At 33.5% G+C, this 144,179-nt stretch overlaps 12 protein-coding genes across 17 annotated transcripts in view; 8 read left to right on the top strand and 4 right to left on the bottom strand.

The window, feature by feature from the left end:
• The window catches only part of LOC108995357 (UPF0496 protein At4g34320-like), a 5,712-nt gene extending 93 nt beyond the window's left edge, over positions 1–5,619 (top strand). Inside the window, exons 1-2 of one of the 2 annotated variants that reach the window (XM_018970916.2) lie at positions 1–1,817; positions 5,013–5,619. The exon at positions 1–1,817 is cut by the window's left edge and continues 93 nt beyond it. In XM_018970916.2, coding sequence (XP_018826461.1) covers positions 667–1,806 — 1,140 coding nt within the window. In that variant the 5' untranslated portion in view covers positions 1–666 and the 3' untranslated portion in view covers positions 1,807–1,817; positions 5,013–5,619. Of the gene's footprint in view, positions 1,818–4,898 lie in introns of both variants that reach the window. The other variant, XM_018970915.2, reaches the window with a different exon arrangement.
• Positions 5,620–15,041: 9,422 nt separating this feature from the next.
• On the top strand, positions 15,042–17,505 carry LOC108995371 (calcium uniporter protein 2, mitochondrial-like). The gene is made up of 2 exons (XM_018970939.2): positions 15,042–15,693; positions 16,757–17,505. Exons 1-2 carry the CDS (start codon positions 15,124–15,126, stop codon positions 17,264–17,266), a joined length of 1,080 nt encoding a protein of 359 aa, XP_018826484.1. The 5' UTR covers positions 15,042–15,123; the 3' UTR covers positions 17,267–17,505.
• An 8,115-nt stretch (positions 17,506–25,620) lies between these two features.
• LOC108995387 (elongation of fatty acids protein 3-like) lies at positions 25,621–27,348 on the bottom strand. Its single transcript, XM_018970960.2, has one exon. It carries the CDS (start codon positions 27,220–27,222, stop codon positions 26,335–26,337), a length of 888 nt encoding a protein of 295 aa, XP_018826505.2. The 5' UTR covers positions 27,223–27,348; the 3' UTR covers positions 25,621–26,334.
• A 13,245-nt stretch (positions 27,349–40,593) lies between these two features.
• On the top strand, positions 40,594–43,925 carry LOC108995374 (E3 ubiquitin-protein ligase RNF185-like). Of its 3 annotated transcripts, XR_004802066.1 has the most exons (3): positions 40,597–40,771; positions 41,247–42,089; positions 43,715–43,925. XR_004802066.1 is itself a non-coding variant. In XM_018970947.2 (2 exons), exon 2 carries the CDS (start codon positions 41,282–41,284, stop codon positions 41,969–41,971), a length of 690 nt encoding a protein of 229 aa, XP_018826492.1. In that variant the 5' UTR covers positions 40,594–40,771; positions 41,272–41,281; the 3' UTR covers positions 41,972–42,153. The 3 variants fall into 3 exon arrangements, 2 of the variants coding, with proteins under 2 accessions (XP_018826492.1, XP_018826491.1); XM_018970947.2 differs by lacking the exon at positions 43,715–43,925 and having other exon boundaries at positions 40,594–40,771; positions 41,272–42,153; XM_018970946.2 differs by lacking the exon at positions 43,715–43,925 and having other exon boundaries at positions 41,247–42,153.
• A 5,301-nt stretch (positions 43,926–49,226) lies between these two features.
• Positions 49,227–50,856, top strand: LOC108995384 (probable galacturonosyltransferase-like 1). The gene has a single exon (XM_018970956.2). It carries the CDS (start codon positions 49,353–49,355, stop codon positions 50,412–50,414), a length of 1,062 nt encoding a protein of 353 aa, XP_018826501.2. The 5' UTR covers positions 49,227–49,352; the 3' UTR covers positions 50,415–50,856.
• A 7,050-nt stretch (positions 50,857–57,906) lies between these two features.
• LOC108995386 (probable vacuolar amino acid transporter YPQ1) lies at positions 57,907–62,582 on the bottom strand. The gene is made up of 12 exons (XM_018970959.2): positions 62,218–62,582; positions 62,014–62,056; positions 61,739–61,765; positions 60,957–61,055; positions 60,724–60,833; positions 59,537–59,708; positions 59,082–59,183; positions 58,887–58,982; positions 58,757–58,777; positions 58,551–58,609; positions 58,352–58,442; positions 57,907–58,182 (listed from the first exon to the last, which is right to left on the bottom strand). Exons 1-12 carry the CDS (start codon positions 62,433–62,435, stop codon positions 58,078–58,080), a joined length of 1,143 nt encoding a protein of 380 aa, XP_018826504.1. The 5' UTR covers positions 62,436–62,582; the 3' UTR covers positions 57,907–58,077.
• A 17,045-nt stretch (positions 62,583–79,627) lies between these two features.
• Positions 79,628–80,622, top strand: LOC108995329 (probable calcium-binding protein CML41). The gene has a single exon (XM_018970871.2). It carries the CDS (start codon positions 79,674–79,676, stop codon positions 80,298–80,300), a length of 627 nt encoding a protein of 208 aa, XP_018826416.1. The 5' UTR covers positions 79,628–79,673; the 3' UTR covers positions 80,301–80,622.
• A 5,309-nt stretch (positions 80,623–85,931) lies between these two features.
• Positions 85,932–88,619, top strand: LOC108995330 (cold-regulated 413 plasma membrane protein 4-like). The gene is made up of 4 exons (XM_018970872.2): positions 85,932–86,319; positions 87,895–88,002; positions 88,094–88,164; positions 88,272–88,619. The coding sequence occupies exons 1-4, from the start codon at positions 86,183–86,185 to the stop codon at positions 88,502–88,504; spliced, it is 549 nt and encodes a 182-aa protein (XP_018826417.1). The 5' UTR covers positions 85,932–86,182; the 3' UTR covers positions 88,505–88,619.
• Positions 88,620–91,598: 2,979 nt separating this feature from the next.
• Positions 91,599–93,869, top strand: LOC108995327 (lysM domain receptor-like kinase 4). The gene has a single exon (XM_018970863.2). The coding sequence runs from the start codon at positions 91,826–91,828 to the stop codon at positions 93,719–93,721; it is 1,896 nt and encodes a 631-aa protein (XP_018826408.1). The 5' UTR covers positions 91,599–91,825; the 3' UTR covers positions 93,722–93,869.
• Positions 93,617–99,007, bottom strand: LOC108995326 (pentatricopeptide repeat-containing protein At5g66631). The gene is made up of 3 exons (XM_035692178.1): positions 96,664–99,007; positions 95,527–95,632; positions 93,617–93,702 (listed from the first exon to the last, which is right to left on the bottom strand). The coding sequence occupies exon 1, from the start codon at positions 98,714–98,716 to the stop codon at positions 96,710–96,712; it is 2,007 nt and encodes a 668-aa protein (XP_035548071.1). The 5' UTR covers positions 98,717–99,007; the 3' UTR covers positions 93,617–93,702; positions 95,527–95,632; positions 96,664–96,709.
• A 1,209-nt stretch (positions 99,008–100,216) lies between these two features.
• On the bottom strand, positions 100,217–107,050 carry LOC108995328 (protein DA1-related 1-like). 3 transcript variants are annotated; one of them, XM_035692415.1, is made up of 13 exons: positions 106,922–107,050; positions 106,694–106,840; positions 105,593–105,649; positions 105,215–105,299; positions 104,359–104,536; positions 102,444–102,564; positions 102,229–102,312; positions 101,527–101,646; positions 101,172–101,384; positions 101,014–101,076; positions 100,798–100,916; positions 100,639–100,715; positions 100,217–100,545 (listed from the first exon to the last, which is right to left on the bottom strand). In XM_035692415.1, exons 3-13 carry the CDS (start codon positions 105,626–105,628, stop codon positions 100,229–100,231), a joined length of 1,413 nt encoding a protein of 470 aa, XP_035548308.1. In that variant the 5' UTR covers positions 105,629–105,649; positions 106,694–106,840; positions 106,922–107,050; the 3' UTR covers positions 100,217–100,228. The 3 variants fall into 3 exon arrangements, with proteins under 3 accessions (XP_035548308.1, XP_018826413.2, XP_035548307.1); XM_018970868.2 differs by lacking the exons at positions 106,694–106,840; positions 106,922–107,050 and adding exons at positions 106,251–106,310; positions 106,423–106,620 and having other exon boundaries at positions 100,639–100,697; XM_035692414.1 differs by lacking the exons at positions 106,694–106,840; positions 106,922–107,050 and adding an exon at positions 105,994–106,050.
• A 27,587-nt stretch (positions 107,051–134,637) lies between these two features.
• LOC109017820 lies at positions 134,638–136,933 on the top strand. The gene is made up of 3 exons (XM_035692522.1): positions 134,638–134,739; positions 134,884–136,420; positions 136,893–136,933. The coding sequence occupies exons 1-3, from the start codon at positions 134,638–134,640 to the stop codon at positions 136,931–136,933; spliced, it is 1,680 nt and encodes a 559-aa protein (XP_035548415.1).
• The last annotated feature ends 7,246 nt before the right edge of the window (positions 136,934–144,179 follow it).

Here is a 144,179-nt window from a genome sequence, read left to right as displayed (position 1 = left end):
GACTCGAAACTCTGACACTTTTGACCACATGGCCTAGCCTTCATTTCCCACTCCTGTTCGTTTCCCCAAACTTTTCTTCCTCTATCCCTTCTACTCTTCGTTTTTCTTCTCTGCGTCCGTAACGCGATCCTAATTTTTTTTTTTCCTAAAAACATGTTCATTTCTTGATTTTTTTGTCCTCTTTTTTGAAGTCATTGATTTAATTTATGGGCATCTTTCTCTAATTTTTTCATTTATTTTATAAAATTTTTGCTCTTCAAGTTCAAGATCGTTGGCTTGGATTTTGGGACTGTTTGCTCCACTTGTAGGATTGAAGTGAGAGAAAACCGTCCGGTTTTTGTAATCTCGGCTGAAGTTCAGGTACCCAACAGTCTTCAAACGGATTGCTAGGAAGATTTACTCGAAAATTTGACGTTTTGATCGTTGAGTATCAAAAGGAATCAGAACTTGTTTTCATTTGTAATCTAGCTTGTGTCGCTAACTGAAGCATAAGATTTCGAGTTGTCAAAATCATATCCAAAGTTTGTGCATTTAGCTGTTTTTTCTTGTTCCTCAAGCTCCCAATCGGCCTGCTGATTTAGCTGAATTTTGTTAAATCCTAGAGTGAATTCTCTTTAGAAATTTCGATACTGCGATCCTGTTATCTGGATTACTGCGCAGTAAATTATGGGAGGAAAATGTTGCAAGAAGACTGATGTCAACGGCGCATCATCCCAAACCCTCGAAATGAAAAAGAATACCCAATTCACGCCCGATCTGAGGTCCTATGAGGCGGCGTGCATGCTCGATCCGGACTTACAGTCCTTTGATGCCACCCTCCAAGAACGCACCAGCTGGGTCATCAGCTCGCTCGCCTCCGAGGTTGAGGTTCGGTCCTTATCTTTTGGCTCACTCAAAGAGGTCACCAATAGTCTTCTTGAAATGAATCAGGAGGTGGTGAAAGTTATTCTAGAGTGTAAGAAGGATATATGGAACAACGAAGATTTGTTCTCATTGGTGGAGGAATACTTTGAGAATAGTCTCAAGACATTGGACTTCTGTACTGCCCTTGAGAACTGCTTGAAGCGCACACGGGATAACCAGTTTACCATTCAAGTTGCGGTTAAGCATTTCGAGGATGAAGTTGAAAATGGGGTTGATGGGGTGAAGTATGTGAAGACATTGCAAGAATTAAGGAAATTTAAGGCTTCTGGGGACCCATTTACCGAGGAGTTTTTTGCATTGTTTCAATCAGTTTATCAAAACCATATATCGATGTTCCAAAAGTTGCAGCGTAGGAAGACAAAGCTAGATAAGAAATTGAAATCTATGAAGTCGTGGAGGAAAGTGTCCAATGTCATTTTTGTTGCAGCTTTTGTGTCTGTGCTGATATTCTCGGTGGTGGCAGCTGCCATTGCAGCTCCGCCTCTTGTGACAGCTTTGGCGGCTGCATTGGCTGTTCCTATAGGTTCTGTGGGAAAATGGTTGAACTCACTTTGGACGCGATATGAAAACTCAGTGAAAGCACAAAGGGAGTTAATCAACTCAATGCAGATCGGCACCTGTGTTACAATGAAGGATTTGGATACCATTCGGGTACTTGTCAACAAACTGGAAATAGAGATTGAGTCACTATTGCAGAATGCTGATTTTGCACTCAGGGAAGAGGACGCAGTTAGTCTTGCAATGGATGAGATCAAGAAGAAGCTGGAAGTGTTTATGAATACCATTGAGAATTTAAGCGAGCATGCTGATATGTGTAGCCGGGATATAAGGAGGGCAAGGACGGTGATTTTGCAGAGGATAATAAGACATCCAAACAGCTGAAAATCCCTTCTGTATGTTGTTCTTATTACTCTTCTCAGGTTGTTGGTGTTTATGCAAATTTCATGCACCTGTTAAATAATTGCTGGCCGACACCTGGGTTGATTAACTTTGAAGGACCCTTTCTTAAAGAATCTAAATATAAAGTTTTGTTGAACATGCTTTTCTGAAAGTGGGGGAGGGGGACTTGTAGGATTTTGTCTTGAATGATTACTAGATGTACCGTGTATAGCTAAATTCTGCGTTTCTTACTTGCAAAATACAACGTAACCATGTAATCTTAAAGTTTACTGTTGCACTCTCAATTTGAATTGGTGATAGACTCACCTTACCAAGAAAAGAAAAAAAAATATTGATAGATAAAGGGTAAGCATTATTATTTGGAGAAAAATCTATTGATCATTTCAACCACATTTTGAGTACAATCTTCAACATTTTATTAGAAACTGCAAAATTTACATAGCAGCAAGCATAATGTGCACACTTTACAATTATCTGATGAATAATTACTTTATAATGGTAACAGGGTAAAGCAGAATCAATCAGATTGTCTTACTAGAGTAGCTTGAGTCACTAGAACCACCATAGAAAGACATCCTTAAAAAGAATGAATGACAGACCACTTACCCAAAAAAAAAAATGTCTGACAGAACAAATTAATTTACTTAAGACTATATCTATCAAACAAGTTCAATGTGTGATTACTCTTATTAATGTAGATCGATAACATCCTTCTAGTTTCAAATAGCTTCCAAATACCAAATAGGATTATATACTTAGGTCCAATGCACAAACAAGCAGGATGATTCTATGTGGGCTGATAAGGGGTAAGCAAAAACAAAAATACGAGGAGTAAAAGCAAACTTTGGTTACTTTCCATTGAAATATTGAAAGCTAATTCTATTTTGCATGATAGGCATTATATATCTAAGCTCAAAAGTTTTGAGGCCCTTTAGCTGTATTAAATGGTATAACATATATATGGGATCTAAGATGAGTTATGTGAATAATCATGAAAATAGCATGCATATGTGAAATAAAAAAATGAACGTGCATATTTTAGTCTAACTGGTTGCTTTGTTTTGATGATAGTCCCTATCAGGAGAATGTTGTTAGTTTCGATCCTATCCTTTGAACCAGAAAATAAAGAAAAAGAAAAAAACTATAGGTAAAATACATGACAAATAATCAATAACGGTTACATTCTGTAGCAAACTGTTGATTATAATGTATGACAAGTCTAGTCTTGCCTGACAAGGAGGTGCCTTGTTCATGTGATGATTCTTTGTCACCATGGGCTGCATATCATAGGTTCAAATCTTATTTTCTAGCCACCAAAAGATGTGGGCAGTGTAACACCTGATCCATTCAATGCATATACTAGCAGACTCGAATCGTTTCCTCAAAGAGATACACTGTTGCCAGGCTCTCCCACTTGGGTTACATACTTGCATTAGCTCCAGGCCACTCTTCTTTAAGATTTATACTGTTAGTTGATATTACACTTCACAGTTTACTTTCCAAAAACCAGTTGTAGATTCACTTAGTTTGTAGAATTCTGAAGACTCTTGGTTAATTTATTCTAGAACTTCATCTCATAATTGGGCATGTGCGAATGACCCATCTAACTCTGTCATGTTTAAACTCAACCATAATTCTGTTCCATGATTGTAATTTACATGCAACCACAAAATGTTGGCCAGCAATCATAATAGAGGGACGGACATCTTGTGTTTGACTTTGGATATTTCACAGCCTCTGCTTTACTTTGCTTAACCAATTATGTAAGTTTTTCATACTTTTTACCATAAAATCACATACTTTAATTTGGTAGAGGATAAAAAAGAAAAAAAAAATTGGTAGAGGTCCATGGTTCAGAAATCATTGAGACAGAAAGACAGAAAGACTTTGTTTTGAAGTGATGTAATCGCTGATGGTATCAGTTGGTTTTCTACAACCGTCCTTTTAATTTCATAATTATCTTCAATATTTGCGAGATTATATGTTAGCTAGTTTGAATTTCTCCTCAACTCTTCTCCTCTACCCCAATTTCAATTAGCTAATAGATTATAGGGCTAAAGTCCACTTCTGACTGTTCCATTCTGAGGCAGTTAAAAAAAAAGTTCAACTCATCTAAGTTATTTCTATGGAATCGAGCTTATAATCCTGAAAAGTTGGGCAGAGGGAGAGGAGGGGAGGAGGGGAGGAAGGGGGGGGAGAGCGGGGGGGAGGGGGAGTTTCTGACACTAATTTGGATTGAATTAGTTGTTAGCATATATTTTTGTGCAAAGGTCAGTGCAAGTCTGTCTATGATTAGTCTAAGGCCTCGTTTGGGAACGCAAACATCTCATCTCAACTCAAAATTTCTCATATTCTCAAACATCACTCAAACACAAACACTATTCAATTTCAAATTTTCAACTTTTTCATCCAATCATTACCTAATCAGTGCAACTTTCCCAAACTTCCAAATAAAATACAAAAAACAATTCAAAATTTTTAAATTCCAAAACAAAAAAATTATATTAAAAAATTATATTCTATAATATTTTAACTTTATAATATGTTTATTCAGTTTTTAATCTCATTTCTCAAAACCCAATAAAACATCTTAACTGAAACCATTTTGTTACCATTCACAAACCATTTCACTACTATTTACAGATTTCTTATCTCATTTCATTCTCCAAATGAGGCTTAACTGCCATAGTGACTACTCGAGTCAAGCTTTTGAATTCATTCCTTGGATATTGAGGGAGAGGGAGTTTCTGACACTATAAATTTGGATTGAATTAGCTGTTAGCATATATTGTTGTGCAGACCAGGTTCATCCTTTTATGTTGAGGTCAGTGCAAGTCTGTCTATGATTAAGAGTCTAAATTCCATAGCGACTACTCGAGTCAAGCTTTTGAATTCATCCCTTGGATATTTCTTTATGGCATAAGAGCTATAGTTTATCTTTTTAGTGGGATTTCATGGCTTGTTATTGCTAGCTGACTGATTGCCATTCTATTTACCTTGCCTTCAGTTGCAAAAGACACTCTATATTTTACAAAAAACTATCTGATAGTTATGCTTATACTGCTTGATTGCAGCACATAGATTGCTATTGAGAAGCTTTTCATGGTTCCGAGCAGCTTCTCAACTCTGAATAAAACACCAAATTCAGACCATGAAAAGGATGCTCTTTCTCTGTTTTATTTTATTCGGAAATTGAGGAATATTATTATATTCTGTGAGAACCATTGGACTCCCAGTGCCAGATGCAGATTTGGCAATTTGAAATTCTATGCTCTTTTCTGGTTGGTCTCCAGAACCAGGATCCTAGCTTTGTACATCTGTGACTACCCCAAATGTCAACTTCCAACTTTTGATGAATGGCACCCACAACTTCTTAGACAAGAAATCTGTCTTCAACAGCTTCATCCTTGGGCAACTTCAGCTAATTCCACTTCTTTTCTCACCACAACAGAGCGGTTGAAACTCAAACTATATATAGTGGTTTAAACTATTGTGGTTTGCGATGCTGTTACATAGTTACAGGTTACATGGGTATGGAATTTCAACCTTCTTAGCATTCTATGAGTTTCAACCTCCGTATAGAAGTTAGAACTGATTTATGGTTCCTAGCAGCATTTGCTGTGAGAAGTCCCAAATACTTCGTAAGGATATTGGCACACGTCTGTTTTGGTGCTGTGTTAAGTTTGTGTTGGACATGATATTGAAACTTAATGCACATTAATGCATTCCGGTACTGTATGAGACCACTTCGTAAGGAATTATAGGTTGATGTATATCTCAAGGAATTTTTTGTTATTTTCCATTTTGTATGAAGCTCATAAACTTAAGCACAAAGATCATTCCCCCCTAAATAAATCCAAAGAGCTGAAATTGATCAAGTGGATTGGATTGCATTTACACTTCTCTACCTAACATTAACAAATATAAATATGGGTCTTGACATAATTGATGATTATAGTAGTTTATAATAGATAGACAGACATATTAGGTCCTACAATAATATTTGTTGTTGTAGCATGAAATATTCTATAAATATTGTAAGAACTACTGACAATTAATGTATCTTCCCCGGCCATTTTCTGCATATTGCTCATATTCCGAACCACTTAATTAAGATAATTTTCCTTAATTAGAATTACGAGCAGCAACCGAACTCATCAATATTGTAAAGAAAACTGAAAAACATTGTATTGGAGCTTCATGCAGAAGAAGCTAGCAGAGGTCATCGTGCTTGGCCTCCCATCAATCAAATCAATGCTTTATGCATAGTTTATTTTCACAAAACGTTTCATTTCATTTTATATAATCATTATAATTTTTTTAATTTGTAATATAAAATAAAATAAATAATTTAATTTTTTAAAATTTTAAAATAAAAAAATATTAAAAAATATATTTTATTCAATTTTTTAATTTTAATCTCAATTCATCTCATATCATCTGTAAAAATAAACGGACCATAGTAAGCCTATCCCTCTGCTAACTCCAGAAATCATGTTGAATATATATATATATATATATATATATATATATATAATGTTAGATTTCGTTAGTATATTGATTAAATCATTTATTTTGGTTATTTCAACTGATAATTATGTAATATAATTATGTAATATATATATACTATGTATTGCGCATTGATGGATAAAATGATGAACTCATTAAAAAAATATATATTCTTCTCATCAGTCATTATTCATCACTTTACACCTTATATTTTATAAAAATTATCTCTACATTCTATAAAAAATACTCACATTTTATGAAAATACTATACGTGTGGAGTGTGGGATGTCTACAGACATGTAGAATTACTCTAAAAACAAATCCAAAATCTTGAAAGGAAAGTCCAAGACTTTGAAGTTAGTCCTAAATTGTCAAATACAAAGTAGACAACTACTTTAAATGCAATCAGTCATCCATACAATAGCACAACATTGAAATGAAAGAGAACAGAGCCATATATATAAGCCATGCACCCGCGTCATGTGGTGCGTGTTTGCATGGCCCGTAATGGGCGCTATGATGCAGCGGCGCACTTGGCACTTGGCACTTTCATATATTCACTGTCACGAATCTAAAATGGAAATTCGTTTGCTTTGAACAAAATTTAAAATTTTGAAAACCTCTCATCTAATTTTATCTCATTATTACAATTTATCTAAATTCTTATACAAAATAAAATAAGCAATTCAATTTTTTCAAATCTCAAAATTAAAATAATATTAAAAAATATATTCTAACAATATTTTAATCAACTTTTTAATTTTAATTTCAACTAATCTCATATCATCTCATTTTCAAAAACAAATGAGGATGACTTGTCTACAACTATTACATACACGAAACTAAATACAAAACTAACTGTTTTTTAACTGTTGGATTGCATTAATGCATATTATGGTCAACAAGTGGAATTTGATTACTATTAACAGAGGGCTACTTAATAAGCACAAGCAAAATGACAGTGCTAGAGCAGGAGGTGCTTCAAAGTGGAGAAAACCAGGCCCTGACACTATCAAAGCCAATTGGAATGTTGCTGTAGATATGTGAAACAAGAAAATGGGGATGGGGATTATTATTAGATACTGTGCAGGTAAATTATTAGTTGCTCTAAGTGGGGTGCAATAGGTCCAGTTTGATTCGATTTTGTACATTTTTTATAACCAAACCGGTATACACCAATTTTAAAAATTTAATAACTGAAACTTGACCAATTTACTACCAAAATTTCAACTTCCGATTTTTTCAGTTTCGATTTGGCTCGATCCAATTTTTTAAATTTTACGAATTATCTATGTTAGTAATAATACGAAGTTTACATATATTAAACTATTTGTCTATTTAACTTATAGTATAAGTACATTATTTTATAAGAATTAACACATACTAATATAGTATTGAATTTAACTATAGTCAATATAAGTTCTAGACTTTTATATGAGTATATATGATCAAATGTGTAAAAATGTATTTACAAAAGAAATATATTTATATATGCATTATAATTTATTATGCCAAAAATGTATTTATCATTGATATATATATTATCAATCAAAAGTAAGTTTATATGAATAACTTAATATTAATGTTTATGTTTAAGATTAAAATTTTATTTTATATTAATTTTATATTATAAGATTAAAATTTATATGTTATATCAAATGTTATATTAAACATTATAAGATTAATTTTATGTTATATCACATACATATTATATTAATTTTATGTTATAAGATTAATAGATTTGAATAATAAGATTAGAATTTCATGTTATATTAATTAGCAATTTAACATATAATATATATAATATAATATAAAAAAGTATAAATATAAATACCGGTTCGGTTCGGTTTAAACCGATTTTTAAAATATGAAAATGGATATCGTACCGAATCGCTTAAAATATATATGCTCGATTCAGTTCGATTCAACCATTTTTTCGGTTTTTTTTACACCCTAGCTCTAAGTGCTCAGCAGTCCTTCAATTCTCAACCTATCTTAGCTGAATGCAAAGCGATATGGAGAGCTTTGGAGTTATGCAGTGATGAACCGAATCTGAAACATGTCATGTTCGAAGGTGATACTCAAGTGGTTATAGAGGCTATAAACTGTGAAGATGTGAACTGGACCTGATACGGGCATGTCATAGAAGATTTCAGGAAAGTGTTAAAGGGAAGATCATATTGGCACACCCAATTTGTCTGCAGAGAATGTAACAGCATTGCTCACAAACTTGCAAAGTTGGGTCTTTCTATTGGAGATGAGAAAATTTGGATTAAAGAATGTCCTTCTAAAATATCTAGTGATATTTCTCAATGAAAAACTGAGTATTGATTGAATTCAGTATCTATCAGCAACAATGATTTACATAGTGACAGCAACACCTCCCCTCCTTCATCCCTCACCACTATCTCCACCCCCATTCTTTTCTTCCCAATATCTAGGCTAGCATCCCACTTCACCTTCACAAAACCACTTCCTGGTTTCCTCCACATTGCTACTTTCCTTTACATACCCCTTTCCATTATAACCCCTTCTTGCTCTCCTCTAGCCTCTGCAAAAACATTAAGACAATCCTAAGCTTGTAGGAACAACTCAGATGGCCCTTTAAATTTTGCCTCAAAGACAAACATTTCTTCTCCACCACATATTCCTCATCACTGTTGCCACTATGTCAAGTTCTTGCTTTGTTAACTTCTTGGTCATTAGCATCCACAAATCTATGAAATCCCCCATCCACTCGAGGCCATTTCTCAACTGGACTCTCTTTTTCAGCCCAAACATCAGCTGCTGCACTACAACTCCACAGCACATGACACACTAATTCATCCTCCCTTCCACCCACAAGACATAGAGGGTTCTCCACCACTTTTCGTCCGTACAAGTTCAACCTAGTAGGTAAACTATTCACAATAGCTTTCCATATGAACACTTTAACCACTTCAGGTGTGTTAAGATTCCATAGTCTAGTCCAAACCTCTTTCCCCAATTTTGACTCAGATGAGCTCCTTTCATCTTTGCCTCTCCTAGTCCTCTCCAGGTGATAACCACTTTTAACACTATATAATCCATCCTTTGTGAAGGTGCAGATTCTCTTATTAGCGCGCTTTAGTTTGACTAACAGGTCGCCCGCAAACAATATCAGCTTCCTCTTGCAAGAGTGTGTCTTGTACTAGACTATGGTTCCACCTTCCATTACTTAATAGTTCTTTTACTTTTGCCACTGCACACAAATTCCTTCATGGGGATTGAATACGGATCTGAGTGGGTCTTGGTACCCACTTATCCCCCCATATGCACAGCTGCTCTCCATTCCCCACCCTCCATACAATCCCTCCTTCAACAATCCAAGAGACTCCCACAAACTCCTCCATATTTTAGAAGGTCCACAACCTAATTTTGACTTCAACATCTCAATATGCCTAAAATACATGTCTTTAAGCACCCTAGCAGCCATTGAACTAGGCATGGTCATGACCCTCTAGCATTGCTTTCCAAGTAGAGCAGTATTGAAACTTTGAAGCTCCTTGAAACCCAGTCCCCCCCTTGATTTTGTAGCCCTCATCTTTGCCCAACTCTTTCATTGAATCATTCTATCATTTTGCTGGAAACCCCACCAAAATTTAGCCATTAGAGCAGTTATTTCCTTGCACAGTTTCACTGAGAATTTAAAAACATTCATGTTGTAAGTTGGCACAGCCTGTATAACAGCCTTCAACAGTACTTCTTTACCATAAGGTGATAGGAAATAGTTTTTCCAGTTGCTGATTTTCTTTTTCATCCCTGCCGAATTGAATTAGCATAGGGTCATCTTCGAAGGTGATGCTTTGGGGATTATACAAGCTGTAAATAGAAAGAGTTGCTATTGGGAGTGTCATGGACAGTTAGTTGAAGACATAAAACTGATTTTATACAACAGAGTGAATTGGTCGATACAATATATAAATAGAGAAAGTAATAGAGTAGCTCATACTTTCACTAAATTGGGTCTAAATATAGACGATGAGGTTATCTGGATGGAAGAGGGGCCTTCGGGTATTAACTCCTTTGTATTACAGGATAAAATTTGTAATGATCTAGTTTTGAGGTAATACATAATGATTTTTCTGTTTCAAAAAAAAAAAAAAATCAGTACCAATAAAGTTATGGTTATTTCAAAAAGAAGAAGAAAAAAAAAAAAGAGTTTCATGCCCATTTATATTCCCATTAATTTGGGTTGTTTTATATATATATTAATTGAGAGAGAGAGGGGATAAATATAAAAATAAATAAATAAAGTATATATAGTAAATGTATTTCGATTCAATTTTAGGTAGGATATTTCACATTACAAATGGGGGTACTACGTTACAATTGTTTTTGGTAATGGTGGCAAATACTGAATAAAAGCAACATTTAGATTAATACTCTACTAACTCAATTCTTTCATCATTAATCATTGTTGCAACAATCTTATATTTACTAACTTCTCAAAAAATAAAAACAAAAACAATAAGGAAACATTTGTGGGGTTGGACCCCTGGCCTTGCCATGCAAGGATTGAGCATAATAATTCTAAGTGGATAGGATTGAAAGGTGGAGGGAATCAATACCTTCTTAAATAAACAAAAAAAAAAATGAAAGTTGTGGGAAGTAAATATAAGCCTATCCCACGTCATTATAAGACAATAACACCTCAGAATATATGCTAGCTATCCAACAAAATGGACATGGGACCGACCTCTAAATAGAGTGGAACATGTAGTTTTACACACACAATCACATATATTAATACTTCTTCGATCTTTTTTTTCCCCAATAGATAATGTATGTGCAAATAATTGCTCCCATTTGGAGGCTCATGATATTGTTTCTTCAATTTTATTCTGGCATCACTTTAATGCTACAAATTTGCTTGGTGAAGGGCAATGTGGAAGAAAAAAGAAAAGGAGATCAAAGAATGGGGGTTGCTGAATAAAAGCATATAGAATAACCCTTGATTTGATTCTCTAAATTTTGAGGTTGCTTTTTTGTGTTGGTTTCATTAACTGTGTTAACAAAATCCAGTCAATCAGGATTGATCTATAAGTAACACCACATATATTTTAGATTACCCTCGATATCTTATTTTCTAACTAAGATCTATTCTAAATTATTGAAATAATTGAATGGTTCGATATAAAAAGAGACAGACACAACATGTTTAAACATTCATGTGGGGTTCGTTATCTAAAAATCTTATCCAAACAACATTAAATGGCCTCATTTGAATTCATAACTCATCTCAATTCATTTCATCTCATTATTATAATTTTTTCAAATTTTCACATAAAATATAATAAACAATTTAACTTTTTCAAATCTCAAAACAACTTTCTCAAATTTCCATACAAAATATAATAAATAATTCAACTTTTATTCGATTATTCACAAACCATCTCAATTCATCTCTAAATTCAAACCACTGCTAAGACTCACGTACTGATATTTCTATCCCAATCCATCTTGCTCATCCAATTTGACCCTCATTGGTCTTTGACTCTTTATTATAAGTAAATATGTAAGATTTTTGTAAAAATTCCAGTACTTTGACTCATGAGGCTTAAAGGTTCTGTCATAAATCCAAATATTCGAACCTCTTTTATTATTGATCTGGATGTACATGATATATGGAATTCAAGTTGCTGAATTATTGGGTCGATATCAAATTTTGCATGCATAACTCATTATCCATATATATATGCAGTTGATTTCCCAATATATTGTGCTTGGAATAATATCAATAATTGCAGCCAATAAAATTAAAATATTTAAAAAATATCACCACCTACAATAATAAATGTATAGCCCAAATCACATGCAACATGATATGGCTACTTCAGCTAGTCAGTTATGCCAGCTCATGAAGTTGGTGTTGGCAGCAGGCCGTCCATGCATGCTGAGTGGGATTATCAATATTATACCTAATTAATTTAAATTTCCCAGAAATTAAAATATTACTACATACAGCTTTAATTGTGTGCCTTTTAAATTTATGACCTACGTATGATTTAGGAGTGGTTTGAATTCAGAAATTAGTTGAGATGATTTGTAAATAGTAGAATAAAAGTTAAATTAATTATTATATTTTGTGTAAAAATTTGATAAAGTTCTTTTAAAATTTAAAAAAATTGAATTGTTTATTATATTTTGTGTAAGAATTTGAGAAAGTTAAAATGATGAGGTGAGATAAATTGAGATGGATTACGAATACAAACAAGACCTTAACTATATATCATGATATTTTATAATTTAGATCCAAGATAAGCACTTACACATGATGTTTTGGACGTGTGATAGAGATGTATCAAATATACATAGTAAACAAATTAAGTACTTCAAAGCACGTGGAAAACATTTAATTTGAACACTATATGTCTTAATTTGATATATTTGGTTAGATATCTATATTTCCACAAACAAGGTATAAGACGCGTCTTGCCCAAATAATTGATTAAACTATTAATCGATGTGTTTTTATCAAATTAAGCTATTTAGAAAAAAAAAATATTTTTTCTAGATTATTTTGCCATCCCAAGTATGCATATTATACACGTGGATGAAACTTCTTGTGTCACATAAATATATGAGACTAAAATAAAATTTACGATAAAGACCATATTATTATTATTATTATTATTATTTATTCAAATTTATGAAAAAAAACACTTACTTATTGCTCGAGTTTTTTGAATTTTGTTAATTTATTTAATCACAAAGAGATACTTACTTACTGTTTGAGTATTAGTTTGATGTGAAACGTTAGATTGTAAAATTATTTTTATTATAAAGTGGATCTAACATATCATACGAAATTATATCAATTTATTAATTTATTTTTATAAAATTTTATTATAATTATAACACTTCTTAAATTAAAATTTTAAAAAACATCAAAACATATTAATACAGTAATGTTTTCCATATTTATCGTCGGAAATTTCGTGAAAATAAAAAAGCAAAAATTGTTTTTAGGAGATATATCATGTGATAGAGTAAGTAAGTGAGAGAAAATGCATATGTGGCGACACGTTTGCGTGAACGGAAGACCCCTTTCTTTTCCCGTCTCCCGTCCCCCTTTTCTCGCACTCTTTCCTGCCCTTTTTGTTACAACTCTCTTATGAAGATAACGATGTGTCCTCCTCCGGACACGTGTTACCATCACGATGCTTAGGCCTGCCCCTTGATCGTTGTTCGTACGTTCGATGCATCCGACGGTCGATGACGAATACCCGGTCACTGATGTCTAAACCTCATCCATCCACGTGTAGGGTGGTTTAGTTGAAACTCTCAACTCGTGAACCACGGTCCTTTTTACTTTTTAGTTTCTACCACAACACGATATTTTGAATCCGAACATCTCCGTGCGAATTGGGAAAATTTCAATCGCCGTTTCAATTTTAAAAATATGATAAACACTATCATTTTTTATAATATTTTATATAATAATATTTTAAAAAGAGAGATATTTCTGTAAAATACATTGTAAAATTATCATAATTTTATAAAAATATTCTTATTTTATAATAAATATGGTAAAATCTGTTATACGGATTTCATTACTCTAATTTTAAAGTAACTTTAATTGTCTTCTAAAAAAGAGTCCTTGTGCATTTATGAAAGTCAATGTTGTTGACGTGCTTAATATCCTCATAGATCTTATTTGTTTTTATAATTATTATCTTCTTATATCATTTAATCTTTATAATTTTTTTAGATTTTTATATAAAATAAAATAAATAATTTGATTTTTTTAAATTTTAAAATAAAAATAATATTTTATTTAACTTTTATCTCATATTATCTTATCTTATCTATAAAAACAAATAAATCAAATTTTTATCTTAACTTATTTTATCTATAAAAACAAACGAAATAAGTTTTTGGTGTAGGGTTATAGGAGGCGTTAACTGGTGTGAAACATGTTCATAGCATTGGGTGTAAAGTAAATTATTTATTTTATTGATATAATAAGACTTAATTTGTAAGATATTTTAATTTTAAATTTTTATAATAAATCAAATTTTGTTATGTCAATTAAATGGAGTGTGTTTTGTACGATGACTTTTAAATAGAATTTATTTTTTCAAAAAATATGTAGCTTGTAATTAATTAAATTAATTCAAATTTTTTATACATTTCTACTATAAAGAAGCTTTTTTTAGTATTTTAGAAGCTCATAGAGATATATAATATACAGGCCTTATTGTAATTAGAAAAAGACTCAATTCACAATATTAATTATAAAACCCTTTTTATTTTCAGTAAAGTTTTCTTATTTTATAAATTTTTAATCCATTTTAGTTTTATTAAAATATTTATATTTTTTATAAAAAAATAATATTTACAATTTTAAGATCTAGAAATCTTTTAAAAAGAGATAAACTTAAAATTTACATAAAAATATTATCTTTTTAATAATAATCAAACTTTACTTCTTTTAAAAGAAAATGCGGAAACTTGATCGAATATGCCTAAACGTAGGAGGATAAGTACCGAACCAATTCCCCTTCAGTCGTTCGTAACGGCACGATGCCGAAATTCTCCTTGCTGTCGGTCTGATCTCGAGATATCACGGTATTTTACGTAACTATTTTTAAAATTTGTTTTTTTTATTTTGGAAGAAATAATTTTCTGAGCTTTCGTCGTGATCCCTCCATGCAAATGAGACTGCTCGGGTTGCTATATAAAGGAGCCAAGGAATTTCCCATTCGTCCAATCCAATCCGGCTATACACCGTCTTTCTTTCTCTCTGCTACTGCCTTCTCTGCATCAATGGCGTTCAGGAAGACTCTAGCTCAGCGCCTCTTAAGCATTACCAAGCCCTCCACCCAAACCCTCGCCAATTGTCGCGTTTCTTCCTCCTCCGTTGGCCGGACCCGGTTCCCTCCCGATCGGGTCCAAACCACCATTGATCCTGATCCCGGAGACAACAGCATTTTCCGCCGCTTCCTTCACAAGCGTGCGGCTTTTCAGCCGGAGCTCCGGTCCCTTCCCATCGGGGAGAACCTGATGGCGAAGCTGAAATCCTTGGGCATTGCCCAGGACCGCATCCGACTGGACTGCCTGAGCCCTCCGCCGAGGATAAGTACGGCGGGGACTTCGGAAGTGACGGAGGGCCTGACGGTCGAGGACGCGAGGAAGTTGTTGAGGGTAGCGCAGTTGGATACGGTGAAGGCGAGGCTGAGGGATATTCAGAAAACCTGGATACCTTACTCAGACTTTGTTCGGGTCTGCAGAGAAGGCTGCTCGGATTCGGACCAGGGCCTCCGGTTATCCAAGGTGCTTGACGAGTCCGGTACCGTTATCGTCTTGGGAAACGTTGTGATCATCAGGCCTGAGCAGGTAAAAATTCCTTCTTTCCCTATTCCCCCCTTTCATTGCTATATTCCTCGAAACTTGAAATTCTTCATATATTTTTCTGGGATTATTCTCTTTCTGTGTGCTTGTACAGATAAAAGGTTAATAATTTAGGGATGGGTTCTGAAGGGTGATAGATTCAGATAACGAAATCATTTTTATGGTTTTTAGTTTGTTTAATTTTGGGGACTACCGAGAACTGATATGGTTTTTTCTATGAATCTTTTTTTGTTTTTCGACAGGAAAATGAAACTATGTTGTTACACGCCAGATCTAAAACGTGTAAAGGGTTCCACGTTTGAGATGGGTCTTGAAGGACCATAAAAGCCCTTCAGTTTCTTCAGTGACAAAGTTTGGGAAAAACTAAGGTCGAGGGATCAAACCCCATGACCCTACCCTCTCCGGAATTCAGCCAATAAATAAGTACTTATATAGAAATTAAAATGAAAAAAAAAAAAAATTGGGAAAATATGGGAATAATTGGGGAAAGAGGAAAAAAAATCATTCAGGAGTAGTAATTTAAATGAGTAAGCGAGTTTCTGGAAGGGGAGAATAGAGAATGAAAAGGGAGATTCTGGTTTTATTTAGATTTTAGTTCAAGGGGTAGAAAAGGGAAGGGCAAGGAAGGTCACCTCCAGCCTTTAGGTTGGTGGGTCGGTTTTGTGAGTTTTGTCTAGTATTAAAGATATTTGGTATTGGTTTTTTTCCATGGAGTCTCATGAATTTTGATTAGCTCTTTAGAGAAAAAGTTAGGATTCTTTAGAGTTGAGCAAAACCATAAAGTTGGAATTCTGCAAGTGTTTTCTGTTTGTATTCACCCATGGAACTTGATTCCAAGGAGCCCCAATGCCGATTGAGAATATTAATTTTAACTCTATGAGATTCAGAAAAAGGTGTCAATCTTTTCATGCACTTGGGGCTTTAAATTTTAGCTGTGGTCGTTTTTTGAGTCTTGTGTGGTGGACTACAAAAGCTCGACTCTAATATAACATTAGTAACTTAGGTTGAGTCGTGCTTTACCCAAACGTTTCAAAATCTTTGATTACAGGTAGCAAAAGCCATCCAAAGCCTTATTCCTCTACCCGGAGCCAATCCAAACAACCCAAGTCTGGAACGACAGGAGCTGGAAGAGATGCAGCGGCAGAAGGCAGCCATCGACAGAAAGGCCGATGCCTTGGTGCGCCGGGAACTCTGGTGCGGGCTGGGGTTCCTAATGGTGCAAACAGCCGGGTTCATGAGGCTCACATTTTGGGAGCTTTCATGGGATGTCATGGAGCCCATTTGCTTCTATTTGACATCCATGTACTGCATGGCCGGCTATGCGTTTTTCCTCAGGACCGCCAAAGAGCCCTCTTTTGAAGGGTTCTATCAGAGCAGGTTTACTGTAAAGCAGAAGCGCCTCATGGAGTTTCACAATTTTGACATTGCAAGGTACAATGAGCTCTGGAGAGCTTATTGTCCGAATTCTTCTTCTTCTTCTTCAGAGTATGCAGCAACTTCAGCTGCTTCAATGTTCAGTAATGATGGAAAGATTCAGTTTGGTGGTCTAAATCAATAACTTGGAGACATATGGAATAAAGTCTTAAGCCAACACCCCTCCCTTCCCTTCTTCCCTTCTTTCTCCCTCTCCCTCTCTTACCCCAAGTGTGTAACCCAAAATATAGAGCGGCTTTCTATATACATAATGTTGAGTGTTAGTGGTTTTTTCCCCTTAAATTAAATTGTCTTTGAAGGCAAACCCCTAATATCATTTTGATGAATTATACTCAGATTTCATAAATGGAGAGTTTCTTCTGAGAGATATGTCTATGGAATATGGCTGATTTAATCCCAGTCCTTTCCAACTTGGACCCAAAGTTACTGTGGTGCATTTGGGTGGCTGCCGGCTGGATTGGGGAGACGTGAATTGGATTTCCGTCTTTAAAATTTTAATTTTCTGTTTGGATCGTATTGTAAAATAAAATTTGGAACAAATTTTAATTCTGCAAAATAATGAATTTAATTACATTAAAGAAAAGTAAATCATGGCATTGATTTGAAATTTAATTCTTCAAAACTCGATTGAAATTTGGAATTAATAAAAAATGGCGGCATATTTACTTAGCTTTAGACACGTTAAGATACAACATAATAGAAACATTTAAAGCTACCAAAAAAAGAGAAAAAAAGTAATGTCTAACTCAATTGAGATTCATTCTAATTTTTTTTCCCAAATTAAATGGCTAATACATAGAGAGGGTATTGAAAATTAAATTTTATTAAGAAAAATGATATTTACAATCTTAGAACACTGACATTGGTTTAGTCAAATGTCAATGAAAGTCATGTTTTGAAGAATGTCTACTAAATTTCTACTACATTAGATTAACTAAACACAATTTATTTAAAAAATGAGTTACAGTAACTCCATCCCTAGAGTCATATATCAAGGGAAATGCAGCATCTTCATTCTAATAATTTCTTATTTCCAGTGTTTCCCTTTTTCTTCCCTCTAGTGTAACTTCATCCCTAAAATTACGATGTATTTTCCTATTATTAATTATATTTTTATAAAATAATACTATTCATATTTCTTTTAATATTTTTTAAAATATAAAAATAATTAAGAAATTATTTTTTGCATCTATCTATAATCATGCAAAAATTATAATAATATGAGAAAATATGAATAAAATTTTTATTAATTATTTATAAAGTACAAAATAATGCAATAATCTTATCTTATAACAAATTATAATATAAGTAATGTTCATTTATATAATTTAATTAAAGAAATATTAATAATAAAAAAATAATATTTTATTATTATAGAGTGTGTGACGGCTAATCTAATGTAAACTTTAAGTTTTAAGTGGTTGGCTAAAAGTAAAAAAACTTCATATTTGTCAAATTTTGAAGATGGGGATGACTAATCCAATGTCAATGCTCAGAGCATTAATATTAAACTAGCTACTATTTAGCTAAAACTTGACTAGAAAATTCATTTTTTATAGTTCAGCTTGCCACTTTTCAACAACAGCAAATAACAAACTCTCTAAATCTTTCTCTATTCCATTTAAATATTCATTTACATTTTTCCTTTACAATTTTTATTCTTATGTTAGTTGGAAAGTTTTTTTTTTTTTTTTTTTTTTTTAAAAGAGGACGGAGCCCCAATTTTATTGATTGCCCTCACTTTTGGCGGAGGAAAACCGTGGTTACAATCACGACACCTGGGAGGTACAAAAACCTAAATCTAGAAAAAGAGTACCCAAGCATCAAAACAAGTGTAACTATATAGGGTACAAGCCTAAAGAAATATATATAACCTACTTCCGAGAAAGCCAAAGAGGGAAACCTGCAAAAAACCAAGAAAACAAGAACAAAGAGACGCAAATACCAAGATATCAAAATTAGACAAGCAAAAAACACAAAACAAACCTGGCAAGAGGCTCATGATATCCTCAGGTAGGGCATACCCAATTTGTCCATGCGGAGAAGACCCCTTAACAGGCTAGGCAACATGTGAATATCAGACCAATCAGAGTTCAAACCTTCAGCCCCACACTTAGCTAGAAAGTCAGCCACGACATTGCCTTCACGAAAAATGTGTGTTAGTTGGAAAGTTTATTTAAGCTAATCATGTAAAAAAAAAAACACACAAGAAACATGATAAATGTTAACAAATATATTTATAATTCTACATAACTTGTTATAAACAAACACTGCTTTGAATGGGGTTGAATGGAATGAAATGCAAAGATACAAGGTGTATCTGCATTTGAATGTTGAATTAAGTTGAGTTGAGATGATAAAATATTATTTTTTAATATTTTCATTATTTTAGAATTTAAAAAAGTTGAATTGTTTATTATATTTAATATTAAAATTTGAAAAGATTATAATGATGAATTGAAATGAGTTGAGATGGGTTGAGAAACCAAACGAAAGAGTTAACAGCATATATCATTAGTACGTACTTGGCAGACAAACACCAACTAAATATAATGTGATAACTTTTCCATTGATTTATGTATCTCTAATAAGAACAGACGTATAGCACCAAGAGAGCTCCAATTCTACCAATGAGAGTTTAGAAAGACACGAAACAAATAAAATAAGCAAAGAAATTGAATGGCCATCGTATTTGACTCAACCCTCCGAAAATAGCTCTAGCTATTTTTACTTTCCATTTAATGAGTTCATTGTATAATGGTTTTTTTAAGGGAATTTGCTAAAATATAGCCAATCATTGGTTTACCGAGGGTGAGATTTACACGAAAAAATTATTTTTTTAACGATGAATTTCATTGCACAACTTAAGTATGTATCTCTTTTACTAAATGATATAGAAATTCACATGACGGGTCAATAGTCAATACCAAGGTAAAAACAAACCAACAAATTTAGTACTCAAAAATTGAAAAAAGAAAAAGCTATTGGTGTCCAGTTTTGCCATCTTCTTGACTTGTAGGTTGGAAGGGGCACTCAGAGGCAACGGCTGTGACATGCGCCAAAAGTAACGGAAGCAGTCAAATTTCAAGTCCCACGGCCAATTTAGTTAGCAGTTCCAAATTCCAATACGCATGTAAAATATTCAAATTTGGACAAATACTTCCAAACCTGCTAATTGTCAGCTTCAAACAAAAGGAAAAGTCCGGAAACTGCCTCCATTTTAAACATTTGAAGATGCCCTTTGCACCCTTAACCACATCCCTCTAATCTTGAATTATAATACAGTATATGATTCTCTGGACTCTGCCCTCAACCACCTAAACAATTTCTTTTTTTTTTATTTTTAAATGAACAAATTCATTGAATAGGACTATGGTTGCTTGAAGTGCCGGCCTGCACTCTGCACTCTGCACTCAGCACTCAGCACTCAGCACTCTGCAACTGATGACAATATCTATGGTATCCATAGATATGTGGGGGGCACCCCTTGTGAGTGCTAAGCTAGGGGAAGGTTTTCTTGGACATGCCCATTTTTCCTTCTCTTAGGGTGAGTGATGCACAACCCACTGCACGTGTTTCATATCCAGACAGGGCATTCCTGGTGAGAGCTGAGCTAGGGAAGGTTGTACTGAACAGGCCAAATCTTCCATCTTTCAATGAATTTTAAGTCCTTTTCAAGCTGGGACTGATTTTTTTTTAGGTAAATAAAACAAGAATTGTCATATGTACATCAACACAACTCAACACTGCCCAATATAACTTGGACTCTAAGGATGGGATTTTCCACAATATTTATTGCTGCCAGCTAGATCTCTCGAATGGCCTTTGAATGTTTGATAAACATCATGCGAATAATTTTCTGTATTTTCTTCACTTTACAACTTACAAATGTCTCAATGTGCAGCAAAACCAGCATACTGTAACAGTACATGATAACTTGAAAAACACAAGCAGCAGAAGAAACTACAAACAAAACTAAAACTAAAACAGCCAGATTCCAACAGTATGTACCTAACAGCATATCCAAGTGGGGACAGGCACTTCAGCACAGCAGGTAGCCTGAATATGAAGTATGAACAACACACCACATGCATACACCTCCAAGACACAACACGTAATAAAGGCTGAAACCATGATACTTGTAGGCCAGCAGGCAGCAGCATGATAAGGCACACAGGTGACAGCACCACTGCCATTTTATTTGGTCCACAAATGTCTTGTTGTGAAGTTAATGGCATTGAAATCTTATAAAAAAAGTGTAATGTTTTCTAGGCCACGAGTTTTCACGCACATATCCGCTTTTAAAATCTAAGTTCAATGGTCATTTTAAGCCATCCACCACCTCCTAGAATGGTCCGTTTTGTGTGGCTCACCCTCTCCATAAGCCCCTACTCATTTGGCTAGCACAGAGAACAGTCTAGTAGCAAACATTGGTGATTGATTGCACTTCACTCCTCCCCATCTTATTCAATGCATGGTAGGCAATAGTATGGTTGCAAATTTTTCTTGCTGATCGGTATAAAAATGCGATCGATTCCGTTTGGCTTGAAGATGTTGTGTACATATATACTATAATATCGTGGTAATAAGTAGTATAACATGATGTCATGAAGTGAAAAACAACAATCTTAATATGGTTACAAACTAAATTGTTCCCAATCTAGTAGAAGGTACCGTGCTATTAATGGTTCTCTTATCCATGGCCTCATCCTACTCAGCATACACGTCAGAACACCCCCAAATGCTTAGTATAATAATGCAATTTGGATTATTGTGTATGATTGACATGTGAAAGTATTATTGAAGGCAATGAAGTTTATATTGTCTTAAATCAGAATCCATAATCCCATTTATTGAAACACATCTTTCATATATAATGATCATGAGGAAACTCGACCCTGTGCCACTTGTTTTGGACTTTAGGATAAGTATTAATTATTTTTTTTATCCATCTACGTGTCATGCATATTTAATTCCCAAGGATGGAGTTTGTTAGCCATTCAATCTTCAATCATATATGAGCTAGATGTGGCATTTTGTCATGTGAACCATATGAGATCAATGTATTTGGGTCTATCCAACTCATGATTTATATTAAATAAGCCAAACCAAATTGAAAGTGGTCGTCTTCGAGTTTGTCTAATGTGATCGATTGCTTAAACGAATACTTTAAATGGATGGTAGCAAGATTGAGGAGTCTAATTACTTTAATTAAATGGATTGGAGTAGAATCAAATCATATATATATAGTTAAATATCCATAATTCAATACGACACAAATGTGATCCGAACCCAAATTGTTCTTTCTCCTTTTATTCTTCATTTTATCACAAGGGTTTGTCTGAGTTTAATTCTCTTATCCATGGTGGGTTGTATTTTTTGTTGCTAACGTGGTAGGTGCCCCACTTTTATCGGCAATCTCATAGCTAGGATTACATGTCCCAATCTAAAATTGATTAGTGTCAATAATTGTTAGGGAATTAAACTGTTATCACTAGCATCTTCCCCAGAAAATGCTTTGGAATGGGTATAGTCTAAAAGAATATGGCATCTTTTTTAGAGCAAAATAATGTAGGATCTGCGAACACCAATAGCTATAGGATGACCATGTGAAAAAAGTAAATACATTTGGTCTGCATTTGGATGTTAAGCTGAGCTGATTTCTTTATGAATAATAGTGAGTTGAGATGGTGGAATGAGTTATGTGAGATCCACTTAAGATGAATTTAAATGTATTTAAATATATTTATAAGAAGTTATAAAATTTATGAGTTCCACCAATCAACAAACTGTTCACATGACATGTATAAAAAGCCAGCCCTTTTTAAAAAAAAAGTGAGAGAAAGCTGGCGCAAACTTCTTGAAGTATGCTTGTCAGTTGATCTGCACTCAGTGAAGGTTAAAACGGATGTTTAGATGTTAAACGAGCCCACATTACATGTCATGGACCAAGAACTGATCCTTCAGCATAACCCATGTGATTGAAAGCCGAACTTCCACCCTCACTGCTACCAATAGAGTTGGGCTGACCGTACAGGTCCAAACATTAAAAAGATTAGGCTTTTTGTTCGAAGATGTTTTTCTTTTTGGGCTTTGGAAGATGGTTTTTAACAAGCTCAGTTGTAATTTCCTTTTCAAACATGCAAGGGATGTTGATATGTCTCGTTTGTATTCGTAATTCATCTCAATCCACTTCAATTTATCTCATTTTATTATTATAATTTTTTAAAATTTTTAAATAAAATATAATAAACAATTTAACTTTTTCAAATTTTAAAACAACTTTCCAAAATTTCTACACAAAATATAATAAATAATTCAACTTTTATTCTACTATTTACAAACCATCTCAACTCATCTCTAAATCCAAATCACTTAGTTTTCTACTTCTACAGACTGATTTAAAAACATCTTTCCCAGAAATTATATATAAATCCTCTCTGAATTTTCATCATTTGTAGTAATTACATCTCCAAAATCTCTAGTGTTGGTGCTTAAAAATCACATACTTTCATGTCAATTTGCATCCAAGAAAGGATGAAAAACAAGTAGTTGCAACTTCCTTGTACCAAATGCAATTCCTACCACGTCAAAGATACTCAATCCCATATACATAAAAGTGTTAATTTCATTGCTTAACACCTCACTAAATCCGGTCTTTCGACCAGATTCCCCTAAAAACCGTACGTGCGGGTCACGCCATTCGAGGTTTGATTGAATAGCTCGAACTATTGGAAGCAAATAGAAAGAGTGTGTAAAGAGACTAGCAAACTGATCACCAACATTACTCAATGCATTCCCACTATGTCCATGCCATTCCTCAAAATTTTCATCCGGGATACTGTTTTGATCCCTTTGAATTTGCATCTTTTAGATTTGTAATATTTCCCTTTGCACATTAAAAAAAAAAGTCTTCTTACAGTTTGGCACACCAAATCACATACGCTCACATAATTTTTTTATTAAAAAAAAATTAAAAAGGAGAAGATGTTTTTATCTTTAATTAGTACTATTTTTTTTAATTGATATCTCACGAAAATATCAACTGGCATACACCATTTGTTACATGAAATAATCAAAGTGCATGCTTTTGTCAAATGCCATTATGAATAATAAGGCACAAAAATAATTATTTTGTCCAAATTCTTATAATTTTAGAAATTTGAATTCGGGCAGAGGATATTTATCTTAATAAGACAGCTGTCACTTCTTCCATGGAGCGAGCTAGGCAGAAATATCCATCACAAATCACGTGCTTTTATTGAACAGTGTGCGTCTTTATCTCCAGTTACTTATATATATAGCAATAAATGCTTGTATGCAGGAGATTTTTTGTTATCTTACTGAGAAAAAAGTTAAAAAAAAAAAGAAAAAGAGAAAGAAGACTTTATGCAACTACCATACAGCGTGGCCAACTCTACACTAGACATTTTGACATTAAAGGCTCTGTGCATACGCGTGAATGATAGCAAACTAACAGCCGTGGGAGCCCCCCTCTTTTTTTTTTTTTACAACTAAAAAAAAATAATAATAATAATAACACGAAATAATATGACAGGTGAAAACGCGACCCACCTTACAAATTGATTTTAGAAAAATGCTAGTCTTTTTCTCGGACTCCTGTTGAGATTTTTTTATTTTATGATTAAGAAAATATTTTTTAATAATATTATAAATTTTAAAAATATTAAAAAAATAAGAAATACTAATATGCCGACTTAATTTATTTCCCCACATTGATAAGTCATGTATTTAATTTTATTTTTATTTAATAATTAAGAAAGTAACTTTTAATATATTGATATATTTTTAAAAATATATATATTTAAATATATTAAAAAAATAAAAAAATAAATTTATATTAGATGGCATGCTAAGTTGTTTTTGCTGAACGGTAGCCTAGCACCCTCTAAAAATATATATTAAAAAAAAATCATAGATAAAATGCAGAAACCCAGCGAGGCTGTAGAGGCCCCCTTGATTTTATGCCTTTCAACAGAGAGGTGATTGGGTCATTGAAAAAAGATCTGTCAAAATAAGTGAGCGCACTTTTTGGGTTAGCCATCATTGTCAAGGGTGTATTGACCGCACAAATTGCTGCACTCAGATTATTATTATTGTTGTTATTATTATTATTATTATTAATAAGTAATGGGTACTGCGCTGAATATTCTTCACCGACTTCTTACATCCTCCTCGTAGTCGTCTTTACAGAAACAGAGACCTCACCAAACAGTAGTTGCGTTTCGCCCAATTTACAACAAGCACCACCTTACCGACATGCTATCATTTTGCATTTCTTTTTTAAATAATGCCTTATTTACATAAAATAATTTTTTTTTTTTTTTTATATAAAATTGACATGATTTTAGAACTTGACAAATCAGGTGAAGCAAAGTCATCTAATAAACTTCTTTATACAAAACTTATGTATACACAACCTTTCAAAATCACATCTTTTCATTTTGGGTCAGCTTTCACTCCTAAACATCTGTCAAAGAGCATTATTTTTTCCTATCGTCGGTAGCAAAATTATGTGAATTTGAAATAGAGAAGGGAAGTTAGACGAGGATGCAGGGTGGCAACTGGCAAGTGGTTGTGAAGCTTTAAATTCTGCTGAAGACAGCGCCTTTTTGTTCTCTATAGGATGACTTTAAGAAGAAGGGGGTATAGCCGTATGGCCATCGGTAAATAAAATTTCAGCAGAAACATAGAGGAGGGCAGGTTGTAAAATAAAACCAAGTTGTTGTGTAGACTGGACATCTGAAGCAGAGCATAGAGGTTGGGTTATTGCCAAAGTTTTGGACAGCAAATCGACAAAAATTGTACAATTCCACTGGGTAGCAAAGGAAATTTCCCACAGATGTTCAAAGTAACAGAGAACTGCCAATAGGAGTTGCTTTGTTTTGAAATCCGCAATTTGCATTTGCTCAGAGAACAAAGACAAAACCAAAGGCAATTTCCATGAATCTAGCTAGACTATTAAACAATTTCATTCACAAAAAATTTGAATCAAAAGAAAAGAAAGACAGAGGATGAAGTAAACTCACACGCCCATTCCAAAAACTTTAGGATTAGTGTAAAAACGTATAATCCATCGCTTATCCTCTCTTCTTAACAGTATAGTATTTACTTACAATTAGGAACATTTGAGGTTTCTAATTTCTTTGTCTAGATAATTGTCGATTCCACTCAAACATCCTTCTCTTTAACCTTCTTCATTTCTGCCTCTGAGGCAGAGCAGGAGAGAACCTCGGACCCGCACTTTCTCTTCCTAAAGTGCATTTTCACATAGAAATTCAAGAACAGAAGCAGAATGGCGCCATTGAGCACAGAGTTGAAGCCCCACGCGCCAATTCCGTTGCATCCGCCCTTGAAGAAATGTAACAGCAGGACACCCACATGTGACACCAGGTTGCAACCCAAAAGCACGATCTGGCAGTTCACCACGAACGGAAAGCAGGCGCTGGGCAACCCGATTGCCGTCCAGAACCGGTACCCGTATACCACGGAGTAAACCGACGTCGTAAAGATGATGGCGAGGACCTGGAAGGATTGCGAGAACTCGAGCCAGAGAAACGACATGCAGGTGAGGATGGAATGGTTGAAGAGCTGGGAGAACGCGAGCTTACGACGTCGTAGAACGGTGAATAAGGTTCGGAGCATGTGGAGGAAACGGGTCAAGTAGTAGATATAGGACCAGAAGAAAACCCGACCCGACGGGCGGGTGCCGAGCGGGAAGCAGAGAAGCCACTGGAAAGGGGTCTTGGAGCGGCGCCAGAACCAGCGGGTGTCCCGGATCTCTGCGGCAGCGGATAGGAGGATTCCGGCGAAGATGGTGGCGGAGATGAGAGCCATAGAGAGGCTGTGGAGAGCCGGGATTGGACCGAGAGGAACGGCCTTACCGGGACGGAGAAGGAGCGCCAGGAGGAGGTGGAGGAAGGTGGAGACGGCGAGATAAAGAACTATAGAAGTGACGAGGAATGACCAGGTGGAGCCCCAGGATTGGGAGTGGCTCCACCGGAAACTGACGATGGAGGGGTGCTCCGAGAGCCAGTAGGTGAGGGTGTGGGTGATCATCACCCCTTAATCTAGCCGTTGACCGGGTGGGACAATCGGCGAGTTGAGGTCGGATGGAAAGGACGGCGACCGGTGTTCTGTTTCGGGTTGCTTCACATTGAGTTTGTTGTTGCAGCTTTTGTTGCGAATTTTGAAGAGTCGAGACGGAGGGGATTAATTTAAGGGACTTGAACGGCTGGTGCGCATGGATCCTTGGGAGGCCACGTGGACGGGTACGATTGGATACATGCGAGTACACCCACACGGCGTGATTTTTATTTTTACACCGACCGATATTTTTACACCCATATGATTCCCATGCCAATAAACTTTCGTATTTGTTTTTTTATAATAAACTTTCGTATTTTATTAGGTACATGTACGGGTGATAATTATTCTCAAAGTAATCTTCTCCTCATTTTTTTAATAATTTTTTCTCGTAAATATCATCATTTTATAACGTGACATAAATTAATTCAAAAATTATTTACTATAATTTATTTATTTTTAAATTATTTAATACTATAAATATTAAAAAAATAATAACAAAATAGATGAGGAACAAAATTTTTCATTAAACTCATAGGCCCGATCTCTTCATACGCATAATTTACTTAGTATAATTAGTATTTGATATTTATTCGAATACGATATTTTTACCTTTTTTTTTATCCGTTTAATGTAAATGAGTTAAATTAGACTAAATGAATGATCTTGACTTGATTAACTTATATATATATATATATATGTATGTATGTATATATTATAGGATATAAAATTATATCAATTATATGTATCCCCAGTTAGATTCATCACAAAATCAATACAAAATTTGATACTCCATAAAATAAGTATTAAACATATCCAATTTCTTAGTGCTTATCTTAGTACTCAATCAAAAGAAGACTACAATCAAATAATCCTAATCTAAATAAACATATACATGATAAAATATTACATTCCAACAAATAACAAGATCAAGCCTTCTCACCAAGTATTTTGATTAATATTGATATGGTTTGAGCTGTGCAAAAATTTAAAAATATGACTCTGAATCTGTATCATCGAAGTTTTCTTCTGCATTTAAAGTCAGAGTCGGATTTGTTGTTTGATCGACTCTGAACCCAACTTTGACCTTTGACGCTGACTCCGACTCGTACTTTAATAAAAATATGTATTATTTATATATTGATCATATATACTCATATAAAAGTCTAGAAATTTTATACTTAAAATTCAATATTACTAATAGGCTAATAGTCAATGTGATAATTATTAAAAAAAAATTATACTAATAGATTAATAATCGATTATACGTACACACTACACGTCATAGTATCACTATCACATATTACATATATTAGGGTAGATAAAACTTGAGTTAGTTATGTACCATGTAACTAGATTGTAGTATGTAACTAGATTCTAATACAATATTTGGCTTGTATTTGAGTAGCTAGCTGTACTTTCTATTTATAATTTATTCAACAGTAAATGATCGGATGGTGGACATTGTCATTGGACCATAATGACTCATGGTTGCTCTTATTTGTTAGTTGTTATTTGGAGCCTTGAGTGGCTAGATGGTTGAATAATTATTTTATTATTTTTAGTTGAGTTGGGAGTTGAGACTCTAATATAAAATTATGAATGATGGTATATTAAAAATAGCCTATGGGTTTGCCGTGTATTTTAAATTCTTAGTTATATTTTATGTTTTCTCATATCTAAAATCTATTTTATTAATATTTTTAGTAAACTTAAAACTTGAAAGCCTACAAAAAATGATCTGGTATATATAAAGTCTTGTTTAAAAATAAGCCAAATATAAAGTCTAAATCAAACTCTGCTCCAATAAATTAGAGTCAAAGTTGAATCGGAGCTTATCTAAGTTTGAGTCGAAGTCAGATTTTTTGGATACCAACTCCGACTCAGTCAGGGCTCAGCCTAGATATGGTGAAGTTATGATTTTATTTCGTAAACCCAATATATATAAATTTATGTTTTATCATATTACACAACCTCTCAACTTCTTCCGCACATCATATTTTTTAAAATTTTTAATATTTTTTTGAGTTTATTATTTTTAAAATAATTCAATTCTTCAATTTATTATTTATATATTAAATATTTAAAAAAATTAAAAATTAAAAATTAAAAAAAAATATAATATATAGAAGTTGTGTGTATAATAAGAAGTTGTGTAAATTTTTTTTTGTGCAATTCCCACGAGCGCTTTTTGTAAGAAATCGGTTTATTATATAAATTTTGTTATTAATTATTATTTCTACTTTGCTTTAATATAAAGAAAAAAAGGTTGTTGAAAGGTGAATCTCGTGGATATATTTCTGACCCCAGCTAACTAATTAATTACCGACCACTGAGTCATTATATATACTTTGGCAATGTTCTCTGCAGTTATATTATATGTTTGACCAGCTTGACATGGAATATATAATTTTTATAATCTCACGATGTAACATTAGATAATATTTATTTATTTATTTTAAATTATAAATTAATTACCTAAATAATATTGTACGTCAAAAAATGCTCAAAATTAACAAACGTCATTACAGTACTACTGCATAAATATAGAAAAACAATCGAGAAATGGAATTTAACGATTTTAGTTTGTATATATATATATATTATATATATAATAGTATGTATGTATGTATGTATTTGTCGATTCGTAGATGAAAAAGAAGTCAAAGACGGTTTTTCTTTTCTCTGTTGACGCACTAAAATTAGAGCATTGCAATAATAATATTGCTACGATTTAGGGACCACGTTTGTTTCGACCTATTATTATATGGACAAATTAAATTAAGATATATCACCGCCAGCTTAAATAAGTAACTAGATAGGAAGAAGAAGCTTCTAAGAAAGTCTCCCAGAATGATTGACCGAGGAAACTCAAAAGTGCATGCAGGCTTATAGTCAAATTTATTCTTTGTATTTATTATTTATTTATTTATTTGGGGAGGGAAAGAGAGTTGTGGTTTCAATATTTGAATATTTCCAACAAATTAATCAGGGTTTGTCAAGTCCCTATAATTGTATTCAATATGATTGTAATAAAATGAGTAATGGTAGATATAGTTTTAGAATGCGTAAATATCACGTATTTTTATTTTAAAATATAAGAAAAATATGAAATTCAGATGAAAAAATAATTTTTTTATTTTTAATGTTGGACTCTAATTTTTGAAAGAGAATTCGCAAGACTTGCACAATATTATAAAATTGTATGTAGCATTATTTTTAGAGAATACATTAAGAAATTATATTTATAGTTATAGAGTATGTAACTACTGCGCAATCTCTTTGAAAAAAAGAGTAAAAGTAAGGCCTACATGATTAAAAATTAATTTTTTAATAGTGAATCTATTTTTTTTTCATAACAATTACACGGTGATTGTATGTACACTCTACGACTGTATGTTTCATTATTCATTTCAAACAAAGATGTGACAAATACTATGTATTTAGTTAAAAAAAGAGTTAAAATAGTATACATGATAATAACCGTGTCTAATTGGCGGGTACGTTGGTACGTACAATGTAATTAATATTCCAATGTCGATCATTTTATCGTGCGCAAAATGAAACTAGATCTCCTATATATATTAATATAATAAACTCAATACCTTTTGAAAATTTTATAATTGATTTCCCGGATGCACATTATCTCTTTTTCCGGCTATTCGCCTGAAGAATATATAGATTTTTATAATCATTAGGTAATATCATCTTGAAATAAATAAGTGGTCGGTTTCCTAGCAGGAAAACATTAAGGTTGGTCGAGTATTTAATTTGGTCGGTTATGTGATTAATTTTTCAATAAGATATTAATAATATATATAATAATAATTAAGTTTTCGAATGGTGTGGCTAGGATTCATGTCTCATCTCTTGTTTTCACTCATAAGCCAATTAAAAATATAATAAGAGTAATATGTATAATATATATTTTTGTTTTTTTTTTAATGTGATTTTCGACTTAGTGTGATTAAAAAATAATAAAATACATTAGGAAGAATAATATTTATTTAATCATGTGATTAGAGTTGACAAAATCCACGGATCGATCAAAAACATTAATATATATTTCTCCATTAATATATAATAAAACATTGAACTTAAATTTGTATATACATCCTCTAGATCAATAACATGTGGATCGTCAAGTCATTTAGAAAAAAGCTAATTAATTGAGAATTCGGGACTAGCGTAAAATTAAATTAATGTTCATACATATGTCCTCCTTCAAGACTAGTAGTTCTTTTCTTTGAAGATCGAACTTCGCCATCACAACCAGTAAAACATTCATTTCCAGTTAATGCAATGCAGCAAGTTGTTTCTATTTCTAGTCCCACGTGGGAGCAGCCAGCAGCCAGCATGGACATAATTCATATATAAATAGATGTAGCTAGCTAGCAGTCATATCTGCAGATATATAGAATAATTATAATGTTTCTTTTCTCGCATAAATGAATATTGAAAATGTTAGCATATCACCTGAGTTTATTAAGTAAGTAATTTTAAGTAGATTGATATATTTTTTTATTTTTTAAAAATATTTAAAAATATTAAAAAATATAATAAAAAAGTAGAAAAAATAATTTTACAATAACGGACACACCCAACAGTCAAAGCTCGGCCATACGCTAATAGGACTAAATGAATGTATATATATATATATATATATATATATATATATATATATGTGTGTGTGTGTGAACATTTGTTCTCTTTTCGAATGAAATTATGATATGGAGTCGTCTTCATCTGCATCATCACCTGACGATTTTTTCTTTCTACATTAGGGTTTCCCTATCTCATGTCCTAGCTAATGTGTTTATAACGAAGAAGACAATTTCCGAATAAAGAAAAAATTGCAGGTTCTTTGAATGTTATTTTGGGACATGAAAAAGAAAGGTACATTTGATAAAACACCATATTTTCAAATATTAATTAATTAATATGTGAATGTGAGTTGAGGAGATAAGAGTGGCATGCATGCACTAACTTTGGGGGAATTCGCCTTGGTACTTGAGTGTCCTCCCATTTTGAGCCTGAAATTTATAAGTCCATTGTGACCATCCGGCATAATGAGCTCCGAAATTTCTGAACATGGTACTGATTTAATTATAAAAATAATTCGTTAAGCTTATAACTGATTAGATGTTTTTAAATTCGTTGAGCTTCTAATTTAATATTAGATGTTTTTAGATTTTTAACTTCTTATTTTATTTCATTAATCTCTTGCTATAAGTACAACCAATAATTATAAAGTTATTTTAATGTAAAATAGATAAAATAGATAAAATATATTATATAAATTTATATTAATCTATAAATTTATTTTTTTAAATCTCTTTATGTAATATTTTTATGCCATTTCGTCAAGAAAAAAAATATTTATCATCTATTTTTTCATTATTCTCTCATCATTTTATGATGAGATATTATATGATAGATTCACAAATAAAATATAATAAATAGTCTCCAATCACTTAATACCACATCATAAAATAATGAGATGATGATAAAAATTAAAACGATGAATAACATTACTCTTTCGTCAAAATTATAATCAATAACATCTTGTCGAAGACAAGACAAAGTGCAAAACTTAATTTGCTTGAGAAACATCATACAATATTGTTGACTGACCTAACAAAGCGACAGGATAGCACGCACTTAAGGTTTTAGGTGGAGATTTTGACAAAGAAACATCGTCCATTCGCCAGTCAAATGAAATGACAATGTTGCCAAAGTAGCCATCTTGCTCGTTTAAAATTCCAAGCTTATTTATTTACTCCTTGGTAAGTTTAGCAATATTGTCTCATGTGAACTAGTTTTATCTTGGTAAGTTCGTTCCTCGATTGCATGGAAAAAAATAAGGGTACTACCTGCCCGAGGGCGGGGTGTCCCCTTCCCGCACCCCACCCCCGCATGTGTGGAGGGCGGGTTTGCCCCCAGGATCTACCCATGCACACCGGGGGCGGGCCTCCCGTCTCGGTGCCAAGGGCTGGGGTGGACTGCCTACCCTCCCATCCACCACGCACTACCCACCCAAGGCTATGGAAAAACAAAAAAGAAAAAAAAAATCACAAACTTACAACAAAGTGCCAAAATCCACAAAAAATCCAAACCAAAATACAAATCCACATTTCACAACAAAATACAAAACTAGAAAAATCCTAAACTACTAAATAAATTTAAAATCCTTACCAAACAACAAATTGGTACATAGAAAAAATAGAGAGTAGAAGAGAAATGAGAAGTCGGGGAGGAGGAGGACAGCGCCATGGCGAGAGGGAGAGAGGCTTTGAATCCTAAGTGAAGAACAGATAGAGAGAGAGAGAGAGGGATGGTGGGATTAGGTTTTGGGAAACGCCCTGTTTGGTTTCACAGGCTATCTCATCTCATTTTAATATCCAAATACCATTCAAACACATACTTTTTAACTTCTTCATCTAATAATTACCTAATAACTACAATTTTTTCAAACTTAAAAAAAAAAAAATCATTTTTTCCAAATCTCAAAACAAAAATTATATTCTAACAAAAATTTAATTTTATAATATTTTTATTCAAATTTTTCTCTCTCATTTCCCAAAACCTCATAAAACATAATAAATCAAAATATTTCACTATTATTCATAAACTATCTCACTATTCAAGTATTTATTATCTATTCATCTCATTTATGTAACTAAATAATACCTTAACTTAACCCTCCCACCCAAAATGATAATAATTCATCATCTATTTCGAAAAAATTAAATTCGTTACCAAAATGAGATTGGGGTGCGGAGGGGGACAGGCCTGAGCCTAGACTGCCCCTGCCCCCACTGGCATTTCTGCCTGTGAGCGGGGTTGCTCTCACCACCTAGATGGGGCGTCGTGGTGGTGGTAGGGTGGCGGGGGTCAGTGTCGCCCACCCCTAGAAAAAAGATGTTGCATGTACATTTGACGTCCGATTACGTGATCAATAAATATTTGATATATAAAAAAATCTAATTTAGGGTCTGTTTTGGAACACAACTGTTATTAGATATTCTTGGGATGAAGAAAACGGAGTGCATGAAGTTCAGTAGCATATGTCAACAGTGTGGTACTACAGTGTATGAAAATGAGGAATGTACTTCATGATCACAAATCAGCAAGTTGATTATTAATTATGTCTCACAAATCCAATGAAATTATCTAAAAGCAGATTATTTCCTCGAAAGTTCACGAGAATTTGGCTACAGATGATCAGAAGAAAACAATGCACACAAGAATAATATAATGAAGTATTAATATTTAATTGTATGACTGAGACATCCAAAGGAAATTCCAAAAACACGTAGAAAAGTTGTTGTATTATAGGTCTTATTCATATATGTTGGTAATTATAAATTCGTGATTATTAGGATGAGATAATTAAGCATGGCACTGACTTTGAGTGAGTGATCAGAGATGATGGGCCTTAGAACTTGAGCATTATTCCCCTCTTTCAGAATCAAATCATCAAGCATGTCATTGTGCATGAAAGCAACATTCACTCTCTCTGTTGGTCATGTCTTTCTCCATTCCACGCCGAGCTGATGTTCTTCCCAAAAACAATTATAGTGAAAACACACATTCCTTCAAAAGTAATCATTAATTATTATGGATCATATCTTCTTCCCAAACAGCATTAATTAATGTATAAGCGAAAACACAAGCTTTTGATGAGCTATTTCTTCAAAAGCAATCATTAATCAATTACTATATTTAACAAATTAGACGCAAATACAAAGCTGTTTGCCTATTTACATTGCTAATTCACATATACAATTCATACTACTTCAAATAATTAATTAAGTTTGAAATGCCCAGTTTAGTGTAAGAAAAAATTTATTGTCAATTATAAGAGTAACGAGTTGGGTTTTAATGTGATGAGGTTTAGGTCAAATTGGGTCAATCCAATTAGATATATCAACCCTCTTAACTCGGAACCGACCTGGATAATTCGTGTAACTAAATTATATTTTTATCATCAAAAGTAAAATATTCCTCTCACGAGGCTAATAACTAATCTTAATATTAATGATGATATTGAGTGATGAGATTTTGTAATATTATTTGTTGGAATGTAGGGAGAGTGAGGTATAGATAATCTTTAGGCTATGTTTAGATACAGAAACACTCTCAACCCATCTCATCTCATTTTATTATTAGAAATTTTCTAAATTCTCATATAAAATATAATAAATAATTCAAAATTTTCAAATCCTAAAATAATAATAATATTAAAAAATAATATTATAACAATATTTTATTCAACTTATCTAAACAATCTTATTTCATTTTGAAATAATCTACGCAGTGTATTGGATTGCTTTGGTTCTTAATACCAAAGCAAAGTAATGTAGTTTGTTATATATAGATTACAAGATGTTATCGATTACAATTTAAATCTATTTGAACTGATATCTATTTAAACTGATGTTATCTATATACAATATTTGAATTTGAATTTAAATATGGGTGTATATTAGACTTCTGTTGTGGGAGGTCTTTATCTGCTGAAGACTCGGGCTTGCATGCTGAATCATGAGGATTAACTCCAACAGCCCCCTGCAAGCTGATGGGAGGAGGAATAACCTAAAGGTTGTCACGGAGAGTTGTGAAATGAGATGCAGTAAGGCCTTTTGTGAAGACATCAACTATTTGATCTATGGTAGAGATAAATCGAATGATAATATCCTTGTTGAGCACTTTCCCCCCTAATGAAATGGAAATTTATTTCGATGTGTTTAGTGCGAGCATGACAAATCGGATTAGAGGCCAATGAAATAGCCCCAATATTATTGCACCATATGGTTAGTGGAGTGGATAACGGAAGATGGAGTTCCTGCAGAAGCATGTGTATCTAGTATGCTTCAACTGTAGCATAAGATAGAGCCCGGTATTTTGCCACGGTACTAGACCGAGAGACAACAGACTGCTTCTTGGCACACCAAGAGACAAGGCATGAGCCAAAGAAGATACCATAGCCAGTTGTTGAGCGTCGATTATCAGGATCTCCAGCCCAATCCGAATCACAGTAAATATTGATTTCAAACTTTCCTTTGCTGTAGAACAAGCCATGATTAACACTTCCTTTAAGATAGCGAAGGACCATTTTGAGTGCGTAGTGGGAGAGTGCATGAATTGGCACAATTGATTTACGGAGTATGCGAGATCAGGCCGAGTAAGTGTGCAATACTGTAATCCACCAACAAGCTGTCTATATGTAGTAGTTTCAGTCTCAGATAGAGGAGACCCCTCAAAACTAGAGAGTTTGGTTCCACTAACTAAAGGAGCAGCATACGGTTTTGCACCAATCATACTCGCTCGATGAAGAAGATCCAAAATATATTTGGACTGTCGTAGGTGTAAACCATTTGAACTCCGATGAGCTTCCATACCCAAGAAATAACCAAGATTACCAAGATCCTTCATGGCAAAGGATTGTTGCAAATATTTGATAACAGAGAAAATAATGGAAGTGTTGTTGCCTGTGATAAGAATATCATCCACGTATACAAGAACATAAATCATAATATGATTTTGGAATAATATAAATAAGGAAGAGTCCACTGCAGATGTAGAGAAACCAAGTTCCATGAGAACTTGAGAGAGTCTATAATACCATGCACATGGTGCCTATTTCAAGCCATAAAGAGCCTTGTGCATATGACACACATGCTGAGGATATTGAGGATCAACAAAGCCACGGGGTTGTTCCATGTAAACAACCTCATCTAAATATCTATGTAAAAATGCATTTGAGACATCTAAATGTCGAATGCACCAGTCAAAGTTTACTATCAAAGCAAGGATCAGTCGAATAGTGGAAGATTTGACTACTGTGCTAAACGTTTCAGTAAAATCAACGCCACATTGTTGATCATACCCCTTGGCAACCAGCCTTGCTTTGAAGCGCTCGATAGAACCATCTGGCTTCCGTTTAATTTTATAGACTCACTTATTGCGTACAATGTCGTAATCAATAGGTTTAGGACATAGTGTCCAAGTACCATTTGAGATAAGAGCATCAAACTCTTGACCCATTGCAGCTCGCCATTCAGAGGAGGTGGAAGCTTGCGAATAGTAAGTAGGTTTAGTTGGTTGAATTACACTGCTCAAAGCACGAAGTGGATGCTTTGTAGAATAAAACATTTGATAATCGGGAAATTCTTTAGGACAAAGAGAACCTGTATGGGACCGTGTTATCATTGGATGACGATGAGGTTGAATAGGTGGTAAGACTAGTGAGAGGTCAGAAATAGAACTATGGGAAGCTGCAGGAAGAGAGGTTGGAGATTGCTCACGAAAATCAGAATTTATACTCTCAAGAGATGAAGAAATACCTGAGTTGGAACTGGTAGTGGTGACCTCAATGGGAATAGTTTCAGCAGGAAGAAGGACAGACACACGAGCTGCATTTGTAAGAGGAGATAAGGTGGTACTTGGAGAAGTGGAAATACCTGGAAACACAGTTTCAGCAAATACAAAATGTCGAGTGATAAGAACTTTGTTAGAGACGGGATCAAGGCAACGATAGCCTTTATGATGATAGCCATAACCAACAAAAATACATTGTTTGCTCCAGTACATTAATTTGTGAGAATTATAGGGACGAAGCAGTGGAAAACACAAGTGACCAAATGTTTGAAATGATGAATAATCTGGTTGTTTGTGAAAGAGTTCATGATGATGATTTGAGTTAGTAAGAATTGGAGTGGGAAGGCTGTTAATTATGTAAACAACAGTAAGGAATGATTCAACCCAAAATGGTTGTGGTAAATGAGAGTAAGCAAGCATGGAGAGACCCATTTCCATAATGTGGCGATGCTTACGCGCAGCGAGTCCATTTTGTTGGGCAGTATAAGGACAATTAATTCGGTGAAAAATACTATGGAGTTCCAAAAAATTACTGAATTGTTTTGAAACATACTTCCCACCACCATTCGATTGGAGTTGTTTAATAGAGGAGGAGAACTGTTTTTCCACTAGAGCTTTAAATTTAACAAAAGATAGAAAGACATCTGATTTATTAAATAAATGGTACATCCATGTATAACGGGAGAAACCGTCTGCAAAAATGACATAGTAGCAAAATCCACCCAGAGATACAACTGGAGAGCACCAAACATCTGAATGGATAATTTGAAGTGGAGCAGTGGAGATACGTGTAGATTGCTGAAGCAGAAGTTGTTTGCTCTTTCCAAGTTGACATGAAGGACAAACGGCTAAATAACGATGAGAGCCCATAAGAGAGAGATTATGACTGGACAGAAGACTTGAAATTGTGGTAAAAGAGGTGTGACCGAGATGGGAATGTCATACATCAACTGGAGCTTTGACCCCTAACATGGCAGTATGAACATTAGATTTATGAACTTTGTTGGGATGGATAGGATAGAGACCACTTTCACTCCTTCCTTGTAGTAGAGTGCGACCCGTGTGTTTGTCCTTAATATAAAACAAAGAATCGGTTAAGATAAAGAAACAAGAATTATCTTTTTAAAACTGATTTATGGAAAGAAGATTGGCAAATGCATTGGGACAATGAAGAACACGAGAAAGCTTGAAAGGGTTAGAAGAAGTTTGTAAAGTAAGAGAACCAGTGTTGTGTTTATCCAAACCTGTAACATTGCCTACAACAATGTTTTCATTTCCAGTATATGGTTCATGAATAGTGAGATTCTCAAGAGCAGGGGTGAGATGAGCATTAGCTCCATTGTCAGCAAACCAAGCATCATTATCAGAGAGAGAATTAGACTGAGCAACCATGGCAGCCAGCTGAGCAGGGGGGATGACGACCTTGATATGCATAATCCATCCGATGGTAGCAGTCAAGTGCATGGTGACTACTCTTTCCACAGATTTGGCAAGGAGAGAAAGGTGCAGTAGTTTGTTGAGAGAAGCTACGGGACACTTGTGGAGTGGAAGAAAAACCTTGGTGAGAGGAGGATTGCTTGTGATGAATTTGTTTACCGTATGGAGGTTTCTGCTTTTTATGAGAGGGCTGAGAATTGTTGCGCGAGAAATAGGCAACATTGGGTTCGGGTGCAATCTGTTGGTATTGGTTGTCCAGCAAAAGTTCAAAGGATAATAACTCAACAGTGAAATTAGCAATTGACAGTGCTGAATCACGAGAAGCAAATGAGTAAGATGTAATAAAAAGGTTGAAAACTGGAGTCAGCCCACCAATAATGAATGAGATAAGGTCATCATCAGTAATTGGATGACTAGAAGCAGCAAGTTGGGCAGCCAAAGATTTGGCAAAAGTGACAAGGTCAGTGCAGGATTTGTACCCTTGATGAAGAGTTTGTAGTTGGCGTTTAAGTTGAGTAATCCGAGAGCGAGAATGAGAGCAAATTTCAGTTCAAGAGAATTCCAGACTTCACGAGAAGTGTGGAGACCATTGACAGTGGGTAGAATAGATTCAGAAAGAGAGGCATTAATCCAATTCAAGATGAATTGATCCTTCTTAACCCAAAGGGAATAAGCAGGATTGATTGCAGACTCTGAAACAGAGTCAGTAGATAGAAGTTTTGGAGGGCATGGTTCGGAGCCATCAACGATACCCATAAAATCATAAGTACGAAGGACTGGAGCAGTGATAGAATTCCAACTAAGATAGTTGGATCCATCGAGCTTGGTAGTACCAAGCTAAGCAACATTAGGAAAATGGAAGGGAGCAGAAGAAGATGTCATAAAGATCGAGATAGAAAGCGTGAGCTTATAATATCTCTGATACCATGAAATAAACTACACAATGTATTGGATTACTTGGTTCTCAATACCAAAGCAGAGTAATGTAGTTTGTTATATATAGATTACAAGATGTTATCGATTACAATTTAAATCTATTTGAACTGATATCTATTTGAATTGATGTTATCTATATACAATATTTGAATTTGAATTTAAATATGGATGTATATCAGACTTCTGTTGTGAGAGATCTTTATCTGCTTAAGACTCGGGCTTGCATGCTGAATCATGAGGATTAACTCCAACACATTTCATCTCACTATCCAAACGAGCAATTAGTGATGCTAGACTACCTTAAAAATAAAGAGTAGCGTAAATGTAGCATGAAACGGTAAAAGGTTATTTGAATTAAGGCCTTATTATGCATGTGACAATAATTTGACTAGAGATTTTACTATGGATATCAGAATTTTGCATACAATTTAATTTGAAAATTAAGCTGAATGGTCACCATGTAAGTTTTGACTCTAATTATAAGTTGGGCTAGTTTTCAGCCCAAATAACTATATTAGCTGGGCTAGTTTTTCTTTCAGGGAGGGATGAAGCCCATGTATAAATCCCAGGTGGCAAGACTCTGAAAGGATCACAACCGTCACTTTTGATTTTTTTATGGAAACATAAAAGTTCGACCATTGACTAGAGAAAAGTCGGTGGAAACCAGGAACCTTCCACGGAGTTAGTTCTCGTTTTCTCCTCCCAAAATAAGGTTTTATTTTTTTTCCAACTCGATCTCAGATCATACCCAATTAATCAAAATAAGGTCAGTGTTCTTCAATCTCAGTCTACGAATATCGTTCTTTTTTTTTTTTTTTTTTAATTGAGTTTCTGAATATCGTTGTTTAATCGGAGTTTATTTATCTTAATACTGTTATTCGTATGTCCTCTTAAGTTTTCGAATTCGGAATTATAGAGATCTGTTTGCGTTGTTTAATATATGGCGAATCGCGATAACCATTTCACTTTTTATCTGATTGTTATTTGCGTGACTTAAAAAGTAACTTAGGGTTTTATAGAGAAAATGTTCCTGATCTTGTCTCATTCCGGACTCAAAAATAGGCATTTTGATCTCTCTTTTTGTCTACTTGTGTTATCTTGATTTAAGTCTGTATTTTTCATTTTCTTTTTGTAATCCTCTTTCATTCTTGTATAAAAGCCTTTGAGAGTTTTTTCTCCTTTGCTAATTAGGGGTTGATAATTTTGTTTTCGTGGTGTTGGTAATGGATTTCTACTTACAGGGGCTTTTGAATTTTGAGGTTTTAGAGGGTGGGAGATGGCAAGTGGATTTGGGGAGTCGACCACAAGCGTTCCATCGCAAAGCTCGTCTTTATCAGGCAGTAACTGCAATGACGCGGCTGATTTCGAATGCAATATCTGCTTCGAATTAGCTCAGGACCCAATTGTAACTCTTTGTGGCCACCTCTTCTGTTGGCCATGTCTATACAGATGGCTCCATCACCACTCTCAGTGCCAGGAATGCCCAGTTTGCAAGGCCCTAGTACAAGAGGAAAAGTTGGTTCCTCTCTATGGAAGGGGCAAAACACAGAGTGACCCGCGATCAAAGTCGTTTCCTGGTATTGATATTCCTAGCCGTCCGGCCGGTCAAAGACCCGAAACTGCTCCTCCTCCCCAGGATGCAAATCAGTTTAACTTCGGCAATTATGGGTTTGGATTTATGGGGGGTTTTATGCCTATGGCGACGGCTAGGATTGGTAACTTCACGCTTTCTACTGCCTTTGGTGGTCTGATTCCGTCACTATTCAATATTCATTTCCAAGGTTTCCCGGATGCTACTGTGTATGGGCAGACTTCTGGTTTTCCCTATGGGTTTCATACATTTCATGGAGGTTATGCTCATAGGTTCCACCAGCCAATAGTTCGGGGACAGCAGGCCGATAATGTTTTGAAGAGTCTCTTTTTTCTTATAGGTGTTTTTGTGATCATTGCTCTTCTTTGTTGGTAATATTTGTTTTCCGCATAAACTCAGAAGTAATGATGGTTTTCTACTGTCGGTGGTGTTATGATTGTGTATATACGAGGTGCTTGGTGGCTTCGTTTGAAATCGTCAATTCGGTCTTACGGTAATTTGAAAACTGAACTTGTATTCGTTTCTTAAATGACATGCAAATTCTCTCTCTCTCTCTCTCTCTCATTTTGGAACGTGTTATTTTGTTTTGTTTTTGGATTCAGATCCATGTTAATTATTCCTTTCTTTATTATTATGGTACAGTTTGAGATCTGCTTTAGCTGATTGCTAGACCTTCATTGAGTAGAAAAAGACAATTGATCATTGTTCTCGATGCGTACTTGTTATGGAGTTTTTTTTTTTAATGTTGATATGCTTCCAGAATAGTTTCTTTTGCATGTAAACAATAAGAATTGTGTTTACTATTCCAATGATTAGAATGTTATTCTGTATGGTTGGAAACACTATTATAGGATCTTCTTTGTTAGCCTGTCAGCAGAATGGTCATTGTGGTCTTGCAAATACAACTGCGAGGGTTGTAGGCTTGTAGCTAGTGGAAAATAGGAAAATTAACTGTACATTTGGTAGTAGGGGAGAACGATGGATTTGCTGCACAAATCTACGAAAGTTAGAAGCAGATATAGCTAATATCGCTCCTTGAACATAGATCATGATTTTGTTGGAGTGGTGCGAAATTAATGGATTGGTATGATGGATGTTTTTGTGGTGCAAATCAGCTCATTACCAATTCGAATATAGAATCTATTAAATGCTTCTGTCATAAGAAGGGAGGGGGGAAATGCTGAAGATTGCAAGGGGATGATGTTGCTTCTGCTAAGCCACTTATAGAAAGGATTTGTTTATCAATTGGGTCCTGATTTACATGGATCAAGGTACTAGATATGTTAAGCACTTGAGTACAGCCTACACTAAAGAATGGAGCCTATGTGTACCGTCCAATGGAAGATCTAAACTAAACCATATGACATATATTTAAAGACTAGTCAATGATATAATTAGAGCAGCACAAGATGCAAAAATGCAGCAAATTGGTCTGCATAGGTCTCGAAGCAATTATGTGATAAATATTGTAGCCGAAGTGATTCATTGCCCAGAAAAAAATAGTTATTATATGTGATGCAGAATCGTCTCCAATCACCCTAACAATGTTCACATTCTGACTCAAATTCTTGCGAGTGAAATTTCTAGGTAATTTCATCAATCTTTTTTAGCCAATGAAAAGGTTTTACATTAATCTTTGTAGGTTTCCTCTGAAACTGATCCAAGCAGCCACTTGTCAAGGGTGTGAACTTTGAGATAGTCTTCCAGTGAAGCAAATGCTAGGTTTTATCATTTTCAATTATATTTGTTGATGAAAATGACTTCATATATCTACCTCTTAAATAGATGCTCATTTAAAATGTACCACATTATTCTATCCTTAATGTATAATTGACACAATTCTCAAAAACAATAAAGTTCGAAGTTTGTCATTTGGATGCGACTTCTTTGCCGTTTGGTTTGTGTTATGTTCTTGTGTCAATATGTCACAAGTCGGTGCAAACAGGCATACAAATCCTGAAATAGAGCAAGAGTTAAATCTGCTGCTGTCTACTTGTTTATCCGAAAACGGGACATATGTTTGATTCTATTTAATACAGAGTAATGCTGTATTGTCGGTTTAACATTGTAAGGTGGTTAATAGGTGAAAGCTTTGTGACTGTTGTTTGTGATGTGCAGGTAAGCAACTTTAATGGAGAAAGAAGAATCTTTCAACTATTATTGGAAAGAAACTTATAAAGAGTGATGAAAACAGGACACATGATCTACCTACTACCTTTGCAAAATAATATATACAACAAAGACGTGTGCTCAAATCCAACTTTTCAAATTATTTGCAATTATCTGTCTTCTGCTTTCAATGATCATGGATTCATGCACATGCAAATGCCCATGGGATTGTCTGGATGATTAACAAAGTGTCATAATCATCCTCTATTATTTGATCTTTTGCCTGATCAATGTTTTAAACGATGCGTCGATGCTTATAATTTGTGAAAGAGTAATGCTAGGCTGCCATCTCTAGGCAAAACCCATCATTTTTTTTTTCATTTTTTCTTTTCACATTTTTTTAACATCTTCAAATATTTAAAAAAAAAAAATATCAATACATTAATACTCAATTCCTTAATCAGTAATAAAAAAAATTAAAAAAAAATTAAATACATGAGCAGTTAAAATGAAATGATATACTAATATTATTCTTTGTGAAATGAATGCAGCAGCAATATTTTACTTTTTTTTTTAATAATCACGTTATAAATTGAAAATGTATGAACTTTGTTTTATTTTTGCTGTTATATGGTTAGAATTTGTTTAATAAGAATTTTATTTTTCTATTCAGCATTTTGAACATCTTTTACAGTACTCCCACCTCCATTTTACAATTAAACATCGTGCACCGACTTAAAACTGAAAAAAGTTTTTATTTAGTTGGGTAATTAATTTGCCCCATCATAGCCAAGGTTCAATTTCATGCATGCATGCAGTCAGAGCTTGTGTGATAAAGGTGGAGGTTTTACAGCATAACATTCTGGAACTGGGGCTCTTCAAATCAAATCAAAAGAAAATAAAAGTCGTGCAAATGGGGGGATCTAATTTCCACTGATGTAGGCGAGATCAGCTTCGTTAAAGACAATTAGTAGTAAAACTTGTAGATGATTTTCAAAGAAAATAGAGTAAATTAATTAATTAATGAGTCCAAGTTAGGTCTATCATGCCTAACAAAACCACGTTATAAAAGGACATTAGGACTCTAATTATAAAAGGTTTACATGTTGCTAGCTTTGTCTATATATATATAATATATATTCTTTTTCTCCTCAAGTGGCTCTTTGTCTTGTACGGTTTTCTCACTACATGTCAAAGGTGGAAGACTACTAGAAGACATGTTTTTTGTGGATTCTCTTTAGTCATAGTAGGTTGGTCATTGCCACTACTTCAAGCCATCCATGCATGACAATGCTGACTAGAATTAGTAGGGTTGTTGGTTACCTCATCTTCTTGAAAAATTGGGAATTTTTTTTATTTTTTTTGTTTTTACAAGACGAGATCTGTTTTTTTTCCCCTTAATTCTATCATTTTTCGGTCATAATAGTTGATGTGGTACATTGTAGGTAGGTTCATGATTACAATTTAAAATGTGACACATCAACAAAGATGATTAAAGATAGTATAACTTATAATGAAAAATAATGTCATTTCTTTTATCTCTATATTAGACGTTCCTCCTTTCGAATTTTCAATCATTTGGTGAATTAAAATTATATGCTACATGGTGAGGAATATCTTCTTACCTCGTTTGTTTTCACAATCATTTTCATCTCATCTTATCTAATTATTATAATTTTTCTAAATTTCTATATAAAATAAAATAAACAATTCAACTTTTTCTAATCTCAAAACAAAAATAATATTAAAAAAATATATTCTAATAATATTTTATTTAACTTTCATCTCAACTCATTTGTGAAAACAAACGAGACTTGACTCAAAACTTAATCCTTTTTATATCGAAAGATGAATCAGATCGAATGTATTAAGATCGCACAATAGATATTCTGATAGCTCTCTCTTGCCTAGTAGTAAAAAGCCTGAGGAATTAGAATCATCATGAGTTTGGGAACTAAAACATAACTTAGTAGTTTGGTTTCAGAGATGAGTTGAGATAGTTTGTAAATAGTAGAATAAAAATTAAATTATTTATTATATTTTATGTGAAAATTTGAGAAATTTATTTTAAGATTTGAAAAAGTTGAATTGTTAATTATATTTTGTGTAGAAATTTAAAAAAATTATAATGATAAAATGAGATAAAATATTGAAATAAAATGAGTGATGAATTTTAAATTTAAAGAAGGCCGCATGCATGCATCACAAGTTACGTGGAGACAAGAGGATCAAAGACGTTATTTAAAGATTTTTCCAAATTAATATTAGGATAAAAAATAAGGGAGAGGTAAATGCAGGAAGAAAAGTCTTACAAAAGTTACAATTGTCGTGATTATTTCTGTAATGAACAACGTTAGGTATAATCTTTATTTATAGATTGTATTGTAAGTTTAGTTAATTTTATTTTTAATTTTTTTAAAAATTATAATAATATTTTTATTAAAATAATATATATTTTTTAATTTAATAAAGAGCTTGTATATGTAATCTTTAAATAAAAATTATAAATAAAATTTATCTTCTATAATATCTCGTATTGAATGATAAGAAGATCGAAGTTTTTATTTTTATAATAATTTTAATAAAATTTTAATTATATTATTTACTAATTCTTTTAAAATATAATTAAGATGTGACTTTGGAGTTTCACAATCACTCATTTTTAAATCTTAAAATTCATGACACAGAGATCTAAATCAGGATAGGATTAAGCTTTTTTTTTATTTAACATTATGAAAATCACAAACTAGATATCAAATCCAATGAACGGCTGTACACAGAGATCAAGCGGATCGAAGTGAAATATGAAATTAATTATTTTAGTGCAAAAATATATCATATTTTCAAATCTTTACTCCTACTCCTATACGCGTAGTAGACACGGCAGAACGAGCTACGCATTTACTTTCTTATTTATAGCAAATGGACCATGAACTTAAAAAAAAGAAACAAGAGATCAGAGAGACAGAGAGAGGGAGCCCGCCATGTTTGGCTGACTTTTCCGCCGTGCTTGACCCGGCATTGGTGTCGGCCAGAAATAGTGGAGTACGGTCATCAGATTTTAAAGACTCTGCAGTAAAAGCAAGACATGAATAAATGTCAGAAAGAACAGATCGAGCGAAGATAAATGTACTTCAAAGTCAAAACCGCCCTTTTCCTCGTTTTTCCATTCAGTCGCTCATGTTTTTGAATTGGAACCGACAGAAGATCAGTATTTATGAATGCTGATCATCAACCCATGCAACAGTATTCACTCTTTTCTTTTAGTCTGGTTTCATTCCTTCTTGAAGATCACTGAAAAAAACAAGAAAAATGTACGTAAGAGAGACAACATATAAGCGTCTCCTAATGAAAGAAGTCGACCTGATAATTTTTTTTTCCTCAGAAAATAATTTATAGCATTATCAGAAACAGAGAATTCACCCCGGCCCCCAATAATTATTGGAGTTTGTTTTGGGCGTTTGCCGTGCTTATCACATGGACTAGTACTTCTAGGTGAATGAAATATGGTCCACCCCTAAAATATTTAAATTATTATTGATATTTCATTATTGAATATATATGTCTATCATTATTATATATAAAAAATATAGGTTAAAAACAGACTCAAAATATAGAAAAAATTTTAGAGTATGGTGATAAAAATCAATCAGTCCACATTTTTTTATTAGGATAGGCTGATTTGATATCATTTGTAACGCTTGATACAATTAAAATTTTATTAGAACCATATATTATATTATAATGAGTAAAAATTTTTCATTTTCAAACAATGTATGATTTTATACACCATTTATTCTTATCACTCATCCGTTTGAGAATATATCACACATAGAATCGTTGAAGGGCTGTAACGTGCTTTTCAACTAGAGTACTACTTTAATTTGTTTCAACAATTCAGTGAAGACGTTGTAATATCATAAACCTCATAACTCACCTCCCAATCAAAAGCTGCATGCTTTTAGATCAGTAGAGAACTGATCATGATCAGAACCTAGACTTCAGCTTAATTTATCAAGGAATTAATTCCAAGAACTCGATCCACATGAGAAATTAAGTAATTTGGTGTAAAATGATATATACTGAAATACATGAGAAATGAAACCCTAATAATGGAGGATATGTTCACCACTTTTTCTGTTCAACAAGCAATAATCAATTTATTGAAAAGCATATGCATGCATGTGAGGTGCACATGCTGCATTAATTCAATGATATATATAGTTGCATGAGCTTCGTGTATTTTTGCAACGAAAAGGAAGTGCGCGCCTAGTCTTCTTATATATCTAATCGACAGATCGATCAAAGTCCTGTCACTACTACTACTGATGATCAAGTACGGTACAAGTATTAAACACGACCTTTTCTGGAGGGCATCCTTGTGTCATCAGAAAAAGAAAACAAGAAAAAAAAAAAAACCAGAATAAAAACCAAAAACACATCAACATCGATCAATTAATGATCATTGTAGATGAACTCCTGTTAATTAGGAAGTTTTCTCCATGATTCCCATTTAAAGCTAAAAGACAAGGTTTTTGTTTTTACTGTCAAATTAATGTAGATCAGAGTGAACAAAAGACAGAAATTGTCTTGCAAAGTAAAAAAAAAAAAATGATTCACTTGCCTACTTAATTTTCAAAAAATTCCATAATGTTTGCTGTTTTTGTATTTTAATCAAATACTTAGTTATCAACATTGGATGGAGACAATTTAATTGACAAGAACAGGAAGAAATTAAAACTGATCACCAAAACAATTGGAGAATTTCATTTTTCACTTCCTACTTTTAGTTGAGTAATGAAAAGGAAAATATAAAGTTTTATTATATATATATATATATATAAATAAATATAAAGAAACCCCAGAAATATAGATATAATCATATAATAAATATAAATACAATAAATATAGATAGATATATATATATATATATAATTATTATGATCTACGTACGTACATATTTTTGTTCTGGTTTGGGGCTCATGTCATTTTCTATCTTAAAAAGAGGAAGGAGCCAATTTTTCTTTCCTCATTAAAGATTATTTATAGACAATTACCCGCAATAAGGACAGGTGTAGAATCGGATGACCTGGCCGGATTGTAGGCACAAATTTTGGAAACCGGAAATTACTGAACTGCCCAGTACCGAGATAATTAACTTTTTTTTATTTTTGAAGTGAATGCGGTACTTACACACTTGATCAACATATATGAGAGAAAAAGAAAAATGAAGAATAAAATGCTCCCAAACCTAAATAAGTGATGTTACTTCTGCTTATTTTAAGAATTAGGTAGTTTAGTTTGGGTATTGAAAATATTAAATATATTATTATTATTTTTTATTATTTTTTATTATTTATAAAATATTTATAAAATATTTAAAATATTATTACTTTTTCTTAGATTACAAAACCATGCAAAGCAGATTTTACCCTAATTGTAACTATCCTCGAAGGTAGCACACAGAACTGAAGACACTCACATTACCCTAAGCCTATATTTATGCCTCAAAGTTTTAGCACGCACACGAGACATATCTATTTGCTCACACATTTTACTTTTGTAGAAAAAGTTCAGAGAGAGAGAGAGAGATGGAGAGGGATTTTAAGGAGCTTTCGTGATTTTTGCTTCTCAGCACACCCATAACATGCCAAGACCATCACCACCACAGAAGCAGCGACACCACCACCACCACCTCTCACTATTCCTTCTCGCCGTCCTTCTCCACTCCTTCACCGGTAATGCCGCCACCACTCAACAATTCCGTGAAGCTCCCAAGTTCTACAACTCCCCAATCTGCGCTTCTATTTCTACTGCAGCTGCTGCTGCTGCTGAATTCTGCTCCAATGAGGCAGTCCACGTCGCCATGACTCTCGACGCCGCTTATCTCCGTGGCTCCATGGCCGCCATTCTCTCTGTTCTCCAGCACTCTTCCTGCCCTGAAAACATAGTTTTCCACTTTGTCTCCTCCTCCTCCGACCTTCTCGGCAGCATCATCTCCAAATCTTTCCCATACTTGAAGTTCCGAGTCTACGCTTTTGATGACTCGGCGGTGTCGGGACTCATCTCCCCCTCGATCCGAACCGCCTTGGACTGCCCTCTCAACTACGCCCGAAACTACCTGGCAAATCTCCTCCCTCCATGTGTGCAGCGCGTGGTCTACCTCGACTCCGACCTGGTCCTCGTCGACGACATTGCCAAGCTCTCCGCGACCCCACTGGGGGACCGAGCAGTCCTCGCCGCACCCGAGTACTGCAACGCGAACTTCACCTCCTACTTCACACCGACGTTTTGGTCCAACCCTTCTCTGTCCCTGATCTTCGCGGGTCGCGAAGCCTGTTACTTCAACACAGGTGTGATGGTCATCGACTTGCAGCGGTGGCGAGACGGTGACTACACGACCAAGATAGTGGAGTGGATGGAGCTCCAGAAGAGGATGCGGATCTACGATCTGGGCTCACTGCCACCATTTTTACTGGTTTTTGCCGGGAACATAGCTCCTGTGGATCACCGGTGGAACCAGCATGGTCTCGGGGGGGACAACTTTCGTGGACTTTGTAGAGATCTGCATCCTGGTCCGGCGAGCTTGTTGCATTGGAGTGGGAAAGGAAAGCCGTGGGCTCGACTCGACGCGAATCGGCCATGCCCGTTGGACGAGTTATGGGCTCCTTATGATCTTTTGCAAACACAGTTCGTTCTCGAGTCTTAGAAGAAGAAATGGTAGAATTAATTAATTTTCTGCAAGTCATAAATATTACTTCTTTTTTTCTGACATTTTTAGAGGAATTGGACATGAGTACTGGCTTATCATATATCAGAAAAGATCAGCTAGATCGAAGTTATAAGCGTTTCTCGACTATATATGAGCCTCATCTGCAGATTTTGATAAATTGGGGTACTGAGGGGAGGTCATGTTTTTGTACATTACAGCCATTAACGGATCTTACTACTGCAGAATGTTCTCTTTTTCTTTCTTTCTTTCTTTCTGTTCCTGGGAACAGGGAATTAGGGTTACTAAAGAAGGAATCTATATATGGTTTGTTGAATTTTCTTTTCTTTTTTTGGGCTGGAAATACGCTAGTCATTTCATTCTCTTATGACCTTATATATTTTGTGAAAGTACTCGAAATGATGATCATCAGTTTATTTTATGTTAATTACTTAATTCGCTCCTCCCATTATACCTCTTCACAAAATCCCTTAATGGTTAGAACTTGAATTTGAAATGAAAAACTCCTTATATATCTAGCATTACTCGAAGTAATAAGATACAATCCTAGTTGACATATCATGAATTGATTCTTAAAAAATATTTTTTTTAATATGCTCCAAAACATCTTAAGAGTAAAATTTCCCATATTTAAAGCTATTTTATTTAATGAAATTTTGTGGTGATGTAATGTGAAATCGAAATTGCAAAATTATGAAGGAAATTGATTGAACTCAAACCCCTGCGCGCTCGTCCTTGTTTTACTCTAATTCGAATACAAGGCTAATGTCGTTCTTGTTGATTTTGTACACATGATGTCCTTGGGAAGTTCATTTTTGTGTCTTCTATGGTCTGGCTAAAGCTAGCCAGCCAGCCAAACATCACTTCAAAGGATTGACAAAATGATGATCAGTATTCTTAATCATTGACGATTAGGTATAATTAATAGTACTGTTTCTAAGATTATCGTAATTTGTCGGCAAGGTTAATACATTATTATTGAAGCTTTCTATGATCTTTAAATATTAATGATTATTGCTTTTTTTCCATTTTTTTTTATTAATTTGAACATGATTTGTCATAAAAGTTACTAGCTATAAACTTTAGGGTGATTTATACCCTTTTTAAATAAATATATATCTTTGAAAAAGAAAACTTTTCAATAACGAAATCTATTTGGACAAACGTTTAGTAATACATAATCAAAGTGGTGATCCCATCATTAATCATTTTGGTGCCTTTATATTAATATATATGTCTACTGTTAGACTTTCTTTTAGACCTTAAGTTATCAACTAAAAGAAGACTTAGGCCATCGATATGGCATGGGTTATACGCATTCTATAAAATCATGGTAGCTAGTACTATTAAAACTTAATTTTAAGAGCGAAATACTCGAAATTCTATATAATAATTGCATCAGTTTTTGATGAATTCAATTACATACAGTAGTACTCACAATGACATGCATATTTTTAAGATTGTGTGGATCTTAATTAAAAATCTATTCATCATGATCATTTTTTTTTATCATTCTCTCATTGTCACGTGACGTGGCATTAGATTATAAATTTACAAGTAAAATATAATAAATAATTTTTAATAATTTAATGATACATTATAGGATGATGGGTGGATGATGAGTAGCATTACTTTTTACTGATTCAACAGCTTCACGTTAAAGAAAGGGAAGGAAATTAACCTTTTCCGGTAGGGGAAAAATTCGAATAGTACTACGTAGGTGGGGTGCATGGTCTGGTTTTGGTAATTGCGTGGGGATAAAGACATACATGCAATTTTGTTCTGTTGTAGTCATGACAAGCTCGCTCCAAATTAACATCTATATATATACCAAAAACTAGTTTCCAAGGGGAACGGGAATCTCATGCATGTGGATCAACAAGCTCCGAAGACACTTATAATAAGGATTGATCGAGGATCTTCTCTTTTATTATAGCAGACGACGTAAAAGCTTAGGCCCCGTTCCTTGTTTGAACGTACGGAACAATTTAGCTAGGATCGAAGCAGCTTATATATAAATATGAATATATTATATGCCCAATGAGTTATATGAGTACTATAAGGAAAAAAAAAATATTTAAGACGAGAATAAACTCATTTTGATAAAAAAATTATCATTTTTGTAATAAATAATTAACCATAAATAAATATTTTTCTAAAATTATAAGTACAACTGAAAAATTATGGAGTTTCGGGAACGAGGACTTGGAGTAGTTTTACTCAAAGTCACCATCCAACAATGTATACTTTGATCATGACTTATGCTATAATGGCTTTTTGGCCACTAGTACTGCATGGACTGTCATCATGTACATGATCATATATATATGGATCAGCTTGCTCCCAAAGTGTAAATAATAGCTAGCTAGCTGCATGTGATTGCAAAGTGTGGCGGGCCAATGAGTACTGATCATCAATCATAGTTTCATTACTAATAATTGAAGTTGCGAATATGATCATCTTGATCACTACCTTCTGTCCATATATACTTTGATACTTCCCTTTCGGTACGTACGTACCTGCATTCCCATTCACTAATATCCTATTTTCGAGCTTCTACATCCACACAAAACATAAAAACAAAATGTTTCAATAATATCATGAGTACTAGTACTACTGTTATTTTCGCACAGAACTGTATGGCTACAGATGGCTCATATATATATATAATTCAGCTTAATTATATTTTAAAAGATTCTATTAATAAATTTTATATACCACACACCATTATTTTTATTATTTTTTTAATTTTATTTTTTTATTAAACGTGTAGTATATAGATAATAAATAGAAGAATTTAATTATTTTAAGAAGAATAAAATTTAAAAAAATTAAAAAATTAAAAAAATTATGATATATAATGCGGGAGATTTACGAAGAGCAAAGCTCAGTTGTACTACTTGACAATTAATTAGCTTTTAAATGCAATGGAAAATTTACCATTTTTTTTTTTTTTTCTCTTTTCTATCGCTCTCCAAGAAAAAAAATCCAGGACAGTTTATGTACCCTAGCTAGGTAGGAGAAATCTAAGGCTTCCATGCATGCAGACAATTGGCCAGTAATTCTGCTCGCGAGATCTCTGTTGCGTTAATGGAGGTCCGAGTTTCAGGCACTAATTAGCGTCAACTTATTGAAATTTTAAAGATCTACGAATTACTTATCATATTTTCTAAATTTCAGTCAACTCATCGAAGCTTTTATGCATAGATATGAGGAGATTTGACATGGACCTACAATTAGTACTATAAGTCTATAAATATAGATTATAATGGTCTATATATATATATACTTTTTTTTAAGCAATTAATCATAGACTAAATGATTACAGGATATAAAATTTGATGGGATGGGACCCTCACAATGTTTCTAAAATCAAAAAATACAACATAAAAGAAATTAAAAAGAAATAATTTAAATCCAAATAATTGATTTCCACCCCTTCCTCGTAAGGAGAAACGGTTTAAAACGATTTTTATATAATCTGATAAACATATTTTAAAATTATTATAGCTAAAAGTAAAGAGTTATGTATTATATTTTATTAGTTTGAATTGATTGAAATAGACTTTTACGACCAGTTTAACTTGATCCTTAATTAAAAAAAATAGAAATATAGGATGGTCACAATTAGAAATTGTGTCAAATCGCTGGTGAAAGATTTTCATTGACTGTGGCAACGCATGCAACTCACGCGCCACACTAAGAATGGAAGTATAGGTCAGCCGCTAGTTTCAAGGGAGTTGCGCGTGGCGGCATCAGGCTCTCCAAGGCACAGCGGCGCGTGAGTCTCATGCACGGCATAAGCCATGCATGAGATGTACGCAACGCACTTTTAAACTGATTTCTTTTGCTTTCTGGCAGATCGACAGTTAAAGAATCTGGTGGTGGAGTGTGTATTAGTCGAAGGAGGCCAGAAGACAACAAATCAGTCTATTTCGATGCTATGGACAAAAAACTAAAAAAAACAAGAAAAGAAACCATAGAACAGGTTCGATGAAGGGCGGACAGAGGGAAGATGGGTGGAGCCGAAGCTCCAACCTCCCTCTGGCCAATGAACGGAAAACAAAAATACCTGAGTGGTTGAAGGTTTTTATCGCCAAAGAGAGAGAGAAAGTATGTCTTTTTCTAAGGCTCTATTCTAGACAAGAGATAACTTTATATATCTATATACCTTAATTTAATGCATGAATGGTGCTCTCTCCCTCTAGTTTATGAAACATGCAAGACAACATGATCGAGAAAGATCTGCTCCATCTGCCATATTACAACGGAGTTTAAGCAATTTCACATGAATTAAACAGGAAGTTATAATTAATTAATTAAGGATAAATTATAGCTTAATTGCTAGTAAACAATACCACCAAACTTGAATATTACGGGACATCATTTGTCTGCTGTGATTAAGCAAGAATACCAGTACACACAAGTCTTTTATTATATACTTTACTTCATCTTGCTTTCGTTCAATCTTTTGTTAATTTTTTCCCTTTTTTTTTAACGTTTGATGAAGATAGTTATAAGTTCCACATTGCTAAAAAAGTAACACATTCATCAACAATTTACAAAGAGAAATATTAGCGTACAACTTTTTAACAATTATTTTATAATGTTATAAAATGAAGGATAATAATTTTATAAAATCGAGATTTATTTATAATGATGTGGGCACGTAAGCGTAGGAGGCAAGAAAAATCGGAATTGGGTTTGGAATTGGATAAGGACCTATTCAATGAATCGGACAATTCATGATAATTTTGAATCAAATATTTCAATGTTGATAAAAAAAATTAAAATCATATTTGATGCAATTCAAACATTTAATATCATGTATAAAAGAGTATAAAAAAGAAGTATAAAATATAAATTTATTGAATAGTTTCAATAAAATATGATATGAATCTAAATAGTTTCAATAAATATGTAATTTATGTATTTAACCTCAATATTTGACATTTTTTTGCATTATATACGAAAAATATAAAGACCATTAAATTATAAACACATGGCAAATGTAGTGTTTTATGCACAATCATAAATTTAATATAAAATATTCATTCCGATCCTTAATTTGTTGTTCAACTAAAAAAAATAAAGAACTAAATGTTTTTATCTTTCAGATTTTCTACATTTCTTATTGAATACAAAGACGAAAAAGTTAATATATGTTTAGTTCTATGATATTTTTGTACAAAAAATTAAAAGAAAAAACTCAGTTAATTGGTGGATAATTTAAAAATAAGTACAATTTTAAATCAGTTGGAATTAGTTCAAATCAGTCTAAAGTTGACTAGAATAAGCCTGAATCTGTCGATTGAAGTGATTTAGTAAACAATTCAAAATGTTCACTAAAATCGATTCGATTTCTTATCAATTCAATTGGCTAAATCGGTCTAAATCAAATCGTTTTTTCAAACTTTGGGTGTAGGCATATTATTACCGATGTCCAAAACAAACCGAAACATATCTCATCACGTGGCAATAATGCATTCAAAAAATAAACAGAATGATTTTTTTTTTAATAGACCATTTCTTTTTTTCTTTTTTGCCGAAATTCTCCAAAGGTTGGCGAATACTTGTAGTCACTTAAAAAAAAACAGATAAATATAAGATTCATATGAAAAGAAATTAATTTTTTAATAGTAAACTCTATTTTTTGTCAAAATGATTATATGGTACTTGTGTACTCTACGACTATACGTAATATTACTCAAACTCATTAATGATAGATGCTTAATTAATTATGGGTAGCTCACGTGCTTAACATGATCAACACGTCGCAGATCAATATGATTGAATTTTGAGAAATGATACTTGCAGTCGTGAGTGTGCAAGCGTCGTGCAGTCGCTTTTAAAAAAGTGAATAAATATGGGACCTACATGAAAAGAAATTAATTTTTTATGAGTGAATCCTACTCTTTTTCAAAGCGACTGCATGACGTTTGCGCATTCCACAACTGTATGTAGCATTACTCTTGAATTTTATGTTACTGTTAAACTCTTCTCATGGGCTGGGAATCCAAAATTCCATTATATTGCAAACCCAAGATGCCAGCCCATGAATGGCATAAGAGGCCTGGCCTTTTTCCTTTCCTTTCCTTTTTTTTTTTTTTTTTTTTAAATGGGCCATTATGGATCTCGACTTTATTTGAATTTTCTGGTCGAATAAGATTATTTCCTTTTTTTAATCTGCGGATGAGTTTGGTTTCTCCTTATTTATTACTTTTTCCCCCTGAGAAAATATCATCGGAGAGGTATTTTACACATGTGCAGGTGCAAAGATGGAAATAGCTAGGAAGATCCGCAGGAGATAATATTCAGGATGATCCAGTTAGAATCATTAGATCCATTTGGCTAGATTATGAACCATATACTTTTTAGCATAATAGATTTTGCAAATGAGTAATGCTAAATATAGATATAGGTTAGATAAATGTTGCGCACTCATTTTAAAAAAAAGTGAGGTTCACCATACATCACACACATTTACTTAACATCTCACACACCATACACCACATCTCTTTTATTTTATTTTTCCTTTTTCTCATAGTAAGTATGTAGCGTATAAATAATGAGTAAAACAACTCATAAATTAGTTTAGTAGGAATAAAATTAAAAAAAATAGAACAATTCTACTTATAATTCCTTACAGTGTACACCACATACTAATATGTGATTTGTTATTTTTTTCATTCTATTTACATACACACATATTGCTGTGTAAACATGTGTGTTTAAATATTCAAAATATTTATACAAAATTATGAATCGCGAGCAACTTATGTAGTAGTGTTGTTTATTTACAGCGGCCATAAGAAGATGCTTTTCTAGACTGTCTTTTGTCATATTCACAGATGAGACAATTGCATATATATATAAATGTGTCCCACAAGGATAAAATTATATTTTAAATAAATTTATATATGAGCCTAGCTAGCTACGTTTTGAACTAGTAGTAGTAGTATGATAAGACATGGAATGAATAGAATTAAATATGTAACATCTTATATATTAATTGTCACCATGTCAATTTTGTTCATGACATGCCATATTTTAAATAATTACTTTCTTATTTTTAGTGAAAATTTTCAATAGTACTAACTTACTTTTCTTTGAGCATAATAAACTGATGATCATAACCGTGCAGCTAGCTGGTCCACATCATGAGTCTAATTAACTAACTAAAAACAAAGAAAAGCAGGATATAAAGTAAATGATCCCTCATATAATCAAATCACACTTTAAAGCACCTTTGGCAACATTTAAATTAGATCAGATCATATATATCAACTTCAATTCAAGCGGTCGATTCCATAATAAAGTATGGCCTTTGGAAAATTAAGAGACAATATGGGTTTGTAGTTGGTAAAACCCATATATAAATATTATTAAACACGATCAATCAACGTAACGTACAGCCAATGGTAATTCGCCAGCAAGGAGTAGTGTTTGCACTGGTCATGAGTACTAGTACTGTTCCAAACGATAACGCAGAATATCACCAATTATACGTCTACATTAATAATATATAATTAAGCTCATGATCTAACCGGTGAGGATAAATTAGGTTTAAAATCCGATTTGATGACATGACTTTGGTACGTAAGTATCCTCAAATAATATTACAAAATCCAATTAAGAAACATCAGATTTTACTTGCTTCCACGTAGTCTTCATAATCTGATCCAGTACTACTACTTGTGCCTGGCGTCTTTCGAAGATGCTTATAATAGATATACTGCAATATGATCTGTTTTTGTTAAGGTATCATGTATGTTATATAGATAATACTATATATGGCGAGAATTATATAATGACAGTGATGAAGATGTTGAAATTCATGAAGAAGAAGAAGAAGAAGATGATGATGATGTGGGGGTAGAAATGATTATGATCTTGATCAGGCACGAAAAGGATACAAATAAATCAAGCGCCACGCATACAACAGCATCCAGCAACCATGGCATATTGGCTTTGATTTTTTCCCATTCAGTTGTCCTTACAAGAATACTGCATGTGTTCAAGTAAACAGATTAATTAAACATGAGCTGGGAATTAAACGACAAGGAAGAAGATGCTTCACTTGATGATCAGTTCAGTTCAGAGAGAGAGAGAGACCTTGCCACGTAAGTAACGTTGGCGACCAGTGCAAAAATGAACATGAGAGGATTCAAGCCCTAAAAAATTAATTTAGAGAGCGAAAGGGTCTTAATTAGTTGTTGGAAAAAAAAAAAAAAACACTGCAAGATATTGAAGGTATGGTAGAGAGAGAGGGAGAAAAAAAAAGAAAAAAAGAAGAAGAGGCAATTAAGAGAATATCATACCTCTACACTCCCCCTTTTAATCTGTCCGGCCAATTAAACGTACATGTTCAAGAACTTTGTTAGAGACTTTCATACAGCAAAGAAACAAAAAAAAGATTAGGTAGAACAGTTGAAAATAATATATACTTACATTTAACCATATCTGGGGGAGTCGTCCGCCCATGTAAATGGCAGCCATCAGCCATCCCAACCACTGACCGTATACACTCTCTACCCCACCTTGTTCCTGTTGCAGCCTAATTGTAAGAACTTCCCAAAAACAAGAAGAGGATCTTGTTTAATTTAGTTATATAGTATTAATCAGAGGTAGAAATTATAATCATACATGTAAGAGCTTCCTCCCAGTAAGTCCCAAGTACGCTTCTGTCAAACCCTTACTATGTAGGGGCAAGTTGAGTGATGTAGCTAGAAATGTTCCATAGCCTACCTGTAACATGTACCATGCATGCAGCAATAACGTGTAGGAAATTAGGTGATTTTAAAGCGAAATTAGAGGATAAATTTGGGTTTGAATGTGGAGATGCGCGCATGCTATTTTCAGAAATATTGATGTCATTTCATAAATAATGAGTACTGGTTCAAATAGCAAGTCATGATCTAAGTTCTGTTTGTTTAAGACATTTTGTTCTCGGAAGGAAATTTTGTTTGAATATTTGTTAGAATGTGCAAATTATGCAATGGGAAGAACATGAGCAGTAGCAAATGATCATGATCAGTGCCAACACCCATGCATGATTGCTTGAATATCTGGTAATTAAGTGGAAGATGAAGACAACTTACCGATCTTGGAATAGGCCTGGGCTGGCTAGTGGACTTCTTAGAGTGGGCTGGAGCTGCCTCATCATCTGACGATGAATCACTGTTCAGTCCCATAGCCGAAGGACCACTTTTGGCAGCTGTTAGATATGTTCGAAAAGGTGGGGTGCCACTGCCAGCCAAAGATCTTGCTGAACTGTAAAATTCAAGAAAAAATATTCTTGTTAGTTATCTAAGCCGCATACGCATAAAACTCTCTATCCAAAGTCTAAGGCTCGGTCTGGATAGGCAAAACATCTCATCTGTATCTTATCTGGGTTGTACGGTCACAAAGTTTTACCTATCCAAAAATTGTATTTCATCTCTAAGTTTTAAAAACATCAACTTAAATAATCAGTAAAAAAACCTTGGAAAACTGATAGTGAACAGTTCAAAACATTAAATTAATAGTACAACCTGACATGAACAGTGCTTAACAATACATGAACAGTGCAAAATCTCAAGGATTAATTGGATACTCTATAAATACCATGGGACCCCACCTTTTTTAAATCCCAAAAAGTCAAAATTATCTTATCTCACTATCCAAACATATATTTTTTTACAAACTATTTTATTTTTTTTAACTCAAGAAATTTTACTACTATTTAAAATAGGGGCTGCTTCAAATACAAAATGATCACACACACTGATGTAGCAGTGTTCCCCATCCCCCCCCCCCCTTTTTTTTCTTTCTTTTTTCTTCCCCTTTGTCGTGCCTCTCCCCTCCCCCTTTCCCTCTCTGTCTCCACCCTCCCTGTGCCGGTCATGGTGGTTGGGGACCACCTCAGGGCAGGCAGAAGCCGCCGGCGGTCCATGCGGCACCGTCCGATGAGGACATGGGAGCTCACGGCAGCACCGTGAGCTTGCCGTGAATGAGACGGTGCTACTTGGACCGCCGACGGCTTCTGCCGGCCCTGGGCACGGGAGGGCAGAGACGGAGATGAAAAGGAGGGGAGGGGAGGGGGAGAAAAAAGAAAGAAAAGAAAAAGGGAGGGGGGAGACGTGGCATACTGACATCAGTATATGAGATCATTTTGTGTCTATAATGTTTTCCTTTAAAATATATTTCATCTTGTTTCATCTGAAGTGTTTATCCAAACCGGGCCTAAGATTAATCGAGACAACATAACATGGTAATAAAAAAAAAATAAAAATGATATTCTACGTACGTGATGTAGAACTCTCTTCGAGGAGTTGCTTTTGGCGAAGCTCTAGGTATTGGAATGCCTGGATCAACTGACTTAGGTCTCATTAATGGTTTTTTATGATCCTCTTCAGCCTATAGTATTGTACAAGAAAAAGAAGAAAAGATAAGAAATACTGACTGTGTGTGCATTTTCAGATAAGAAGATGAACTAATTTGTAGTTAAAAGGGAAAATTAGTAAGATTATAATTATGTACCGGATGGTTAGCTTTGACCTGTCGACGCTTGAACCATCTGCGGATGTAGTCATAGTACACGCTCTGCAATACCAACACTATTGTACTGACTGTGTAAAGCTGCAACAAAAAAACAAAAATTATAATTATTATACGTAGGAAATTAAATAACCCCAACTTGGGTGGCAGAACGTCCTAATGGTAATATCAACCCAATCACCGGGAGAGTTTGGGTTAATGCGTTCGGGTTGGAAAGGAAAGTTGCATTGGTCTGGTCTCAAACTTTTTATGTTTTTACTGGTCCTAATTTCCATTAAAGTAGGTCTCATATTATTTATTATTATTTAGTATTATTGAAGTATTTATATTATCAAAAATAAATAAGAGATTCGTTTCTAAATTTGAAACAATTTCTAATAAAGTGGATCATACATTTATAACTTATTTAAATCAATAATAAATAATATCGTAATAATAAATAAATATTTGTTAGACTTGCGGGATCACTTTTTAACTTTTGAGCGATTTTTTTTTTTTATTTTACTAAAGTTTCATCGGCTCACACAACGAAACCAACCAAGCCTAGCCTGCAAGTTGGGGTTGGAACTTGGGACGGAGGACCAACTCAAAACCTTCGGGTCGGCTTCGTTCCAGCAGGACCTAGCTAGCTACCTCAGTTGCAACCTTAACTTATGTCAGGCACCCTCACGGTACCTCGGTTGCAGCAGAAAGTGAAAGAAAATCATGAAGAAATATTGCAAGAGTTAAGGTTATTATCCAAGTGAAAGAGTGGTATTACGTACCAGAGCCGTATAGAACTGGGTAGGCAACTGCATCCAAAGAAAAGTAAATTCAGATCGAAGATTAATTTTCTTGTTTTTTTCATTGGGAAGAAAGAAAAATAAAGGAAGAAGTTGCTTGTGAGGACCAAGATAATATGCAAGAAGATAGACTTGTGATATTATTACAGATGGTAGTGGCAGAACCAGAACCACCTAAATTCAGACCATTTTCTGGACCACTAAACCGCCAAACAACAAAACTAAGGATTTATGTTTCTCAGGCGCCTCACACTCACCGTTGCAGGTTCCAGAAGACAGCCAACCAGATTAAAAATATCTCTGCATCAAGGAAATAAACATGGATGTTATTTGAAAAACATGGTACTATGAAGAAAATTAAGGAAAGAAAGAAAGAAAGGAAGGAAGGAAGCTCTGTGCGGCGTTCTATCTGTGTGTGTAAGGGCACGTGTTTGTCACTAGGTAGGGGAAAGAGAACAAACCCAACAATCCAAGTGAGCAGAAAAGCAAGAGAAACTCCATGGCCGGACTTGGTCTGGAAATTGGTGATGATTTGAGGGATTTCTGCCACTCCCCAACAGACTAGACTAATAAACCCAAAACCAAAAGATAACTCATCTCTCAGATTGCAGAGGCAGTCTTTAAAATACTTCTCAACCCAACGCGCACAGGGCTTTTGCTCCTTTGCACAGTATTGCATTCTCTCAATCTCTCTCTCTCAATCTCTCTCACACGAGTGCTCCACTGGTTGGTAAGGTTGGCGATGATTTTAAAGCAATAGAGGGGTTTAAGTACTAAATTACAAACTCATGAAGTACTGAATGGTAATGCACAGCAGCGCACGTCGGACCTCTCAAATTCAATTGACTCTTGTCCTTTTATGGGTTTGATGCCTTAGTAAAAGTAAGCAAAGCTATCATTAGGTACCCATATTCTGCCTTCTCCCATGCTACCTAATATTTATTATATATATATATATAAATAATTGCATTTTATATAAATAATTTTATAATTTAATGCACATAAAATCATGTTAATTTATAAATTTTTATTATAAAATTTCTCTATGATTAAAATATTTATATATAAAAAATAATTTAACAAAAAAACATTTATATATATATATATATACATTATATTAATATGTGTTCATTGTTCATTGCCGGTACGCATATTAATTCTTGGCGGTGGTCCTTCCTTTGCATCGCCATATCAAAATTAGCCCAAATTGACGATTGAAATCACTCAAACAAACGATATGTAATAAGGTGGAAGATAAGAACAAGATCATGTGCGTCTTGAACATGATGACATTCACGGGAAAAAAAAATATTATATACATTTTATTTCACCCGGCCCTTTCACTCTTTTGTCCTTCTGCTTCAAAGCTTACAAAAATGAATAATCTGTTCTCCAAACTTTGTTGAATTGACCTTTGTAAAATATGACTTTTGCGGTCTTGCTACGCAGTGTAATTAATTCGGTGCTAATTTACGGCCAAAATCCAGGGTATTTCGAACGTTTTCCTCACTATATATATGTTGAACTCATGTATAACAAATGAAAACAAAATTAATACAGAAAAATGTCCCTGTCTGTCTTCATTAACAACATATACAAGACTACAAGTAATATAATTTCTGAATATTAAATGATGTTATTATACATATATATATGTACGAGTTGCAGTCATCCACTTTCGATTTTTTTTTTTTTTTTTATTTTATCTTATAGTTTTTAACTTTTCTGACCCTTGCCTTTTGCAACTTGTCCACTACTTGGTTACGTGTGTATATATGTATATATAAGTGAACAAAATAAATGTGAATCATGTGTACATCATGTAACACCATTGTGTTCTTTTTTTTTTTTTTTTTTTTCCCCCCGGCATGCTAGCTATATTGAAATTATACTTGGAACTTTTGTGGTTTTTCTTTGAACTTGTGCACGCTTACTCTAAGTTTTATCATTTTTTTTATTCCAAAACTGTTTAGTTTCAATTAGAGAAATGTTTTAGCTGTAAAATGATTATATATATAAAAATAGATTTAATGGATTACATGAAACTATGTCAATTTATAAATTTATTTTTGTAAAATCTTTATAGATCAGCTGTAGTACTTCTCTTTCAATTATGAATTATGACTTTTATTTTATGCTCTTTCAAATGATACACCAGCTTCGCTAATTAATTAGAAGATATTTTAACCAAACCCTAAAAAGAAAAACATATAACATTTAAGGAGTGCACCTTTGACACATGCAAGCTTAATTACACTTAATAAGGCAAAGATTTCATTCCTTAAATTGATAAATTAAGTAGAAGTACTACAGCCTGCGGAAACTAATACTTTCCCAACTCAAAAGGATTCTCTGTTTATTTTTGCACAAAAATCTTACGCTCTTTTTATATATATTGCGGAAATCCGTAGACACTGAGTGATTACCAGATTGTAGCTATACTACCTAACTTGGAAAAGGATTTTCAAACTAATCACACATACACTCTTTTAAAAAAATAAATAAATTTGAGATTTATATAAAATAACTAATTTTTTTTTTTATAATAAACTCATTTTTTTCTAAAAAAGTATGTAATATTTACCCATTTTATGATTGTATATAACATTATTCAATTGAATTCTTAAGTACCGATAGATTCAACATTTTGAGAAAGGCATATATAATTTTAGGTCAACCATACAATCGAGCTCATAGCATAATGATCATGATGTGCATCTTTATCTATCTCTCAGCTCGTTTGTTTTTCGAAGGCCGATAATACATCAAATAATGTAAAACATGACTAGTTTGTCAATTGTTGGCGAACAAGGCGCTGCGAACCATACCCATTTATCTGGCCAAGTTCAATGTCAAAAAGGGACAAACTCCAGCAACCCTACAGATATTACTTGGGGGTGATCTGCTCTCTGCTCCAGCTCCTTTTTACTTTGATCCTAGCAAGGCAGCTTGTTCCATATAAAACATGAGTTGAACCTGGACTCCACAGCCATCCAGGTTCATCCTTTCCTCCCCATCTTTTTCATTTCATGATTTTCTGTTGTGTTCTGGGTCTGTGACTCTGTTGCAGCCTGATCATCATGTGCTCTCTTTGAAATCTAGACCTAAATGGGTAATTTTCTGCGTGATATTAGGACTCTTTTGCAGGTTACACATTACGAAATAAAATATTTTATTGAAAGTTAAATATAATATTATTATAATATTAATTTTATTTTAAAATTTAAAAAATTTAATTATTTATTATATTTTATATAAAAATTTAAAAATATTATAATAATTATATAAGTTAAGATAAAATAATTTAATTTAATTTTTTATATCTAACTAGTACTAATTTATCACATATTATTAAAGTCACCCAGCTGGCTACGTACCCCACAGTCTGAGCTGCTGACGCGACATAGTCCAGAGCTGAAGATAAGAAAGGGAAAGCTGCTGGTGAAAGGAAACTAATCCTTCCTTTGAGAGTAATGTTGGAGAAAGAAAAGGACAGAAACGGCGACGGTGCGCTGCACCTTGGAGAAAAACAGCACATGACACGTGTACTGGAAATGTCTGCTGCTCATGTGGCCTTTGGGATGAGTTTCATGTTTATCCACCGCCCTGCTTGGTTAAATGGATTGAATGAATGCTAGCCGACGCTGCATGCAGCAGCCGCCCTCGGATAACGTTTTCGATTTTTCTTCTGAGCAGATAACGTAGTACGCTTTCGATTACCTACGTTCCTTATGATCTTGTTGCACTTCTTGATCTTGGTTGTCTCCAGGACCGGAGGCCGTTTCTTTACGTGGAAGTTCCATCGATCGTATATTAATTTGTTCTTGTATATTCGAAACGCTATCGTTTATTAATTATTTGGTAACAATTACAACAGAAGATAGCATGCATGCAGGAAATCTATGTCATACATTATCTTTATTATATTTCGGCAAAGAAATTATTTTGGATAAACGCTCAAAAGATGACGACATGATTTACTACATCAATAATAATTGTGATTAAGGATAAAGTTAGATTTATAATAAAGAATTGAACTATATTTCACTTGATTATTTTATTGAAGCGTCAAGTGAAGATCGACGATTTTCAACATTTTCTCTTCGAGGGCTACTCCTTGATATCGGTATTCATGGAGCGTGGTTGGTCACTGATTTTGGACCACAAGGACGAGGCGTTCTAGTTCGTGGCATATATTTATCTCGTCACCAACTTTTATAGAGGGCTTGGTGCCTCCAGTCTAGATGTTGTGGGTAAATATATTATCGGCATGCGAGGTATTTCATTCCTGTTCTCAACAGACATACTTGTCGATTTTATTGGTATCGCACATTTGGAGACTGCATATCCAAACGTGGTGCTCAAGGAGTCTACAGCTTGTGAGGAGACAGTTAAGGATGAGGGTACTGATCCTGATGGATTGGATGGCCTTTTGGATGCATAAATGAGGTAGTTGGTTGTTGGTCCAAATGCTTTTCCTTATGATGGGATGAAGAACATCAAACAAGTTCGTTTATCATATTTTTTCAAGATTCTGAACTTAATTATCGCCCACAACATTGACCCTCGACAGCACAAGACAAAAGTTAGCATGTATAAGGCGAGATTTATGATACGTGTCGCTCGTATGATGCCTATCGACCTAGTGGGTTATATATTCACTAGGATGCAATCAGAGGTTTCATACGTTACGCAAATATTTTGCCGTTCAGTCTCCTGATCATGCGATTCCTATTGTCGATTAGGGTCTTACCAAATGTTCCTGAGCGTATTCAAGAGCCGATTGGACCGATTAACGCATCCACCCTATCACAGAGCACGGGGCACTCAAGACTTCGTCTTCGTGCTCCTACTACAGAGCCGGTCAATACTCAGACCAAATATGCACGCCTGACTGATCATGGAGTATCGGCCGGTCAGACATCCATGCAGCTCGAGGCATCACGCACTCTTATTGTTGATAAGATTGCTGATATAGTGCATGCGGAGATCCATATTGCCTTTGGAGGCTTACGTACAGAGTTCATGGGTGCCATTGATCACGTGTCTTGGACTCAGGAGACGATATCTACTCGATTGACATAGATAGAGGTAAAAGTAGATTCAATCGAGGATGTCCTCAAAGAGTTGGGGACATAGTGTTTTATATCTTTTATTTTGTATTTTGCTTTATTTTTTGTATGGACAATATTTGATGTTTTCTAAGTTTGATTAATTATACATTATAGCTTTCTTTTATAAATTAATTGTTGATTACTATTATTAATTTTTTAATTGATTATATTTTTTATTAAATTAGTGTCACTGTTCGAATGTTAATTGACCGTTCGAAAATAATGATTTACATGTTCGAACGGTTTCAATAGATGTTCAAACGACAAATTACTTTCCCGCGACCCGCCAATTTTTTCCACAATTGTGAATGATTATTTCACTAGCCATAAAATTTATTATCCCTAAGTATAGCAGTATGTTTCAGAATTTGTTTGGAACAAAATCAAAATTTCATCCTTAAATCTTACATTTTGGGATGATTTTCATTTCGTTCTAAAGAAAAATAATCCCAAAAACTCAAAATTATTGTAGTGCAAAGTATTTTGCATTTTAATTTTTTTTAAATGTTAAAAAAACAAACTAAATGGTAAAAAAATACACACACAAATTTACTAGTGGTAACTATCTTAAACATTTAAAAAAAAAAAACCGTAATGCGCTCGGGCACTTTGGGATACATTAATTAGGAGGCAACCAAGCATTTTCTTTATTATATTAGGACATTAATTTGCAGACTCGTTCAATCTGTAAAATGATTAATATATATACATTGCTAGTCTTTTCTTGGTGAGGTTTGGTTTTTTGTGGAATATTGCTAGTTGTGTATATTTTATATGCTTGATTTTTAATCAAGGTATTTCTCTGTCATAAATGAGAGTTTGTGATTAATAAAATTGGAAAGGGGCTACTCTTGGACATGTGACCCTAACTCTTCATAAAAAATATATATATATATATATATATACAAATATATAACATAGTTTAATAATAAAATCTACTATTAAAACAGAGAATAAGTTGAGACGGGACATACCAAAAGAATGGGAATTTATTACTATCGAACGGATGGATTACCCTTGAGCTGGTGATCTTGACTGCTCTGGACTCTTGAGGTCAACCTCACTTGTACGGCTCTCTCTTCGGCCTACAAAAGTTTAATTTTGAAGGTAGATTCTAGTTTGGACCAAAAACGGGGGAGATTGGGCCTGGATCCTCAATTTCAAGTTTTAACTTTTTTTTTGACAAAATTGTTTAAAACTTAAGAGACATTTGTACAATGCAAATTATTTTTTGAACAAATAAGTTCTATTTGGAAAAAATAATTATGGTTAATCCCAACCATAACTAATTTTAGAAACGCTTTAAGTACATGTTTATCAAATAATAAATAATTTTTTAATAAAAAAAATTTAATATATTATTGTTTTGATGGATACATGCAATGCATCATCGGATGGAAGTTACATATAATATTATGATGGCTATATATGTGGAAGCAACATCAGATATTCCAAGTTAGCCTTTGGGCCTTAATTTGGTGATAGTAAAGGCCTTTGGCCCAATTTTAGAAGATTAGAAAAAAAAAAAAATCCGATATTCTCTATTTTAAGGTTTCGTTTAGATGTTGAATTGAGTTGATATCTTTATAAATAATAGTGAGTTGAGATAGTAAAGTGAGTTTTGTAGAGTCTATCTAAGATAAATTTAGACTTTAGATGTATTTGAATATTAAAATGAGTTTAGATATATTTATGGAAAGTTAAAAAAAATTGTAGATTCCCATATAAAGATATGTTGATTTGAAAAAAGTTGCGAGTCCCAAACGGGACCTTAAGTGACCACCTACAACCTTGACCAGCGTTACTTAATTAATTTTTAGTCTTAATTCGTCTATATATGGTGATCTGTCTATGCACCCTTTTCCCATTACGTTTTTAAGTGCCTCACCTTCTTTTCTTTTTTTTTCTTTTAATTATTATTATTGTTGTCGTTTTGCTTCCGAAATTGCTAAAGACAGTAGTGTTGTAGACTCATGAATGTATATTATTTTCACTGTTTACACAAATGTTATTCATGAGTCTGATCCGTATACACTATACATGCACGACTCGTGTCTCATGATCCTTTTATTTGATTTTTTTTTTTTTTGAAGTATTGTATTATTACGCCGCAACATGATCTAATAATTTGGATATTTCTCTTTTTAACCATACAATTACAGTTACGTACTTACCAATATGTCTATACTAATGATATAGTGTATATACGTAACAAGAGTCAAACACTTAAATTCAATGAACAAGTTTTATTTTCTTGTTTGCGTAATCGATAACAAAGAAGATTAAGGATAAATGAAAGGTAATTAATTACAAAATAGACTTATTTATTAATGAGAACTAATACAGACACAAAAAGATTAAATAAAATAAACCCACAAACTGACGTTGCTTTATGGAATCGGTTAGATTTACTTTATAATAAAAATAATTTTAAAATCTGACGTACCACATCAAGTTATATCAATTTGTGAATTTACTTTTATATAATCTTTTTGTAATTAAAGTATTTTCCTTAACTATTACTACTACAAAACGTACCGTTTTGATAACCAACATATTGTGTGCCTAACGTGATAAAAAACGCTATAGTCATTTGAACCAGATAGCATAAGACATGGTCTCCAATGGAAGAACTAGACTCGAACTCCCACCCCTATATATATATATATATATATATATATATATATATATATATATATAAAGATCAAATATGCATGATTTTAGAGAAGTTAGTTAACTAATTAGTACTCATGGCTTGCTTGGAATTTTTGGATAAATTTGGAGTGAGAGATATCACATAAATTGATATGAAATACCAAATTATAAGGAGGTTAGAGGGGCTTTACTTATTAATCTTGAAGGCATTCATATCCGTGTTGAATTGTAAATAATTTTATTTAATTGAGTGTGGATGGTTTTATATTGTAGATGATCATCTTCCACAACATACATATGTCATGAGGTCTATTCATCAAGACAAATGTTATAAGCGATGATCGAGATGAGGATAATGATTGTTCCTATCATACAGCTTATATATTCATATATATGATTGGGCTATATAATATTGCTGGCAGATTGAAGACTATGTTAATTTAAAAATAACAAAATGATAAACCTTATTTATAAATTGATTTAAGTTAACCTAATCATAATGCATTAAATTATAAATATAATTTCCTCGATCATAATTAACGAATGATATAAAATAAAAAACATCAATTTATAAATTCCTTTCCCTAATAAATTTAGCATTTCTCAAAAAATCAAAGTCGTGGATGTCAATCAAAGTGAAAGGCCATACATTATATATATATATATATATATATACACATATATATATATAGTTATTATATAAGTGGGGATTGGCGTGCTATAGTGATGTACAATTATTTCTCATTCCATTTTTTGCTTCCGTGCATGTTCTGTTCTGCCTTTTTTGCCCTTGCATTTCTGCCATTTGTTTCCATGTATTGAGGTATTTTTTTTGTCTTTTCCTTGGGTAGATATTTAGGTGGGTTTGTTTGAACGGGTGGCTTTTCGTCTTTGCGTTTCATCCATTCATTGTATTTGGTCTTCTCTCTCTCTTTCTCTAGGTTTTCCTCTTCTCCTTTTCTGTCGTGGGTTTGTTTGGACGCTTGAGTGGTTTTTCATTTTCGCATTTCGTCTGTGCATTATATTTGGTCTTCTCTCTCTCTTTCTCTGTCGTTCTCTCCGTATCGCTCTCTGTGTGGATTTGTTTGGGACGTTTGGCTTGCTCTCTCTATGAGTTTGTTTGAAACGTTTGCCTTGCTTTTCATTTTGCCTTTTCGTTTTATGTGTATGGCTCTTGGTGTTTTGTGGATTTGTTTGAGACATTTGAGTTTTTTTTTTTCATTTTGTGCTTTCGGTGGTACTTGTCGAAGAGTAAGGGTTTTTCCAAAAGTTGTGATTTTTTGCAGGTTGAAGTTGCGGTTTTTTGTGAGACTTTATTTTGTAAACTTGTATCAAACTTAGTTTTTGTTTCTATGCATTATATTATTTATTAATCAAATTTTCTTGTAAAAACCACAATATTTTTGTAAATAAAACTGTTTCACCCAACTAGGCAAACGTTCCTTGGATGTTTCATTACTACTAGTGTGTGTATATATATATATATATACATATATATGGGTGCTCTACTCACCTTATGATTTTGTCCTCTCAAACTTACCACTAATGCAATTGAATTTTTTTTTGTCAAATATTTTTTAAACATCTAATTTAAATATTTTTTTTTAAAGTATGGTACCACTTTATTAACAGTCACTTCTTTAACCAACTATCAAGAAAAAAAATTAAAATACCCTAAGGACAACTTTGAGGAACACAATCATGAGGGCAAGTATCATTTTCTTGAAACTTTACACGAGGTCTTCTTCTATGTAAGATTTACCATTACGAAAAGGCAACATTAATATTCCAGGAAAGTCCAATTGGCAAGAAAGAAGGGAAAGAGAATATGCTCAAATTAATTGAATTTCCTTTTTGTTTTTATTTTCCTTTTAATTACAGCTTTGCTACTACATTAATTATTAATACAATCCATTAAGTCGTATTAATTTTTAAGAGTCCATCTGAACAATAAGTTTCAGATAGCCAGCAATACTCTTTTATCTTTCTAATTAAATATTACAAAAGAAAGTGGGGGCAGTTTGTAGCTTAATATATAGTAGTTTGTAACTTTATATATAGTAGTTAACTCTGATCATCGAGCGTTAGTTAATATATATATATATATATAGAGAGAGAGAGAGAGAGAGAGAGAGAGAGAGGGGCATAATTCACCTAATCCTGTTTCTTGGAGTTTTAATTGTTTGGTATATTTTTTATTGAGTAATGATAGATATAGTTATAGGGTGTACAAGCCACGTGCATTTTTTTTGAAAAAATTAAGATCCAATACTATTAAGAAAGTGATTTTTCTTTGAATACGTGATTCATTTTTCATTATAAGATAATGATGATGTGGCTCAATGTTATTGGCTGATGTAATAGTTAGTTACTTAGTTACATTCATCTCCTCTTGTATAAATAGGTTGATGTAAAGAGTTATAGACAACTCAGTTTTATAATACAGAAGTAAAGCTACGGAAGTAAAGCTACGCACAACTCTGCTTTACTCTCTTTCATCGTTCATTTTGCTTCAAGATTCCATGTTTAGAATCAGAATCTATCATGGTATCAGATGATTTTCTTTGATTAACCTGATTCTACGTGGATTCATTGAATCAATTTCACAATTCATTCAAAATGACGGATATGGATTCGCCTCCACCTCGTAGTTCAATTCCAAATAATTCAACTCCACCGAATCCGATCAACGATTCTTACTATTTGCATCATGGAGAAAATTCAGGTTTGATGTTAGTATCACAATAGCTAAATGGTGACAATTATCCTACATGGGCGAGAGCTATGTCCAAAGCACTCAGTGCAAAGAACAAGATAGAGTTTGTTAATGGAACCCTAAAGAAACCTGCAAATACTTTAGATCCGAAGTTCTCAGCATGAGAAAGGTGTAATGATATGGTATTATCTTAGTTACTCAATTCGGTCACCATGAATATGGCCTCGAGCATTTTGTATATCAATGTAGTGGCAGATGTTTGGAAGGATTTACAAGAAAGATTTTAGCAAGGGAATCGACCTCGAATTTTCCAATTAAAGAAAGCCATCAGCTCCTTAACTCAAGAGCAACAATCGATTAGTGATTACTTTACTCAATTAAAAGCATATTGGGATGAATTAGCCAATTATCCCCAATTGCCACAATGCACATGTGGAATAGTGAAAAATCTTTTGGAATTTCAGCAAGAAGAGTATATTTTACAATTCTTGATGTGATTAAATGATTCATTCACTAGTATAAGAGGACATATTCTATTGTTGGATCCTTTACCATCTATGAATCAAATTTTTTCCCTTATTTTACAAGAGGAAAAATAAAGAGAAATAAAGATGAATATTGCACTGAGCTTTGACTCCATTGCTGCTGTGATAAGTAAGAACACAAAGAATGTTAACACATTCAACAAACAATCTGGATCTCGAAAAGATAGACTTGTATGCAGTTATTGTGGATATACGGGTCACACCTCAAACAAATGTTATAAAATCCATGGCTTTCCACTAGGATTTAAATCCAAGAAATCCAATGTTCACTCAGAAATCAAGTATCATCTTCTACAGTTTAAGAAAGTAACGAGATTCCACAGTTATCATTCACACAAGAGCAATGTCAGCAAATTCTTGCCTTAATCAATCACTCTCCCAAATCAAATGGTCCTAGCTCATCAGTAAACCAAGTCTCCAATTTGGCTGTACAAATACCTAACTCATTTGGTATTCTTCCAACGCCAAATGTCAAATATTCTAAAAATCTTTCAGGTAAAATTCCTTCTATTCTTTCTATCTCTGCCTCTGTCAATTATCCACACATTCCTTGGATTATTGACACTGGCGCCACAGACCACACGGTCTGCTCTACCAGTTTCTTTTCTTCAATTAATTCTTATGTTTCTTCATCTGTTAAATTGTCAAATAACACTTGTTTCAGTTACTCATATAGGAATTGTAACTATGTCCAAAGACTTGGTATTACACAATGTTCTTTGTGTGCCTTCTTTTTCATTTAACCTCATATCAACAAGTAAATTGACCAAAGATACTCATTGTTGTCTTGTTTTCATTTTCAAATTTTGTTTTGTACAGGGCCTATTTACATGGAAAACGATTGAAGTGGGTGAAGAAAAAGCTGGTCTATATCATCTCTTGCAAAAACACTCGCTTGGTTCATCATCTATTGCTCTTTCAGTCAATAAAGAATTCGATCTTTGGCATTACATATTAGGCCACCTTTCTTTGTCTAGGTTACAAACTCTAAATAAATTTGTACCAGATATTAAAATCTTTAATTCTTCTCCATGTACCATTTGTCCATTAGCAAAACATAAATGTCTCCCATTTGAACTCAATAATAACACTTATTTGATTCTTTCATCTTGTGTATTGTAATATATGAGGACCTTTTCAGTTAATTCTTTAGATGGTTCCAAATTCTTTCTAACGATTGTGGATGGCTTCTCTAAGTGCACTTGGGTGTATCTTATTAAAACACAAATTTCAAACTAGATAATACTTGCAATCTTTCTTTTGTCTTGTTGAAAATCAATTCAATCTCAATATTAAATGCATTCGGACTGATAATGGGGCTGAATTCAATATGCCTAAGTATTATCTAGCTAAAGGTGTAATTCATCAAAGGAGTTGTATTGAAAAACCACAACAAAATGGTATGGTTGAAAGAAAACATCAGCATTTGCTTAATGTTGCTAGATCTCTTAGATTTCAGGCCTTATTACCATTAAAGTTTTGGGGTGACTGCATTTTAACAGCAACACATTTAATCAACTTAACTCCTACACCTTTATTAGCTAACAAATCACCATATGAAATCCTTCATTCTTCTCCTCCTTATACTCATCTAAGAGTATTCGAATGTTTGTGTTTTGCATCTACTCTTTCCATAAACAAATCTAAATTTGATCCTCGAGCCAAAAAGTCTATTTTCATAGGATATCCTTATGCTGTGAAAGGCTACAAATTGTATGATCTTGAATCTCATACAACATTTTTATCTCGTGATGTGATATTTCATTAGTCTATTTTTCCTTTTTCATCTATAAATTCAAATCCATCTCATGATATTGATCCTTTTTTAGTCTTACCTAATATCATTTCTGAAGCATCAATTCCACCTGTTGCAGATAATTTTCTATTTACAAATTCATCATCTATTCCTTCTAATACTTCTAATTCTAATTCAAACAATTCTTCTTCATTCCCACCTCCTGCTCCTATTTTTTCCAATCAAATTCCTCCAAGATAGTCCACTAGACAAAGAAGACAACCTAGTTATTTGCAAGACTATCATTGTCAACTTGCTTTGACAGACAACAACCATGCTTTTCTTCAGTCTCCTCAATCAGATTTCATGGCAGAAAGTTCTCAAGATACATGTTATCCTATCTCTAATTTTGTTTCTTATCATAAACTCTCACCTTCTCATAGATGTTTTACATTATTTCTTACCTGTAGGAAAGAAACCTATAGGCTGTAAGTGGATCTATCGTATAAAATACAAGGCAGATAGAAGCATTGAGAGGTATAAAACCAGATTGATGGCAAAGGGATATATACAAGTTGAAGGATTAGATTTTTAGGAAACTTTTTCTCATGTTGCAAAGCTGACCACAGTGAGATGTTTGCTAGCTTTGGCTGCTGCTAAAAACTGGTAGGTATTTACATCAATTAGATGTAAATAATGCTTTTTTGCATGTGACCTCAATGTAGAAGTCTACATGGACATACCACCAGGATTTGCAAAACAAGGAGATTCTCAAGTTTGCAGGCTTACCAACTCACTTTATGGATTGAGACAAGCCTCACGCCAATGGTTTTCCAAACTTTCCTCTGCTATTATTGAATAAGGATTCACTAAGTCCAATCCTGATCATTCACTTTTCATCAAAACCACAGATTCTTCTTTCATTGGTTTGTTAGTTTATGTAGAGGATATAATACTAGCAAGCAATAACATGGATTCAATCATTGCCTTGAAGTCATTTTTAGATGACAGATTCAAAATCAAAGATCTAGGGGTATTGAAATACTTCTTGGGTCTAGAAGTGGCCAGATCTCACAAAGGGTCACTTTGTGCCCAAAAAAATACTCATTGGACATCCTACAAGACTCAAGTTTACTAGCTACAAAACCTGTTCAGTTTCCCATAGAACCAGACATCAAATTATCTTCATCTGAAGGTGATTTAATTGAAAATGCTTCCAGATATCGAAGTTTAATTGGTAGGTTGATATACCTTATCATTTCTCAGCCAGACTTGACTTATGTAGTTCAAGTTCTTAGCCAATACATGGATAAACCATGGCAACCTCACTTAGATGTAGCTCATAGAGTCCTTAGATATTTGAAGGGAACACCTGCACAAGGGTTATTTTTTTCAGCACAATCTAATTTGCATCTTGAGGCTTTTTGTGACTCTAATTGCGTAGGGTGTGTGGACTCCAGAAAATCAGTAACATGCTTTTGTGTTTTCCTTAATAATTCACTCGTATCTTAGAAATCTAAAAAGAAACAAATTGTGTCAAGTTCCTCAGTCGAAACTAAATATAAATCCATGGCATCCGCCACTTGTGAATTGACATGGTTGCTTGCCTTATTGAAAGATTTTTGATTGATCATCACAAACCTGTACTGCTATTTTGTGATAATAAAGCTACCTTACACATTGCAGCAAAACCTGTGTTCCATAAAAGAACAAAACATATCGAAATAGATTGCCACATTGTACGGGAGAAAATGCTGGCCAACATCATCAAACCACTACATGTTGCTTCTGCTCATCCATTAAGTGACATTTTTACTAAACCCCTTGGTTGTAACCAGTTTCCTAGCTTGTTGTCCAAGATGGAAATTTTAGACATCCATTCTCCATCTTGAGGAGTACTCTTAGAATACATGATTCATTTTTTATTTTAAGATAATGATGTTGTGGCTCAATGTTATTGGTTGACGTAATAGTTAGTTAATTAGTTACAACTTCTCTTGTATAAATAGGTTGATGTAAACAGCAGTACACAACTCAGTTTTATAATACAGAAGTAAAGCTACGCACGACTCTGCTTTACTCTCTTTCATTGTTCATTTTGCTTTAAGATTCCATGTTTAGATTCAGAATTTATCAATTTTTACATGTGAATCTTGGATATACCTACATTTTTCAAATGAAATATGCCAGACTTGTAGTTGCACACCTTATCACTGCAAATGTCTTATGATCTTTTTTACTTTCATGTATAATTTCTTATCAAGAAATAGTTGATTTTTAAAGCTAATATTTCGCAATAATAAAATTCATAAATTGATATAACATACGCTGATGCATTAGATTGCAAAACTTTTTTAATGTAAAATATATCTAGTGCATAAAATATAACATTTTTTTTTTTTATCTTTTCTTCTTGGAATACTTTATTTGAAAAAGAGAAAGGAGAAGCTAAAGAAGATCATAAAAAGAAATGAAAGGGCATGGACCAAACGGTCGTGTTGCATGCTGCAGCCTTAAAAGAGACTGCATGCGCGCGTTAGTTAGCTAGGCAGCATTCCTATTAATTTCTTCTACTATATATATCTTACTTAACACGCATTAACGGACCTACAAATATATATATAGAAAAATGATAGGTACATCAACAAAGTGTATCTATCATTTATATTGATCTATTTTTTTTTAATTAGTATTTGTATTTGTTTATTTTTTTAATATTTTTTTTTTTTTAAAATACACAAAAAATGTTTAAAATAAAAAAATAATAATTTAATACTATGTGTACAAAGTGTCGGTACATTTTGTTGGTGGGTGTAGCAGTACTGTCCATATCGATCTATGTCTAAGCAAACAATTTGGTTAAACTACACAGAGCATTGGCATTGTCAAGTTTAAAATTTAATTAGAATCTTAACTTTTAATTATAGTATTAATTTTTGAGTAGTTGAATTCACATTAGGTTAACTATTTTAAAATGAAAATAATAATATAATATTATATATTTTAATATCAGTAGTCAGTACCCATATTTTTTAGCTACGAAAGGAGTCTCAAGTCAATTTGAATGCCATATATATATATATATATATATATATATATATATATATCAACCTTTTCCAGCCAACTAATTGCACTGTCTCTTTATTATAACTTCGTTACCATACGCGTATTTAAATTAAAATAGTTTGTTTGATACTAAAATAGTAGTCAGAGCATCTATTTTTTCTCTATTATTCATGAAGTCACCTTTAAATTAAATTTCTCTTTATAATGATAAAGTATTAAAAATATTTTAAATCTCAAATTATGTTTATAATATTTTTGTATTAAATAATATATATAGCACTATGTACACATGCATGACAAAAAAATTATTAAAAAATGTTAGTTATTTTAATACTAATTTCTCGTAGATCGGTCCGCCCTTGTAATGAGTACGTCAAAGCTCATCATCAATGGAAAATGCTAGTCTTTCTTACTTGAGATTTTTATTTTTTAGTCAGTGATTAAAGAAATATTTTTTAATAATATTATAATTTTTTAAAAATATTAAAAAATATATATATAAATAAAATATAAATACATAAAATGCACTAGCGGAACTCTCAGCTAGCTGGGGCCCCATAAAAGATATATGCTAGCTGTAACTTCCTCGTAAATTCAAGAGTCGACTATTAAAAAAGTAGTCATAGAGAAAAAATTAACGACTATTTCGACGTATAATACGGCAGGGAGAAAAAAGGCACGTAAGATTAATTAATGAACGCGCGTACGTATTTTCCCTTTAAGAAAATATACTTACAACCGTGAATTGCGTAACCGTCGCGTAATCGCTTTGAAAAAAATGAATAAAACATGGGACCCACATAAAAAAAATTAATTTTTTAATAGTGGATCCCACTCTTTTTCAAAGTGATTACGCGGCAGTTACACACTTCACGGTTGTATGTAGAATTACTCTTTTCCTTTATTTCTTTTTGTGTAGAGATTTTATGAGTTCTTTGATTTAACACCAGGCGTTTGAGAAACACTCGCACAATATTAATAAAGAATATCGAGCTAGCATCGAGGAAACTACAGTACCAACTCCAATTAAAGGCATCTTATCAAAGTAGTAAATTCTTTCCTGCTTTTGACTGCCCTTAAAAGATCTGGGAATTATATTTATAATAACAGAGTGCGCAATTGCGATACATTTCTTTAAAAAAATATATATTTATAATTATAAAATACGTAAATATCATGTATTTATTTTAAAAAATAAAAGTAATATTTGTGATTATGCATAAAGTGCACTAGTGCCTTGCACTCATTTTAAAAGAAAATAAGTAAATATAAAATTTATATAAAAAAATTAATTTTTTAATAATAAACATCACTTTTGTTTTAAAAAAATATTCGGCGCTTACACAACTCATGCATGTATTTAGGATTACTCTTTTAAAAAAATAAATAAATATAGAATTTACATGAAAATTTCAATTTTGTAATGATAGATTTTACTCTTTTTTTTAAAAAATATACAGCACTTACACAATTCATAACAATATATCTAACATTACTCCCCTTTAAATTAAAGTGCATACGGTATGTCGGCATTGTTTGTTAAAATAACGTTACATATAGTTTTAAAATGAGTCCTCTCTTTGAAATGAGGTCTGTTAGAAAATAAATTTTTTATGTGTATTTAAATATTTTTTATGTTAAATATAATTTTAAAATGTGTGTCTATGTTGTGGTTTAGATTTAGAAATGAGTTCAAATAGTTTGTGAATAGTAGAATAAAAATTAAATTATTTGTTATATTTTGTGTGAGAATTTAAAAAAATTAAATTATTTATTATATTTTATGTAAAAATTTAAAAAAATTATAATAATAAAATGAGATGAGTTGAAGTAAATTTTGAATCCAAACCAAGCTTAAACACAAATAATTTCTCAGCTTATTCCAAAAGGAAATTGCTCAGTCAATTCGTGTCCCTTTCGGAAACTGCCATGCAATTTCCATCCCCACAACAATAAAGTTGACGTAAGGACTCCCTTCTTCTTGGCAATTTCATTGCAGTTCCCTAACTTTATTCTTTTAAAATTCTTAACATCTCTAATATAAAGTGGTTAGAAGCTCTGTATTTTCTTGAATTGAAGGAAGAAAATGTCACATCCAATGGCAACGTCCGAAAGAGTACCTAAACCTTCAAAATGGTTCTCTAACAAAAGTCTTAGGGTAAGCCTCCATCGCCGGAAATCAAAGTCTGGCTCAAGTTCCTTAAGCTCTCCGAGATCTCCAAGATCATCTCCCATGTCACCACGTACCAAGAGTTCGAAGTACAGCTCTAGGGAAGACGAGCTGAAAGAAGTTTTTCGTTATTTCGACGGAGATGGGGACGGCAAAATCTCGGCGCTGGAACTCAGATCATACTTTGCGTCGATCGGAGAGTACATGTCGCACGAAGAGGCTCAGGGAGTGATCGACGATCTTGACTCCGACGGGGACAGTCTGTTGGATTTTAAAGACTTTTTGAGGCTGATGAAGAGGGATGGCGGGGGAGGCGATGATGATCAGGACCTAAAGAAAGCGTTTGAGATGTTCGAAATGGAGAAAGGGTCGGGCCGCATAACGCCGAGAAGCTTGCAGAGGATGCTACAACGCCTTGGAGACACTAAGTCCCAAGACGAGTGCGCCGCCATGATTCGAGTTTACGACACCGATGGCAACGGAGAGCTTGATTTTAACGAGTTTCACCAAATGATGAACGATGATCATGGCTTAACTTGTTAAATTACATCATCATGTATTACGTACTAATTTGTGAAAAAGAGAAGAAAAATCTCGAAACAAAACTCCATTAATGCATGTCAATGAAAAAATTAAGAAACTATTCGATCCATGCAGGCGTCTCTCGATCTCTAGCTAGTAGAGTTTAATCTCAAGCACGTAGGCCCATTAATTAATCAATATTCTTCGTGTATCGGTTGCTTAGACGGCAGCTTTTGTAAAGTTGTGGCTTGTATGATTTGTACGTACGTGTTCTGTTTGAAGTTGTAATTTAGCAATTGCTTTGTTCATAAGTAAGCCTATTATTATGCAAGTTGGAATATGTTTCGTTTACTTATGGAATAAGTGAATTAGAAGCATATATATACCGACTCATCTTCCAAGAGGCACCCGATCATGCCTTCTGTGAAACGCATCAAGTTAAAGCAAAGTTATGGGTATCCAATTAATGATCGATATATATATATATATATGGTTATTTTTTAGTCTGATTTAAACTCAGTCCCATAAAATGGGTATAACTAGCTAGTCAACGTACAAGTTAACGGAAGGCGTAGAGCCTAGCTATCTAGATTAATATATAGGGATCAATGTTTCCTTAAGTTTTTGCCTAGGGGCCTTCAAGCTCGGACAAGAACTTGGGAACATCTTTTCCTAGTAATATTGAATCATTGATATATAGGTATAAGGTCGAACGAACCTATCGAGCACATGATTCCCAACAACAATGCATGCAACTTCTCACTCACCTGGTAAGTCACACCTCGTACACATTGAAATTATTATAATTAGCTAGAACTTCTCCCACCTTCTCAAGCAATATGAAATCTCATACACTACTTATACTCATCAGTCAATATTAAATTTCACAATCTCTCCCATCTTATTAAATTCTCAACATTTTCGTCAAGTCATTTCATTATAGGTGGCATGACTTAAAGTTGTAATGCCCCCAAATGAGTACTAAGCCACATTTAGGTCATACTGCAAAAGGATTAGTAGTACTTTTTGTGGTATTTAATTTAGTATTCTATTAGTTTTTCAAATGCGTAGGCCTTTTTCAATTAATTTCTTTTATTTTTATAATAAATTAAGGGATATTTCATAAATTGTATTTATTTTCTAAATTTTTATTTAGTGTATAATATGAGGAATAAAAGATCAAATTGCTCAACCAAAATTTAAGATATAAAAAACGCTTATATATGACACTCTCTCTATTTACTCATGTTTAAATGTAATACTTCAATAAATAACTCGATTTATAGTAAGTTAGATATAATTTTTTTATTTAATAAAAAATTGGTTATTTTTGCAGATCTCATCGATCTTCATCCATTAGTAGAGATAAGAACTAAAGATTTTCGTGGTGTCCAAGGGTTATTAAATTGTATGCGTGCATGTAGGCACCATGCAGGGACATATAAGAAAGGAACAATTCATACAAAACTCATTTTCAAAGCCTTGTCTTCTTGTGAAGTACAAGAGTACTAGACACGTACGGACTTCTAATTTAATTATTGTTGTGTTGGTGTATATATACGACGTCGGTCGAGTGTTGGTTTCGATCCAATCCATGAGTCCACGTCTCCTGACGGTTGACCTACCTTAATTATTGGTTAACTAAGGCTTTACTTCTTTCTTACTTCAATTCTGTAGTCTTTGTATGAGATTTCTCTACACTCATCTGATTGCAAATACAAAGTGCATTTGTGTTTAATCTTTGCATGCATGCCCTTTCTTCTTCTTTTCCTTGGTGGGTATGCCTCATAATTTCCAATCATTCTCACACGTAGGTCCAACATATATTATGTAAATTGTTGATGTAATTTATGGTGATGTCCGTAACACATTCAACTAACTTGTAACCAGAATAAAAATCTCGGGGGTTCCAACTAGGGATACCTCTGATAGTTAAATCCTGGTTTGTTTTTAAGACTAAAATCTAAAATTTTGAAAACATTATATCTCATCATTACAAATTTCTCAAATTCTCATACAAAATAAGACAAACAATTCAATTTTTTCAAATTCTAAAATAAAAATAATATTAAAAAATATATTCTAACAATAAGAATCTGAGGGAGAGAGAGTTGGTGCCCAGAACATACATGGTAACCTATTTATAGAGGCTGAGAAGTTCTATACGGTAAAATCATTCTAAGACCTCAATTCTAGGGACACAATATGGTAATACTCCTTTCGAAGAATGATTTTGCCATTAATAACGTCGTTTCAGCATAAGTATCCAATTTGGATTTATCTCTGTGAATCTTGGGATACTTACGACAAAGACCTTGAAGTAAACCCATAAATTTTGCAACATTATTTGACCGAATACTAGTAAATATTGAAAAACCAGCAAGCAAATCTCCTCTATGATCACGAATCGCTCCTCCTACACTTGAAGACCCTAGGTTCCCTAAAAGGCTTCCATCAACATTGAGTTTAAACCAATCTATGGTAGGAGGAGACCATTTAACTATTTGAGCAGGTTTTTGTATTTGAACCTTAATAGGCAAATTTAATAACTTCAAAATATCCTCATCTCAGCGGCTTAAACCTGAAGACTTCTTTATTTTTTCACTTGCAATCACCAACCAGTATTTGATAGAACTCCAAACTGCTTGTATCGATTCTTACTTCCCCTCTATCCTTGCCTTACACTGACGCCACCAAAGTCTCTAAGTAATTATGGTATGAAGAATTCCAATCAATTATCCACTTTGAGAATTGTTTTTAGCTCGCTTATGCCAAGATTCAATCTTTTGTTTCCAGGTTCCTCCTTCCAACAAAGGCATTCCCAACTGATTTGAACAAATACGCCACACCTGCTCGACAAAATTCCCCAATGCAAGGATATGATTTTGATCCTTATAACCCCTGAAGTACAACAATCATATTTAGATACCAAGTTAATACCCGCTCTCCCTATGCGATCATCAACTAGTAAACATCCATGCAAAGCCTTCCACATAACTATTGACATTTTTCTTGGCAACGAAGAATGCCACACCCAATTCATCCATGGAATTTTAGGAGAATGAATCCATATACACACTCCCATGCACTACGGGTTGAAAAATTCCCTTGAGAATTCGGCAACCATATAAGCATTTCTTTTCCTGGATTAATTTTTCCCAACTCATCCATGATCTAATCAAACTTTTCTACTCCCACCAAACGATCAAATACCTCAACATTCCATCTATTTTCTGTTTTACATTCAGACAACAATAAATCAGGTAACTCACTAACAGAATCATGTTCATTAATCGGACCATCACTGAGCCACTTGTCTCACCAGAATGACCATTTTTTCCTTCACCCTCTACTTTGAATTTTGAGAAACAGTAGGTAAGTTATTCAAAAGCATTTTTTAAAACTTGGATTCCTTCTTAGGTTGCATTTGGATGTTAAGCTGAGTTAAGATGAGTTGAATGCTTTATGAATAGTAGTGAGTTAAGATGGTTGAGTAAGTTTTGTAGGGCCCACTTAAGATGAGTTTAGATGTATTTGGATGTTAAAATGAGTTTAGATATATTTATAAAAATTTGAAAAATGTGGGTCCCACGTGTAAAGAGGTGTTGAGTTGAAAAAGATTGTGGATCCTACATGTAAAGAAGTTTTGAGTTGAGATGAATTTAGTAATTTTAAAATTTAGTATTTAGATGTTAGACTAAATTTAAAATTAGACTGAATTGAATTGATTTCAATACAATCCAACAACCAAACAGACCTTAGTATCAACCATAGTACGTAATATGCTTTTGACCAACGTATTTAGCAAGAAAAAACTTAGACCAGGTCGATTTCCCTTGGATGAGATTCCAAGTCAGTTTCAAATTGGCCCAAAAGTATCACAAGTTGTTGATCTGAAGCGCATCTTCTTAGCTCTCTATATGTACGTACAGGTCAAACAAGAATGCACACATCGGCTCAGAAGAAACAAACAAGACTACACCTCAGCATGTAAGTTATTGGTAGCTGCCTGCTCATTATCGTTGGCCCATCCAACTCTGCGTCCTCTGTTCCGTTTTTCCACGCATTATTTGCCAACCCGATCCCTTTATCAATAGAAATAATGGGTAGTGGAAGTGTTGTTTGTATATATATATATATAAATATATATATATATATATATATATAAAGAGAATTCATACTTGCAATCATAAGTATATAAGCACTACACAATAGATCTATATAAAAAGTTAATAATTTTTTTAATAGTAATCTTCACTCTTTAATTTCAAAACGACTGCACGGTACTTACGTATTCTACAACTGTATGTCACATTACTCTTTTGAAATTGAGTAGATTTACAGTTAAAAAATTAATTTTTTTTACGTAAGTATCATATTTATTCATCTTTTTTAAAAGGAATTTTCAACTCTTACATGCTCTATAACTGCAAATATAATTTCTAAAAAAAACTTTACCAAGTTGTTAACAAGCAATTAGATTATAATAGATTTAATTTATTTTTATTCGAATTGGAGGTATATCCTGCACTATTTAATATTATATATATATATTATATTTGTAAGCTTTGAATAACATTTAAATATTTTAATTCTAATTTCAAATGACCACTTTTAAGATATTATATTCTTAAATGATTGTTTTTCTAGTAACATGTATGGTCTATGTGTATTTATAAAATTAAGTGATAGAGTATTGCTATCATATTTCCTTGTCAATCATATCATTTCAATCGCACTGTAAGTTTCTCTAGTGGATGTGCCCAGTTTTGTTTAGAAGGGCTGTATTGCGCATCAGCCGCTAGTCGCAGCACACTACAAGTAAATTTTTTTTTTTCACTCAATACATTGAGTGTGCGGCGGCTGATGTGTACAGTAGGCTGATATTTATATTATCTCTGTTTAGAAATAGATTTAATTCTAAAATTTTTATCTAATCTCATCTCTTTCTTAAACATAATTTAAATACAAACATTTTAAAACTAATTATTATAAAATTTTCAAATTAATCATTACAATTTTTTTAAACTTTTAAACAAAAAATAAAAAAATAATTTAATTTTTTCAAATCTCAAAATAAAAATAATATTATAAAAATATATTCTAACAATATTTTAACTTCATAATATTTTTTATTTAATTTTTTTCTCTCATTTTCTAAAATACAAAAAATACTCAACTCAAAATATCTTACTACTATTCACAAAAATTTTCATGATCTTATATCACTAACCCCAGTCCCCAAATAAGCCTAAGTGATCCTTTTACAAAAATTATTTATAAAAAAAAATCACTTAAAATATATCATATCAATAAAAATAATTAAGAGAAAAATATCATTAAGTTAAGTTATATAACAAAGAAAAATATTTTAGTTATAAAAAAGTGTTAAAAATATAAATTTATAAATTGATGTATTTTAATATAATATGTTAGATTGTAAAATTAATATTAAAATAAACGTAACGCACAAGTCGTAAATGAAAATAAAAAGAAAATATATGTTTATAAATTTGTTTATTGATATAACTAAGTATCGTTAATATTAATATGAAAGTCAGCTGCATTAAATAGGATTAAAAAATAGTTAAGTTAACTACTTGTATAAATTGCAAAATCCAAACAAGAAACTCGCTGGAAGACTGTTCGACTCGTACGAGAAAATATGTCAAGACTCGGAGAATCCGCAACTCAGGAGAGAGATTAGAGATGATCTGACGGCTGTAGGCATGGCCACGTCTACTCTTCCTTTTTGAAACCACGCGGACTGGTCGAATTCCCGACCTTGGTGGATATCGGACTTCCATCACTTCAGGTGGCTCGAATATTCCCAGACAAAGATATAAAAGAAAAAAGTAGAGTCAGATCACTGTGATCAAATGTGAAACATTCTGAATGCAAAGATGGGAAATCTGGGAAATGGAGTTGCTGAAGCGTTCGCAAGAATCGGGCATGCAGCAATTGGTGAATCATCGGCTTCTCCAGAAAAATCAAGCGCAGCTCGATCCAGCTTTCAATGGGGTGGAACCTTCTTTGCCTTGTGAGTCTTATCTTTCTAATATGTGAATCTGTGATTTCTGTTTTGGTTTCATGGGCTTTTTCTACAGTGTTGTTATATAGCAGTGGCTTTGGGTGATTTGGATTATGTGTTGAGAATTAGTTCTATGCGTTGTTGAAGCGTGCGATTGGATTAGATTCAATTTGAAAATGGCTGCACTATGATTTGGGTTTTTCAAGAGAGATGCGAATGGTGCTGCAAGCAGACTGGCAAAAGAGGCTCTGGCTATAGAATCTGATGTAGACGATATTGAGTCGTTTCCTTCTTGTTACAGACTACGGTTCTAGCAGAACATCCTTTTCTATGATTACTGGAAGCTTTTCAGATTTTTTTTTTTTTTTGAAAAAAACCATTGTCTTGCATTGTTCAGACACCAAAGTTCCACTCTGGAAAAAACTTCATCATAGATCATTAACCAAGTTTAAAAGCTGAGATGATTTGGGTGTGTGGAAAAGAAGTAGGGGGGACAGTTTACGATTGAATTATCTTCGATGTGACAATTTCAATACCCTTCAAAATTGTTAAATATGGTGGTGTACTTCGTAATCATTGAATTTGTCTTGCATCTTGTATTTGTTCAGAAGCCAAATTTCGACTGTATTAGTAAGTCTGGGCAAGTCCCTCTTTATTTATGCTGCTAACTCTCAGTTTGGTCCTACTTCTGCTTCATTTTGTTACTAAAAAACGGAGAGGGAAACAAATATTTGAATTATTAGGTAAATAGTCCTTGATGCATTGAGGCTTCTAATATATATTTATTTGAATGGTCATGTGGATTGAAATTTGATAACCACTGAACTTCTATAGCTTCTGGGATGGAGTATATTGAGTGTGCTTGACATATACATCATGCCAAATCATTTCTCTGTAAACAGAAATGCGTTTTGTAGACATTATGCTGTTTACTTGTATGTTTCTGATAAGAAATTTATAGATATAGCAATTTCATAGTTTTGTTTTGTTTTTGCTTTTTTTTTTTTTTTTTTTTTTGGGGGGGGGGGATTTTACGCTATTCTAACGTTCTAATTGTTTAAAGTTCTCGCTTTTAGGTTAATAGCTTTTGAGTATGTCTGTGTATTCAGCAAGTGATCCAATCAATGATCACATACAAGTTCTTTTCTATTCTGTATACATATCAGAATGAGGGTTAGACCCCCAAAATATTTCTAGAAAACTCGTTGACATGGACTTCTGCATGTGTTGCACTTGAAGAATTACTTGGTGTCTGATATTTGTGCATTTGTCTCGATGAAGATTATAGCTTCATAATAGTTCCTCATCGCTACTAGAGGTTGGCTATTAATGTATAATCCATCTCATTTTGTTTTGTACAAGCTTCAATTGAAACTCATGCCAAATACCTCAATCGATACATGCGACATTTCGATACATACCTTAAATTCAATATTTGCTGAAACCAGCATGGCACTTACACTTAATGATGTATCTAAATGCTGACTTCGTATGGTTGTTTTGTTTTCACGAAGAACCTTAGACACTCTGACATTCCGTTTCTCTGACTAGAAGTTTTGTACTGAATCTTTGTTTCCCCTACAGGTTTTTGTTGCTCTTGAATCGAACAGGCCAGAGATCATCTATGAAAACTACCCTTCTAGTATTGTATCTTTTTACAAGTTTCCCAACTGCTCTGTTCAAAATTATAAGGTGTCTGACAATTATCTGTATACTATAATACATATTTTAGATTCTATGTTCTGCTATTTCATTCACTAAACTTGTTAATCCAAATATGCAGAGGACAATTTGGTTGTTGGGTTGCCTTTCTAGCTGTTGCAGCAAACCTCTTCGACCCTCAAACTTTTCCTGGTCTGAATCTTTTCTTGATTATACAGCTAATCTGTTCATTATGCCCTCGTGTAAACTGTAACACAGATAAATTCATGCTCGGACTAATGTATTATCTCTCTGTTCAGCTGCTCGTTTCCTCCTATTTGTAATCACTCCTGATGGATTGGTCGATGGACTGCGGGATGACCTTTTTAGTTGTATCTTTTGTCTCATAATTGGAGTTTCAATAGTTATAATAGAGGTGAGAGCAATTGGAGGAGGTAATTGTCAATTTAACTGCCACTGCTTTGCTTCATGTCTTGGTATAGTTTTTCTGTTCTACTTTACAATACAGTATCTGTGCTGGGTAACTAAATAGACGAATTGTTCTCTTGGAAGGGGAGTTACTTTTTCACCTAGATAATTTCTTGAGCTTTCTCCGGGCTCTGTGATTGTAATGAATTTTCTGGACAAGTCCGTACAAACTTCAACTCCTTGTGAGTTTTCTTTCCTTTCTGTTTCCACCTCAATCCATGTTCCACATGAAATAAATAAATTTCAAAGATGAGGAATTCAGGCCTTGTTTTTATCTAAAAAAATCTGCACCAGTGTTTGCTGATGTGGGAACTCTTGGTCCCACAAACTTGGAGGGTCTTCTTTGGTTTCACTTTCTTGGTGGAACTTCAATGCAGCAAAACAACGCATAAATAAGTTAAGAAAAATGCTGGATACAAGCGGCATGCGTAACCGCTGCGCAAACGGTATCCAAGTGAAAAATAAAACGGTTCGTTTTGGACTTGGATGGCTCGTTTTGGCTCTCATTCTCCCTCCTCCTGAATTCAGAGCTCCTAGTCTCCCTCCCTCGTCTTCCCTATTCTCCCCCATCTTTCTTCGAACCTGTTCTCCCCCTGCGAATCGTTCCCTCCCCCGGCTCCCTTCGAAGACCAGCTCCCTCTCTCAGACTTTCCCTTCCTCACTCTTCCTTAATTACATGCCCTTTCACAGCTCCTGCAAGAAAGCAGTTGAAGAACAATACAAATGAACATGAGCATAATAGTAGAATGGTGAAATGGGTCTATAACAAGGAGCCATGATTTCACTAGTTGTGACCCACCGATGTGAATAAAACTTTTTCTGGCTAGTTTCATGGTCGTCGCACGTAGTTGTTGGATTCAAACCTGGAAAACTTTTCAACTTACTTGACTAATGCTTGATGGGTACGTGCACTAACTCAATCGGTGTATAGTCGAAGGAAAGCAAATGCCAGGAAGGATCCCCAACGTTCCATCTTCCCGATCATTTATTTATTATTATTGTTGGTTGGTATTCCATTTTCCCATGAAGAAGAAATAGCTCGGAAGTCGGAATTAACATTAACGCATGCACATGAAGAAAATTTAAACACGTACGACTAGTTGCATTACCTCGATCGGCTATGATATTATTCATGAATTGATCATAACCAGAACTCCCAGAAAAAGACGTGTAGGAGGAGAAACCAGAACAACTAGTAATACGTGAACTTGAGTCAAATGTAACAATATCCCTTTGAAACAACTCTTCAAACAATTCCTGCAGTTCCCCAAAGCTCTCCTCCCCATTTCCGTTAGACTTTGTTTGGCTCATCATGGCTGTCATCGCCCAATTTCTTCTTAACTTCTTCTACTTTTACAAACTTTGAATTCTCGAAGCTGAACAACGATATGGGTTTCAACTTTCACATATTTCGTTTGTTTGAAGAACGAGTTAAAACTCACGCAAAATCTCTTTTCAGATATTTTTTTTTTTTATATTTTTAAATGTAATGACTGACGTGACATAGCCGACTAGACCGTTTGCGGGGCCTAATTCCTAGTTAGTTTCCTCTTGTAGTTTCTTGTTAGCTAAGATATATTGCCCTTTTTTCAGAAATTTGTAAAGCCCAGGCTTGATGCGGAGCCCCTGCTACTGGCAACTTTTTGATTTGTCACCCGGCTGCTGCGGCTGGAGTCTGCGCCATTAATTATGGCTTGCAGTATGGCCTGGCCTTGCATATTTTGATGAGCATTTTCATAAATCCATACACCACACTTTAAAATTTTTTTATTTGTTTTAAATTTTTTTAAAGTTTATTTTAGTTTTATTATTTTTAAAATAATTGAATTATTCTACTCATAATCCATATACCATACATTTAGTAAGAGAATAAAATTAAAGAAATTATAAAAAGAGTGGTGTGTGATGTATGAGGTTTAGGAATAGAATTTTTCTATTTTGATACAACAACACATACCTCATATTTTGATAGGTTTTCACGGTACAATAACTCAAAAGTATGTGTAATTCATTGAAAATAATTACGAATATTTTAGATCTATACCTTGATTTTTATAACATTTCGTGACCAAAGGGAACATTAGGCCTATAAATAAATTTTCTAGATTTTCAAATCTTATAAATAAATTTTTTAAATTATAACATATTGCGGATGGATCGTGGGTAAGGATGGTAATTTTCTTTCTGGAATCAATAACATATATAGTATTTGAAGCAATTGCGTTGTCTATTTATTACTATTCATGAAATCTTGAAATACTCTAAGTATCCAAACATGTTATTAGATGTAATCTTGAACAGTTCTTTTTAAAGCATAGACAGACAGATTTAGCAAGTGCAATGAGATACAAAATTTCCATCTCATCATTACAAAATTTTCAAATTTTCACACAAAATATAATAAACAATTCAACTTTTTCAAATCTTAATTTAACTTTTTTAAATCCTTAAACAATAATAATATTAAAAAATAATATTTTAAACTTTCATCGAAAATCAAAAATTCTCATCTCACTATCCGAACCTCTTAATGGTTCAAGAAATTTCATAAAAACTCTTAGGGTGCGTTTGGAATATAAACTACTATCAACTCATCTCAACTCATCATTACAATTTTTTCAAATCTCAACACAAAATATAATAAACAATTCAACTCACTTCAACATCCAAACTCACCCTAATAAAATTTAAGAGAGAGAAGTTAAGTATGAACATGTAGGGGACTATGCTACACCATGCATCAATTCCATTTTGGTCACCCACTTTGACTTCTTCGTATGGAGGGATCAAAAATCACATCTTGTAAAGTAAATAAATGATATACCATAAACATGATATGTCGATTTTTCTCTTACCTAATATATTTTTAAGTTCGAACGAAAATTTGAGAAGATTCTTGTTCATATAAATATAGGTAAGTTTTAAAATAAATTACAAACATCAAGACTTCAATTCGGTCATAGTTGTTGTTCATTTCCAGTAAGATCGAGTTTTCACGTCAACATTATTGAGTTTGATGGAGTCAAAGGCTTTTGCCTGCTTTCAAACCCATATGGAATTTTAAACGCCGTGACAAATTTGATTATCTTATCCTTTTAAAATCACAATATTTAAATAATTACTGTTCATTAGAAAAAATGGGTTGGCCCTTCTTTTAAGCTATGATGGAATTTGATTCCGCGGCTCCGTCCACCACGTTCGGTTCAGCTTGTCCAGATCAGACGTCAGAAAGACTTATTGACACATTCAACATGAAGTGTTTCTTGGAACTTTCTCCCTAGAAAAAAAAAAAATCCAAAGTATTTTAGCTCCACCAACGTTGTTGATTATCAGCCTACTATTATTTCCCATAAACCTCTTGCTGATCTTTCATCTTCAACCTGAAATGAATTCCCCCACTCTCATTTTCGTTCTCATAATCTTGTTATTCTCAAGCTGTTCTTTGATTCTGGCTCAGCAACCTTATGAAGGAAAGGTAACAACGGATTGTGGCAATAACTCAAATTCTGCTCTTGGCTACTCCTGTAATGGCCTAAACACAAGTTGCCAAGGCTACCTCACCTTCAGATCCCAACCCCCATACAACTCTGTTTCTGCCATCTCTGCTCTCTTGGCCTCCGATCCATCCCAGCTCTCTCTGATTAACTCTGTTTCAGAGACTGCAACATTTGAAACGAACAAATTGGTGCTTGTTCCAGTCAACTGCTCCTGTTCAGGTCATTACTACCAAGCAAATGCGAGTTATGTTATAAAGACTGGAGATACTTATCTCTTGATTGCTAATAACACCTTCCAAGCCCTTTCCACCTGTCAAGCTCTTCAGAATCAAAATAATAATGGCGCTACTAGTTTATCTTCTGGTGCAACAATCAATGTTCCTCTTAGATGTGCTTGTCCTACTAAGAATCAAATTGATGTGAATGTCAATTATTTATTGACTTACCTGGTCGCAGTCGGTGATAGTGTTGAATTCATTGGCAAGAGATTTGGCGCGAGCACTGAGATGACTTTGGCGGCTAATGAGCTTTCTGCTCAGAGCACAATTTATTACTTCACCACACTTCTGGTTCCTCTGCAAGACCCGCCATCAAGCTCTCAAACCGTAGAACCTCCTCCCCCACCATCGGCATCACCGCCGCCTCCTCCCCCCTCCGGTGAAAGCTCAAGCAAAACATGGGTTTATGTCCTTGTTGGGGTTCTTGGAGGAAGTGCTCTTGTATTGGTTTTTGGCACAGTAATATTCTGCTTATTTTTCCGTAAAAGCAAGAAGAAATCTGATTCTGTCATTGTCTCGGATCAGTTTGAGGCACATGCAAAACCAGAAAAGAAGAAGGTGGAGGAAGAATCCGAGGACTTCTTAGAAAGCATAACTAATATGGCTCAATCCCTCAAAGTGTATAGTTTTAAGGAACTCCAACACGCAACGGATGATTTCAGTCCTAGTTGCTGGATTCAAGGATCCGTTTATCGTGGCAGGATTAATGGGGATTTGGCAGCCATTAAGAAAATGAATGGAGATGTATCGAAAGAGATAAATTTGTTGAACAAGATCAACCATTCTAATATTATATGCCTCTCTGGCATCTGTTTCAACGATGGTCATTGGTACCTTGTTTACGAATATGCTGCAAACGGACCGTTGAGTGATTGGATCTATAACAACAGCAGCAGCAGCAGTGATGGGAAACTTTTGAGCTGGACGCAGAGAATGCAGATTGTATTGGATGTGGCGACTGGACTGAACTATCTTCATGGCTTCACTGCTCCTCCCCATGTCCACAAGGATATAAAGAGCAGCAACATTCTTCTGGACGGTGATTTGAGAGCTAAGATTGCGAACTTTGGTCTGGCAAGGTCAGCTCAAGGTCAGGAAGGCCAATTTTCCTTGACAAAGCACATCGTTGGCACAAGAGGCTACATGGCTCCTGAGTATTTGGAAAATGGTTTTGTCTCCACAAAGCTTGATGTCTATGCATTGGGGGTTGTGATGCTGGAGATAGTGACTGGGAAAGAGGTTGCTGCTCTGTATGAGGAGGAGAATATGCAGTTATCAGATGTCCTGAGTGTCGTGCTTCGTGAGGAGGATGGAAAGGAAAGTTTGAGGCACTTCATGGATCCCTCCCTCCGAGGGAATTATCCTTTGGAACTTGCTGTTTTTGTGGTCAGATTGATTGATAGCTGCTTAAACAAAAATCCGGCAGGGCGACCAGCCATGGATGAGATTGTGCAATCTCTCTCAAGAACGTGGAATGCTTCCCTGACCTGGGAATCCACAAATTAAGAGCATATGAGCATGACAGTTTCAGCAGAACATCTGTATCAGTAGTTGAAACACGATCATTCATTCACTTTTCTTATGTTTTAGCGATTAATCTTTCTCCCATTCAGTTAGGACTTATTTTTTATTCAATGATATGAGATTCTGTCGCAATCCCTTGCTTTAAATTCTTGCAAATATTTTTGCAGAATCAAAATTTCTTTACCATCTTAGAGAATAGGGTACCCTGTATTGCCACCTTTGACAGAGCAGCAGATGCTATGCATTAAACTCAAATTGTATGAACTAAAATTTAGGCAAATCATTCACGAAGCATGGGGCAAGTGAACCAAGGTCAAGAATGACTGTTTTATACACGTAAAACTCATCGTTTGGAAAAACTAAACTAATCTACCAACTCAAATGAAAATTTGATCTTGGTTAGATATATTTTTTTTACCCAGTTCATGTTTGGGAATAAGGGATTTTTGAAAACTTTCTTAGTCTCAATCCAAAACAATCTAGGAAATAACTTCGATCATAACTTCTTACCTTCATTTTCGTAATAAATAATAAGAAAAAGCCTTCACAAAACATAATAAAAAATCCCATGATAATTTTTTTTCCAAGCATTTTAAATGGTGCCACCACTTTTCAAACCCTAATAATAACATCTTTAAAAAACCTTCTTCATAAAGTTTCGCAAAGAATTTATTTCAAAAGTTTCAAAATTTTCTCAGAAAATCTTATACCCAAACATTTTCTTAATTACTTATATTATCTGTTTTTCGTTATATCATTTAATGGAGGCTCCAAACTTACAAAATTAGATATCATATAAAAAAGACATGATACATCAACCCACATTTGTTTTAATCGACCAATAAGAATTGACCAAAAAAAATGCCAATGTCTGATGAATGAGTTAGGTCAATGAAGATTTGTTTATCGATAGGATACCATTTCTGAAGAGGGTATTGTATTTAATATTGAGAAATTATATTTGCAGTCTTAAGGTGTGAAGTCTAGCACACTCTCTTTGAAAAAAGTTGATAAATCTAGGACTCACATGAAAAAATCAATTACTTATTAATGTTTTAAGTATGGTTTAAAAAGTCAGGCTCTAATTTATTAATCCCTATGACTCATTCCTAATATAAACTAATGGGAATTGAAAGATTCCTTTATTTCTTAATTCAACTAGTTGTCTTCAATTAATGAAAGTTGTTAACACTGCATTTGCGGATATAAAATATGACTTTGGTGTTACCTTGGATTAAGATATGCTTTTGAAGCTGCTCAACTGAAGGAGCTGAGAATGGGATAAAAATCTATTTTCTTGCAGGACGGATTCTAAGGGAAAGAAAACTCCCAATGGAGCATCATGACTCTCATATTTTGATTGGCTGTCGGATAATCAGATCCGGCCATACTCTCTAATAAGATCTGAACTGAAAAAATAAAAGCTCAAATTGAAGGGACAAATGATATGTGCCTTCCTGCAGTCCGCAAATGTCTCTGCACTGCTTGATGCCTTCCAAATTCAAGATTTCAACTCGAGTTGAAGGGAATGTTAAAGAGTTCTCAAGTCCTAAAGTTGTATGTGGATATGCTTCATATTTTCCATATGAACCTCTCTTGTAATACCCAAATACATAGGTCAATAACAAAATTGCAGCCATTAGGTGTTCTAAGTTATGGTTGTATCCCCTTTGACTGAACCATGTTAATTCCTAGGGTTCATTTTCTTGGCATTCATGGAGCAAAAAACAATTAACATCATAATTGAAAAGCGATTATCTTATCAAAGAGACCGATAAGTAGATTACCTCCTGTAATAAGCATAGGTCCATGGTTTTCTTGCTTCCCAGGAGATGTCCGAGTGATAACAGAGAAGCTAAAGTTGACTATCGCCATGCTTTGCCCTGCCAAAGACTTCATCCAGCGTGCACCCAACTTAGAAAAATGATAGTTTTCGGGGTCTGGCCATAGGTTGAAGGAAGCTAAAACAGGATATAGTAGGTATCTTTAAATCAAAATAGAGTAGAGTTCTGATTGTTCCAAAAGTACTTGTTGATGTAGTTTATAGAGTTCCTAGTACATTATCATGAAGAAAAATACATAATCGCATTATTCATCCATAATGCTTTCCTTTCTGCTGACAATCTTTGGAAAGCATCAGAATAGTTCACTACAAATTTTATATAAAAAGTAAGCCACCCAACTCATGAGAACCAAAATGTTTGATGGCTTCCAGCTAAGATTTAATTTTACTTATCCAGAAACAAAAAAGGAAAAGATAATCTATGATTCATACAGCTCCTAGAGTTCTGATTGTTACCATATGGTGGCACCAGATCAAGGTATTAGAATGACGTTTGATCCACAAAACTGAATCACACGTCTGCCTCTCAAATGATCAGCTTGGGTGCAACTGATCTCACATCGTTTTCAGAAAGGGCATTCGTTTTAGCATAGGTCTAAAAGACTCAAAACTGCAGAAACATCCCAATCAGATTTAATCTTAGCTTTTGATTCAATAGACCAACTATATCACAAGCACAAGAAGTCATTTCTTGGTGTCACTGTTATTCTTTGATGACAACCTAAACGCAAGGCTGACTAGGTCAATGTAATTTAATCGATTCCACAGCAACAAAACAGCTTCACTTTGCCCTTTGCGGTAGTTCTTTCCAATTCCCAAGATCTGATAACATTCAAGTATCACAACAGGCTTTGGTTCAATACACCAACTATTATAAGGCAACCACAAGCAGTCATCTCTTAATTTCACACTTTGTTCTTTTCTTTCATCAAAAGAGTCTTTGCAGACTTGAAACTCAGTTTCAAATCCAAAAAATACCAGAAAAAGAATGGCAGCAACTTCAATAAAACATGAACTACCTTCAATTTTTTTATAAATTTTTTTTTATTGATAACTAAAATAACAAAGTTCCTTGGTATACCGCTTTGAAGCAGATAATTGCTGGTTTAGCAGAAACATTCACAACTCTAGCCAGCTGTGGATGTAAAGCATGTTGAATAAATATCATAAACCCTTGCAAGATCTGCAGAGCTCACTGTCCATATGTGACCACGCAATGTTAGTTGAAGAACTTTTGTTTGCCCACAATTTTCTTCGACAGCAGCAGCCTCTCTCCGCTTGCCTTCCTTCCAGAGACTCTTTACTAGCAGCTCTTTGGTGACAGGATCAGGCATCAAATTTAAATTCCTCATGTCTTCAAAAACTCTCCATGCAAGAGCAGCTCTCTCAGATTTGCAATAAGCTTGGATCAGTACTTTAAACATATAACCATCAGGCTTCACACCACTTTGCCTAACCATTGCAAAGAGTTTCTGCACTGTTTTGATGTCCCCATTCAATGCAAAGTGATGCATTAATCCAGAATATGTCTGAATATCCGGACAAATCCCACACAAAACCATCTCTTCAAGTACATCCATGGCATCAGAATTCCTCCCGCACTTGGTCAATGTTCGTAATAGGGATGAATACAGAAGCATCAAATTGAAAATTGATATGGGACCACAGAGAGTTCTATCATCACGAAAGACCTTTAAAGCCGCATCAGCTCTCTTCGAGATGCCATAAAAGTCAATGATCAACCTCATGGTGCTGAAGGACAATCTCATTCCCTCCCTTCTTATTTTGGATAGGAGTTTATCAACCAATTCAACATGCCCGTGGCGTGCTAAAAGTGCCAGCATCCTTTGTACCGTGTAAACATCATGCGTAAATCCTGGCTGATAAGCAACCCAACAGAAAAAATCCCATGCCGTTTCTGGAGACTTCAAATTCCTAAGAATCTTGCAAAACAACCGAGTTGTCCACACCAGTCTCGCATCCTCTAGAGCTAATACCTCTTCAGAGCTCCAATGATGTAAGGCACTTGCCAAGGCCCTTGGGTCTAACCACGGTTTTAACTGAACCCTATCAACATAGTCACCTCCACTACCACGAGAAGCATCCTCATCCTCATCATCCACATCATCATCATCATAATGATCATCATCATCACTATGGACATCACTACATCCTATGCTTCTGATTCTCTCATCCGGCAACATTTCTACAAGAAATTCATCTGTCTCTTGGACAAATCCTGCCTCCTGCATACGTTTCAATGACAAACGCATGGCTCTTCCCGGCAATATTCCATCAACCATCATTTCCTTGAGCAAATCCTTGACCTCGTCAAACCGCTCAACACCAATAAGTCCTTCCATCAAAACAAAATATTGATTTGAAGTGCGTCTAATTCTCATCAAGGGCAGTATTTTAAAAATCTCCACTGCGGACTCTAACTTTCCGGAGTTCACAAGGTGCTCAATCATTACCTTGTAAGTCCTAGAATTTGGAATTGCCCCTTCATTTATCATCCTATAGAAAACCTGCACGGCCTCAGAGTCGTCCTTACCCGTTTGAGCATAAAGGCGCATGACAATGTTACAAGACTCGGTGCATACACGCTCGCTTGACAACCTATATTCGTCCCAAACACGGAGTACCATGTCAAGGTCTCCAGTCGCAGCATACCACTGCATAAGGTTCATAAAAGTGACACGGACATTGCGAAACCTGCCAGCATTGACAGCATCAATAAGGGATTTGAGCTCCGCAGTCCGGTGGGACTTGGCCAGGACTGTGCCCAGCGCATGGACGGTGTTCTGGGTATGCGAGAAATGGGGAATTGATTGAAGGGTGTCCACCAGGGACAGGGCAGCGTCTGCAGAAGGCGCAGACCGGAGCGCATGAGTGACAACGAATGAGTCGATAAGGCGATGATTTAGGAGAGGCGCAAGCGAGCTGGGAGTGCTGGAGCGGAGGCCTAGTCGAATCTTATCAATGAGTTTGGCACGGAACAGGTAGTGGGAGACTTTATTGGGAAATGGGTCGCGGGCATAGCAACGAGTTTGCTGGGTTAGGCTGTTGAGACGGTTTATCCCACGAAAGAGGAGCTTGAATTTGAAATGCATTGCCATTGAGTGAAGACCCATAACACTTACAGGACCATATCCTTCCCATTCTTAATATGCGCGGTATGCGAAGTTATTTCAAGTCTGTAACTCTCAATACAGGTTATGATATCTACCATCGGGTGGTTAGCAGACTCAAAACATCAAACATCTGGTGTGCAGGGAACGACGTCTGGCCAGAAGTGCGCTTCGTATATCCGGCCGTCCCACGATGAAGTCGAATCGAGACCAAGAGAACATCCCAAAATTCTTGTTAATGGGCTGGGATGATGGTCACACGCCCAAGAAGAGACGAGAGCTTGAGAGGCTCAAGTATTACTACTGTATACAACCAAATGGCTTTAATTATTAATGGGCTGAGTACCAATCAATCAAGCCCAACACGGTTCTCTTCTGTACACAGGCTAACTACTACTTAATTAAAGCCACCATGGCCCTTTCTGTACACAAGCCCACTTAACTTATAGCCCAAAGCTGACATACTTTTTGAGTCCCAAGTCCTCTTTCTTTTGTTATCTACCAGAGCCCTCAGACTCAAGACTCCAAGAGACTTTTATTATTGGGTGATTTCTTATGTCCCAATAATTATTTTCAAATGGAAAATGCTTCTTAGAATGACACGACAATTATTTGAGTCTTTGAACTAAATAAACTAATTTTTTTTTTCTTGAACAAAAAATTACTTATAACCTTCATCTGAAACTCTTAAGATTTAAAAAAAAAATGAAAATAAAAGAAAATTTTACTAAATTCGGTAAAAAGAAAAAAAAAAGTTTGTCAAGTGTTATGGCGTGTAGCATGGTCCTTTTCAAATAAAATGGATAGAATCTTATGAATATAATAAACACAAAGATGATAAAGGCTTGGTTAGTAGAAATAATAAAGAGTACTGCTACATCCACAAAAGAATTACATAAAATAATTTCATAAATTGATGTGACTTCATCTGATCTGTTAGATTTACTTTACAATAAAATTAACTTTACAGTCTAACGAACGAGATCAAGCCATATCAGTTTGTAAGATTGTTTTTGTATAATTCATTTGTTACTAGAGTATTTTCCAATAATAAATATTGGTGTGTAAATATCTCAACCATTTTAATTTGAAAACTATGGTTGGGATTTAAAGATATTGACTAATTAGAGCATGCAAAAATTTTTAGAGCTTAATAGATCATAATTCCATATAATTTTTAAACCAAAATATTATATTTGGAGAGAAATGTGCCCAGCTACGTTTTTACAAGCATGAGAAAAGTACATGCATTCTTCATGTTCCTTGTTTCTATACATAAAAGTATAATAACATAGCACCATTATGTGGTCGGGAGGAGATTACAGTAAGAGAAATGATTATCTTTATTCTAAATTTCCGGCCATACTACTACGTCACATCAGTAGTGTAACTGGGAATGAGCCTTTCTAATTTCTATAGTTTATTTTCTTTTCTCCTGAATTCATGTGTTTCGGTGCAAGTGAACTGAATATGGCAGGGAGGGCAATGCATTGATCCGTGACGTTACCCTACAACTTAAGGAAAGCTTCCTGTCAGTCGAATGTGGTCAAGAGTGTTCTTCAGGCCGTATTTGTCGACCGCCTGCCTACCTGTCCTGAATCCATCTCCATAAGCTGGGGATGCATCTAACTCAATATGGTGTTTAAAAAATTCACCACATCTCTTCTCAAAGTCAGATCGTTTACCCTTTTTTGATGATGTAAAAGGGGATGAGGATGATGTTGATGATACAAAATCAATTCCAGATGCTGTATACAGCTCAGACTCCAACCACATAAAAGCTAAGACCTGACAGATACCTTCTTCAACCTCTGGACTCAGATTGCGGTAACCTGTCAAAAACACTCGATTGGTAAGTTCAGGGCTAACAACATCTAAGAGGTAAATAATGTCAGTGGGAAAATGATAAGAATGCAGACAAACACCTTTAAGCTTCAGCCATGCATGCATCATCTCGTGTGCCAGGATTACCCCAGTCAATAACCTGTATGTGTATATACGTCTTGCTCATTTACCAAATTCTAAAGTCAATATCATCGTTTGAAACAATAGATGGGTCTAAGGAGTGAATAGAGAAGGAGTACCTAGGAAGGCCATATAAAACGAGAATTGCCGTCACTTCACATCTTCGGATCAGCCTACAAGGCTCAGTTCTCATGTCTATGAACTGGTGGTCTGCCCCAATCCTTGGCCTCCTTGAGATCTAGTAATTTAATTAAACAAATTATAGAGGCCGGTCGATGACACATATCTTCATAGGAACAAAAAAGGATTCTGTTGAACACCAGGAAAGTTCTTACAGTAGGGACAGTCTGTACTTCTGACAAACAAAGTCCTCTGATCTCAGACAAGTGATGATGACCCTAGTAAAAAAAATCGATATTAACATAAATAAAAATGAAATTGAAATACATAATACATATGTGTAGCATGAAAAGGTAAATATGTCAGCCTTTACATTCTTTTCTCCCTCCATTGCCTCATTTAGTGCTTGCCGCTCAACCAAAAGCATTGGAACTTGCTGCTCCACTTTCATATTTAAGCCTTCGTAAAATTCCTGTATTTCAAGGTAAAGTGGTTGACATTCATGAGTATCCATAATGGCTGAGTCTAGACACTCTAGACATAGCTTCCGACCATCATCAAGCAACAAATATCTTGTGTCCCTCGGCTGCATGAATTAGAAAATTTACATTAAGTGACATGATGAAAACAATTCTCACGTGTTTCTGAAGGATATTTTGCAGGTAGCGGCAGGTTTTTTTTTAATCATATGATGCTTTCTTCAAGATTTTGTTATTTCCAGAACTGACCTCCATTCTTTCACAGCTACAACACCGAGGAGTACCATCGTGTTCATGTGAGGGGCAGTACTTGTTCTTCCAGAAACGATGCTCCCTATACGGAATAACACCTTCTGAATTTGCTGGGATCTGTACAAAAGGAACAATAATTAAGTGTGCGAGTGTGTGTATAAGGGCAGCAAATACTTGGTGAGATGTAGGACATAAAGAATGATTTTTTAGCCGGACCTTAACCTGGGAGATTTCCTTAAAAGGACCCTTAGGTCTACTAATTTGTATTTAAACATTACTTACCAAAAAAAGAAAATTGTATTTAAACACACCTGACACTTGACCAGACTTGGGGAGAAGATCCTGATTACTACCAAAGGTTTACACTAAAATTAATGAGCACCATTCAGAGAATTCATCTTGTTATTTATCTATGATTTAAAGTTTTACAGGAACCTGCTTGTCTTCTAGATAACTGAACATGAGGCCTAACAAATTTGCACAGGTATTTTCCCAACCGTAAATTTATGATTAATCTCAACCTTGAAGGTTATTTTCAGGTTTTATTTTAATGAGATTATGAATTTATGAGAATCGGAAATTTATTTTATATAATGTTTGATAATAAGTAAACAAAATGAAAGAGCAAACAAAACAGAGCTATTTCCTAGAATTAAAAGAACTGACTAGATCAAACAATGGAACATTAAAGAGACTTACAAAACTCTTGCAAACTTCACATTTTGGGTGACGTTGCTTCTTAAAGCACAATTTGTGATAAGAGCGATTGTCAGATATAGAGAACTGTCATCCAAGGAGATATTATACTCAGAAATACTCATCGAACTACCAAAATGAAAAGGAAATCAGGCAAGAACCAGAGCATTCTGTTATCCAAGTCCAAACTAGATTTTCAATTAACTCATTACTTTCACCTCGCCATCAGTAATAGGACGGTTGCAAGCATGACAACGAAAACATTCTGGATGCCACTCCGCACCCATACAGGTCAAAAATTCTCCACGGCCAATCTCAGTGTTGCAGCGAGCACAGATCCTGCAAGCCATTTTGTCCAGCAATCAGGTCATGTTTCAGGAATTCCATTAATAACTGGCCGTTTTGATCCTTTGGAACAACTCGTTGAATTTAGTAGATCTTTCTTTGTAGGAGGCCCCAATGACCATATTATAAAATGCAGAAAATTTATAAAAATGAGAGTTGGAAAGTTTCAAAAGGTGTGGATATAAGTGATTGAAAGAGGCAAAGAGAGGTAGGAATTGAATCGATGACAAAGTATGGATTCCGATTGCTCTGTCACTGCATCCAACTAATTGCTCCTAGCTAAAGTGATAAACCATACCTTGCCACATGGAAATTCAGGAAGTTATATAACAGTAAGTCCCGAACCCCATTTTTCAGGGTCTGAGATAACTTCAAATTATTTTTTATGTATATCATCTCGTGTTACTAAAGAGATGCATATTAAAATCTACAAGATCAACTTACATCACCGCACGCTTCTGTTTCTTGGATATGCTTTTCAAATATGTCTGATACTCCAGCAGTTTGTTGTTCGTTCTTTGAACATCTCCTAGTTCATTTAATGTAAAACCAAATTCTTTTCAAGCCATTTTAATCATACAAACCCAACTGGCTCTGGTAGCATCTCTAATAAACTTCTGTTGTTGCTCAGGCTTCGGCAACACTAGCTTAAAAATAAGATGACAAGCTCTCAGCTCTGAACAGTTTCTCTTGCAGCTAGGTGTTCATGCCTACTTTCAATAATGTAATTTGGCACACCCATAAAAAAATATATAATTTGGCACAGCAACAGAAACCTCTTATTATAATTCAAAGAAACACTCCATATTAATGTAGTATTGCATTACTCCCCATCACAGTTTGCCTATTATCTATGTTATAACGTAAGATAACATGAGAAGAATAAAATTTTTGGAATCCATAGATCAAACGTATCACAGTGTATCCCATTTTAGAATTGTGTCATACAATGTAATGCCATAGGTCAGAAATAAATTAGATATCTAGAAACCTCCAATTGCCAGTGCAACCGCAGAGATTCACAAATGGCCAACCTCGAATCTCTTTCTCCCCCTTTCCTCCACAATTATGCCAAGTATTAATAGAAAACAACTGCAAGGGTTTAGAATTGGATTTAGCATCCTTGTCGGATGCTTAATATCAAACTATCCTGCACAGTTCCAAATCCCCTGATTTTTTCCCTAATTTTTTTATTAGTAATAAAAACAGAAAATCTAGGAAACTCAAAAAATAATCACAACTCATCCTTCTTAAGCACATAGCCAATCAAAAAAATTGTAAAAAGGTTTTTTAAAAATAGTTCTCACACAGCTCTATGTCGTCAAAATTTTGATTATTTCTCACCCACCTACTTATCAATAAAAAAAATTGTCCACAGGATGAAAAGAGGAACTGCACTACAAATGTCACCCCTCTCATGACGGCTAATTCTCCCTTTTCAGCACGCAAACAATTTTCTCACAGTCCCACCATTCCACTCCAGATAAAGTTAAGTCCAATGACAACGATTCTCTGTACATATTCCATATAAAACAAGATGATCCGTAGTAGGACAATTCATAAGCATGCAACATCCATCCACAACAGTTTTGAGCCTTTTCTCCCAAATTTTCTATCGTCAATATTTTACCAGGCAGTTATTCATCCAAAGAATGCTACATCTTTTGCTAGCTTTCCACTAATTTTAAAGCGGCTAACTGAACTGGCAAAAATTTTTAGCAAACCAAGAATTAGAGCAATTAGCCATAGATATTAATGTACCATGGATAGCATGGTTACCACACATACCTGTATTCAGATGGAAAGTTGAATGGATAAGGCTGAAATATATTTCCAGTTTCACATCGAGGAGGAGACTCCATGTACATGCTTTCTTGAAGAGCTTTGGCAAGCTGCTCATCATCTTCCAATTGAGCTTTAGCGAAATGTTCATCTTCCTTGGTTTGAGCTCTAGCAAGCTGCTTGTCTAAGAAAAATAAGAAAGTAAAGGATGAGACTCTAGGCATCATTTCTTATTTCCATACATGTAAAGTTCTGCATCAGAAGATAACACCTGAAAATTATGTACTAATGTTAGAGGAGACTCCAATTATTCATTATGACTCTCAAGGAGCCTGTTATGAATTCATTTATTCCATAGAATAACTTCCAATAGAGTTTTCAGGTTCAGGGAAACCTGGCAAGTATGATATGTTAAGGAATTAATTGTGAAACCTGGCCTGAAATGAGGGAAGAACGAGGCAGGGTTCAGAAAAGAGTTTAGCTATTTCTCTTACCTACGAAAGTTACTGCCCCATATTTCATTCATAGAGATTTGTGATTAAAAATTTTTATAACCTCTGTAATCAGCAAAAAGAAATTAAAGAAATAATAAAGTTTTACTAACAATCTGGCCTTTGACGATTTAACAAGAATAGACAGGACACTGAATGAAAATAAAGATCCAGCATTGAAGCATATATTCACGTGTGTAATGCAAGTACTTGAGATATACCATTACACTTCAAGGTAAACATCTCTCGATGTGTCATCGTAAGGTAACTAAAATAATGAGTCATCACTCTTATTTACTAGAATCCAACAAACCTGCCCAGATAACAATTGAATCATGTCAATCTCAGCACAGGCAAACTGTGCAACTTACCAATTGATTTTTTCCCTTTCCGGTCCTGTTCTGAAAGGGAAAGTGCAATAGCATAATCAATAGCTTGTTGCTCGTTCAATTCAGCCTGCATATGAGGTTTCCAGTTAGCATTGGGCAATAAAAGAAACAAGGGGGCACATAATTTAAGCAAGAATGTTACACTTCAGAAGCTATGCTGGTTTACAAATTAACCAGTAACATGTGAATTTTATCCAACAAATCAGTTACCATTAGAGAATAGGCTTTCGCATACTATAGATGAGCAGCACCTACAACTGAGGGTATTTTAATAGATTACGGGGTACCTTCCTCTTTGTTAAAAAATAAAAAAGCAGGACCCACAAGAGTGTATCCATGAAAAGCACAAACCATGATTACCTCTGAACCTTCAAGAACCATGGCCAGCAAGTCCATAACGCCAAATATTATTTTTCCCTGCACCCAATATGTTCATTTGAATTAGAGAACTATACTTTTAACTGTTGAAAGTAATTTTCATAGATGCATACAACATCTCTGACCACTGCAGATGACTAGTTTGAGAAGTTCATAAAGGCATCAATGACGAGGATTAGTCTAGAATTACTGTTACTGTTTGGTCAAGTTTAATATGAGGAATATATGGAAGAGGTTTCTAAGATTAATTAAGTTTTCAGATAGTAAATCATATGCTTGAACAAGAATCTACAATAAAAGGCACGAGTAATATGCAATATTGTTGAAGGTAATGGCAATCTCAGAACAAGCAACAAAATTTGAATTGAGTATGAGAAACATACACCAAAGCCATGTCCCATTTACTCGTGCTTTCGTATGGGACACAGCTTCCAGACTTTGAGAGAGTAGTTAATCGGGGAACTTAAAAAAAAAAAAAAAAAAAATTGAGATGAAAACTAAAGAAACTAGAAGCAAAGAGGAATATAAAACATTGGAGGGAAGCACTACAGTAGTCATTCTCAGAGAGTTCACTGGCCTGAAAGAGAAATCGTATCTAAGTCTACAAAAAATTTAGAAGATATCAAAGAGACTAATATACCTTATGGACTAGAATTCTTCGCGTAAAAGCAGATAGAATCAAAGAATATACTATCCCAATCTAGACAAATGGCATTATCCCTCGCCAATCAAAAAATTCAGAACAAGTAATAAAAGAACGCTTTGTCTATAGGGGGGAAAGAAAGGAAAGAACACACTGAATGATCACCCACCACCACAGATGCAAATTTTTCCAACAATTCTTCAATTCCTAAAATCTCGAAAATGATACTGAAACAACGACCAAAACGAAAAGGCTGAACACTTAGCACAGTACCATCGAACACCCTATCTATGATTCTGTACATCCTCCACCAACCCCATCCAATTAAAATATAAATACAGCAAGTAGAATCTCCCAGCTTGACAATTTTCAAATGGTAAATAATACAGCAGGCTAAACTGAAATGAAGCCAAAGAAAACGCCAAGTTTCAGAAACTCGCCCCAGAGACAATAGAATCTGACGAATCGCCTATCAGATAAAATTCCCGACAACCACGAATGCACGGTCACCAAAGAAGAATTAGAGATGGCAAAAGATGTTATCCTTCACAGTTCACAGCATCAATTCTCTTTGTTCCTGCAAAGGACTGATCCTTTTCTAACAAAATCACATACACATTTCAGTAAGAGAAAAAGAGGAAAGAAACTAGACAGAAAGAAAAGGGTACCAGCAATGAGTAAATGGAAGTGGAAGTCTACTTAGATCCTACGCAAAAAACCAGGCATGGGCTAAAAAGGTAAAAACGAAAATCCAACAAAACAGTCGATTCTTTTTAGAACTTGGTCAACTACTGTTCCACAACCTCCGTAAAAATCACCAAAACCAGGATGGATTGAATGTCGATGTTGCTGTGTTGGGAGTGGTTTCGATTCTAACACTTTCTTCCCATCTTCGTTGTGGGGTCCTCTACCCTCTACTCATTTCTCCACCACAATTTCACTAAATGTCAAATACTTCCACATCGAATCTTTCTCTTTCAGGTTGACGAAGGCATTGCAAAGGGAAAAAGGAAAGGTATTCTTCAAATATTCCATTCAGTTTTATAGGTTGGCCTGCCAGCCTGGAACCCACGACGGATTTTTGCCACGTGGTCAAATAAATTTTTAATTCTAGAATAGTAATTAGAGTAGTGTTAAATAAAGTAACAAGAATATATGTGCACAATTTTTTTAAAAAAATTAATTTTTTTAATGTAAATCATATATTTATTTATTTTTTTAAAATTAATATTTTATATTTATGTACTGTAAATATCATTTTTTTTTATTTTATAATTTCTTTAATATTTTAAAATTAAGCATCTATTTTTCACACGTTTCAATGCATGATGTGCTCCATCCCACGCATGCAAGCACATACTTCATGTATGTATATAAATATAATATATATTTATTGGCATGTTTTTAACAAATGGGTCCAAGTCATGGAAGATAAAAATTAGGAGAGACGTTGATGAGAGATGTCTTGGGGAGGACCTCTTATTCATCATGCTTTGCTTTCTTACTCGGCTTTTAGAATAGGAAAAGTTTTACTCATAATTCTTACATCATATATTTATTTTTATTTTTTTATTTTTTATTCTTCTAACAGATATAGTATATAAATAATGAATAGAAGAACGCTTAAAATAATTCATTTCTTTTAACACACAAGTTATTCCTCCGCTCTACCAGTCACACTAACCACGTGTATTGAGGGTAGGCGGGGCTATGCGACGAGTTTGATTATTTATTATCCCACACACCATATTTATTTTAATTTATTTTAATCTTCTTTTATTTCATTCATGTTAAACTAATTGAGTTATTTGATTCATTATCCATACACCACATATTTGGTAAGAAAAAAATATAAAAAATTAAAAAATCATGTGTAGTGTAAGGATGATGAGTATAATTTTTATATGAGCATGAGGCAGCTTAATCTTACAAGTGCGTATGTTGAGGAAAACACACCTCTTGGTGAAAATGATTAAAGATACTCTCAATTTCATTTGTAATTTATCATAACATTTATAACTTAGTATAAACTACAAAATAATTTTATTATTTCACTTATCAATTTAATCAGAAGTTCAATGATCAAAATATTACATGTTTTACGTGAAGGTGATATTATTTATTTGAAGAAAAATTCATATTCCAATAAAAATCTCTTGAATGCGATGTGCATTTGTTGGGTCCCTAGCCATACAATTCTTATAATGGGCTTTAATTTTTTTTTTTTTTAAATAGAACTTCCATTGATGTGAAATGCAAAGACAGAAATCTGTCAACATTACATAGACTGTTCTAAATAAACAGTAGACATAATCTGCATTGGCTCATCTTCTATCCAAATTTGTTCATCTTTATGCACTAAAGCAACTTTTGCTAGTTGATGTGCATCACAATTTGCTTCTTTGTTTAATCTGCTAGCCAGGTCTTTCCAAAAGCATTACTCTGGCATCATGAACTAAAGTCCCATAATCTGAACTTAAATCTTCATCACAGTTTGCAGCCTTGACAATAATTTGGAAATCACCTTCGAACACAACCCTTGCAAATCCCAAATCAACACAAACTTCCATTGCCTTTCTCAGTGCCATGCCTTCTGCCACCACATGTTTCACACAAGGTTTCACATTTGCATTTACACATGCCATGATAGCTCCTTGATCATTCCTTATGATGATACCTAAACCTGTTTTATTCTGTTTTGTATAAAATGATGCATCCCAGTTTGTTTTAAGCCAATTGTAGCATGGTTTCTTCCATTGTGCCTCTCTTCTGTCACCTTCTTCATCAGCAGTGATAGACACTTCTTTAATTTTGGAATTTAAGAACAAAACCCTATATGAGCTTGCTACCATCACCACCTAATGAGGGCTCTCTAAAGCTTTCCCATGAACTATATAATTCCTCCTTATACAAATCCTTTTTATAATAAAACAAACCAACTGAAAGTCATCCACCGATAACTTAGCAATCGAATCTGACTATAAAACACAGAAACCTATTGTTGAATTTGGCCATTTGTTTACAGGATTTAGAGACTCGGCCCAAACATCACTTGCAACAAGGCAACTCCACAATACATGACACATTGTCTCTACTTCCCTTTTGTTGATATCACATAAATCTGATTCTAGCATCTTTCTTTTAACCAAATTCTGCAAAGTAAGTAGCAAGTCATGGGCAACCTTCCTCACAAACAGTTTAATCTTCATTGGTATATTTAAGCTCCACATCTGTTTCTAGTCGATCAAACCTGCAATTTCACTAGAGCACTCTCCCTTCGCTTGTCTGTTGAGAGTTTGTTGCAAGTAATAAGCACTTCTCACACTAAATCTATCATTTGCAGTATTCCCCCATATCAATTTATCCTGAGCATCTTTTTTGTTTATTGGAATATTGCAAATTGTCGAGGATCACGCTAACTACAACACTTGCATGCAAAAGAATGAGGCGAATAATCAGGAGAAGCTATCAATCCTGGAGCCCAAAGTTTAGCTGTTTTTAAATTTGAAATTTGTAACTCATAGGCATGACTCACGGCATCTGTTAGGCACAATTCAAGGCATCTGTTATGCATAAGTTTCTTTAAATAGTCTGTACATAATGAAGTAAAGATACGGAAGAAATACTTTCAAACATTTTCCTTATTCTGATCTTTTATATGGTATCAGACTAAACCAGTCGACTAACATCTACGATGGCTTCTTCCAATTCTTCCTCTTCTACTACTCTTCCAAATCCTGCGCATGCTCAATGGATTCGTCTGGATGCTCTCATCCTAAGTGCTCTTATGTCCACACTCATCGAGCCTATTGTGGCTCAGATTTCATCTCAGCATACCTCCTATGATGTCTGGCATGCTCTTGCACAAACCTTTGATTCTCAATCCAAAGCTCGTGCTGTCCATCTTCGATCTCAACTTTCCACTATACGCAAAGGTTCTCAAACAGCCATTGATTATTTCTTCACTGTAAAGAAGATCACTGATGAATTGGCAATTGCAAGCCAAACTTTGTCATGTGATGATGTGATCACATATGTTCCTGCTGGCCTTGGCCACGACTATGACTCGTTGGTCACTATTGTCACTGCTAGAAAGGACTCTGTCACGTTAGAGGAACTCTATTCCTTATTGTTAACAACTGAGTCTCGGCTTGCTGCAAATAATTCCACCTCTCTTATTCTCAATGGTTCTGCTAATCTATCTACTCGCCAGCAAACGTCTTATACAACTTGCGGTCGTGGAGGCTTTCGAGGGCGAGGGCGTAGTAACTATCGTGGTGGATCTCCTAACTCCACCTCTTATCACGTCCATAAAGGGCAGTTTAATCGGGAGACCACTCATTGTCAAGTGTGTGACAAACTAGGACACTGCCAAGAAGTGTTATCATAGGTTCGATATTACCTATATTGATCAACCTGCTAATAGACAAATGCAGGCTATGGTTGCAGCCAACAATCAATCTGCAGTTCATGATTGGCATCCAGATACGGGAGCCACACATCATCTCACAAATGAGATGACCAACCTGACCCTGCGCAATGATGATTATGATGGCACAGAACAAATACAAGTTGGTAACGGTGCAGGTTTGAGAATTACTAAAACTGGTTCTTCTACTCTCTCCACTAATTCTAAATCTTTTCTACTACAACAAATTCTGCTTGTTCTTGAAATTCAAAAAAACCTACTATCTGTCCATCAATTCTGTAAAGATAACAATATTTATTTTGAGTTTCACGAGAATTTTTTTCTTATCAAGGATTACTCGGGGAACGTCCTTCACCACGGCCTACTTAAAAATGGTCTCTACTCCTTCTCTGCTTGCTCAAATCCTGAACCATATCATGCTTTCTCTGCTGTCCGCCTACCACTCAGTCTATGGCATAAACGGTTGGGTCATGCTTCGATCCCTGTCGTTCTACGAGCTGTTTTAAGTTTTCAATTCCTGTTGAAGCAAATAAAAGACACTCTGTGTGTTTTGATTGTCAATCAGCAAAAAGTTGTAACTTGCCATTTATGACAAGTCATTTAAAATCTAACTTTCCTTTGGATTTAATCTATTCAGATGTATGGGGATTAGCTTCTACTGTCTCTACTACTGGTGCCCGCTACTATGTCAGTTTTCTTGATGATTGCACTAAGTTCTTGTGGCTTTTTCCAATAAAACTAAAAATCAGATGTTGAAAACATTTTTTTACAATTCAAAGCTTATATTGAGCGACACTTTGACACTAAAATTAAGTCCATTCAATCAGATTGGGGAGGGGAATATCGAAGAATTTCAAACTTTTTCAAACAAGTTGGTATTCAACATCGAATTGCATGCCCACATACACACCAACAAATGGGTGCCATAGAACGCAGGCATAGACAAATAGTTGAAGTTGGTTTAACTCTTCTACCCCACTCTAAACTACCTCAAATGTTTTGGGAAGATGCCTTTATTACTGCTGCTTATTTAATAAATAGGCTTCCCACACCGATTTTACAAAACAAATCCCCCTATGAGGTTGTCTACAAACGGAAACCAAATTATCATTTTCTCAAAACATTTGGTTGTGCTTGCTGGCCTCACTTACACCCATTTAACAAGCATAAACTAGATTTTCGATCGAAAACATGCATTTTTCTCGGTTATAGTTTAAACCATCATGGATACAAGTGTTTAGATGCTTCAACAGGAAAAGTTTATGTTTCTCGCCATGTCATTTTTTATGAAAACAACTTTCCATATTAGTCACCACAACCACCTTCTCCTCCCCCAAATATGTCATCTACCACCTCTCTTCAAATTCTGCAAATCTATCTAAATGAGGAACCTGTTCAAGTATCTCATCCTGTTACTAATGTTAACTCACCAGTTTCTTTGTCTCAAGCTCATCATTATGTAGGAACAGGAAGTGAACTTCCCACTTTGGCAGCCGCATCTGATTCGCACATTGATAGTTCAGCTGAACCACCTGCTCAACAAAAAACCCCTTGTTTCAACAAATTGCCACAGCATGGTCACTCGATCTAAAAATGGCATTCAGCGTCCTAAGAGGCTTCTTGATGGTTCAATTTGATACCCCCTTCTGCGTGCTCTCCTTGCTACAGCTAAAGCTCTTCAAAATGAACCAACTTGCTACACTGAAGCCTCTAAACATAGTGAGTGGAGGACTACTATGGATGCTGAATTTGATGCCCTTCTGCGAAATGGGACTTGGATTCTAGTTCCACCAACATCCAATACCAATGTTATTGGCTATAAGTGGGTCTACCGCATCAAGAGACTAGCTGACGGTACTGTTGAACGCTATAAAGCAAGGCTGGTAGCCAAGAGCTTTCACCAGTAGCAAGGGCTTGATTTTATGGAAACTTATAGCCCAGTTATTAAACCAGCAACAGCTTGAATGGTACTCACTATCGCTGTCTTTTATAACTGGCCAATGCATCAAATTGATGTGCAAAATGCGTTTCTTCATGGACATTTGCAGGAGGATGTCTTTATGCTCCAGCCCCCTGGATATCAACATCATCAACTTCCACACCATGTCTGTCACCTTCGTCGCTCATTATATGGTCTTCGTCAAACTCCTTGTGCTTGGTTTTCTCGACTTACAGACAAGTTGATTACTTATGGCTTAACTGGTAGCAAATCATATGTATCCTTGTTCATTTACCGTAAGGAGCCTATCATTATCTTCATACTAATTTATGTTGATGATCTCATCATCACGGGCTCATCTGCTACAGCTATCACTGAAGTCATTAAAAGTCTTCATTCAGACTTTGCCAAGTTTCTTTCATGAATAATGCTAGTCCCATCACTCCAGGTATTGCTGTGAGTTTTTTTTGTTTATTGTTTTTTTTTTTACTTCATGATTAAGGAAGTATTTTTTATTAATATTGTGATTTTTAAAAAAATATTAAAAAATATGTTAAAAAAAAAGTAAAAAATACACACTAAAATAATTAACGGTGGCTCTTAACGAGAGTTAGAAACAGTGGACATAGAAGCATCCTTCTTGCAAAGTGATTAATATAATATATTAATAATTTTTAGTAAAATATTATCCCTCTAGCTGCTTTTGACATGGTCACATAATACACATGCGGCCACAATTATGGACCGTCAAATTAGATACTTTTATAAAGTTTATTAATTTTCTTTTATTAAAAAAATAACTTTAATTAATCTCATGCATTTTGTAACATTAAGATCTCGCTTATTTTTTATAGATAAAATGAATAGAGATTAAAATTAAAAATTAAAAATTAAAAAAAATATATGAAAAAAAAGAGATGTAATAATATAACTCGTGCATTCAGCCTCAATCTCCACCAAATTCAATATCTGAAAGTACTGTGTACTACCATTGTAGAAGGGTCGAGATGGATATTGATAGGAATGATTAGGAGTCTGTCTTATATATAAATAACTAATTTAACCCTAGATTTAACCCTAGACTGTCAAATCTCAAAACAGTAGCATCTTTTATCTCTGCCGACCATTTTGTTTTTGTTGTTTTGTTAATGGCATCATAGATTAATATTGTGGCCCCGGCTCCATGCCTTCCACTCTGTTTCTTTTTATTATTCAAAGTGATAGTGATATTCACGTTCTGTTATTGTGGTTGGTTTGTTGAGGTACTTTATGTCATGTACATAAATATCAGCAAGCACTCGTCTTAATTTGATATATATTATTAATTTATAAGTTTCTTTATTTGTCTTGAAGCTTTTATTTTCGGAAAATAAATTAAAAAAAAAAAAACGAGAGCCCACAAGTTTTTTTTTGAGACGTATTATTTGCAATCAAATATGAATCGACGCAATAGAGTATTTTGAGACGTATTATTACCGTAGTCCCCCTAGATTCGAAAATGGACACAAAAACTACTTTTTGCAGCACTAATACTTTTTGCAACGATTTTCAACACTTAAATTAAAAGTCATTTTTCTTGTAGCCTGCATGTTTGCGACTCAATTCATGCGATATTTAAATCTAAGATTTGTTTAATATTCAGTACTATTATATATATATATATATATATATCACATGCATCAACTTTTGTCAAAAAAACTTATAAACATGATATTATAAAATATTAAATCGGTTAGAATAAAGTGAAGAAATCGATCGAGTACTGCTTGAAGATTTACTTATAAATATTTTAATTACAAAATCTTTGCAGTGGTTCCTTTACCTTTACGAAAGCATCAAGAGCATTATATATATATATAGCTCGTAGTGACAGTGACAAATGATCAATATTCCCTGACCGCAATCATATTAAAAGAGTTTAATTTGATACACAACCATTTTCACAGCTCTTATAAACAGAATTATATTTTAAAATGAAAATAAAATAAATTTTTGTAAAGGGTTCACTACAAGAAAAAAGGTCTGTCCCGACGATTTATTGATTGCTGCAAAAAGAATAGCCGCAGTAAAATATCTTTTGTGGCGATTTAAAACTCGCTACAAAATTTTGTTGTGAAAGCACAAAAAAATTAAGTTGATTCCTATCTTAATTAGTTATAGCGAGTATATGTATTTTTACAACGATTTAATTTGTAAGAAAAAAAAAACACCTGTTGCAATGCATAAAATCGCCGTAATTAGGTCGGGCACCCAATCATGGCACGTAAATTTTCGGTCCATCGATCCTTAATCATCTCACGATTTTGTTTTAGGTTGTTAATTAAGACAGCTTATATATTGACAAATATATATCTATTCTTACATGACGTCACTATTAATTGCTTCGACCAAAAGTATTAATTGCTTCGACCAAAAGTAATAAAACATATATGGAACAAAATAATTGACACGTGACAAATAAACCTATGCATGTTGGGTCGACCGTCGGCATACGTAAATAAGTTAACTTGTTTTGTAGGTACACGTACTTACGTGTGCGAGCGAAAATCCGAAAGCACATGATTTTCAGACACCGTATGATTTTGTCTCCAAGTAGTCAATGATCTCAGAAATATGTATTTGTCTTAAATCATTAATATCTTTGGATATTTCTTAACCATTTTATGATAACATACAGATTCCAGCTTCTCCTTTTTCTTTGTAGTGGCAAGACAAAATGCATATCGATCCCCTCTCTGATCTGATCTGTGCGGGGAAGGCAAAATAATGTTATAAGTTAACTTATAAAAATATAACTTATAAAAATATCTCTCATTTAAAATATAATTATATAAAAAATTGCATGCATGTCCATTATTTTATAAAAACGACGTTTTAGGTTGGCTAGTTGTCATTTTGTTTCAATTTTCTGGTAGGTTTTGATTTTTGACTTTTTTGGTTCGATTCTTTTTGGAGTTATCTTTGAATCGTGGATACCCATAAATCATATGTGATTGAACAAATAGGAACATAGTAATAATTATAAAAGATAAATGATAGTTATAATCGTGAGTGTACAAGCGTTGTTCAATCATTTTGAAAATAAATAAATAAATAAACTAGAAATCCACATGAAATAAAATTAATTTTTTAATAGTAAATCTCATTCTTTTTTAAAGTAACTGCACGATACTTGCACACTCTACGATTGTATATAACATTACTCATTCCAAAAAGACGGGCAAAAAAATGATTTCTCATTCGATGCAATAATAATTAAAAAACAAATGTTATAAGGAAGTCAGAGTACACAACACATCTCGATCTATTTAATCAATATATAATTTATTATTTTTATCATTTTATTTAAATACACATATTTAAATATTAAAATAAAAATATAAAAATAATAAATCGCTTCAGTGAATATAAGCCATTTCTATAAAATTTCTCAATTACAAAAGCCTAATCCTAAAATACAAAACCGCCCCAAAAGAAAAGGGGGTAAAAGTCTTGAGAAATGATAAATTACTAATTAATTTATTATTTTTAAATTATTATTAAATAAAATAATATTTTTTTAATTTTGATTTTGATTTTAATTTTGATTTGATGTATCTAAAATTTAAAAACATTATAATTTATAAAAAAAAAAGTAGTAGATAAATTATAAATGGATTGTTACGTATTATTGCCAAGTTATAGCCTGTCATGATAGACAGACTTCTTATCTTTCCTTGTATAAGAAAGTACAACCAGTTGAGCACCCAACGCTAGGGAAACATTTGTAACGGCAAAGGAAAGAAAAAGTTGAAACGATGTTTATAAGGCCCACCGACAATGTGTTAAGTGTATTCTTTTTGTTTTTTTTTTTTGCTTTTTTTTTATCATATATTTTTTTAATACCTTTAAATATTTAAAAAAAAATTGACAATATCACTAAAAAACAATTATTTAATCATTAAGTGAAAAAAAAAACAATCGAGACACCCCGACAATGTGTCCGGGCCCATGGAATTTTCCATGTTTATTGTTATTATATATATATAAAGGCATGTTATCAACTATTTTATAAATTTTATTATTTATTTATTTATTTATTTTTGTTTAAAAAAGTTTTCGGTTTCTCAATTTTTCCCTCTTCTTACAAGAAAAAATATTTCATTTTCTCTCATTTTAAATAATTGAAAAAAAAAACCTTGCTTTACTATATAGTAATAATAATTTAGTTATTTCGGCCCGCACATTGATGAAATTAATAGGCCTAACTCATCTCATAAAACCGGTTGTATAAGAGAGGATTGTTCATTACTTATAAACATGCCCAAGACCTTATCCACAGTCAATGTGAGATTATTCCTCAACACCCTCCCTCACGTGCAGGCTAGTATTTTTTCTGGTCCTTGTCACGGAGTAAGTAGTGTAGGCCCACATTCGTCCTGTGGCAGGCTCTGATACCATGATGAAATTAATGGGCCTAACTCATCTCATAAAACCAGTTGTATAAGAGAGGATTGCTCATTACTTATAAACATGCCCAAGACCTTGTCCACAGTCAATGTGAGATTATTCCTCAACATACATCACGTGTATTTACATCAACTAGTTTAGCATTAATTTAATTAGACCCCTAACTATAATCAACAAAATCTAAAAGAACTAAAACGTCAGCCACCACAAAACTACTGACAGGCAATTTGTCCTCTTTGTGAAAATATTGGCATCTTATCATATTGAATAATTCTATGTATAATTGTAAAGTACGTAAATATCGCATAATTATTTAAAAAAAAAATAAGATTTATTATTAAAAAATTATTTTTTTTCATATAGATCCCATATTTTATTTATTTTTTAAAAATAATTTCATGATAATTACAAAATTTACAATTATAAATATTTTGTTTCTCTCGTATTAGTTTCATTTTTTCCCGTAATCAAGACAACTAACAATATAAACTAACTCAAAACCAATGAAATTGTTTAGCCCAATTAGCCCATGTAAGGCCGGTCCTTTTAGATCACAAGAGCAATTGCTAGTCATGGGCTGAAGTGCTCTAGGCCTATGACTAAAGACTCCATTCAACTTTACGTGGACGTGTGTGGTTTATTTGGGTTTGCTGCATGCTCCTTATTTTCAGTCATTTTGATCGCGTGAATCATTGTCCCAATCCTCAATTAGCATGCACTCATGCAGCAATGGGAAAGGGAAGGTGGAGGGAAGAAATAAAAAATCATTATTTAAAAGAAAAAAAAAAAGATGAGGCAAAGCTCAAGATGGGCTAAACAGTAATGGCAAAAATAACAATAACCCAAAAACATAAATATAATATCAATAAAAATCATAAAAAAATAAGATAAAATACTGCCGATCCTTGACAAGTTTGACCAATAAACTTTTAATTCGATTATTCGAAGTAAAGTTTGGTCCATGTATATTAAGGCCCCGTTTGGAACTTAGATTCAATTGAAATGAGTCTAATTTTAAGCTGAATCTAACATTTAAACACCCAACTCTCAAATTATTAAATTTACTTCAACTTAAAATCTATTTACACGTGAGACTCACAACCTTTTTCAACTTTTCATAAATACATCTAAACTTATCTTAGGTAGGTCCCACAAAACTCACTCCATCATTTCAACTCACTATTATTCATAAAGAAATCAACTCAATTCAACTCAACTTGACATCCAAACAGGGCCTAAGGCTACGTTTAGATGTTAAGCTGAGTCGAGTTCTTTATGAATAATAATAAGTTGAGATGGTGGAGTGAGTTTTATGGGAGTCACCTAAGATGAATTTATATGTGTTTGAATGTTAAGATGAGTTTAGATATATTTATGAGAAGTTGAAAAAGGTTGTAGGTCTCGCGTGTAAAGAGTTGTTGAGTTGAAAAAAATTGTAGATCCTACATATAAAGATATCTTAAATTGAGTAATGTTTATTAATTTAAAAGTTATGTATTTAGATATTGGGTTAGATTTAAATTTAAACTCAACTCAGATGAGTGAAAGATGAGTCATCTTCCAAAGGAGGCTAATACGATATCGAGAAGAATTGCTTAATTATATATCGATGGCCGTGTGTATCTTATGGCTTGGTCGTCTAAAAAAGTGAAAATTTTGGTCAGAATGGCTGTCCCCGGTCATTCGAATATCTTTTAGGTAGGTTCTTGTCACGTTGCTTTCCTCTGGGTTTTGGCTCTCAGATTACAAACATAAACATTACCAAACACAATAAACATGAATGGTCCCCTAGCTACAATATATATGTATGGTAAAGATCATCTATCTATCTAGCTAGCTCCACCTTATACCAAACACAAAATAAGAAAGCACAAGAAAAGATCAAAAGGAAACTAATGTCACCCTAGCTAACCTGATCATATATAGTACTATAGATAGTATTATCCTATAGATTGATGTCAATTTTTTTATAAGTACGTAGCATTTTTAAGTAGAAAGCTGGGATACGATCGAGGAATATTTAGGTTGTGAAACTAGCTAGCTAGCTAGTTAATTAATTAAATTGGTAGCTAGGGGGTGTAATAATTAGTTGAATGAAGATCATCAATACGACCACATAAAACTGTTCTAGTACTTTTTGGGTTTGTTACGATCGATATGCACCATATCAATTAATTATAAGATTGTTCCATGTGACTTTTTTTTTTCCCAATCTATCTAATTAAAATTTAGATATTAATTGAGAGTGCATCTTGACACTTATCAGTATTAGGATATTGAAAATCATAACTTATTATAATTTATGATGCATATATATTGTATAAAAGAGAAGTGTTAGATTTATAAAGATATTTTACAAATAAAATTCATGAGTTGACGTGGCTAGATGGATAGGATGTGCGACTACGTTATATCTTTTTTAACCTTATTATCAGATGTAACACATACAACGACTTTCATCAGTTTATAATTTTTTTTTTTTTTTGGTGATTTTTTTGTGAACTAAATATTTTTTATTGTAAATTAAAATAGTGATATTTTAGGGTACTTTTATTTTCTTTTTTCTTTATTTTTGGGTTGGATTTTTGGATCATGGATAGAGGCAGGGGAAGGTTCCTTCCTAAGCCCTACTACGCGGTGGGGAATTAGTGGCATAACTTCCAAAAGATGTGAAAAAGCAAACATAAGTATAAGTTTTGTTTGTTTGTTTCGTTTTTACGTACCCCTAATGATCGATGCATCCGTCCAAGAATTCAAACTCCAACCTTTAATTTCCAACTACGTACTGCAAAGAATATTAATTCTCCCCTAAGTAATATATTTTCTCTTCTGCAAGCTGTCTATATATTATTAATTGTACGTGCTCTCACTCTCAATCTCCTCGATCGTGGACAGCCTGAGAAGAATAGAAAGTAAAAAAAAAAAAAAAATCAATTGAATAAAAGAAAATGATAGACCTATAATTTTTTTTACAATTATTTATAAAAATGTATTTTAAAAGAGGAATAATTTTGTAAAATAATTTATAAAAGGAATATTATTTTACATAAATATATACTCTCATTTTAAAATAAACTTGTATAAAAGATTTTATATATATATATATATATAGTCATTACTATTTCTAATAGGAACTTATAACTATTATATATAAGTGTCACTAATCTGAATTACTATATGGTCTTCGAGTCACAAGAAGCTGTATACAATGATACATACACATGCGTACGTACATCCTCCAACAGGCGTATAATACCCTAGTTCCTTGTGATATTATTAATCGCTAAGTTTTCAATAATTTTGAGCACTGAGAAGGTGGCCGTTGAGGCATTATACACAGAGATTAGCCATATATATAGGAAGAAGCTGATGGAGATGAACTCAAGTTGCATCGCAGGTTGTTTAGACGACAACGCCGAATCCCCACCAGTGAAAGTAAGCAGCTTTGTGAAGCTCTACAAATTGCCGGAATCAGACGCAGAGTTCTTGATCAGGAAGGTAAACATGGAGGAGGAAGAGAGTACGGCTATTCGTTTTCCACTGAACTCGAGAAGATCAAGTTCTGTTTACCATTACCACGAGAGCTTTGCAGCTTCCAGGCAAAGGTACCTCAGAAGCTACACCTTCAGCAGGAAAGAAACGGTGGGGGAGAAAACGAAGAGCTGTTTGAAAAGGAAGAAGAAGGTGGCGATCAAGGCCGAATCTGTGCAAAGGTGTAGGAGAGGCTATTGTCATTTTGTTCAAGTCGTTCACAAGTTGTTGGGTTCTTTGTGCCAGCGTAGATTATGATTTTTCTACATAAAAAACTAGTGTTTTTTTTTTTTTCCTTTTATTTCTCTCTGGTTTTTTTTTCATCCATGGCCGTGAAATATCTCTCTGTAAGTCGCTGCACTATAAGGCTTCATAAGATCTATAATACCATAGAAATATTTGCTTTCCGTTTCTCTCGCAATCTTTTGAAGAGCACTCCAGCCGATTCTGATTATCAATGCTTACTATTTGTCAAACTTTTGCCCCAATATAGTTAAAATAAACGAAGATCAATAAATCTATAGATCTTTTGTAATGGATCTAGAAATATATGCTTGGATGGAAAGAAAGTAAAGTATAAGAAAAATGAAAGAAGTTAGAAAGAATAGTGATCGACTACGAGTGTGATCGGCCGCCAAGAACAAAGAGATCAGAAATAAACTGATTCGCAATTAGCTTTTCCCAAAAGCATATATAGTTTTTTTATTTTTTTTTATAGAAAGATCATATCATTCATTCATAGGAAATCAAAGCGATTACAGACAATTATCAAGCTAAATGGCTTGAGAAACACAGTCCGGAATACAATTCCACCAAATAGCCATACTATCGACTTGAAACGCAGTCCTAGCCAACTTGTGAGCTACCATATTGCCCTCCTTATAAACATGAGAAAACTTACAAGCAGTAAAACACGGTACAAGCTTCTTTATCTCATAATATAACACACCTAATAAAGAATTAGACATGCTATCATCATTAAGGGCTTCAATACATAATAAACTGTCACTCTCCACCAGTAGCTATGAAATACCCATAGAGACACACTGCTGCAAGCCTCTAAATATGGCAAGAAGCTCAACACTCTAATCTGGCCCTTCCAATAAGCATTCAGCTCTACTCAGCGCCATAAGAATACCACCCTTTTCATCCCTCAAAACAGCTCCTACACCTGCCTTATACCATTCTGAAAACACAGCAGCATCATGTTGGAGGTAATTTCCATTTATAATGCTTCAAAGCTTGGAAATTACATAAAACTATACGTATATAGTTGAATGCGAGCTAACTCATATCTATACAGAAAATGGGCCTCCTAACACATATAGCCAACAAATACAGCCCATAGCTCCCGGGTTTGGTAGACCCATAATAATATTCTCCAAACTTAAAAGACTAATGAGTTTTGAGAGGGAAATTATTTGCACAGTTATAGACATTGCAAGTTTCGTGAATATTTTTGAAAAAAATTGATAAATTTGAGATTTATATAAAAAAATTCATTTTTTATATTGATTTTATTTTTCTAAAAAAAATTTACATCTTAAAATTATATCTAGCTTTACTAATAACATTTCCCGTAAGGTCAAGATATTGAAGTGAAGTAATGGCACCTTGCTACCAATCCTCATGAAGTGAGAATTTTTGGATTAATACCGTATGAGTAATGCTACATACAGTTGTAGAGTGCGCAAGCGTCGTGCAGTCGTTTTGAAAAAGAGTGAGGTCCATTATTAAAAGGTTAATTTTTTCATATAGGTATCGTATTTATTTATTTTTTTTCAAAGTGATTGCACTTAAACACTCACAATTGCAAGTATCATTTCTCATACCGTATAATGGCTGATCGATTGAATTATTCAGGAGAATATATATGGAGCTAATTAGTTTGGTGCATATCTAATATAACATAGAGTAGAATTCGCAACTTATAATTTTATCCGTAATTAATGGGCTTATATATATATAGAATTAATTCATATATCGATAGTTGTGTGTATCATATATAATAGCTAGCTTGGTTTTCTCACAGCTTTGTAAAAGACAGTTAAAGCTTAGAATCCTTATAAATACACACCAGACAAGTATCAAGATTGAGGAAGACCAAACCAAGCTGGGAGGACGTACGTACAAAAAAACCAAAGAGAACAGGACTCAAAGTTTCTCTGCAAGAAGTCAAAGAGAAAACTTAGAATGTTTGTCCCCATGATTAGAATGCGATCTGTCCTCATTAAACTATGACATGTTTCGTCTGAATGTCTGTCCTCGTTAGAATATCTGTGAGGTTCTTATCACGTTGCTTTCCTTTGGGTTTCGGCTCAGATTACAAATATAAACATTATAAAAAGCTTCCTGCATGTCGATATTAATATCACATATTATGCCCAAAAAGTAGGGATGGACAACAGACCGGTCCCCTACAATATGCAATAATATGCATGCTAAAGATCTCCACCTTCTGCATGCCAAACACAAAAGAAAGCATGCACAGGAAAGGAAAAAGAAACTAATCATGTCACCGGCTGAACCTCATGGTATATATTATATACCCGATGTCGATTTTTTCTGTAGCATTTTAAGTAGAAAGGCTATACTAGTTGTGTGGATCCCTCTTTTCTCTCTCTTTTATTCATAAACAAATTAAGGAGATATGAGGAACTTGCAAGAAAGTAGTTAATATTTTAATTGGAAGGCCGGGGTGAAATAATTAAGTTGATTAATGAAGATCCTCAATATATAATAAGATCACATATATAATATTGTCTATTTTTTTTTTTTTTTGGTTAGTTACAATATGTCCTCTCGACTACCAAAATAGTACTACAATATGCACCATCAATAATAATATTTAAGTTTTCATATTTGCATATGATTGAATTGATCTATTCTGCATGACCAATTTGTTAGCTAGAGTGGAGGGATATATATCTTACATCTCCTTGAGAAGTCCTATGAATAAGCTTCGGGTCAGTGCCTCAACAAACAGAATATCAGATTGTTAAGGAAGTAGGTGCTTGAGTTAGTGGAAATTATGAGAAATACCTAGGGTTGCCCACAATAGTTGGTAAGTCTAGATACAAGACTTTCAAGGCCATCATAGAGAGAGTTTGGCAAAAAATCAACAATTGGAAGAATCATGCTAGGAAGTTTCTACAACAATGGCCAAGATCTGGTGAGGGCACATGTATAATGATGAAAAGATTCAGTGGAAGAGTTGGAGCAAAATTGGAGAATCAAAAGCTGGTGGAGGACTGGGTTTTAGGGACATTGAAATTTTTAATAAGGCTATGCTTGCAAGACAGTCATGTTGGAGGTTAGTGACCAATCCTAACTCGATGACAACTAAGATAATGAAGAAAAAATATTTCAAGAATGGTAAATTGCTAGAGGCTAAACTAGGAGGAGTCCCTTCACTGATATGGAGGAGTATATGCCATATGAGGTTTTATGGATCTGTTGAAAGAGGGTTTAATGTGGATAGTGGGAAATGACCATGATGTCAACATCTGGAGTGACATATGGTTACCTACTCCTACTTTAAGGGTCTGTTTGGTAACACATCTGTTCTCAGAAATTTTCAAACTAGTACGTCACTACTATTCACAAATTATTCACTACTATTTCACTACAATGTAAGCCATGGAATTCTGTTATGAAATTAGCTTAACTAATGTAGTTTTTGAAGGGGATGTATTGTCCATCCACTACAACAAAAAAGAGCTATTGGGACTATTTTTGTTTGGAACAAAATGAAAATCGTTCTAAAAAATGAGATATAGGGACAAGTTTCAAATTTCATTCCTAAAAAATAACAGAAGGTGTTTACTATTCAAAATCAAAAAATTTTGAATAATAAGATAACCGTTCAAACATAAAAAAAAAAAAAAAAAAAAACATTCGAACAGAATAAAATGAACATTTGAACGAAAATTATATACGGTCGAACAATAATTGGGAGTGTTTAGTGAAAAAATTTAGCGAGACATTGACTTAACGTTTGAACAATATACAAAAACGTTCAAACTCTAAGGTTAAACAATGTTCGAATATATATTATTTATGATAGAACAGTAGATTGACGGGTTAAGTCAATACATTTTAGCGGAACATTGACTTACTGTTTGAATATATTACTATACCGTTTGAATGATAAATTAATCAATATTCGAACGTAAAATAAAGTGTTCGATCGGTGGTTAGAGGAATGTTACTTTACATATTTTAAAATTATTTTTATTTTATTTTATTCTTGTTAAACTAATTGAATTTTTCTATCTATCATCCAAATATAAATCAATAATTAATCCAGAAAATATAAAAATAGATTTAATTCATAATTAAATCAAATTTACAAAACACTAGATATTATCTAGACCAAAAATTAAAAAAATATATATAAATAAAAGATAGAAACTACTATGATCCTAACTCTCTGCACACATCCTCAACTGTAGCTAAGTGTGTCTCTACTCGTGTCAGTTGAGTACTGAGCATGACCTGAGTCGTAGTAATGGCATGAATCTTTGTACGTAACTCAGAGATGATAGCATTAATCTTTGTACACAACTCAGACATGACAGTATGGACCTCCGTATGCATTGCATCGATCACTACTGATGTGTGTCCACTGATCTCTGCACGCAGTATATCGGCCATCTCCTCACGAGTAGCTATGCATGATGCCTTCGCTTGCATGGATGTCTCACCAACCGATACTCCACGATCTCCTGGCTGTGCATTTCTCTGAATATCAACTCGGTCTGGAGCAGGTCCATGAAGATGAAGTCTCAAGTGTCTCGTACTTTGTGATAGGGTGGTGTTGTTGATCAGTCCCTCAGCTACTATGCACGCTCGGCAACATCTGGCACAATCCCAGAATATAGCAGGAATTAGATGATCAGTATCTCAAATGGTAGTATATTTGTTGTAATGTACTGGGCCTCTGATCGAATCCTATTGAATATATATTCTACTAGGTCGATAAGAACGCCACGAGTGACACGTATCATAAATTTCGCCCGATCCATGCTAACTTTTGTTTTGTGCTGTCGAGAGTCAATATTGTTGGCGATTATCAAATTAATGATTTTGACAAAAGAAGATAGATTTGCCTGCTTGATGCTCTTAGTCCTATCATACAAAGGAGCATCTGGACCAACAACCAAGTCCCTCATCTCATGATCAGCGAGGGCATCGAGCTCATCTATATAAACTAACCCTTCTTCTTGAGCCGTCTTTGCATCAACCAAAGGATCAGAGTCTCTATGCAGCATGTTCGGATATGCATCACATAGTCTAGGAATACCGAGATATTCTGGGAGTTCGTCCGTTGAAAATATAACTGGAGCTCCTCGAACAGAGATCATTTATGCCCCTCCGTCATCTGGGCTGACACCATCGAACTCTTTATAGAACTCAGCGACGATGTCAATATAAGACACGAGCTCTGATGCTTTTCTCTTTGATCTAGGATTGGTGCCCAACCTCGATCACTGAAGATTGATTGCAGGGAATGACCCTCCCAGATAAGAGTCCTGAAATCAAAAGTTACACCTGTCGTTCTAGTAAAAAAGTCATCTTTCAAATTGTTTGGATGGAAGGTTCGTCTGATCTGTCACGCTTATATCCCTTATAAGATATTATTATCAACCTAAACTTTTAAAAATAAAATTTATATGCAACATTAGTGATAAAATATAATAAACAAATATTTGCAAAATTATATACTAATAGCAATTTAATAAATTAATTGATAGAACAACAAAATGTGATAAAAATAAATTAATAAGTTAATATAAACTAATTAGTTTAAACTGTTCAAACGTGTTCAAATGACAACCATCGTGTTTGGTTCAGACTGTTCAAACGGATAAATAATGTTCGAACGGTTTTTAGGGTTTTTGGTTCTTACATTCGAATGCAAACTAGTAGCATTTGAATGAAAACTTAATCGAACTCAACCGTCAACTTAGCGGCCATGAAAACCCATGGAGTTTCTTCAACAAATCATATACTATACTTCATTTCTAAACATCCTAAGGTTTATTTATGGTGTCCTACGATTCTTATTGATGGAAAAATACAACTTTCCTAGAGAAAACAAATAAAACAACAAAATGATAAAAATAAATGGTAAAATAACTCTTGAGTATACTGGTACTTGGGAGAAAGAGGCTTCGATGTGGGTGGCGATTACGGTGGCAACGGGGGAGCAAGAAGGGCATTCAAACTTGTTTTCTCGATTTTAAAACGATTGGGGACAACGTCATACAAAAGCCTCATTCTCCCGATATCTTATATCTATAGAATCGTTCGAACGGTTTTGACTTACCGTTTGAACCATATTATTTACCATTCAAACGGTATTTGTTTCAATTTAGTAAATATCTATATTAGTATATATTATAGTATATTATAATTAGTATCTGTTAATTAAAATATATAAAGTAAATATAATTAAAATATATTATAGTATATATTACTAATATATATGATAGTGTATATATAATATGATACTATATAATAATTAAATGATATTATATAAATGATACTATATATTCCTTTATACTTTACTATCCTATAATATATATGATCATATATATGATAGTATATATTACTATATATATGAGTTTATTCCTTACTAATATATATAATATTATATATTCATTTATACTTTACTATACTATACTATATATGATAATATATATATGACAATATATATTATTGTATATACGAGTATAGATTACTAATATATATGATCTTACAAATTCGTTTATACTTTACTATACTATAATATATATATATATATATGATACTATATATTACTAAACTATAGTATAATATATATATGTTTATATTATATTATAGTATACTATTACTTAATATGTATAATGTAAAAAATAAATATAATTAAACATTTAGTAATAAATGTTTGAATTGTATATACTTATCATTCGGAAGCTATATTAGTGATTCAACATTTGAAGAAAAACATTCAAACGGTTTCTAGGGTTTTTCGCGCCTTTTGAAATAGGGCGAGAATGTATCTTGCCAATCAATGAGCAATGGAATAGCATTCGAATGGTACTTTAGTACCGTTCGAATGGAATAGCGCCTTTTAAACACTTCCAGCTGCCTTCAGTCCCTCATTTCCACACAGTCTCCATTTTCTCTAAAAAATCCTTCATTTTTTTCAAACAAGTATTCATTCTATGCACATTACAAAGAGGGTTGCACGCTTGTATTGATTAAATGTATAGTTTTTTGTTTATCTTTTTTGTACATTAACTAAGACTTCGTTTGGATGCTGAAAGCATCTCAACTCAGTTCAAATTTAAACTGAGCTCTGTCACCCAAGCACACGTGAAGCCGAGTTTGAAATTACTTTGAATCCGTACACTCATTTTTACACTGTTGTAGACGTGACACATCTCTACTTTCGGCAGAGATTCCTGAGTGTTTTTATTTTCAACTCAGTCCGTTATTGAATAAAATGTGTTATGCTCCATGTAGTATTTTTTCCCACTAATTCAATATATATATATATATATATATTTACATTTCAAGAAGGAATTTACATACAAAATGTAGTGGAAATTTTATTTTTGCATGCATTGACTCATTTAAATAATAAAGTGATATTTTTTATTAATTTTGTTATTTTTAAAAAATTAAAAATAACAAAATCAAGAAATATTTTATACAATCAAATAAAAACTTTAGAGAATATATATAATGGTACTTGGTATTACTAATTTCGTGTCATATCTTAAATAAGAAATAATAAAAATAATGAAATAAAAGTGATGAAAATAGTGAAATGCTAATATGAAAAATGATATGAAAGGGAACGGATAAAAAAAAATTAAAGAAAAAGTAATATAAAAAATAACAATTTCAAAGAGTACAAATCTATGAATAGTGAATACTATTATGAAAAAAATAAAATAAAAAAATAACCCCAATGGCATCCAAAACTTATTTCCTACTTGCATGCTCTCGTTGCCGTATAAGCTACAGTGCCAAATCATTTGATATTTTTCCTGCTGCATTTGGCGCCAGCTACGGAAATCATTTCCATTTTTACTGTGATATGAACAGTATAAAATATTGATAGAACCCATTTTTTTTACAATTTCTCATAAATATATCTAAACTCATCTTAACATTCAAATACATTTTAAACTCATTTTAAGTGGACCCCACCAAACTCATTCAACAATCTCAACTCACTACTATTTATAAAAAACTCAACTCACTTCAACCCATCTCAACATTCAAACGCAACTTAATTTTCAAATAAATTATTGATTTTTATAGTTTATATATATTGTGTAGATGTTTATTGAAGTGTTTGGAGTTGCACACCAATTATTTGAAGGTATGCTCGTGTTTTCTATATATAAACGATGCATTTGTGTGTTTATCTCTATTGTGAATTGATTTGTAATGTTGTGAATTATTTTCTGAGATTATATTTTGTCACTGGTTCACATTTGGAGTTTGGGTTGTAACCGTTCGAATACAAATTTTCTATTCAAACAGACTTTTACATGTTCAAACGGTTCTATTCCTGAATTGTAGTCCTTAAATTACAAATAATACTTACAAAATAATTAATTAAAAAATTATAATGTATAATTAAAAAATAAATAATACTTAAATTATAATTAATACTTAAAAAATAATAAACATAAGAAATATTCATACTTAAATTAAAAATAATACTTAAAAATAAATAATTAAAAAACTATAATGTATAATTAAAAAATAAGTAATACTTAAATTATAATTAATACTTAAAAAATAATAAACATAAGAATTATTAATACTTAGAAAATACTATACTTAATAACTTGTCAAAAAAAATATTAATAGTATAAAAAAAATTAAAATACATTTTGTTATATTGTATAATTGTACAATATACATTTTGTTATACATAACCCTTGACTTGTTCGACATTGTTTTATTTTGATGCGACATACAAGATACATAAGAATTATTTTATTTTTGTATCAATCAATAACCCTTAGACTTGTTTGAGTGTCATCAATTCTGTTGAATGGTTGATTGATAACTCTTGACTTGTCCAAAGTGGACACTTTGAGATTGTAAGATTATTATCGCAAACTATCAAATTGTATTTATTGCGTTCGACATCATGATTTTGGTAGAATCTTCTAATATTTTTCTCTGGATAAATAGTTTCTATTATGATACATCGACGTATTACTCGTCGGTGCACATGACCAAACAAGCATATTTAAAAAACTATGGAGAGATGTTGCTGAAATTTCATTGGATGTAACAGATAATCGTTGATAGGTTGACGATTATGATCTTACAATCTCGACTATGGGATAAGACCAACTAGTTGGCGAAATGAATAATTTGCACAATATGTTAGATAAATTTTTGCTTGTTGATGAATGTGACTGTTTATAGTAGAGTATTAGACATGGATAAAAGTTGGATGTGAATTAGAGATCGGTTAGGTGAAGATTATAATATATATGCTGAAAATGTTAAGAAATCTTTGGAGTTCGCATCTTGTATAATTGATAGTGACGGTCATATTAGATGCCTATGCCGATAATGCAAGAATTTGCATTCTCATAAGATAGACTTAGTGAGAGAACATTTGTATGTCAATGGTATTGACCAAGGTTATACTGATTAGGTCTTACACAGAGAACCATGTATAGCGTCATTTGAGTTTGGACACAAAGAAGAAGACATTGATAAAGATCCAAAGGTTGTTCGTGATGAATATGAAGAGGATATGGAGCAAATGTTTGATGACATAGGTGCGGAAATGTTTATGAACGAAAGTGTACGGATGCATCAAATTCAAATGATTTGGGTCGTAATACTTTTACACGCTTGTAGCATGATTCACAGCGTGAGTTATATGCAGGATGTAGAAGGCACAACAAGTTGTCATTTATTGTTAGATTGCTTCATATAAAATCAATGTGCTGAATATTTATTAAGATTGTCAATATGTTGTTCAAACTATTTAAGGAGGCACTTCCAATAGACAATATTTTACCCAATAACTTCTATGAAGCAAAAAAATTGAAAAAATGACTAAGATTTGATTACAATGTAATACATTCATGTAAAAATGACTATGCGTTATTTTGGCGAGAGAATGAATAATTGAACGAGAGTCTCATTTATCATAAATCAAGATGGACAACTCAAAAACAGATGTGCTGTGAAAGGTTGTACGCCACTTTCCATTAATACATTGATTGCAACGGTTAGTTATGTCACTTGCAACGACTATGGACATAATATGACATTCATCATCTAGAGTGAGGAATGATATTGTTTTGTCACATCCTTCGAACTCTAAAATTTGAAATGAATTTGATTTGGAACACCCATAGCTTACTGGAAAACCCCGTAATGTGTGATTTGGGTTAGCAACAGATATATTTAATCCGTTTGAGAACATGAGTACTAGTCATAGTAATTGGCCAATTGTACTTATGTCGTATAATCTATTACTATGAAAGTTTATAAAATATCCATATTTCATTATGAGTTTGCTCATTGTAGGTCTAAGATCACGGAGAAATAATATAGTCATACATTTACAACCACTTATTACAGAATTGAAAAAGTTGTGGGAGAATATGGTCTTAATATTTGATTCATCAACATGCAAATCGTTCAAGATGTTGCCATGTAATGGATAATAAATGATTTTTTTACTTATGAAAATTTTTCAGCATGGAGTACTAAGGGAAAAATAGCATGTCCGACCTGTAACAAACATACCAAATCTAAATGACTTACGCATGGGAGTAGACATGCTTCATGGGTCATCGTCAATTTTTACCTGGTGATCATAGGGTGTGAAAATGTTATATGTTTGATGACATTGTTGAATGAGGGCACCCTTCACCATATTTGTCTGGCGAAGATATATTTGCATAATTTGTAGATATTGAAACTAGTGATTTTGATAAAAAATAATGAAAGATGAAACAAAATACGAATGAATTGAATTGGACAAAAAAAAATATATTTTTTGAACTCCCCAACTGATCAACATATTAAGAGCGGCATAGCCTCGATTTATGCATATTGAAAAAAATATTTATGAGTCAGTGTTGGAAACATTGATGCCAATAATGATATGTAAACCAAAAATACAATATGCACGCAATACCAGAGAAACAGTGTTTTTATACCGTTTTGCATGATGAGCATAATTAACTCAAATAAATAGGAAAAATCTAATTATATATTGATCCTACGATTAAACAAATCTATATATGTAATAATAATAATAATAATAATTCAATAAAGTCAAATGCCCTTGAATGCAATCATTAGATATGAATTAGTACCTATAAATCAGAAACTTTATATTCATCACACAAAATTAACAAAAGTTCTCCAAATGAAGTATAATTTCTATAACAATGAAACCAGCTAATAATAAGATCATACAACTCCTAAAAAGATTGATGTATATATACCAAATATATATATAGATGACTCCTAGAAGAATTGATGTATATATATCATCTATAGATGCTCATCGAGGTTGTATGTTTATATATTGATCTAAAATTGTAGCTCCTAAAAGCACAAAAACTAGACAATGAGCCGGTAAAAATTCAATTATTTATGTAAAGAAAAATGTTGTATCCAACTTATTAAAATCAACTTGAACTATGATCTAAAAAGAAAAATAATTTTATACGCCTTCGTGCCACTTGAAGTACTGATCATATATACCAATGTATATTTGTGACCATTATAAATGATCATTTTCACATACCACGCACCACACTTTTTTATTTGTTTCAATCTTTTTTAATTTGATTCTTCTTAAACTAATTAAATTATTTTACTTGTCATCTATATATCAGACATTGTGTAAGAAAAAAAAAAGAGCGGTATATAGGAATGATGAATAAAATTTTTCTTGACACAGTATGTTCATCTATACGTTAGTCATTTTTTGTTTCTAAATAAATTTATGTTCGTCTGACTTTTCTAAGTAAATACTTCATACATAATTTAATTGTCGACAGAGATCAAAATTGTTCTTCCATACATACGTACATAAAATAGATAAGGATTTATGAAACTTCTGCAAATTATAAAGTAGATCAGATAACTACAAATTCTTGTGTGAGATATATTTGATATGTATGTGCATCTTTTAATTATCTACAAATTAATTACTTTATATATAGATTTTTGGGAATAAAACATCATGTGGTACGTACTGTGCACGCGTACGTTGTCCAAGAACCAGATTAACTAGTACACGTACAGATTATTTAACAGCAGCTTAAAGATCAATGTGTTCTAGTAGAATTGTATTATGTGGCCAGATAGATTAATTATAAAAGCCTTCCTGGAGTTATGAATTGAAGTTCCATCCTTGACATTTGACGTAGTATTATCGATCAACATTACAGTCTTCTTTTATAGTCTAGAGTACAAATATTATACTGTTGGATAAGAAAAATACATTGAATGTAATAGACATTTCAGTTGCCACAAAAGAAGCAGCGGTTGAAAACGTCAATTGACAAAAAGTACTAGAGATTAATAAGAATCTGAAAGAAACCCGAGTTTGTGGCGATAGACGTTAGCTGACACGATCCGGCTCACCGACAATACTGGCTAGTTCGATATATTTACTTTTTCAGGTAAAACCAGTGTTTTTGGTACCGTACCGTACCGGCCGGTACGGCCGATATATGCCGTACCGGCCAATCGGCCGATACCGGTAAAATAAGTGTTCCGTTTCGGCAGAAATTTCGGCCGTACCGGCCGGTACATGACTGTACCGGCCGGTATTTTATGTTTCGGCCGAAACACAAATTTTGGCCGGTACGCTTTTCAGCAGTTGGGTTGATGGCATTTTTGTAATTTTTGCAAACTCTAAAGGGCAATTTTGGAATTTTACCACAAAATGAAAACCTACTTTCGGACTTCAGAATCTCATTTCTCAATCTCAAATTCTAATATCCTGAACTCAATTCGGCCGAACCATTTCGGCGCCCAGGCTCACGGCTCCCAGTCCCACGAGTTCACGCCTCAGTCACGCACGAGCAGCCAACGGCCAGCGGCCCAGCAGTCCACCGCACGACGCCGACCACCACCAGGCCTCAACTTGGTATTTTATTTTTACTATTTTTTTTGTTTATATTTATAACTTAATTTAATTATTTTTTTGTTACTTTTTTGATAAACAAATCAGAATTGTATTTTGATAGATGTTTTAGATTATATTGTTATAGTGTTTGTTTGTATTTTTATAGATATTTTAAATTATATTGTTATAGATGTTTGTTTTTATTTTGATAGATGTTTTAGATTATATTTTGATAGATGTTTGTTTGTATTTTTATACATGTTTTAGATTATATTGTTATAGATGTTTGTTTTTATTTTGATAGATGTTTTAGATTATATTTTTATAGATGTTTGTTTGTATTTTTATAGATGTTTTAGATTATATTTTTATAGATGTTTGTTTTTATTTTGATAGATGTTTTAGATTATATTTTTATAGATATTTTAGATTATATTTTTATAGATGTTTGTTTGTATTTTTATAGATGTTTTAGATTATATTGTTATAGATGTTTGTTTTTATTTTGATAGATGTTTTAGATTATATTTTGATAGATGTTTGTTTGTATTTTTATAGATGTTTTAGATTATATTTTGATAGATGTTTTAGATTATATTTTGATAGATGTTTGTTTGTATTTTTATAGATGATGTTTTAGATTATATTTTTATAGATGTTTGTTTTTATTTTGATAGATGTTTTAGATTATATTTTTATAGATGTTTTAGATTATATTTTGATAGATGTTTGTTTGTATTCTTATAGATGATGTTTTAGATTATATTTTTATAGATGTTTGTTTTTATTTTTTATTCTTATAAATGTTTTTGATTATATTGCATAAGTAGTTTAGATTTGATGAGTTTCCTCTTAATGACTTACTTATAAGTGTTAATTTGTTATACTTTAATAGTTATAAATGTCTAGTTGTCAATCAACTGGTGGTATAACTTCAACTCCAACACTTGCTCCTGTAAGATCAGAAGATCCAGCATGGGCCCATGCACGTGCTGTGCCAGGGGTAAGAAATAATACTGAATGTTTATATTGTAATAAAATAATTAGAGGTGGTGGGATCACTCGGTTGAAGCATCATCTAGCTGGAATTCCAGGCGATGTAGAAGCATGTAAAAATGTGTCTGAAGATGTAAAATGACAAATGAAGGAGTTGCTTAATGAAATGAAAAAAAGCAAAGAGAAGAGAAGGAGAATAAGGTCAGAGATTGGAGGCGATATAGATTTAACATCTGATGATATTGACGATCGTAATAGTATGGAGGGACAGTCTCAACTTTCAAAAGGTAAGGGGAAGTCGAAAGAATTTGGAACTGGAGAGTCAGTGGGGGGATTGAGTAGATTTTTTGCTCCAAGAACAACTCCTGGGGCCCAACCTTCAATTAAGAGTTCTATGTGTTCAAATGAGATGATTGTAAAAGCAAAGATGGCTGTAGTACGCTGGTGGTATGATGCTAATCTGCCTTTTAATGCTGCTCAATCTAAGTTTTATCAACCAGCTATCGATGCCATGACTGCCATTGGGCCAGGATTCAAAGGCCCATCTTTATATGAGTTGAGAGGAAATTTGTTAAAAATGGCTGTGAATGAGGTTCAAGATTATTTGCAACAAATTAAGAAGATTTGGAATGAGACCGGTTGTTCACTAATGGCAGATGGTTGGACAAACCAGAAGCAACAATCAATAATCAACTTTCTTGTTTATTGTCCGAAATGTACAATGTTTTTGAAGTCTGTTGATACATCTGGTCTTAGAAAAGATGCTGAAACATTGTTTAATATCTTTGATGAGGTTGTTCAAGAAATTGGAGCTGAGAATCTTGTGCAGTTCATAACGGACAATGATGCAAGTTATAAAGCTGCAGGAAAAAAGTTACAACAGAAGTATGGCTCTTTCTACTGGTGCCCATGTGCAGCTCATTGCATAGATTTAATGTTGGAGAATTTTTCTGATCCAAGATATTTTCCCCTTATTGATGATACCATAAAAAAGGCAAAAAAGATAACAAAATTCATCTATAACCATGGCTGGGTTTTGGCATTGATGAGAAAAGACTTTACCAAAGGTCATGATTTGTGTCGTCCTGCAGTTACAAGATTTGCGACAAATTTTTTAAGTATCCAATGTTTGCTCTTGTTTAAGAAAGAACTCAGACAAATGTTTACTTGTGATAAATGGATTGCATCAAATCATTCTAAGAGCAGCATAGGGAAAGAGATAACTGAGATTGTTTTAGAAGATAAAGAGTTTTGGGTTCAATGTCAATTCATTGTTAAAGTTAGTGAACCTTTGGTTCGTGTTCTACGACTTGTTGACGGGGATGAGAAGCCTGCAATGGGATACTTGTATGATGCAATTGAAAGAGCCAAAGAGAACATAAAAGCAAGATGCAATAACAAAGTCAGTTTATTCAGTCCATTCACCAGGATCATTGATTCCAGATGGGATAGGCAGCTTCACAGTCCATTACATGCAGCGGGTTGTTTTCTTAACCCTGGAATTTACTATAGCCCCAATTTTAAAAATAAAAATGAAGTTATAAGAGGCTTCAACAGCTGTGTTATGAAAATGGAACTTGATCCCGATAATCAAGACAAGATCATTGCAGAACTTGACTTGTATAAGAATGCAATAGGTGAGTTTGGACATTCTTTAGCAATCCACCAGCGTGATAAGATTAATCCAGGTATTATCATTTATCAATATCATTTGTTAAATAGTGTGACTTTGTACTTTAAATTTTATCTTATTTTATTTTTACTTGTATTTAATTAATAATTTATAATTGTATTATTATTATAGTTGCATGGTGGATCCAATTTGGTTGCGAGGTTCCAACGCTTCAAAGGTTTGCTGTTCGAGTACTAAGTCAATGTTGTAGTGCAACTGGATGTGAGAGAAACTGGAGCACATTTGATTTTATTCATTCGAAGAAGAGAAATAGATTAGTGCATAAACGTTTGAATGACTTAGTATTTGTTCGTTATAACTTGAAGCTGAGAGAGGTAAATTTTTTTAATACTAATGTTTTCACTGTTGAAAAATATATAACATTTTCACTTATGTTTGATTTTATTTTGACAGGAGCATAAAAAAGGGAAGAGATGCTTTAGATCCAATCAATCTTGAAAACATTGATTTGATGGAAGAATGGGTAGGTGAAGAATCTGAGCTTCTTGATGGAGAAGATTTGGATTAGGCAAGTATTGAGGAGCCATTGGCCTCACTAAATGAGGAAGACAATTATAATATTGGTGTTGATGTTGATGACGGAGATGACGTTGATGAAAATATTTTGATTCACATGTCGAATCCTGATCCTTATTGTCTTTTTGATGAGGATGATCATCTTTGATGACGTAGTGAAGTTACTGATTTTATCATGATAATATTGGTATTTATAACTTTATGTTAGTTGTAACTTAAAACTTAAGACTTGCATTGAGAATATTAAGTTTGACTTATTTTGTTGTTATTTTGGAATACAGTTAATGCTTGTATATATATAATTTATCCAGGTTTAAATTATTCCCAAACGGTATACAAAACGGTACCGGTACGGTACGGTACCGGTACTGAAATGGTATCGTGACCGAAATATTATGCCGGAACGGTACACGAAACGGTACCGGTACCGAAATATTTCATTCCAGTGCCTTGACCGGTACGGCTTCCAATACGGTATTCAAAACTTTGGGTAAAACCCAACAAGCTCTACATCTATTGGGTAGAACCTGTATCCAAAATGATAGTGTCTTTGATATTCATCCAATTCCTTGATGCTGTGGTTATGGAAACCATCAAAGAACATTGGTGTGAGTAATGTTTAGGGTTCATTTAGGGAGTTATCAACTACTGTTTCTTTTGCGATAATCGAAACATTCATTACATTCGGCTTACTTTTCTTATCCGACGCCATAACATTTGTACTTCAGATTGGGGAAGAATAATGCATTGTTGATCGATAATTCTACATCGGACATCGATGTTTGAACTTCAACTCATGACCTCGAGAAGGCTTTTATAATTAATCTATCTGGCTAGCTATAACATAATTCAATTGTACTAGGACACATTGATCTTTAAGTTGCCATTGAATAACTTGTATATGTCCTAGTTGATTTTGTTATTGGACAATGTATGCGTGCGTGATACTTATCACATGATGTTTTATTACCAAAAATCTACAAATATATATATATAAAGTAATTAGTTTGTAGATAATTAAAAGAAGCCAATGCATATCAAATGTATCTCAAATAAGAATTTGTAGTTATATGATCTACTCTACAATTAACAATGAGGTCAAACAACTCCTAAAAAGATTGATGCATGTATACCAAATATATATAGTTGACTCCTAGAATGATCGATGCATATATACCATATATATATAGATGAATCTGATCCAAATATAAGATTCATCTATACATGCTCATCGAGGTTGTATGTTTATACATTGATCTAAAATTGAAACTTCTTGATGAACAAAAAACTAAACAATGAGCAGATAAACTGTGGTAAAAATTCAGTTATTTATGTAAAGAAAAATGTTGTATCCAACTTATTTAAATCAACTTGCACTATGACCTAAAAAGAAAAATAATTTTAAACGCATACGTGCCACTAATACTGGTCATATATACCAATGTATATTTGTGACCATTATATATGATCATTTTCACAAAGCACATCCACACTTTTTTTATTTGTTTCAATCTTTTTTAATTTGATTCTTCTTAAACTAATTAAATTAATTTACTCGTCATTTATATATCACAGATTTGGTAAGAGAAAAAGAAGAAATTGCTATATGTAGGAATGATAAATAAAATTTTTCTTGACACAATATGTTCATTTATTCATTAGTCATTTTTTGTTTTTAAATAAATATAAGTTCGTCTGACATTTCTAAGTAAGGACTTCATACATAATTTAATTGTCGATAAAGATCAAAACTGTTCTCCCGTACATATGTACATAAAATAGATAAAGATTTATGAGACTTCTGCAAATTATAAAGAAGATCAGATAACTACAAATTCTTATGGTTGATATATTTGATACGTATGGGTTTCTTTTTATTATCTACAAATTAATTACTTTATATATAGATTTTTGGTAATAAAACATCATGTGGCACGTACCGTGCACGCGTATGTTGTCCAAAAATCATATTAACTAGGACACGTACAGATTATTTAACAGCAGCTTATAGGGGTGTAACCGGTCCGGTCCAGTCCGATTTTGGATAAAATCTAGGACTGAACCGGTATGTACCGGTTTTGTATTTTTCAAAACCGATTACTCACCGGCTACCCTCCTAAACCGGTACTTCCGATTTTACAGGGTTTTCGGTCCAGTTTGGTCCGGTTTTCTGATTTTTTTTAAATGTAAATTTCACAATTTGTCATTAAAAATTTGTTTATAAAAAAAAAAAAAATTGATTTAAAAAAAACTGTTTTATAATTTTATTAATATATTAGACTATATAATAATATTAATATTAGACTATTGGTATAATTATAAGTTATATATTAGTATTAGTTATAAACTTTTAGTGATTTAGTATTAACATTTTATGTAATAATTTATAAATTATAATAAGAAATTATTTCATATATGAATATATATGTTATATATAAAATTTCACATAAAAATTTATAATTATACATTATATATAAAACTTATATATATTAATATTTAATATATAAAAAATATTTTGTATAAAATTTATATATAAAAATATTATTTTTTATTTTTTTTAATCAACCGGTCCGGTCAGGTCCAAAAAATCCCAGAACCGGAACCGGCCGGTTTTTACGTTTTAAAAACCGGTTTCGGACTGGACCGGTTCAAAACCGGTTCGGTTTGGTCTGGTCCAGTCCGATTTTCCGGCTTTCCGGTTTGTGTTTACACCCCTAGCAGCTTAAAGATCAATGTGTTCTAGTACAATTGTATTATGTAGCCAAATAAATTAATTATAAAAGCCTTCCTGGGGTTATGAATTAAAGTTCAAACCTTGACAATAGATATATTATCGATCAACATTGCAGTCTTTTTTCCTAATCTAGAGTATAAATATTATATTGTTGGATAAGGAAAGTAGACTGAATATAATGGACATTTCGGTTGCCACACAAGAAGCGGCGGTTGATAACTTCAATCGATAAAAAGTACTAGAAATTAATAAGAACCTGAAAGAAACTCGAGTTTGTAGCGATAGACATTAGCCGACACGATCCGGCTCACCAACAATACTGGTTGGTTCGATATCTTTACTTTTTTAGATAATACCCAACAAGCTCTACATTTTTTAGGTGGAATCTATATCCAGAATGATAGTGTCTTTGATATTCATCCAACTCCTTGATGTTGGGGTTATGGAAACCATCAAAGAACATTGGTATGAGTAATGTTTGTGGTTGATTTAGGGAGTTATCAATCACTGCTTCTTGTGGGATCATCGAAACGTCCATTACATTCGGCTTACTTTCCTTATCCAACGCCTTAATATTTGTACTCTCAATTGGGGAAAAAGAATGCATTGTTGATCGATAATATTACATCGGTGGTCAATGTTTGAACTTCAACTCATGACCTCGAGAAATCTTTTATAATTAATTTATCTGGCTAGCTAGAACATAATTCAATTGTACTAGGACACATTGATCTTTAAGTTGTTGTTGAATAACCTGTATGTGTCATAGTTGATTTTGTTCTTAGACAATGTACGCGCGTGAGAATGTTATCCAACGATGTTTTATTTCAAAAAATCTACAAAATATATATATAAAGAAATTAGTTTGTAGATAATTAAAAGAAGTCAATGTATATCAAATATATCTCACATAAGAATTTTTAGTTATCTGATCTACTCTATAATTAGCAATTAGGTCAAACAACTCCTAAAATGATTGATACATATATACAAAATATATATATATATGACTCTAGAATGATCGATGCATATATACTCCATATATATATAGACGAATCTGATCCTAGAATCAGATTCATCTATAGATGCTCATCAAGGTTGTATGTTTATACATTGATTTAAAATTATAACTCCTTGAGGAATAAAAACTGGACAATGGGCAGACAAACTAATGTAAAAATTCAGTTATGCATGTAAAGAAAAATGTTGTATCCAACTTATTTAAATCAACTTGCACTACGATCTAAAAAGAAAAACAATTGTAGACGCATCCGTGCCACTAGAAGCAACTGTCATATATACCAATGTATATTTGTGACCATTACATCTGATCATTTTCATATACCACATACCACTTTTTTTTATTTGTTTCAATTATTTTTAATTTTATTATTCTTAAACTAATTAAATTGTTTTACTCGTCACCTATATACCAATATTTGGTAAGAAAAAATGGTATGTAGAAATGATGAATTTTTTTTTTCTTAATGGAGTATACTCATCTATTCATTAGTCATTTTTTGTTTCTAAATAAATTTATGTTCGTCTGATTTTTCTAAGTAAGGACTTCAAACATAATTTAATTGTCGATAGAGATCAAAATTATTCTTCTGTACGTACGTACGTAAAATATATAAAGATTTATGAGACTTCTGCAAATTGTAATATAGATCAGATAATTGCAAATTTTTATGTGAGATATATTTGATACGTATGGGCTTCTTTTAATTATCTACAAATTAATTACTTTATATATATATTTTGTTGAATAAAACATCATGTGATACGTACCGTGCACGCGTACGTTGTCCAAGAACCAGATTAACTAGGACACGTACAGATTATTTAACAGCAGTTTAAAGATCAATGTATTATAGTATAATTGTATTATGTGGCCAGATAGATTAATTATAAAAGCCTTCCTGGGGTTATGAATTGAAGTTCAAGTCTTGACATCCGACGTAGTATTATTGATCAACATTGCAGTCTTCTTTTATAGTCTGGAGTATAAATATTATACTGTTGAATAAGGAAAGTAAATCGAATGTAATGGAGATTTCGGTTGCCACACAAGAAGCAGCGGTTGATAACTTCAATCAACAAAAAGTATTAGAGATTAATAAGAACATGAAAGAAACTCGAGTTTATGACGATAGACGTTAGCCCACAAGATCCGGCTTACCGAAAATACTGGCTGGTTCGATATCTTTACTTTTTCAAGTAATACCCAGCGAGCTCTACATTTGTTGGGTAGAACCTATATCCAGAATGATAATGTTTTTTATATTCTTCCAACTCCTTGATGCTGTGGTTATGAAAACTATCAAAGAATATTGGTGTGAGTAATGTTTAGGGTTGATTTAGAGAGTTATCAACCACTACTTCTTGTGAGATAATCGAAACGTCCATTACATTCGGTTTACTTTTCTTATCCGATGCTATAATATTTGTACTCCAAATTGGGGAAGAAGAATGCATTGTTGATCGATAATACTACATCGGACGTCAATGTTTGAACTTCCACTCATGACCTCGGGAAGGCTTTTAAAATTAATCTATCTGGCTAGCTAGAACATAATTCAATTGTACTAGGACACAATGATTTTTAAGTTGTCGTTGAATAACCTGTATGTGTCCTAGTTGATTTTGTTCTTGGACAATATACGCGCGCGAGATAGTTACTGCATGATGTTTTATTTCTAAAAATCTAAAAATATATATATAAAGTAATTAGTTTGTAGATAATTAAAAGAAGCCAATACATATCAAATATATCTCAAATAAGAATTTGTAATTATCTGATCTACTCTACAATTAGCAATGAGGTCAAACAATTCATAAAATGATTGATACATATATACCAAATATATATAAAGATGACAACTAGAAGGATCGATGCATATATACCATATATATATAAATGAATCTGATCCAATAGATGCTTATCGAGGTTGTATATTTATATATTGATATAAAATTGTAACTCCTTGAGGAACAAAAACTGGATAATGAGCAGACAAACTAATGTGAAAATTCAGTTATATATGTAAAGAAAAATGTTGTATTCAACTTATTTAAATCAATTTGCACTACTATCTAAAAAGAAAAATAATTGTAGACGCCTCCGTGCCACTAGAAGTACTGGTCATATATACCAATGTATATTTGTGACCATTACATCTGATCATTTTCATATACTACATACCAAACTTTTTTTGTTTATTTCATTCTTTTTTAATTTTATTCTTCTTAAACTAATTAAATTGTTTTACTTATCACCAATATTTGGTAAGAAAAAAAGAAAAAATAGCGGTATGTAGGAATGATGAATAAAATTTTTCTTGACAAAGTATGGTCATCTATTAATTAGTCATTTTTTGTTTCTAAATAAATATATATTCGTCTGACTTTTCTAAGTAAGGACTTCATACATAATTTAATTGTCGATGCAGATCAAAACTGTTCTTCCGTACGTACGTACGTAAAATAGATAATGATTTATGAGACTTCTGCAAATTGTAAAGTAGTTCAAATAACTACAAATTCTTATGGTTGATATATTTGATACGTATGAGCTTCTTTTAATTATCTACAAATTAATTAATTTATATATATATAGATTTTTGGGAATAAAACATCGTGTGGTACGTACCGTGGATGCGTATGTTATCCAAGAAGCAGATTAACTAAGACACATACAGATTATTTAACAGCAGCTTAAAGATCAATGTGTTCTAGTATAATTTTATTATGTGGCCAGACAGATTAATTATAAAAGCCTTCCTAGGTTATGAATTGAAGTTCAAACCTTGAAATCCGACGTAGTATTATCGATCAACATTGCAATCTTCTTTCCTAGTCTGGAGTACAAATATTATACTGTTAGATAAGGAAAGTAAATTGAATGTAATGCACATTTCGGTTGCCCCACAAGAAGCGGCGATTGATAACTCCCATCGACAAAAAATAGAAGAAATTAATAAGAACGTGAAAGAAACTCGAGTTTGTGGCGATAGACATTAGTTGACTCGATCCGGCTCACCGACATTATTGGCTGGTTCGATATCTTTTTTTTTTTTTAGGGTAATACCCGACTAGCTCTACATTTGTTGGGTAAAACCTATATCCAGAATGATAGTGTCTTTGATATTCTTCCAACTCCTTGATGCTGGAGTTATGGAAACTATCAAAGAACATTGATGTGAGTAAGGTTTGGGGTTGATTTAGGAGTTATCAACCACTACTTCTTGTGGGATATCGAAACGTCCATTACATTCGGCTTACTTTTTTTATCCGACGGCATAATATTTGTACTCCAGATTTTGGAAGAATAATGCATTGTTGATCGATAATACTACAACGGACGTCAAGGTTTGAACTTCAACTCATGACCTCAGGATGACTTTTATAATTAATCTATCTGGTTAGCTAGAACATAATTCAATTTTACTATGACACATTGATCTTTAAGTTTCCGTTGATTAACTTGTATGTGTCCTAGTTG

The sequence above is a fragment of the Juglans regia genome, chromosome 7, assembly GCF_001411555.2.
Source record: "Juglans regia cultivar Chandler chromosome 7, Walnut 2.0, whole genome shotgun sequence".
NCBI lineage: Eukaryota > Viridiplantae > Streptophyta > Magnoliopsida > Fagales > Juglandaceae > Juglans > Juglans regia.
Note: the sequence above shows the minus strand (reverse complement) of the source record. Positions and strands in the feature narration are given on the sequence as shown.

What these genes read in the sequence shown, in the direction of transcription:
- LOC108995329 (XM_018970871.2), top strand. Translation starts at nt 79,674, where the DNA reads ATGTCACATCCAATGGCAACGTCCGAAAGAGTACCTAAACCTTCAAAA.
- LOC108995384 (XM_018970956.2), top strand. Translation starts at nt 49,353, where the DNA reads ATGCCAAGACCATCACCACCACAGAAGCAGCGACACCACCACCACCAC.
- LOC108995327 (XM_018970863.2), top strand. Translation starts at nt 91,826, where the DNA reads ATGAATTCCCCCACTCTCATTTTCGTTCTCATAATCTTGTTATTCTCA.
- LOC109017820 (XM_035692522.1), top strand. Translation starts at nt 134,638, where the DNA reads ATGTCTAGTTGTCAATCAACTGGTGGTATAACTTCAACTCCAACACTT. An exon ending in ATGCACGTGCTGTGCCAGGG is followed by an intron (nt 134,740 to 134,883) that starts GTAAGAAATAAT and finishes TGACAAATGAAG; the next exon opens with GAGTTGCTTAATGAAATGAA. An exon ending in GCGTGATAAGATTAATCCAG is followed by an intron (nt 136,421 to 136,892) that starts GTATTATCATTT and finishes AAGAATGGGTAG; the next exon opens with GTGAAGAATCTGAGCTTCTT.
- LOC108995386 (XM_018970959.2), bottom strand. Translation starts at nt 62,435, where the DNA reads ATGCAATACTGTGCAAAGGAGCAAAAGCCCTGTGCGCGTTGGGTTGAG. An exon ending in AGGTCAAAGCTAACCATCCG is followed by an intron (nt 60,834 to 60,956) that starts GTACATAATTAT and finishes ACAATACTATAG; the next exon opens with GCTGAAGAGGATCATAAAAA. An exon ending in GCGTGGCGCTTGATTTATTT is followed by an intron (nt 58,183 to 58,351) that starts GTATCCTTTTCG and finishes TAACAAAAACAG; the next exon opens with ATCATATTGCAGTATATCTA.
- LOC108995371 (XM_018970939.2), top strand. Translation starts at nt 15,124, where the DNA reads ATGGCGTTCAGGAAGACTCTAGCTCAGCGCCTCTTAAGCATTACCAAG. An exon ending in TGATCATCAGGCCTGAGCAG is followed by an intron (nt 15,694 to 16,756) that starts GTAAAAATTCCT and finishes CTTTGATTACAG; the next exon opens with GTAGCAAAAGCCATCCAAAG.
- LOC108995330 (XM_018970872.2), top strand. Translation starts at nt 86,183, where the DNA reads ATGGGAAATCTGGGAAATGGAGTTGCTGAAGCGTTCGCAAGAATCGGG. An exon ending in GGTGGAACCTTCTTTGCCTT is followed by an intron (nt 86,320 to 87,894) that starts GTGAGTCTTATC and finishes TTTCCCCTACAG; the next exon opens with GTTTTTGTTGCTCTTGAATC. An exon ending in GCTCTGTTCAAAATTATAAG is followed by an intron (nt 88,003 to 88,093) that starts GTGTCTGACAAT and finishes CCAAATATGCAG; the next exon opens with AGGACAATTTGGTTGTTGGG.
- LOC108995387 (XM_018970960.2), bottom strand. Translation starts at nt 27,222, where the DNA reads ATGATCACCCACACCCTCACCTACTGGCTCTCGGAGCACCCCTCCATC.
- LOC108995328 (XM_018970868.2), bottom strand. Translation starts at nt 106,557, where the DNA reads ATGTACAGAATCATAGATAGGGTGTTCGATGGTACTGTGCTAAGTGTT. An exon ending in CAATGGAGGGAGAAAAGAAT is followed by an intron (nt 101,077 to 101,171) that starts GTAAAGGCTGAC and finishes TTTTTTTACTAG; the next exon opens with GGTCATCATCACTTGTCTGA. An exon ending in AAGTACAGACTGTCCCTACT is followed by an intron (nt 100,917 to 101,013) that starts GTAAGAACTTTC and finishes TTAAATTACTAG; the next exon opens with ATCTCAAGGAGGCCAAGGAT.
- LOC108995326 (XM_035692178.1), bottom strand. Translation starts at nt 98,716, where the DNA reads ATGGGTCTTCACTCAATGGCAATGCATTTCAAATTCAAGCTCCTCTTT.
- LOC108995374 (XM_018970947.2), top strand. Translation starts at nt 41,282, where the DNA reads ATGGCAAGTGGATTTGGGGAGTCGACCACAAGCGTTCCATCGCAAAGC.